At 44.0% G+C, this 133,112-nt stretch overlaps 1 protein-coding gene and 1 long non-coding RNA gene across 10 annotated transcripts; one reads left to right on the forward strand and one right to left on the reverse strand.

Annotated features, from left to right (window-relative positions):
• Positions 1–6,144: 6,144 nt before the first annotated feature.
• Positions 6,145–73,700, forward strand: LOC104664176. 3 transcript variants are annotated; one of them, XR_004058786.1, is made up of 5 exons: positions 6,145–6,274; positions 7,278–7,375; positions 57,795–57,970; positions 59,118–59,269; positions 69,118–73,700. It is a non-coding gene; the product is annotated as an uncharacterized LOC104664176 (long non-coding RNA). The 3 variants fall into 3 exon arrangements; XR_004058784.1 differs by lacking the exon at positions 69,118–73,700 and having other exon boundaries at positions 59,118–61,901; XR_004058785.1 differs by lacking the exons at positions 6,145–6,274; positions 7,278–7,375; positions 69,118–73,700 and adding exons at positions 51,439–52,997; positions 56,083–56,267 and having other exon boundaries at positions 59,118–61,901.
• Positions 73,701–79,572: 5,872 nt separating this feature from the next.
• CD46 (CD46 molecule) lies at positions 79,573–121,694 on the reverse strand. Of its 7 annotated transcripts, XM_010365627.2 has the most exons (14): positions 121,438–121,694; positions 116,555–116,743; positions 115,952–116,054; positions 113,863–113,948; positions 112,196–112,393; positions 106,521–106,703; positions 106,065–106,109; positions 105,910–105,954; positions 103,333–103,374; positions 91,399–91,437; positions 89,610–89,645; positions 89,030–89,093; positions 84,675–84,767; positions 79,573–81,532 (listed from the first exon to the last, which is right to left on the reverse strand). In XM_010365627.2, the coding sequence occupies exons 1-13, from the start codon at positions 121,532–121,534 to the stop codon at positions 84,716–84,718; spliced, it is 1,179 nt and encodes a 392-aa protein (XP_010363929.2). In that variant the 5' UTR covers positions 121,535–121,694; the 3' UTR covers positions 79,573–81,532; positions 84,675–84,715. The 7 variants fall into 7 exon arrangements, with proteins under 7 accessions (XP_010363929.2, XP_010363931.1, XP_010363928.2 ...); XM_010365629.2 differs by lacking the exon at positions 106,065–106,109; XM_010365626.2 differs by lacking the exon at positions 84,675–84,767.
• Positions 121,695–133,112: the final 11,418 nt, after the last annotated feature.

Genomic DNA, 133,112 nt, shown 5'->3' on the forward strand with positions numbered 1-133,112 from the left:
TTGAGCAACAGAGCAAGACTCTGTCTCAAAGTAAAATAAAAAAAAAAAAATATATATATATATATACACACACATACATATATATACACACACATATATATATATATGTCTTGGGAAAACATGGACTCTCCAGGCTTGGGTTGTTAATGAAACATGATTCAAGAAGGCTGGTAAAAATTAAGTTACATAAGGATTAAATGAGAGAATGTACATAAAGCAATTAGCTCAGAGCCCAGTTCTTGATAAGGATTCAACTTAAAATAGCCCTTATTACTATGACTTAGTGTTCAATTTCCTCTTTTCTTCACCCCTTTTACTTCAAGGACTCACCATCTACAAACATTTATCAAAGTCCTTTGATGTGTCAGACAAGTTAAATAATTTCAGGCAGTAGTAATTGTCATAGCTAATGTTTTTGAGGCCTTAGTATATACTAGGTACCGTGCTAAGTGCTTTACATAGCTTTTTATATTTAATCCTCAACAGTCCTAGGGAGGAACAATTATATTCCCACTTTACAAATGAGGTTAGAGAATAAGGCACAGTGAGTTCAAGAGACTTGCCCCAGATCACACAGCTAGCCAGTGGGATAGCCAAGGTTTGAACCCAGGCTGCTAGATTTCAGTGCACGCTTTTTTTTTTTTTTTTTTTTGAGACAGAGTCTTGCTCTGTCACCCAGGCTGGAGTGCAGTGGTGCAATCTCGGCTCACTGTAACCTCTTCCTCCCGTGTTCACGCCATTCTCCTGCCTCAGCCTCCCCAATAGCTGGGACTACAGGCTCCTGCCACCACGCCTGGCTAATTTTTTTGTATCTTTTGGTATAGATGGGGTTTCACCGTGTTAGCCAGGATGGTCTTGATCTCCTGACCTCGTGATCTGCCCACCTCAGCCTCCCAAAGTACTGAGATTATAGGCATAAGCCCCAGCGCCCGGCCTAGTGCCTGCTTTTAAGCTCCACACTACACTATTTTTTATTTAATTTTTTTCTTTTTGTGTCTTCTCATGCTTGTTTCCTAAATATACTGTTTTTTAATGTGACTGACCATGTGTGTGAGTTATGGCGTACAGAGTCAGAGGGATCATGAGGGAATAGCCACTATGGGGACATTATCCTAGAAGAATGAGTGGGATTTTCTTGCCTTCTTTTCCCTCGAACCTCATATTCCCTTTCCAGCTCTAAGCACTCAAGATGGAGTGGCAGTAGGATCCCAACACTAATATCTGTCCAGATATCATCAGCTGGCTTGAGTTCTCCCATTCTGCCTGTGCCTACCCTTAGCAAGGGGAAGAACAAGATAGAAGAGAAGGAAAAGACCTGATTGAACCAGCCAATAGATAATTAGAAGCTGACTATTTTGCAATAATGCAGCACAACAGCAATAAATAAATCAATCACTTGGGGGGTGGAGAATGGCTTTCCTATAATCAGCTATTAAAGGCTTGTACCACTAATTAGTCTATTAATTAGAACTGTTCTCTTCCTTCCACATGTTATCAGCCTGCCAAGGCAGAGAAAACTCAGCCCCGGGGGCAGGAGATAAGAGAAGTAAGACATACAGAAGTGGCAGATTCAAACAGTTGGGCTTGTGTGTGTTTTAAAAGCACAGTTCTTAGTGCCCCGGGCATATCCACCTGCTAGTAGGAAAAGAACGTTTATCAAAAACCAAAGGGCTGTTGTCTGTGTTGAGCAGAAAGGGGAAAAAAAGATTTAATCTTTAAAGAGAAAAACCACTATAACCACACTCAGGGATCTGTGAAGGGCAGTTCCACTGGGTGTTCCCTAGAGCACAGGACACAGTGAGAAACAAGCATGCTTAGTGCCAAGGCAGCATAATCAGAAGACCCAGGGGGAGAGGCACTCTGTTCCTACTATGTGCCTGGCACCACCCCCATTCTTTATGTTTGTAATATCTTGTCTGATGATTTCATCTACATTCTCAGATGCCCTTGAGTTATTTCTGGGAGTGCCCAAAAAGGGACCTCATATGAGCCCTCACAGCTGTGGTCACCAAAAGATGGCTGCTCTGCTCTGCCTCTCCTGTTGTGGCTCTCAGTGGGTCATGTTCCCTGCCCACCAAGAGCTTGGGAAAGCCTCTCATCACCGTGCCTGACCTTGTTTTGCAAGCTCAAAGGGCTCTGCCTGGGCCCAGAAACTCACAAGTCATTCTTAAAGAGTTCCAACGAGCTCTGAGCCCCACAGCCGTCTCCATACCCCTGACAAATGCACACTGAGGAGTACTGCCGCCTTCATACTCTTTTTCTCACTTTCCCAGCTCCTCAGATGTGTTCTTTCCTCCCCTATTTACTCAGCAGACATCCCCTTGCACTCACATGAAAAATAGCAGACATAGGGTGGGGTTTTGGGGCAGGTGTCTCCACTAGCAACAGCTCACCAACAGTTGATAGGTTATCTTGCTTAATCCTCCCAACGGCCATGTGATGGGCTGTCAATCCCATTTTGCAGAATGGGGAAACTGGCTCAGAGAGGTTAAGCAATTTGACCTGGCTTCCATGGGCTGTGACAAAGCACTTGGTAAGAGCTCAGTAAACATTTGCTGATGGACAGAATTGAAAATATGGAGGAAATGGAAGATCTCCAGCTTCTGAGAAGATCAGAGTCTGCGGGGGTCCAACTACATAGTGAAGCAGGCTGTCAACTGAGGTGGCCCCATTAGAGTAAGAGAAGGGGCAGAGGTAGAGAGCATAGGGTCAGACCCAAGGCCAATTCCTCCCCACTCCATCTTTTCTATGTTGATAACTGTTGATATATAGTCCATTTTCTACCAACAACTCACCCCTGCCCCCTGCGTCCCAACAAGCACACCCACACACACATGAAAACCCTTCAGAAGCGGTCAGTGGTGACATTTATGAGCTGCAAGATCCTCAGGATATCAACATGTGTGTGTCCCAACATTGATACCTACTTTGGGAATGGAGAGAGGAGCAGTGGTGATGTGGCGGAGAGAGTCTGAGCTTGGAACCCCATGTCAGGCCTCTGTTCCTTGGTAACCAGCTGGGTGACCTTAGGCAAATTGCTTTACCATGTTTACCTTCAGTTTCCTTATATGCAAAGTAGGAAATGTCAGCTGTCTATTCAAAATGTTATTGTGAGGATCAAGTGAAGTAATACAATACTTCTCACTAACATATATATATATATGTATACATATATATATATATGTGTGTGTGTATATATATAGAGAGAGAGAGACAACTTTAAAATTACAAAATGCTTTGTTACACATGAATCTCTGGCCACCTTCAGAGCAAGCCTAATTATTATTATTTTCATTTTTTAGATAAGGAAATAAAAAACTCAGAAAGATTGAAATTCACTTGAAAACAGTGAATAGTGCCATTATTAAAAAGCAGTAGGCCCGTCCCACCTTATCTGATTTTTAGATTACGAAGCACCACTGCATTTACCCCCAGAGTCTCTCATCTGGGGTATGTGCCATGTTCAAAGCTTTCATTTATTTAATAAATATTTATGTGTTCCCATTTGGCACTAGGTATTGTGCCAGGCATTGAGGATACTATCGCAGAGGTATTAGTGTGGCAGGGAAAGCAGACGTCATATAAGAACAATAACAATATTGTGTTTTTCATATTATAGCAGAGGAAGGGCCAGGTGGTGCAAGAAGAGACGGTCGGGAAACCTGAGGAATAGGTGGAACAAAGTCTCAGAAAGTCGAGGAGGGCCAGGCATGGCAACTCATGCCTGTAATCTCAGCACTATGGGAGTCTGAGGCAGGCAAATCGCTTGAGCTCAGGAATTAGAGACCAGTCTGGGCAACATGGCAAAACCCTGTCTCTACAAGATACAAAAATATTTGCCAGGCATGGTAGCGCATGCCTGTAATCCCAGCTACTCAGGGGGCTGAGTTTGAAGAATCACTTGAGCTGGGAAGGTCAAGGCTGCAGTGAGCTGAGATCACACCACTGCACCCCGGTGATAGTGACAGAGTGAGGCCATCTCAAAAAAAAAAAAAAAAAAAATTGGGGGAGAACTCTTATCAAGGTGGGAGAAACATGGTGTTTAGTACAAGTGAAGCATATAGGTAAGAGTGGAGGCTGTGCCAAGATGGGAGACTGGAGAGTGAGTTGGGACCAGATCTAGGAGGCCTTGTTAGCCAGGTGAAGGAATTTGAACCTCATCCTTAGTCCACAATGAAACTACATAAGAGTTTTACGTAGGGAAGGGATTGGTATGTTTGCAAGATCCTTCTAAATGGGATATTGTATTAGTCCAAGCTGCTATAACAGAATACCACAGACTGAGTGGCTTAAGAAACATTTATTTCTCACCATTCTGGAGGCAAGGTAGTCTCAGATCAAGGCATCAGCAGATCTGTGTCTGGAGAGGTCTGCTTCCTGGTTTGCAGTTGGCCATCTTCTCACTGTATCCTCCCATGTTGGAAAGCAGAGAGAAAGAGAGGGAGAGAGAGAAAGAGCACACAAACAAGCTTTAGGGAGATATAGACATTCAGTCCACAGCAGATATGGAGACTGGATCTGGGCCTGCTGAGGCTGGAGGCAGGTAGGCAAGTTAGGCTAGAGACAAATGCAGAAATCCCAGCAAGAAATAATGGTGGAATGAGCTAGGAATAAAGAGAGGGCCAATCTTAGAGATTTAAGATTTAGGAAGTAGAATCAGAATGTGGTGATTGACTGGCATATGTGCAAGAAAGGAGGGAAATGAAATGGAAAACTCAAGGATGACATCCACATTGCTTGTGCACCAGGCGGGTGGGGACACCCCTCACTGGACTAGGAGACACTGGTGGTAGAATATCTGCCATTTGGTATGTGCGTCCTGCATGAACTTGTCTTGCAACTTCATCCAGGAACCCCTCAATTATGGCTGCCTTGCCTAGAGGAGCAGGAAAGAATGAGATGAGCCTATCAACTTGAGGATTCTGTTTTCCAGACGCCTAGCAGTCCATGTGGTGGAGCATCAGGAAAGGAGGAGAGGTGCAGGTAAGCAAAGGCATTCATCTCCCTGGGCCTCCTATTCTCTCTATCCAACCTCTCTTTGATTATTTAAGAACTGTTTGTCGAAGGCATACCATGTAAGGCCCTTAGTAGTTGCAGAGGGAGAAACTGATCTTAAAAGAGTTTTACTATCTAGAAGGAGATAAGAAAACCAACCACAGAAATAAATACGGGTGCATGTATAACATGTTAACAGCCATAAAATACATACTCACAGAAAACTGAGGTCATAAATGGCATTGCTGATTGGGAAAATCAGAGAGGAAGAGGTTTTCGAGTTGACCTTAAAGGACAGGTGGAATTTGTACAGTCAGAAATGTGAGATTGGGGGTCCAGTGGAGATATTCCTGAAGGAGGAAAAAGCATGAAATAAGATGGCAGCGTATTCAGGTAATCACCAGCTCGCTCTTTCTGCGTAGGGTATCTGCGCAGAAAGTGAGATATTAAGCTGGGATCCATGGAGCTTTGAGGAGTTTCAGAATTCCCTGAAATATTGTGCAAAATTATATTTCCGTATGCATGCGCATTTTTTGAAGAGAGGGTCCATAGCTCTTCTGCAATTCTCAGAAGGGTGTAGGTACAAGAAAAGGTTAAAAACAGTACTTGAAATTTCCGAATTAGAATTTACAGGTAGACTGGAGCATCTGTGCAAGTGTGTTCTAACAAGCTCTGGAAGTGACTCAGTGCACACCTCGGATCTCTGGACGAGCCCATGGAGGCCTTGAGATGCCAGCCTCGAGAGCTTTCCACCCTTTTCCCACCCCTCGATTCTCCACCCCCATTTTACAAGGAGTCACCAGCCTCCCCAGTCTCCACTGCCCTGGAAGAAATATGGCGAGGCAAGGTCAGAGGAACAGGGGGGAAATCAGAACATCTTGCAAAGACTCTGGAGTCTCCTTCAGAGACAGGGTGGGTGGGAGCTGCTCTGCCCCAAGTCTAGCGACGGCCACACGGCCTGACAGGTCTCCCACCCCGCCGCAAGCCTATGGTCAAATTCTGGGAATTTCCGAATCAGTTGGGCGGCCCGGCTGCGGCAGATTTTCCCGGACACGAGCTTGCAGCGCCCGACGCGGCCGCTGGGTGGCGCCGCGCGGGACGCCGAGCGTGGGAAGCGCGGGCGCGCGGGCAGGCTGAGCTCACACGCCCGGGAAGCGGCCGCCGCGGAGCCGGCGTCCGCAGCGGCTGCGCATCTCGGGCCTGCAACGGGGCGCTTGGCGGGCGGGGCCGGGGGGGAGCCGGTTTGCGCAGTACCCCCGGAGGGAGGAAGGCCACCGAGGTAAGCGCCGGGACCTGGCCAGGTGGGAGTGGGCACCTTGGGCCGGGCCTACAGGGCGGTCCCCGAGCGTCCCGGGGTAGGGTGAGCTCCCTGGGGACGATGCTGGAGGCCCCGGCCGCGCTCCGGTCGCGCCCCACCCCGGCTGCAGCGTGGCCTCGGGGCGCTGCTGGCCTCGCCGCGGGGGTGGGAGCGGTTGCGGCCTGGAGCAGCCCCGGGCGGGCCCCGGGCTCTGGGGCCAGGGCCAGCTGCGCTCAGGGTTGAGAGAGCAGCCCCCGGGCCCTCAAGTGAGCCCCTGCCCACTCCCCACCTTGCGTTTCTCCTCTCCGCAGTGGGCGTGGTGCCCCTTTGCTGCAGAGGGGGCGCCCAGAGTTGAGGAAGGCTGCGGGGGAGAGCGCAGAGACAGGTGGTTGAGGGGGCGAGGGCTGGTGCGCCAAGGCTCGAGGTATTAATGCGTATTTCTTTTTGCCCCCTTCTTCAGGGGGCGCGGAGGTCCGTGTGGAGGAGGAGGCAGGAAGGCCAGAGGCATAGCTCAGGAGAGGGCAGGTGCTGCAGGAGATCACTTGGCTCTATCCCTGTTCAACCTCCCCCCCCCCGCCCCACCCCTGCCAAATTAATAAAGTGGGTGTGGTGATGACAGTGGAGGAGTTTGACGAAGACATGGCCCAAACTGCCCAGAACTGCCCCAGGCCGGCCGCATAGTCCCGCGTGTATATCTGGGAGCCGCAGACTCTGAGCATTCTGTAGAGGGAGGGGGAATACCCTATAGCCACTGAGGCAGCTCCAGAGATAGGGGCTGCAGGGCAATCTTCGGGCTCACAGCCCAAGTTCATAGATGGTGAATTGGCCAGGAATGGTGGGAGATGGGGGCTGTAGGGAAATGGGGTAATTTCCGTAGGACCCCTTCCTTCCAGCTTTGCAACCATAGACCAAAATTTGGGATCTGGCGTTTGTCAAATGTGCTTATTTTTTTTTTCTTTCCCTTTCGGTTTGTTTTGTTTTCTAGAGAAACAGCAAGTGACAGAGCAGAGGAACGGCTGACCCAGCCAATCCTGGAGCTGCTGCTGCAGCACTTGTTCCCCAAACAAGTGCTCCTACATTCTGGTAGGACAGAGAGGAGGGGGCTACTGGCCCACACCCCTCCCCTGCCCTGGACCCCCTGGCTGCTGCCCTGCAGAAAGGGCAGTTAGGCTGCCTCAGGCCGGATGGGCAAAGGCTGCCATGGGCCAGGGTGGTGACGGTTTTGCGGCCCCTCCCTGCTGCCCAGTGTGGGAAGAAGAGCGCAGAGCCTGGCACGTTTCTCTCTGTGTCCTCTGGGCTGGAAGGAGCAGGTATAGACAGGGCCCAGGCAGCCAGGGCCTGGTGCTGCTTTGGCATCGGTGGCAGGAGGGCTGAACCTCCAGCCCCTTGGGTTTGGTTCCACCCCTGGCCTGTCCCTGGCACTCGACAACTCCTCCTGTGTGCTTATTGGTGCCACCATGTTATATAACACTTATATAATCTTCCAGGGCGAGCACTGTGTCTCCGCTCTCAGGTCACGCAGACACGGTGTCCGTGTGGGAGGCAGGATCTGTGGAAGCCTGTGGGTGAACCTACTCCCCCCATCCCCAGCCTGGCTCCTTCTCCTGATCTCAGGCATAGGATGGGGGCTGGGAGACCCAGGTCCCTTTCCACACCAGCTGTGTGGGATGAGAATACAGTTGGCTGGGCAGTTTTCCTCACCTTCCTGCCCCACTAGTCCCACTTGCCCTGTCTGGTAGAGCAGATGCCATCCTTGTACTTTGAGACCAGCTCTTTGTTTTGGGGGACCCCTGGCATGGCAGGTGGCATGGTGAGATGAACCCCAAAATGTTGCAGTGGAAGAACACGTAGTACTTAGCATTGGATAAAGAGGGGGAAATTAGCTCTGCCTTTGAGGTTCCAAGCAAGGGTAACCAGAAGGATGGTGGTGGCATTACAAGAGATTTGGAGGAGGCCCAGGGGCTAGGGGATGGTCAGGGAAGGGTGTACAGGGAAGTAGATCAGACAGCAAAGATAAACATGGTGTTCTTTTACTGTACTCTCCACTGGGCTGTCCCTGGTTACCAGGGCAACAGAAGCAGTGATGAAAATCATGCCTTTCGTTCAGTGGAAAAATCTGGCTCCTCCTCCTGGCTCTTCCTTCTCTAAATCGCCTGTGACCCATTGAGAGGGTTGTGCTTCCAAGGATCAGAGAGAGACCCCAGCATGTTTTCATCATGCCCCCCTTTTCCCAGTCTTTTTTATCATCTCCCCTCTTCTTGCATCCCCTCTCTCCCCCCACAGCTTGGCAGTTGGCAGTTGCGTAGGAGTTGGAGTAGATGCAGGGGGAAGGGCATGGACGTCATCACAGGGCAGGGTGAGCAGAGCGTGGGCCGAGATGTGGATGCAGGAATGCCTGGCACATGAGGAGGGTCCAGCGTTGATGAGCTAGATGGAGCCCAAAGCCTGTTTCTGGGCTGGTAGGAGCTGAGGTGGGCAGGGTAAGATGATGGAGGGCCTTCAGAGTTCAGCAGTCTGGGTTCGAGGGAGTAGAAACTAGGAAGGGCATGAGGTTTCTTGTGTAGTCATCTTGTGATGAAAACTACCAAACCGTATCCCCTTTTGAAGTTAAGATTTTTGTTTAAGTTTTAACTTTCATCTTATGATGAAAACTGTGATTCATTCATTCAGCATTTATTGTGTGTCCCCCATATTAGGTGAGGTTCTGGGAACTGGGAAGCCAAAGGTGAGTAGCACTGGACCTTGACCTTGAAGAGACTGTGGTGAATGGAAGGAGGATGAGTATATGGGGGAAGATCTGGCGTTGTTGCAAGCCTGGAATCTGGGGTCCCCAGCAGGAGACTAGCAACATACCAGATTGGAGGTGATAGGTTAGGGTGGAGCCTATGAAAATGAAGAGGAACAGGTAATTTAGAGTGCTACTTTGGCTTGAGAACAGGACATGGGGAAGAGGAAGTGCTGAAATTTTGAACCTTACTGATTTATAGAAATAGAAACATTAGAGTTCAAACTTATTTTGGGGAGTTGTGTTTGATTTTCTTTTAGACATGTTGCCTTCAAGATGATGGCAGGGTATCCAAATAAAAATGTTTATGGTTAGGCAAGTAAAATATGCAATGGAAGTCCATTCTGGGAAAAGATTTGAAGGATATTGGATTATGAAGCTTGAAGGTGGGTAGAGGTAGATCCTAGGGCCCGGGGCATTACCTGGAATTGAGTGAGGCTGTATGCCTTGTACTGGTTTATTATCCCAGGGCTTGCCCAGACCCTGGACATTTCTGCTAACAAACACCCACATCTTCTACCAAACCATATCCCTTTTTGAAGTTAAGATTTTTGCTTACGTTTTCCTCTCCCTAGTAACTATGTCCAGGTATACCTGGAGACACACACACACACACACACACACACACACACACACACACACGCACTTATTTCCCCAAGCTCTTGTACCATTTGCTTATAGCCCGGGACTGTGCTGTAGAAATGTGCCACAAGTCTTTGGCCTCTTCCAGCATGCTGTTTGTCACCCTGGAGGAGTAAGAGCACTGGACAGAGAGGCGACTTTTGCTAGCTACATAATCTTGGACACACCACTTCCTTTTCCAGGCCAAGTGTCTAGTCTAAGGGATCTAGCTTCTTTCAGTTTTGAAGCCCTCTGATTTGATGTCTGGAAAGCTTTTTCTACCTTTGCCCAGGTTTCTGATGCAGACCAGGCTTTTTGAACAAGTAGCCTAGATTTCTTAGTGCCTTGTGGGAGGGACTGGTAGGGATGGAGGCCTAGTCCCCAGAGTGGGTCCCTGTCTTCAGTGTGGATAGGAGCCCTCCAGGTGCATAGGAGCCTCTGTTCCTCTTTGGAGCATGGAAATACTGGAAGAGCAGGTTTTCCCAATGACCAGGGGTTGCAAACTGTGGCCCGTGGGCCGGATTCCTGTTTTTGTAAATAAAGTTTCACTGGAACAGAGACATACCCGTTGTTTGTATGTCTGAGACTGGTTTCATGCTACAATGGCATAGTTGAGTAACTGCAAGGGAGCCTGTATGCCCCATAAGTCTAAAATATTTACTATCTTGCCCTTTAGGATAAAAAATAAAACTTGCCAACCCCTGCTGTAGACTACCAGAAAGGTGCTTGGCCTTTTACTGGGGATGCTTACGATGGCTGTTTCAGATTTCTAGGGTTCTTAAAGATTCTGTGTTAGGCCTGTCTTTGTGATCCCATGAGAGCATGATCTGGTAGTTGAAATAGTAGATTATTAGAGTCAGCTCAAAAATAGTCATTCTGTATCTAGGAAAGCTCTTTCATTTTCAGCCTTTTCCCTGGAGCCTGGAGGCCTGAGCTTCTCAGCAGGACTGGGTTTGACAAGCTACTGTCCCTCTCATTCTGATTTCCCAGGGCAGTGCAAGGACTGACCCAAGCCTAGTGTTGGATGAGGAGAAGGGAGGCTTATTGGTTCCGCCTGTCCTGTAGGATCTTTCCCCTGATATCTCTATTGCTTCTGATCTCACTGGCACCTTTAATGCCAAGGTCCTGGAGATGCCACCGCAGAGAGAGTCAGCAACCCAGCCTGGCATGTCTGTCTGAATCTGGCACTTATCCACTCTGTCGGAATAAGGCCCTGGGCTTGGCGTTTGTGGGATGTGTGTGTGTGTTGGCTTGGGACTGGAATCAGCATTGAGTATTCCTGCAGCCAACCTTTATGGAGTCCTCCTGTGTCCTAGTTTCCACCTTTTTGACCTGGTCCTCAAGCCGGAGTCTTGCTGAAACTCCTAGCTAGGAACAGGGCTAAAGTTCTCACTGCTGCAGAACAGCAGCAGCCCAGCAGTTGGGGCAGTTCTGCTCAGGGCTGAGATAGGAAGTGAGACACGTCGGTAGCAGGAGGAAACCACGTGCTGGAAGTAGCAGGGGGAAGGGAGGTGACTGAGGTTGATTCTCATTGCACTTGGTAGGGAGGAGGCCAGCAGTGGGAGGAGGGAGCAGACAGTCCGCAATAGCAAAGAAGACAGAAGTTGAGCACACCTAGAGCTGCTTTTAGCTGGTAATGGTACCTCTCCCTCTAGGAGCATTCCTTCATACCTCCCCGACACGGTTTCCCCAGAGGCTGTTAGAAAGAAAACATTCTCTCTCAAATATCTTTTCATTTGTAGGGTTTAGGGTGACCCCATACTATATGGTCTTAAACTTATGTTGAGACAAGTATACTGACTTGGATAAATAAATATCATTTATCAGATATTTATTAAAGATCTATTATATGGTAGGCACTGTGTGAAGTTCTCAGGATACAGAAGTAAGTAAAAGATTCGCAGTTTGATCTGGAAGGTTCATGGGCAGCTGAACCAATTTTAATTCCGTCTGCACTGGATCACATGCTTCAAGAGAACATGTCTGTATCTGTCTTGTTCTTTGCTGTCACCCCAGTGCTGAGTACAGAACTTGGCACACGATAGGCCTCAGATATTTATTGGTTGACCCATCCTTGTTTGATCTGTCCTGGAAATGTGCAGGAGGGATCCGAGTGGGTAAGTGGAGGAAGAGAGCTGCTTAACGCAGCAAGTGTGACAAATTTGGGGGAAGATGGACGTACTCGGATATAGGATGATGACTGCCTTTAAGTGACTGCCTTTAAGGAAAAGAGAAGGGTTAAAGCCGTGTAGGCATGACAGAATCCATTGGCGTTAGAGCCATGAGAAGGGAGGAATATGACCTGGCTACAAAGGTGGGTTAGAGGTAGTCAGGATCATTGGATAAAGCAGAGGGCCACCAGAATAGTGAAGAACTAACCAGCAGCAGAGAAGGGAAGTGTGGAAGGAGAATAGGGGCCATTGTGAGAGGAAACATGGAGACCTCTTCAGGCCTAGGATGAAAGCAGAAATGACACAAGCAAGTCTCAGATGAACATGATGGCAGGGATAAAGAAAAGATGGGACTCTCAGCTCTGTTCTGCCAGTCTCCTCAGAAATGACTGTGTCCATGTATGACTAAAAATGCCTCTCAGTTATTTTCCAACAGTGCGGCAAATGCAAGGAAATTAACTGTGGTTTGACATTATGGTTAGTCTTTTTTTTTTTTTTTCAAATTTGTCAATGGAAATTTTCACAGGTACACAAAGAGTTAGGGTAATACACCTCAATGTTCCCATCCCCTGGTTTTTTGACACGTAATCAACACATGGCTTTTCTCATTTCTTTCATACCTTCACCCACTTTTTCCTTACCCCCTTCTTGGATTATTTTACAGCAAGTCCTAGATCCTGTATTATTTTATCCATGAATACTTTTTAATGTATCTCTAAAAGATAATATCTTTTAAAAACATAACCCTAGTGGTATTATTACACCTTGAAAAAGCACAGTCATTCCTAAATATCTCCTGTCATCCAAATATCCAAATAATGTTTAAATTTCCTTTGTAGTCTCAATTTTTTTCTTCCTTTTTTGTTTTTGAAAACAGCGGGTTGGTTTGAGTCAGGCTCCAAACAAGATCCATATGTTTCATTTAGTTGACAACATCTTCAAAGCTCTGTTAGTAAAGATTATGGTCATTCTTAAAAGAATTTATGTTTTGCAATTCTACCTTTTAGATTTACTTAGCTGCCCACCATTCTTCCCAGTCAACTGCCATCAACAGCTTCCTGAGTTTTGTTAGATGATTTTTATGATTTTGAGCATTTTTTCATGATCCCTCTTGCCTTTATGGTGTAATGTAGCTAGTCATTTTTCCCTTCCTTCAATAGATATTTCTTGCGAGCCTGCTCTGTTCCAGGAGCTGTACTGGACACTGGGCCTACACCTGTGAAAAGGACAGACAGGGCCCAACTCCTGGAGCGTACAGTTTGACCACAGGCGAGCTGCTGCTTGGCAGTTTTCCCCGTGTGTTCACCCCAGCTGAGCGGTGTGACCACAACCGTCACTTCTGTGCAGGCAGACCTGCCACGTTTTAGAGCATGGTGTTCATGCTCTCATGTTGTCATTTTATGTAGTTGATAGAATGTTCAAGAAGCCAGACATGGCTTCTGTGGCAGGCCTATGTCTCATAGCCATGTGACCCGGCATTTTAACTGTGGTGCTGCTTGGGCTCTGAGCGTATCCATGTAACACTTTTGGTCTTGAGTGTGTATAGCTTGGAAAGTTAAAATGGAGAGCTTCCTGAATTGGTGGATTGTAGAGAGGCTAAATGAACACGTTTAAAGAGGGGGGCTCTAAATTGTTACAGGGCTTGTCAAACGCCAAGTGTTGCTAATATGTTTGAGCAAATTGGATGTTTCTGTGGCTTTGTGGACTTCAGGTTGGTTTGGGGCTTTTGCCTGTTCCAAATAGGCTACCTGCCAGCCTTTCAGATGACTGGCCCACTTTCCTGATTTGCTGTTTGTTCTGTATTGGGTAGCCAGTCTGCCGCAGTAGCCAAATATGATGGTACAATTCAGGCCTGTCTTGCTGATAAAACTTTTAACTGATTTACATTTCTTTAAGTAAATTATCAGACTCTGATTCCTGTGATGCTCTGATTTTGAGAATGGTCCATGATTCTTCTTACATTTTTGCGTTTTCAGTTCAAGTGCAACTGTACTGTAGTTACTGGATTATAGTGTCTGAGCCTTTAAAAAAAATCTTAGTTAATGAAAGTATATTTTCAGATACAAAACCTAGTATCCTTATGATACATATCTCCTTGTCCCTGAAGGCTACATGTTCAGCCTCTGAGGATATGTTTTGTTTTCTTTCAGTTAAGTGGTCTTTAATTATTTCGATTGTGTGCCCATATCAGTTAAAACTTTTGAGCAATTCCCCTTGTTTGTGTGTGTATTTATAATTTATAAAAAGCAGTGCTGTGCTAAAATACATTATGGTATTATAAAACACAAAACAAAAGACTTCAAATGGCTAGGATATATTGTATTCCCTACCTTCTTCCTAAGTGAAGTCTTCATGGTTCTGTCCAAGGGCAGCCTTCTACTTTGCCCTAAATTTCAGTTCCTTTCCCATATTCAGCATTGTCCCAGCCTATCCCCTCCTCCTTGCATCCCCACCTTTTCCCTCTACTGGATCATTTCCAAAGGCTCTCTTTCTCATCTTGAAAAAGTATTCTTTGGTCACCCCTCCCAGCTACTGCCCCATCATCTGTCCCTCCATATTTTCAGTCCTGGCTGTCTTCACATCCTCTCTTGACTCACGCCGCTCTGATGAAAGTGCTCCTGTGGTAACTCCCATGATCCTGACTCTAGTGGTCGCTTCTTCATCTTCCTCACAGGAGCTCTTCAGCAGTTTGGTACCTCTGGTCATACCCTTTTCCTTGACGTTGTTTCTTCACTTGGCTTCCAGGGTGTGTATTTCTGGCTTTCCATCTGCCTAACTGGCCTTTCTTTCTCGGCTTCTCATCTCCCTGACCTCTAAACATTAAAGGCCCTGGGCACCTCCTCTCTATCTTCTCTCATTCTGTCTGTGATCCTCTCCTGTTGCATGGCTTTTAATACCATCTATATGAGTGATCTCCAGAGTTTGCTTCAGTGTAGTCCTGGGAGATCAATAAGATTGACCATGAGCTGATCATTGTTGAAGCTGGTTGATGGGTACCTGGACTTTTTTTATACTATTCTCTCTCGTTTTACTTATGTTAGAAATTGTCTTTTTTTTTTTTTTTTGAGAAGAAGTCTCACTCTGTCGCCCAGGCTGGAGTGCAGTGGCGCGATCTCGGCTCACTGCAAGCTCCACCTCCTGGGTTCATGCCATTCTCCTGTCTCAGCCTCCCGAGTAGCTGGGACTACAGGTGCCCGCCGCCATGCCCGGCTAACGTTTTTGCATTTTTAGTAGAAATGGAGTTTCACCATGTTAGCCAGGATGGTCTCGATCTCCTGACCTCGTGATCCACCTGCCTCAGCCTCCCAAAGTGCTGGGATTACAGGCGTGAGCCGCTGCGCCCACCCCAGAAATTTTCTATAATGGAAAGTTAAAAAATTGATATGCTGACGACCCTTAATCATTTGTCTGCAGCCCAAACTCTCTTCTGAACTGTAGACCTGTATATCCATCTGTCTGTTTAATATTTCAGCTTCGATGTTAATAGATATTTCAGTAAACATGTCCAAAATGGAACTCCTGGTTTCCCTCCCCAATATGTTCTTCCTGCAGTCTCCCCATCCCATTTATGGGAATGCTGTCCTTCCAGTTGCTTATCGAAAACACCTCTGGTCATGCTTGATTTCCCTCTTTCTCATCTGTCCTTCATCCAGTTCATCAGTAAGTCTTGTTGACTCTACCTGTAAAATATATCCAAAATCTCATCTATCAGAACTACTTCCACTGCCATCACCTTGGTCCAAGCCACCATCCTCTCTCACCTGCTTCTTTATTGCCCCTTAGAGGCTGTTAGTCTTCCCCGCAGCCAAAACAGTCCTGTGAAACGTTAAGTCACATCATGCTCTGCTGTGCCCAAACCCTGCAGTGGCTTCTCTTCTCTCTCAGTAAAAGCCATCACCCTTACTGTGGTCCATAAGACTTCATAGCTTATCTCAACACTGCCCAATAGAAATATAATGTGAGCTACACGTGAGGGTCATGTATATAATTTAAAATTTTTTGATAAAGGAGAAATGAATGGAAAATGAACCAGTTGAAGTTAATTTTGTAATGTATTTTATTTAGCCCAGTATGTTAACAGTATTTTCACCTCTGAGGTATATTACATTGTTTTTGTTTTGTTTGTTTGTTGTACTAAGTAATAGTCAAAGCACATCTCCATGTGAACTAGCTGCCTTTCATGTGCTCCATAGCCTCACATGGCTAGTGGCTGCCATCTTGCACAATACAGGTCCATATGACCTTACCCGGCTTTATCACGTTGCTTCTGTATCTATCTCCTGTTACTCTTTTCAACTTCCACTTTGCTCCAGCATCACTGGCCTCCTGCTGTTGTTTAGGTATACTAGGCATTTCCTGTTTTAGGGCCTTTATACCTCCAGTTGCCTCTGTTTGGAATGCTTTTCCCCAGATAGCCCTATGGTTAAATCTCTTACTTCCTTTGGGTCTGTGCTCAGATGTCACCTTCTCAGTGGGTCCACCAAGCCCCCAGCATTCTCTAGCCTTCCTTGCATCCCGTTCATGTAGTGTTTTTTCACCAGCTGGCTTACTATTTTTTTCTATTAGTGTATTTTCTGTCTCTCCCCACTGGAATATGTGCTCCATGAGAGAAAGGATTTTTGTGAGTTTTGTCCCCTGCTATATTTCAGAGCATGGAACAGTGCCTGACATATGTCAGGCACATAAGAGATGGTCATTTGTTGAAGAATTAAATGAAATTAGCTATTAAGAATGATTCTTTTTCAGTAAGAACATTGCAATTGGAGCATAATTTATTATTTCAGGATAGCTCGGTGTCATTTGCAACTAGAAGTTCTGTTTGGAATCAGGATATTTTAAAAGAGACCTCACAATGCTATGCAGATGCCCATGGCAGAAATGCATCCTGGATTATACTTATGAAATCTTGATACTTGTTTTTTAGTCACATCCACCATTTTCTGCAAAGGTTTTTGTTGAAATCCAGCTAATATATTTCAGTCAGTCTTGATATCAATCAGTTGTTCTTAAAAACTCATTGCAAAATTTAATAATTTTATATGTTGAATTTAATAAATGGGTTCACGACCCCTGAAATACTTCATTTGGGGTGATTTTAAAACAAGTTTTGATGTTCTATTTTGAGTGTGTGTAGATAATGAGATTTTAAAGATGACATCCTTACATTGATATTGGCAACACTATCATATAATGGTAGAAATGATTTCCAATTGCCTGTTTTAAAAGAACAATGACTTTCTTACTCATTAAAAAAATTCTGCCTTCACCATAAAGATACAGGGTAAGTGTTTATTTGTTTGCTTAAAAATACCCATTAAGTAGCATTCTATTTACTGGCACTCATTACAGAAGAGGTCAGCACATTTTAGTACTCTTGTTTTCTGGTTTAAAAAAGTATAATTCCTCTTTTTTTTTTTTTTTTTTTTTTTTTTTTGAGACAGAGTTTCACTCTGTTGCACAGGCTAGAGTGCAGTGGCACAATGATAGCTCACTGCAGCCTCAAACTCCTAGGCTCAAGCAATCCTCAGCCCCCCTAGTAGTGAGAACTACAAATGTGCTCCATGATGCCCGGCTGATTTTTAAATTTTTGTAGAGACAGGGGTCTTGCTGTGTTTCTCAGGCTGGTCTTGAACTCCTGGTGTCAAGAGATCCTTCTGTTTTTGGCCTCCCAAAGCACTGGAACTACAGGTGTGAGTCACCGTACCTGGCCTGATTCTTCTCTAAGTTGAGCAACTCTTTTAGATATTTTTACCACGAGATAATTAGTGACACTGTGGTCAGATGATGTTCAGGTCTCACCGTCTTATTACAAAGGACTGTTGTTTATTGTATTGAAGATGGTATCTTTAATTTTGCTTCACCGGGCAGATGTAAACTGTACTAAATCAACAGGCGACTGAGGGTGTCACTGTCTACCCTTCTGCATTTGGATCTCCTACTCAGACACAAGGATGCCTCTGGTACCTTAAATGACAGCAACCACCCAACACACAAATTGAAGGAGTGTGTCAGTGTCAATTCCTACATTAAATAATACTAAAATTTAATTTTTTGTGTTTCAGTAAAGTATAAATATTCTAATATTTTCTTCTTCATCCTAGTGGATCTTCTTATACGTGCCACATTAGAGGTGATTGCTCTGATTGTTTCTTCTATAGTAACCTTGCCTCCCTAACAAACTTTAATTGACATAAAGGTTGAGTCTTGTCTTTTCTGTTGTTTATAGTACCTGACAGTGCTGGGTTTCACTGATATTTGTTGACTGAAGAGTGCTAAGGAGTATCCCATTCTCTGACCTCAGCACCGTAAGGTCGTATTTCTTGGGCAACAAAGTCCAGTAGCAGATTTCTTTGGTGGCTGCTAGAGCCATTTCGTTAACAATATTGAAAGCTTTTGTGATATTAGAGAAACAGCTCTGTGGTCCTGTTGCCGTTAGCTGTGCATCCTTCTGCATCTGACAGGTTGAAAGGATGGTGGCAGCTCTAGTCACTGCCATGTTGTCATTTAGGAAGTAGATGGTCGTGTTCAGATGCTCCAGAAATGAGCTGGCAGAGATTGCTAGAAGAGATGGCCATGGTATCTAGAGCAGCCAGCTCTCTTCTTCATGAGAGAGTATGTCTTTGATGCATTGTTTCATGTCTTCCATCAGTTTACATGCTGAAAATATTGGTGCAGATGTCTGAGATGTAAGCTTCTCCTCCACCTGGATAGTCCAGGAGGTATGTCAGCTGGACGCATCTACTTGGTGTTGTTTTTCTAACTGCCCTGACTGGATGCACAATTTGAAAGATCAGCAGCTGGGATGAGAACTGCAGGCTGTGGCTGAGGAACAGAGGCCCTGTGCTCTGTTTACTGCAACAGAGACATCTCCCAAGGTCCCCTGGACCCTGCATTGCTGAGTCAGGCTTGCCCTCGTGTGCTAGTCTTGCTGCTTGGGCCAGTGGTGAGCCCATCAGCATTCATGGATTGATGTGCATTTGCTTAGGCTGGCCTCTGTGAAAGATTCTGTGTCTTTTTCTCTTTTTGGATGTAGTAGGGTGGGGACGGAGAAGGAATGAGTGAGGTAGACAGATACCTTCACCTAAAATACAGTGTAAATGTGACACAAATGAAGTGTAAGATAGTGTTGTATTAGCTATAAATGGGGTTGGGAGCTGGAGGATGTCTCTGGGAACACAAGGAAGATCGCATTCAGCTTGTTTATGGCTCTATCCTCAGAGCCTAGCATGATGCTTGGACCCATCAAGTGCTCAGTTAAATAGGTGTTTGTTAATAAGTAAGTGTTCAAGGATGAGAGGACTTCACCTGAAAGTTCATGCCAGACCACAAAACTGAAGAAGGAAATGGCTTGTTGGCAGAAGGAGGTTGGGATGCTCAGAGAGAGTGTAAGTGGCAGAGGAAGGGCTGTGTATTGGAGAGGTAGAGGTGGTCTTGGGAGGCCCTTGATCAGCTTTCTAAGAATTTGGTTTTGGTGGCTCTTAACTTATTTTCCTGCCAGTTCATATTAGAAATTGCATGGAAGCTATAGTCTCTCCAGGAGAAAAAATAGTAAGAGCCCATAATCTGGCATACACCATCAGAGAGGATTCACAGATCCCAAGTTACAAAAACCTGCTGTAGGGGCTGGGTGCCACGGCTCATGCCTGTAATCCTAGCACTTTGGGAGGCCGAAGTGGGTGGATCACCTGAGGTCAGGAGTTCGAGACCAGCCTGGCCAACATGGTGAAGCTCCATCTCTACTAAAAATACAAAATTAGCTGGACGTGGTGGCGTGTGCCTGTAATCCCAGCTACTCGGGAGGCTGAGGCAGGAGAATTGCTTGAACCCAGGAGGCGGAGGTTGCAGTGAGCCAAGATTGCACCATTGCACTCCAGCCTGGACAAAAAAGCGAAACTGCATCTCAAACACAAAACAACAACAACAACAAAAACAAGCAAAAAACCTGCTATAGGCTGGTGAGCCGTCAAATGCTCACTGAGCTCTTATGATGGTGATAAGATACTTTTTCTCCCGGAGTCTTTGGTACTTGCCCAAGTGCACTGAGTGGGCATTCTGGGTTTGGAGGGTGCTGACAAGCAGCAAGCACGACAGTGGTCCCGAGGAATTTGGGAAAGCAGTGGGGAATGGGAGTGTGCACGCTGACACAAATGGAGAGGTCCAGTGTTTGCTCCACTTAACAGGGGACAAAAATACCTGTTCTATTACTTGGAAAAAAATAGAAAAAAAATAACCTTTACAACTTACTGATTCAAACTATTGAATGTTTATGCTAAGTTTTTTTTCTGTGACATGATTTCCAACTCAGATACCCACCCAAGCCGTAATGATGGATTCAGAGAGGCAGCATGTTACATTTGTGGGAATGGTGAGTGTGGAAAGGAGTCATTAGAGTTTTATATTACCATGGCATAGGGTTTGGAGAATTCCTTAGCTGTCCTGACCCTTCAGGGAGGGCTGTCTGGAGGAGGAGGCATTTCACAGGCCTCTTGGAAAAGCAGGAAGACTGGACTGAGGAACGTTTAACATTGGATTTCTTTTTCCTGACATTAAAAAGATTCCCATAAAATGTGTCTCTGTACCATCAGTTTAAAAAAACAAAAACAGGCCAGGCACGGTGGCTCATGCCTGTAATCCTAGCACTTTGGGAGGCCGAGGTGGGCAGATCTTGAAGTCGAGATCAAGACCATCCTGGCCAACATGGTGAAACCCCGTCTCTACTAAAAAAATAAAAAAAATTAGCAGGGCGTGGTGGCACGTGCCTGTAGTCCCAGCTACTCGGGAGGCTGAGGCAGGAGAGTCACATGATCCCGGGAGGCAGAGGTGGCAGTGAGCCGAGATGGCGCCACTGCACTCCAGCCTGGCAACAGAGCAAGACTCTGTCTCAAAAAAAAAAAAAAAAGGTAAAAAACTTCCCATCCTCCAGGCTTTTGTAGTGCATCTGATATATAGATAGGCTGTTTGGAGGAGAAAAAAGCCAATGTGGGCAGCACAGTGTTGGCATTTCTGCCTTTGTGTGTTATAGGTAATTTCCTTCAGTGGAAGGTGAGGTTGAGGAGTGGTAAGGCAATGCTTGATCCCAGTGAATGATGGTGACAATCAGCGCTGCACTGGCTTGTGCTTAGGTGCTTGACCAGACCAGGAGGCATCACTGCGGGTGTAGGGGGAACTCCTGCGCCTTGAGAGAGGTGGGGCCGACTGGGCTCTCTGAGGCAGCCACAGCTTGTGCATATTGCAGAGAAAGGACTGGGCAACTGAGGTTCTAATTTCCTCACCTCACTCATGGGCTTAGCAGGAATTTGTTTTGTAGGGAGGTTAGTCTGTGAGGGAATTTTAAAAGTTCTTTCAAGAAGAGCCTCTTCCATTTCCTGCAGAGTAATGTTCAAACTGCAAGTCCAGAGGCCATAATGGGTGAGATCAATTTAGCGGGTTGAGACCAGCCTTTAAAATATATATATAATGGAAAATATTAGATTGCATAGTACGTAGTAAAGATGAGTATTATTTCATGAAACTTTGTTTCAATTATATATATATAGAGAGAGCCATATAGTTAAGTGCACATACATGCCTGTGCTGGGCTGCTGCGTAGCACTGATTTCCCACTATGAATCAGGGTCCAGAAAGTTTGAGAAACATTGTCCTGGAAGGATTTCTCTGCTCTTAGTGTAAACAGTGGGTTCCAGCCACTTCCCCAGAGGCCATCTCTATGGAGACAGATGTAGTGAGAGGGCTCTTTTTAAAGAGCAGCCAGAGTCAGCTTCTGACAGTGTGATCCTAGGCTTGTCTGCAGCTGCTCACCCATGCCTAGTGTTTCCTGCTGCAGAGGAGCTAGGGAGAAAGACCGGGAAAACCTCAGCCAGGTTTAGGAGCAAAGGTCGCCTTCCCTGTCTTGTCACCAGGGTATGATTCCCTAGAATGCAGCAGCATATCCAGCCCCTTCCGTCTTCTCTTGGTTCCTGCCTTTATTAACTGTTTCTTTACCTTAGAAAGATTTTATCTTTTAGCAGCAAATTTCCTTCTTCCCCACATACCAAAGCCATGGCAGGAAGAGGAAGGCCATCCCGACTGTGGTTTTGTCCTTATATTCTCTGTTTCTCAGGTTCGTTGCCTAGGGAGGGTGGAGTCCCGGCAATCTGGGGGCAAGGGGTAGGATTCATGGTGGATCAGAATGAACTTGCTGTCACCTCAGTGATTCTACTTAGATCTGTGATTCTCTGGCTCCATCTTTCCCCCCGGAGGAGAAGAGCCTTTCTTGGGTCATAGTTGCCTCTCCTTCCACCAGCTGCACTGACCGACCTGCAGAGTGTTGACCCACTTGTCGTACCTCAAATAGAGGTTTAAATTAGGGCCTTTAATCTGTAAGAGGCTTACAGCTTGTTGGGTGGCCAGCTGCTCTGGACTCCCATGTGGGCAGAGCTGGGTTTTTCCTGACTCTTTTGGGGTTTAGGGAATCATGGGGGTCAGTGACTTTCTCGCAGGAGCCACAGGCTCTGGGACTAGGTGGGCAGGATCTCTTGTGATGGAGTTGGGTGGTGGTGTGTCCTTGTAATGATAGAATGGGGAGCTGGGCGAGCAACTTGGGTGCTGGGCCTGCTTCTCTTGGACACTGAGCCTGGATTCTTGCTGATGTGCAGTTAGCTTTGCTGGCTCTACATGTGTTTTCATTTCATAGATATTCATTAATCCAGAGTTGTGTGCCCAGCATGGTGCTAGGTGTCACAGGGAGCACACAGAAGCATGAGAATCAGGCCCTCCTCCCAAGTTGCTTATTGTCCTTTTGAGGCTACAAGGCTAGTCTGTATCAAAGCATTCATTCATCCTATAGACAGATAGGCATGGAGGGGAATTATTATTGGAGAGACCTCAGGGCTTTCTCACCTGAGAAGGGAGAGAGCCCTGGGGTAGTCAGAGTTGGGCCCTGAGTGGTGGGATTTAGGACGATGGGAAGAAGGGAGGGCTTGGAAGATAGAAGAAACAGCAAACAGCAGAAGGGGGAATGGATGAGTGTCCTCCTGAGAGGACTGTGGAGATGGCCATGGAGCCTCTTCTTGCCCACTTCCTGAGATAGTCATGGTTTAGTGCTAGAGACCCTTATTCTTTGGGCAATGTAGACCCAGCTCTATGGGTTCCCTGTTTTTTTCTTCTCCTCCTCCTCATTATTATAACAACAGACAATAATAATGATTCCTGGCTTTCAGGGAGCACATTTTGTATACCACGTTCTGTGTGCTTTACATGGATTGTCTCATTACAGGTACAGGAACCTTAGAGGTAGATGTTCTGTATCATTATGTGCACCTTACAGTTGGTGAAGCTGAGGTGTAGAGAGGTTAAATAACTTGCCCTTCGTGGGTGACATAGCAAGGCAGTGGTTGGGTGAGGAGACTACCAGGGTATCCTGAAAGGCGGAACTCAGTGACAGCAGAAGGGCATGCTTTTAACCCACTGCTTCCCACTCTTGTCTGAATATTAGAATCACCTGGGAATCTTTAAGAATTTCCAAAGCCCAGGCTGATCACATCAGAGTCTCTTGGGGTGCTGGGACACAGGCATCAGTTTTTGAAGCTTCCCAGATGATTCCAATGTGCATCCAGGTTTAAAGACCACTACTTTAACCTTCTGTGTTTTAGAGCCTTTGAATATTTGACTGAATACATTTTTTATCTCCAAGATTCTCCAAAGCACTGCAGAGGGGCCTTCCTCCAGTCCTACCCTGAGGATGTCTGTCTGTCCACTAACCATGCCATATAGTATCTGAGGGAGTAGGACCCCTGCCACCCCACAGCATCTGTGACTCCCGAAGAGTGAAACCTAGGTGGTGTGGGGTGGTCTTCCTAGGATCAGTGGCCCTTCTCACTCTGCATGCCACCTTGAGGGCAGAGCCTCCTTCAGAGCCCTGGAGACCTCCAACTGGTTTCTCACATCTTCTGCTCCCTGGGGCCCCTGACTTCGGCGGGGAAGGGAGAGGGTCACATGAGGGCAGATCTCTTCTGGACAAGTCCTATTCCTCTCTGTCTGTCCCTGACTGAACCTGAAATGGACATGAAGAGCAGAGTCGTTTGGGTGGCTGGGAACAGCACTAAATTTAGCAAAACTGTAGCTGGTGGGGGGCCGGCCCACAGTGAGCCAAACCCAGCCCCGAGTGGACTAGATTTATAGTCAGTAACACAGTCAGCATCATCTCTGCTTGGGAAAGTGTGTGGTTACACAGGATCTTCCGATTTCCAAACCCCGGAAGCTTGTCAGCCTGTCCCGCGGGCCTCCCTGACTCTGCCCCTTGAAGACTTGGCTCCACCCCCACCACTGATGCTGCCCTTGGACTTAGTCTTCCATCCATCTGTCTGTCTCTCCCTTGTGTGTCTGGAATTTCCACTTCAGTACCTTGACCTTCTTTTATGCCTCTTGGCCAATGCTGCCAGCCTTGACTCCCAAGGCCCTGGAAGGCAAGACCCTAGCATTGGTAGATTTTCTTTAGGGTATCTGGCACCAAGGACACCTTTCAGTCACGGTAGACAAGTGGAGGAAAGCGAGGAGCTGGGATGGTTAGTCGAACAAGTGTTGAGGGACTGAGATGTACTTTCCCTCCTCCCAGAAACTTAGCCAGGTAGATGGTATTTGTATACCCAACAACTGAAGTGAATTATCATGGGAACAGAGTGGCTATGAGACTCTTGGACAGTTGGGAGTTTCTGTTTGGTTGGCTAAGTCTCTGTCCTGGTGTCGATGTATCTTGGAAGAGGTGGGTTTTGTGGGATTAAAGAGTGGACGTCGGTGGGTGACAGGACATCTTCCCCTGCTGGCGCCCTCTCCCACTCCTCAGATCTGATGGTGGTGACTTGTCTGGAGGAGCTTCTGTTTCCTTAATGCCCTGGGAGATCATGACCAGGCTAACTTTACTCAACTCTTTCCAAAGTGGGTGATTACACTATGAGGCCAGGACTGGGGTCATGCCTATGAGTGTGAAGCCTTCAGGGCTCTGGCAGCCACTGGAAATTTAGCCTTGGATTTTGCTGATTGGGAACTGTGTCATCTCCTTGGTCTTCTTGGTTTTCACTCCCTTCACCCAGGACTGGGATCAAACATGATTTGTTAGTATAGGGCAGTGGGTCTCAACTAGGGGCAATTCTGTACTCCCTAGCCCTGGCTCCCAGGGGACATTTGGCAATGTCCAGAGACATTTTTTGATTGTCATAACTGGGGAGCAGGAAGGCTGTTACTGGCATCTGGTATGTAGAAAACAGATATCCCGCTGAATATTATACAATGCACAGAACAACTGTCCCTACAACAGAGTTGTTGGTTCAAAATATCAATTGTGCTGAGGTTGAGAAACCTTGGTATAGGGGGACAGTTTTGTAGAAACGGCCATGAGAGGTCGTTTCATCTAGCTCTCTGCTTCTGTTGGAAATAGCTTGAAACCAGAAACTATTGAGTCATTGCCTTCTCCCTTCATCGTCTGCTCCCCTCGCTCCTCAGTGTTTATGGGGAACCTTGGTAGTGAAATACTTCAGCATCTAACAATATTGTCTTCAGGTAGTTGTTTCCAAGCCATCACTAAAGCTGCTGTGGTACAGTTTCCCATAGAATCCCCCTGTAAGCCCACATGTATCCCAGGTCATCTGGGTGGCTTTGTGCAGCTGTGTCTCTGGTGCACCTAAGTAAACCTATGATTTAGGTGTTGGTACCTTTAAGATGAACTGTAAGGGCAACCAGGAAGCCATTCCAAGCAGGCATCATGTGGGAATGATCAGAGTCTAGCCTGGAGCTGTTTTCCTTCTTTCTCTCTGTAGCTAAATGTTTGTTCTGCCTTGCAGAACTGAGTTCTGCTTGCTAAAGTTCTCTTTAATTCAGGAAACACATACTCATTGCCCTGGAGAACATGATGTTATTTCCCAGGTAAAAGACCCAACCTGTGGCCAGATGCCTGAACAGCCTGGTACATCTCTCATCTGCCAACACCATTTTTTTGCAGTTGACAGGGCTGCTTGAAGGCCAGAATGGGGAAATGAGAAGTCTCCCAAAGTGAGGACCTTTGCTTGCTCTAGATAGTGAAGGGAGGGTCACTGTGTGTGGATTCCAGAATGTGCTGACTTTTAAAAATTCACGACAAGTTTCAAGGTTCTCTCCATGTGACCCCACCACCCTGGACTCTCTAATCGTCATGTCAGAGGGTGAAGGTGTGAGTGACACTTTATGATTCAGGGAAAGAAGAGGTAGTGGGAGCGGTGGGAGAGAAGATTGGCAGGGAGAGGGACAGATACTCTTATTGGGTGCATTTGACATTCTTGCCTCAAGTTTGCTTCTCAGTGTTGTTCCCCTGGCCATAAAACTCTCACTCAAACCAAACAGTTTAGGAAGGTCATTCTACTTAAGAAGAGAGTAAATAACATTTTACAAATGACTTTGGGGTTGTCTGGGTTTTTTTCTTTTTAAAAATGTCTCCCTTTGCTAGTGGAAGTCACTGGGGAATGGATGATATGTCAAGTGCTTGCTGTTCTTGGAGTTCAGGTTCACTGCTCCCCTTCTCATGCAAGGGACTGAGATGGTACTTGTGAGCTCAGGAGCCAGGTTCTAGATTGCTGCTGTCTTAGCTGGCAACTAGGGCAGTTGAAACCAAAAGCCTCAGAAGTCCTGTTCAATGAGGGTAAATATTTGAATGGATTGAACAGATGAGTGCGTGTATATTTAGAAACTCACACCCAATAGAGAAAGAACCTCTGGGTAAGCCCGGCTTGCTCATCCCTGCTGCAGGTCAGAGCACACCCAAGGTTACATCCTCTTATTCCATGATCGGCTGAAGTCACTTCCTTATGTACCCAAGGCTGCCCACGCCCAGCTACTGTTTCCTGAGCCCGTTCAGGAAGTGCAGATCACTCCTCTCATAACCTCTTGGTAGCTTATAGTCATCAGCAGCATTCTGGATTCTTTTGCCTGTGTCTGAGTCTCCACAGTTCAGCTGCCATGTTGCTCCCAGATCCTGAGCTGGTCTTTGAGTCCGTGGCTTCTGCTTGGACTTCCTGGCTTCCAGGCCCAGAGTTACTTCAGGGCTCTGGCAGCCACTGGAAATTTAAACCTTGGATTTTGCTGATTGGGAACTGTCTCGTCTCCTCCGTCTTCTTGGTTTTCACTCCCTTCACCCCGGCCCAACCACTTCTGTCTCATTAAAAATATTGTTTCTTATAAAAGTTACTTTATATTTCAGCATGGGTTTATAAAACCTGAAGACATTTTCAGACACAGTCTCACAGAACATAAAGCTTGACAAATTAATTTGGAGTTTTGAAAACATGCTTATTTTTTATGGTATTGAAGCTTTGTAGAGTAATATTTTTGCCATTTATTAAAATGCAATAGGAAAATGCTCAGAAATGTGTGTGTCCTTCAGATTTTGTGAGCAGAGAGTGTAGGCACTAAAATTCATTGGTGTTGAGGCAACAACCCTTTTGGATAAAAGTCCATTTCCTCCTAGCTTTTTTCTCGTTAGCTTTTTTTTTTTTTTTTGGTATTATTATTATTATTTTTTAAGAGATAGGGTCTTGCCCTGCTGCCCAGGCTGGAGTGCCATGATGCCATTATAGCTCACTGCAGCCTTCGACTCCATAGAGATGGTATCTCTCTATGTTGCCCAGGCTGGTCTTGGACTCCTGGCCTCAAGCAGTCCTCCCACGCCGACCTCCCAGAGCACTGGGATTACAGGTGAGAGCCACTGCACCTGGCCCTTTTTCAAAAAATTAATATCGTTATTGACATAACTGCATGCACAAAAGTGAGTGAATCATAAGTGTTCAGCACAAAGTGTACATACCCTGTCACCAGTGCCCAGATCAGGAAAAGAAACAGAACATTACCAAACCAAACCCCACAGAAAATACTTTGCATTTTTTTCTAGTTACAAACCACCCCTTCCAAGGGTAACCACTATTTTGAATGCTACAATCACAGATTAGTTTTGCCTGCTCTTCAACTTCATATAAATGAAATCACACAGTATGTTCTTTTTTGGAGTCTGATTTCTTTCACTCATCATTTTGCTTGTGGCATTCATCCATGTTCTGTGCTATTGTAGTTTTCCAATCTCATGACTGTGTAGTATTCCATATTAATAGACAATAGTTTATTATTTGTATACCATTGATGGATATTTGGGCTGTGTGCAGATTTTGGCTATTACAAACAGTGCCAGTGTAAATATGAATGTCTTGGTGAATGGATATGTACACACATACCTGAATGTATGTATACATACATACACATACTTGTGTATATACATATATATTTCTGTTGGGTGTAAACTTAGAAGTGGAGTTGCTGGATCATAGTTTTAATAGTAGTGCCAAAGCAGTTGTACCAGTTATACTCACACTAGCAAAGTAGGCAAGCTCTGATTGCTCCAAATTTTTGCCAATATTTGATATTATCTTCCTTTTTCATTGTACTTATTCTGGTGGGTATGTAGTAATATTACTGTAGTCTGAATGTGCATTTTGATGATAGTGGCCATTTGTGTATCCTCTTTGCAAAATGCCTTTTCAGATCATTTGCTCATTTTTCTGTTGGGTCGCCTGTCTTAATGGTTTGTAGGAAGTACTTTATATATTGTTGGATATACGTATTATGAAGATTTTCACTCCTCAGTAGCTTTGGGTATCCATTTCTTTAGTGATATTCCTAAGTTTAACCCATGTGAAAATATTAGAATTGTATATAGTGCTTTGCACAGGAATTTTTTATTCTTTATTAGCTATGTTGAAGTTGGGGCTACATGCTATCACTACTCATCTGCAAAGGTACTCTTGGGATACTGGTTATATAGGTTGGAGCAGGCACTCTTGAAGTTCCTGGCATATTAAGTGCTGGCATCTTTGGGGTTACATCAAAATAAAAACTGCTAATATCCAAGTGTTTACTGTGTGCCATAGAGTGTTCCAAGCATTTTACATGGGCTAGCTCATTTATTCCTCATATAAGCTTATCAGTTAAGTGCTATTATTATTCCCATTTTCAAGTGAGGAAACTGAAACTCAGAGAAATCTTGTAATTGCCCAGGGTCACACAACTGAGATTCCAGTTGCAGAGGCCATACTCTTAACCATTGTACCACATAGAAAGTTGCATTTCCCTACACTACTGTTTTATTATAGTGCTGGATTAGTGGCTGGCACATAGTAATTGCACATGGTAAATACCTGTTACATGAAATAATTTGACAGTGGTGAGTTACATAGGTCTTCGTTAAATGGGGGAATTTGCCCTGGCAATGGCATATGTTCATACTGGAAGCAGTTGTGTTTCATCCTCATGTATCTCTTATCTGGAGCAGTGCCTGTCTTGGAGTAAGTATCATAGTGAACATTTTGGAGTGAATGAATCAATTACAGGCAGATTGTGGACCCTGTCTAGCAGATGGAGTGAGCTCAGAGGACACTACAAGACCCGGGGCCAAGGCAGGGCCATGGTCGGGGCCATGGTCATGGCCCAGGGAGAATTCACAGTTTGGCTAGCAGCATCCCAGTTGTACAGCCACAAGGCAGCCCAGTTTGTAGTAGCAGAATAGGGTCCAATGTCAGCAGGCGAGGCTGTCCCAGTTACAGGCAGTCAGGTCAGAAGAGGTCCCAGCAGGAGTGCAGGGCTGGCAGGATTCAAGGTCAGGTAATCCAAAGTCACAAGGTTGCAAGCAGTAAAAGTTCAAGCTGGCTGGCAAGAGAGCCAAGGAGCTCCTGGAGGGAGCTGTCGCCCGGGCTGGGCTCCCCTCCTGAATGAGGCCTTTCTTCTCAGGCTGCTCAGAGTGCCTGAGAGGAATACACCAGACCTCAGGCCGGGCTGGGGAGGGTGAACCGGAGACTTATCCTTGGCCGGAGCCAGAAGGAGCCTTCATGAATGTCTTGTCAAACTCTTCATTTGGTGGGTGAGGAAATCAAAGTTTAAATGAGCGGTTATTCAGCAAGTGGTAGAGCCAACGCTGAAATCAGGCACTGTAGAGTTTTTCCCACTTCCTCGTATTTTCTATCAAAAATGAAGAGGTGATGGGAATTGTGGTACTTGGAAGGAGGAAACACTGAGGTGCAAGCCTTAGAGAGAAATGGTGGAGAGTGCTTGAATATGGGGGAAAAGGAGGAATTCCAGGAGGACTGCACAGGCCTGGAAACTGGTAATACGGGTGATGGGAATTGGAAGGAAACTGCTTAGATGATAACTGAGATACTGACTCTAGAATGTAAATTCCATGATGACAAAATCATTTTCATTTTAAGTGAAGCATAACATACAGAAAAGTGCACAGAAGGCAAGGACTTAACTTTTTTTTATTGTGCTAAAAAGCACGTAGCATAAAATTCATCATCTTACCCATTTGTAATTGTACAATTCAGTTGTATTAAGTTCCTTCATAGTGTTGTGCAACCATCACCACCATCTGTCTCCAGGACTCTCTTCATCTTACATAACTGAACTCTGTACCCATTCAACTGCCTTTTCTTCTCTCCATAGCCCCTGGCAACCACCATTCTATCTTCTGTCTTTATGAATTTGGCTACTCTTAAAACTGCATGTAAGTGGAATTACATAGTATTTGTCTTTTTGGACTGGTTTATTCCACTCAGCATAATGTCCTTAAGGTTCATCTGTGTTGTAGTATGTATCAGAATTTCCTCCCTCTCAAGGATGAATAATATTCCACTATATTTTGTTCATCGCTTCATCCATTGATGAACCCTTGGGATGAGGACTTTTACATGGCTTGCTCACCAGTGACTAGAACAGATCCTGGCTTTAAAAGTAACTCAACAGGTAATAGTGAATGAATTTTAGTTATGTTGAACGCGAGGTGATAGTGGGATACCCAAGTGGGCTGTCCAGCAGGCATTCCTGGATGTCTCAGGACTAAAGGTTGGAATCGCCTTCATGGGCAAGGGGTAAAGACAGTGGTGTGAAGGTGCTCCCAGGGACAGGGGTTGAACAACAGGAGCAGGGGCCTGGGGCTAGCACAGGTGGGACCAGAGTCATGACAGATGCAGGAAAGGTGGTCTCAGGACAGTGGTACAGGCCAGAACATGAGATCAGGGGAAATGTATCCAGTACAGCCAGAGCTATTAAGTGCAAGGCCGTAATCAAGGCACTAGGACTAGCACCATGTGTGAGGCAGAAGTAAAGATTCATCAGCACAAATCATTCTAAGGCCTCGTGGAAGTGGAAGTCTTGAACTTGAGTGTGGACTTGAAATACAATTGGACTCTGCACTATGAAGTGGAGAGAGAAGGACACCACAAGTGAGAAAGCATTGAGAAAAGGAGCTTGGCGGAAAGAATGGGAGGGTACAGGGCACAAAAGGAGACCAGAAAGATGAGGCAGTGGACTTGCAGGGGAAGTGGGAGACAGGGTCGGCACTTCTTTTATTTCCTTCCCTTTAAAGTTGATCAAGAGTTGACAGTTGGGAAGCTTGAGTAATCTACATCTAAACACTACATCTAATGTCACTCCTACTTAAAATTACTGGACACCAAAGAATCCCCAGGCGAGCTGATTACCCTGTATGTATGGTAGAATATTCTAACATGGACAGTGGTAGTTGTAAAGACCTGGTTGCACGTGACAGATGCACTTGACTTAAATATGAGTATGGCAATTTCTTAGTCACATGCTGAAAAATCAAGAGCCTCTAGTCAATTTAACCAGTATTCACTGGGCTGCAGCTGAGAGCCCTGCTTAACACTAGATGCTGGGATAGAGAGACAAAAAGGTGAGATTAAGAAGTAAGAGTTGAGCCTGGGCTGTACCTAGACTTACCTGAGTTTTAGAGACCTTCCTTTCCACAGATATTGGACTGAAAACAGAGAGTGGATGCCTTGTCTGCTCCCATCTTAGTCTCTGCAGCTTCCTACACAACTGCTGGGCTCCCAGTGCTCTGCTCTGGGGCCAGGCAAAAGTCTGTACTCTCATGCATACGCACTTCTGAAAAAGCGGCTTTGTAACTTCTTAGGTACACCCACGAGGTTGGCCCCAGATCTCAAGGAAATCCTCAGAAATGATTTTGAAAGATAATATCCAGCTAACTCCCCCAAATTCAGGATCCCTAGAAGCTGTTTATCTCCAGGAGATTGCCTAGAGTATTCCTACAGGATGTAAATGAAGGATGCAAGCACGTGGAGCATGAGTATTCTATACAGGGAACCAGTCAAATGCCACCCACCAGTGCCAGAACGAAGGCAGAGAGCATGGGGCCAGAGAAGCCAGAGACCCTACCCGCTTCTGAATAATGGGGTGTCCGTGCCAGAGCTAGGAAGCGTGAGGTGTCACCCTTCCAGCCTCCAGCTCTGAGGTGCTAAAGGGGAATCCAGGACCCTAAAGGAAGCTTTGAGTCTCTGGGCTTGTGCCTGTTGTATCTCTGGCACCACTATTTACCTCTGTCCCACAATAGGTTACCTTAGCATCCAGCTTAGTCTGGTCTTAGCATCTAAGAGACCAGGTTTCAGCGAGCCTTATGTTTAAGCAATAATGTAGTGATGATGCTTACTTTATTAAGTGTTTAGTGTTTCCTAGGTGCTGCTCTGTTTTCTATGTATTCACTCATTTAAACCTCACAGTAACTCTGAGATAACTGCTGTATTTGACAAATGAGGAAACTGAGTCACAGAGAGCTATATCTTTCCTGAGATCACTCAGCTAGTAATAAGCAGAGACAGAAATTGGACCGGTCCTGCTCCAGAGCCTGCATTCTTAAGGAAACAGCTCCAGTGGGATGTGTAGGAGCCACCAGAGGCCAGAGCAGAGAGGTCAGCGGCTGACCAATCACACTCCTAAATCTGGTTTCTCCCTGTCAGAGCCAGCTGCCCCCACTGCTTCAGGGAGGGGACTGTGGCTCTGTTGTTTTACCCAGGTTTGCCAGGAGGATTAGCCTCTTCCTTGTGTCAAAACAAGACAAGCAGGAAAAAAAAAAACCAACAAACAACTCATGACTTGCAGCAGAAAAAGCCCTGCAGTCTCTCCAGCAGGAGGGGAGACCTCAGCTGGGGGGGGCCCGAAGGTCCCAGCTTACGACCTGGTCTTAGGCATATATTGCTGAGAAGGGCCTTGAGGTCCCCTCGTTTCACAGTCAGGATGCTGAGGCCTGGCTCACCATAATGCCCAGTCTCCACAGCAGCCTGCCTTCTCTGCTCTCCTGCTATACCCTGTGAAATTTAATAGTGTCCCAGGCTGCTCATGGGAAGCCCGGAGGCCTGCAGTCTTTCCCTCAGTTCTGCTGTGAGCTAGCTCTGGGATCTTGGGCCACTCCAGTTTCCCATATGTAGAACAAGCTTGAATTTGAGCAGTAGTTTCCAAATAAATAAATAAATGTGTGTGTGTGTGTGTGTGTGTGTGTGTGTGTGTGTGTATTTTACTGCAGTGGAACACTTTCTTCAAACAAGATATTAAGGATAGGTACAGAATGTGGAACAGTTAAAAGCAGAAGTATACATTTTCCAAAAAATGGAAAAAGGGTAGTCAGACCTCTCTATGAACTCCTCCCAGAGCCTGCAGGGTTTTGCTGCATGCACTCCTGCCCCTTGGGTTGCCTTTGTGTCGTCGTTCTTCAGAGCCCCCCTCAGCTTCCACCTCCTTCTTGGAGCATCTGCCTGCAGTGACTTCTGCCCCTTTCTGTTCCTGTTATATTTATTTATTAGCTATTTCGATCACTGCCCTCCCCTATACTGCCTAGTGATGGGCTTAAAAAATTTGTAACACAGTATTTACATATATTGTGTATATAATTAGCATATACTTATATATTTACATATATGTGTATGTATGTATATGTATGTATACACCACACATGCATACACACACACCCTTTAAAGAGAGGCCATGTCTGTATGTCCCCCAGTGCCTGGTACATAATAGATCCCTAATAAAGATTTTTTTAAATTTTTTATTTGCTCACATGCTCTTGCTCAGATAATAAAGGTTTTTAATCATGGGGATTATCTTCCATGTCCTCCCACATATTTTGCCAGGTCAGTACTCAGTAAATAGTAGTGTTAGGTGATTGTACAATATGGTTTATTTTGTTCCCATGAAGTCCTGGATTTGAATTTTGGTTCTGCCATATACTAGCTTTATGTCTATAGGAAATATACTTAATTTTTCTTATTTATAAGGTAGAAATGATAATGCCTCTATTCCACAGGTATTTATTGGGCGCCTGCTATATTCCAGGCACCATTCTAGGCGCTGGGAATTCTGCAGTTTATAAAACAGGCAGAAGTTCCTGTCCTCATGGAGTTTATATCCAGCCAGTTTTCAGGAAGAGCAGCACAGTGTCGCTGGAACAAGAGGAGGAGGAATGAGTCCCTTCTGCCTGGTCAGTGGTAGAACTGCAACCTGGCTGGAGGCTGCCTCTGGTGGCCTGTGTGGTGCCCAGGAACTCCCTGGGTAGTGTAGGATTTCTACTGTGAGATGAAGAGAAGAGGAGAAAAGACCCCTTGGGTTGGACTGAAGGACAGTGAGCTCCTCTGAGCCATATTGCTGTGCCTGACCCTGAGGCTGTACAATAATCCAGCACCTGCAGTGGGAAGGAGGAACAGCACCAGGTGGAGATGCCCCTGTCTAGAGACTGGGTCACAATGCCCCGTGCCCTCCTGCGATGTGAATGTGCCAGCATCCTGCTCCTGTTCCCCTGTGGTATAGTGAAGACTTGCCTGGCATGGACATAGAGGCATCCTGGGCTGTCAGGGATGCATGGAATCTTCTAGCCATGCCAACACTTACAGCTATGCAGGGACAGAAAGAAGAAGCCATTCCAGATACCTCCAAGGTCCCTTCCTCAGCTTGTGCTAGAGGCAGGACGGTGGAGCTGCTGAGCCCTCAGTAGTATAGAGTTAAGTCCTCCGACTATGTGGCCTGGGGGAAACACAGATGTTGAGTGGATCTGCTGTAAATTTGAGTTTCCATCCCCTCACACTGTGACATTTGGCTGTTGCTCATGCACATCTCCCCTTCTGCTTGCCTCTTTCTTAGAAGGAAAGAGGGCAGCCTTGGGTGATTTTGTTGTTGTTGTTGTTGTTGTTTGAGACAGAGTCTCGTTCTGTCACCCAGGCTGGAATGCAGTGGTGCGATGTAGGCTCACTGCAACTTCTGCCTCCCGGGTTCAAGTGATTCTCCTGCCTCAGCCTCCCAAGTAGCTGGGATTACAGGCACCCGCCATTGTGCCCAGCTAATTTTTGTATTTTTAGTAGAGACGGGGTTTCACCATGTTGGTCACGCTGGTCTTGAACTCCTGACCTCAGGTCATCCACCCACCTTGGCCTCCCAGAGTGCTGGGATATACCTCCTGCTTTAAGTATGTCTTCCACGTAGGAAGCATTTGCTTCCAAGGTGGCCTCTTGGGGAAATAGAGAGAAGCTGCCTTGGCCATGGCCATCCTGGATTTGGCTTCATCCATGGCTGTGGCCACCTCTGACTGCCCTGCTGGACTGCAGCACCCACTCCCGGAGATGCTCACTGTCCATAGAAGCCTGTCCTTCCTTAGGGTGAGTCTGAGTAAGTTTTACTTGATCTTTGCTATGCTTCAGTTTCCTCATCTATAAAATGGGGCTGATAATAATCGTACTTACCTCATAGGGTTATTGAAAGGATGAAAGTGAGCATGTAAAAGGCTGAAAAGAGTGTCTTGCTGATAGGAAGTACTCTGTATCTATTGTTCCTGTATTACTTTCACATTGGCTTGTTTGAGTTGCCCTATGACCACAAGCTCACTGTGGGCAGGATATATTTTAAGTATTTCTATAGTCTCAGTTCCCAGCCCAGTGCCTGGTACATGGTAGGTATTTAGAAAATGTGTTGAAATAGCTGTGACCTCTGGATTTAGGCTGAGCTGAGAGGGAGGACTCACCATATGCAGAAGCCCATAGAAAGGAGGCATATAGAAGGGGCAGTAAGGCAGGATCAGAAGGTACAGGACATGGGAGGATAGCGAATCCTGAGGTTGAAGGGGCAGACTGGAACCAGATGCTACAGGATGCTGAGGCTATGTGCTGGGGAGCCATGGGCAGCTTTAGAGCAGGGGAGGCATATGATGGTTCAGAATTTCAGGGAAGATACTGATGGCAATATCTAGACAGGATTGGAGAAGAGAGCCTGAAGCTAGCAGAGTGGCCAGTTGGGAGTCTGTTGGGAACACACAGCTGGGAGTCACAAGCTGCGTGGGCAGCAGCGTCCTATCTGCTGTCCTCCCCCTCCCTCCTCAGCTCAGCGCCACAAGGAACCAGGCCAGCACGTTGTGACCTTCCCCCGTCCAACCCTGACTGTTCCCAGCCCTGGTACTTGTCTATTTGCATCCTACTCATTCTGACACACCTTTCGTAGGTTGCCAGGTTACCGCAGCCCTGTGCTGTGTAAGTCCTTGTGCTTCAGCTTCTACGCCGCTTAATTCCCCCCTCACTCTCCGCCCTCTGTGTGTGTGTGTGTGTTTATTATTTTTATCTCGAAGTGGGAAACAGGGAGGCTCCTGGAAGTAGGCCATGCCCTTTTATGTGGTCTTCTCATCAAGGACATGCATGTTCCCAAGCCCCGGGAGCAGAGACCCAGAGCCCTGGGAAGGAGTGGTGGTTGATGCAGAATGTGGAGAAAACACAGACCCCTGCCCTTGGGAGCCACAACTGTGCTCAGGCTGGCACAGGGCACAGGCTGGCGGCCATTTTATTTGTGTCTACAGACTGCAGCTCCGACCCTTCCTTTCTCTTCCTTTTGAGTCCTGGAATGTGTTTCTCAGGGTTGGACACTGCTTCCTTCTAGTTGCTGTGGTTGGGAGCTTGGCTTTGTCCTGTGATTCTTGTCTTTGTCCTATGATTCTTGCCCATAGCTGTTTGTGAGGTATAGTGGCTGGGATATCAGGAAGTTGCTCCTAGTCAACCTGTATTAAGTACTTATTACATACAGTTTTGTATCTCATGCCCACTATAATAGGCACACAGAGAGTTAACGAGATGCTATAATCCCTGCCTGGACAGTGGAGAGTAATAAAAATCACAGCCATTTATTGAGTGTTTACTATGTGTTGGGCATCATGCTAAATACTTTGCATGCATTATCTTATTTAATCCCCACAGTAACCATGTGTCATGCATGTTAGTAGCGCTACTTTAGTGATACAAGATGATATTAATTAACTTGCCTCAGGTCACACAGCCAGTGTGAGTCTTTCTGACTCCCATGCTCCCACTCTCCCACTCTCAATGCCAATGCTGTGTTTTTTCTCAACCGGTAGGTACCCAAAAGACAGGATTTAGCCTTTGGGAGTCCTGGGTTCAATTTGTTACTCTGCTGCTTACTGGCTAAGTGATCCTGGCTGAGTCTCCTAGCTTTCCTCATGTTCTCCTCCGTAAAATGGGAATAATTGCATATACTTCACTAGGCTTTGATGGGGAATGAAGTAAGTTAATTTGTTACAAAAGCACTTTGTAAGCTAGAAGGGGTTAACAACTTACATTCCACCTCATTTAAATGAGTCAGTAGTAAAAACTTGTTTAAAAAATACTTATGTACAAAAAAGTCACATGTATTGGGCCTTTTTCTTTTCCTAAGGAAACCTGGTTAGCCCCGCCTTTTATGCCAGGGATGGTCAAGTGTGACAATGGAGAGTAGTTCATCTGCCAAGGACAGGCATTGGGAGGAGGTCTCGTCAGAGGGTAAAGGATGTCATCCGCACGTACAGCACAGCGGTTAAGAGACAGGGCTCTGAGTCTAGTTACCAGCTGTGCCTCCTCATATAGGCTCCCCAGTTCCTATCCGTGGAGTGGAGGTGACAACAGTGCCAGCTTCATCCCACTGTCGTGGAATGCTGAATGAGCTATGAGGCAGCACAGGGCCAATCACCAGGCCTGACAACATGGCAGGTTTGTGGAATGTGGAAGTTGATGTTTGTGATGAGGAGGATGCTACCTGGGCAGATAAAGGCAAGGGACATGCTAATTGGGGGCCTTGGCCTTATTTGAAGGCTCTCCCAGAGGGGGACAAGGAGAACACACAGGTCTGGTGGGACTGAGGGCTGAGATCCCAGGGCAGCCTTGGGAGGAAGCCAGAGCCCTGTAAACGGGCTCTCAGCCAGATGGAGAGTCTAGTTCTATTCCTCATCTCCCAAAGCTGGGGGTCAGTGGTGGTCAGGGCTGTGGGGTCCAACAAGGACTACAGGGAGGTAGCCTCTGTCCCTGGTCCTTCTGTAGGCCCCAGGGAGATGGCTGAGTCCTGGAGGCCAGCTGGCCAGCTTCCATTCTGTGCCTGAGCAGGTTACAAATCACCGGGAGGAGGGACACATTCCACAGTGAAGCTCAACTTTATCATCTTGGCCAAGGAGCAAAGTTTACTCAGAAAGAGTTCCTGCCATTTTTTAACTTGTTACTTGGTTCTGCATGAGAGACAGAAAAAGGAGACGGGGGAGCCAAGTGTTGGGTTGGGTGTGGGAAGGAGGTTAAATGTTGAGATCGGCTTGCTGGGACACATTTCTTATACAAAGGTGATATATGACGACTCTGGGGATAGCCTACAGGTAGGCAGGAAGTGGCCAGTCAGTTGTATCTCAGCATTGTATGATTCCAAAAACGAGGGGTAAGCTTGGTATTTCGAATGTTTAGAAGTAGGCCTCACAAAAGTTGTGCTGTGTTTCCTTCCTGTGTTCATCAGCCTATTTGCCCAGCGGACGGTTACTGAACGTGGATGTGCGCCATGTGGTAGTGTAAAGGGCTATAAGACGCAGTCCAGGCCCGTGAGACGCTTCCTAGCAGTGAGGCAGTTTTATAACTGTTCCCAAATCATGTTAGCTCTGGAAGCTATTTCAGGAACGCCTTTGGTTATGAACCGTATCTTATATTTAATTTTGATTCTCTTTTCCCTCCTGTCCTGGATTCAGTAGCAGCATCCACACTGTGTGCCTGGCTGTGTCGTAGGTGTTGGAAGTACTTAGAAGAATTAGGAGGTATTTGGTAAAAGCTTGTTAATTAACTAGAGTGGGGACCTAGAACCATCTCCAAAGAACTTTTGACTTTCTCTTGTGCAGTCAAGACTTTTCATGTCTCAAAAGGACCCTGAGCTTCTGTCTGGAGCGCATCAGAATCTGTGAAATGCCTGGAGCTAGGCCATAAGGTAGAGGGTTTGTCCCCCTCTTCTCCTTGGTTGGTGTATGTTCTTAATAACAGATTTTTAGCCCACCGCAGGAGGCACCTGAAGGCATGCAAAGCTCCACCTCTCCACCTACCTCCTAGGGCCCTGGGTGGCACTCCTCTGCTCCTTTCCTTTCTTCTTCTGTTACCGTATCAGGTAAGGCCACTTTCTACTCTTAGTTGAAATTTACAGTTGGTAGCCATGGGGAACCATTAGAGTCTCTTGGTCTTTGATTCCCTGGGAGAGGGTGGGTCTGACAGTGGCCTTCCCACCTGTGTGATGGGACAGCTGATTTCTGTCTCCTTTGTTCTCAGCCTCACATGGGGTCACAGGGAAAAGGAAAACACATAAAAGATCCCCAGGGCTCAGATTTGGGGTTGCACTGTTTTTAGTCCAGAGCCAGCTGTCCTTGGCATCCGTCAGGCAGAGGGGTGAGGTGATTGCTGGTGTTTGTGACACCACAGGTTGAGTGTCCCTTTGATATTTGCTTGGGGACCCTTTCCAGAAGCTGCAGTTACAAGAGCACATTCTTGTTTGATACATTTAGATCAAAGGAAGGAGAGTAGGAGAAACCTCAGAGGACCTGTGTGGGTGGGCAGGGAAGGGATTCATATCAAGTGAGCCCGTTTCCAGTCTGTTTGTTGGGGATTTAGGGGTCGTCATGTTGACAGGCCTAATCTAGTCCAATCAGCCAATCAGCAAGTATTGATTGAGTGCTGCTAGAAGTATCGCTTTAGGAAGAATGAAAAAAGAATTCTGAAGCTTGCCTGGACCCTTTCTTTGAAAAGTTCAGACTCTAATTGGAGGCACCAGATGAGCCACGTGTGACATGAGACATAACAGCATATTATCATGGCTCTAAATTGTAACAAGGAGTTAAAGTGTTGGCATTTGGAGAAGGAAGAACAATTGTGGCAAACGTGGGGCCTGCAGGATTGCTGTCTATCTCATCTGGGAAAGAGTGAAAGATATAGGTAGACATATTGCTTAGTCTAGTAGAGACCATGGGTCTCGGACTCTTGTCCAATAACAAGAGTACCAAAGCATCTTCTCCTTGCTGGAGTTTGGCCACGTGGAAAGAATCCATCCAGCTAGCTCTCAAAAAAAGGAGCAGGTGAGTGTTGGGATTGATTCCCAGCTAAGAGAAATTGAGCAGATTAATGGAGATAATATATGTGAAATGGCTTAGTGTGTGTCATACAGAAATAATTCAACAAAGGCTTATTGGCAGATTCCTAAGCTCAAGAATGAGAGGGCCTGAAGAAGGCACATAGCAAGGTTTTAATTATTGTGTGTATGGGAGGGCTGGGTTGGAAGTGGAGGGGCAGGGGCAGCTGCAGGGGCGGACTAAGCAAGACAGGGAGTGAGGACTCCTGAGGGAGGAAGAAGGTTCTGTGGGAGATCAGAGCTGGCTGTCCTTTGGCCTTCTCGGGCCACTTTTGGAGGGATGCTCCGGTTCCTGATCTCAATTAGGAGGGAAAATGTCAAACTAGTTCAAGTACAGAGCAGAGCTGATGAGACTGTGTGCCCCAGAGAGGTAGAGACTTTGGTGAGAGGGGGGTTGCTAGGTACAGTATTGTGTGTTTAAAGCACTGTCAAGTGATGTGGGTATCAGACTTACCCTGTGCTACCTCAGGGGCAGCCCTGGGGCCAGTGGGCAGCTGTGACAGGGAGGCAGATGTTGGTGCTGGGAGGTGGATTCCTGTCTTGCTTTATGAGCTGTGAAGGATGTGAGGGAGAGAAGATGGGTGACCCTGTCAGGTCACCAGCTCCTTCCGTGGGTCCGGTAGTGTTTATACATGAGCGAATGGCTGCCATGCAGGGATGGATGCTAATAATGAAAACGGTAGCCATAACTTCCCTTACTGAATACTAGTTGGGTACCAGGCACTATTGCTAAGTGCTTTACTCGAACAGACTCTAATCTTCACAGCAACACTGTGAAGAGGTATGATGAGCTTATCAGCCCTACTTTATAGATGAGAGAATTTAGGCAAGACATGGAATAACCCACCCAAAATCCCACACCTTGGACTCTAACCCAAGGCGGACTCTTCTTGTCGCAGTAGAAGGTGAGGCCAGATGACATCGAGGGTATCTTACATCCCCAGGGTTCTAAGGTCCTGTCTTGTGGCTCATCATGGGCTGTTTGGATGGGATTGAGTGGGTCTGTGGGTTTGGGGCAGGAACAGTGCTTACAACTCTCGGGATGACCTGACTGTGGATGCTGGTGCTGCCCTCGAGGTCAGTGATAGGGCTCCGTGAACAGGGTTCTCCCACTGGCTGTTAGGAAAGGGCCTCTCTAGGGAAGTGGGCTGGGGCATCCCAGCTATCTCAGCATCTCAGTTCCCCCTGTCTTCCTTCCTCTACCCTTATGGTGACTTAGGGCTCTCAGAAGCTCCAGTGGTAATTTTTTCATGTCAGCATACCCAGAAACTTACATATATATTTTTTGAGACAGTCTCACTCTGTTACCCAGGCTGGAGTACAATGGCATAGTCTTGGCTCACTGCAGTCTCTACCTCCCAGGTTCAAGCGATTCTCGTGCCTCAGCCTCCCAAGTAGCTGGGATTACAGGCATTTGCCACCATGCTCAGCTAACTTTTGTATTTTTAGTAGAGATGGGGTTTCACCATGTCGGCCAGGCTGGTCTTGAACTCCTGGCCTCAAGTGATTTGCCCACCTTCGCTTCTTTTGGCCTTCCAAAGTGCTGGAATTACAGACATGAGCCTCTGCACCTGGCCCCAGAAACTTCCTGATAGTGTCATGAGTGCACTCAGCCTGTAGGTCTCTCCTCAACCCCCACTTAGCTCTGCCTCCCGAGAAAGGCGTAGAGCAAGTGATGTCCAAGTGCCTGGGCCTCCAGGGCCAGCAGGACTTGAGCTGTCTTGTTTGGGGGGCCAGGGTGGGGTTAAGGAGCCAGCTCTCCTCCTAGCATCTTGCTTTCCTAGTTTACCAAACCTCTGCTGACCAAGGGAGTTCCTGCCAGCCAAGGGCGGAGCTCCTTAAAAAGTGCCTCGCACTGTACCTGACACATGGACCCCACATTTTTTTTTTGGAATAAATCAATGGCCGTTCTTTCTGTTGGACCTGCCTGCTTTCTAAATACTCACCCTGGCCTCTGAAGGTTTTGAAGTTTTCAGAGGGAGAGTGACGGGGTGCTCTTCTCACCTCCAAAGTATGTGGCGTTGGAGAAATCTTCTAAGTATAATCTTCTGTCTTTTAAGGCAGAGCTGTTGTTGCTGTGCTGCTTTTGGACAAAGAACTGAGGCCAATGTCAAATCCTAGCCTGAGAAAAATGGCTGTCCAGTGGTCCCAGGGAGTTTCAGAGAGCTGAACCCTCTAAAAGAGTGTAATTCCAACACCTACCTTCAGTAAATAAACCACAGGACTGCCTCCCACCCGCAAAGATTCTGGTCAGCACCCCCTCCCAGTGCAGAGGAAGTCTTCACATCATCAAAGGTTTTGTGGAACCTTACTTTTGGTATGGTTTCATATTGTGAAAACGTATCCCAAACATTAACTGTTATGTTTTAGACAGTCCCCAGCTCCTCTCCCACCCCTGAATGAGAGCTTTGACCCTGGAAGGTTTGTCCCTGCTCCTGGCAAGGCTGGCACTTTGCTAAAAGCTCGGACCTGCGCCCAGGCCATGCACAGTGGCCCCGGTCTCTTTCCTCCTCTGTCCTAGACTGCAGGTACGGACGTGCCCCTGCTTGGGGGATAAGGCAGTATGGAAATGAAAGTTTAAGTCAGAAGTGTTTGGGGAATCCCCTGCCCCACTTGTGTTTATGATTCCTGCTGTCTAGATCTGACTCAAGTTAAGCAGAGCAGAAGTTTGTTCTGAGGCAGGAAAGAGACTCCATTTTTAAGTCACATGGTGCTAAACCCATGTGGTCACACAGAGGTCAGCACAGCCCCATAAGTCATCAGAGGCCTAAGTTCTTCATACCCTAGAGACATCTCCTCCTGCCCACAAGAGCAGCAGCAGCATCTGAGGGCACCAGCCTGTGCCTGGAGGGAGTTTGGCCAAGACCCCCCAATCCCATCCACATCTGGCCTGTGACACAGGCTACAGGTTCCACTGTTGAGGAATGGAGTAATGTTCTCCTCAAGTCCCTCTCACGTGGCCCAACCATACTGTATCTCTCTGGAGATTATTTCCATACATTGGCAGGGCCAAGAGCAGCCAGCCAAGAGGCACATTGGGTTACTCCCTCAGTCCCAAGAAGACTTTGTCCCCCTGTATTTTAGGCAGCAGGAGCTGTGACCAGTGGTTAGCAGAGTGGCCATGTACACTCAGCCGCAGTCCATGGTCAGGATAGCAGGTGCCAGTGCCATTGCCAGTCTGGGTTTTGCTTATGGCTGAGTTGTGAGCCCACTGGGGTGGGAGTTTAGATTTAATGATTAGCAGCCTAAGACAAGGTAGATGTTTTGGCCTGTTTCACTTTCCCAGGAGGTGATGGGAGCCAGCTTGGGCAGGACGTTTTGGAGCCTGGATTTCTGGCCTGAGAGACAGACTGTGTCTGCCCAGGAAAAAGCATCTACTTACAAACAGAGCATCCTAGTCACAATATCTGCCATTGCAGGCCTGACCTTCCCCCATGCAAACATGCCCCTCTCTATTCAGCCCTTGGGCGTATTTCACACGGGAGTCCCTGTTGGTGCTGGGGTTCACTTCCATTTGTGCTGTGAATTCAGCACTCAACTTGGCCTTTGCTTGTCTTCCTTTACCCTGCGGGCTCGGGGAGCCCCACGTTCTTGGCCAGCGTCTGCCAGGCCACTCACTCTCTGCCGCCTGGCTCTGGCTCCCCGTCTGTGGCGGCATTCTGAGTGTGTGTCTGCATTTCACCTCTGCCAGCACCTACCCTCCAGCACAGGCTGTCCCCAGCCCTTGCCTCTCGGATTTTCACTTGGCACCAGGCACTGCATTGTGTCCTTGGAGTGTTCGTTGTCACTGCTGGGCCTTGTTTTGCTTCAGCTCAGTGACTCGGGTGGAAGTGCCACGGTCTCTTGGGTTGGGGGAAAGCTCCTCAGTGTCTCTGGGGTAGTTCTTCCAGGAGACTGGCACAGCGTGGTCTTCATGGCTGAGGGCTTACCACACCGTGATTGCTATTGTTGGTCTGCAACTATTAATGGCACTGCTCCTTGGGAGCCTTTTCCCCATGAATGCCATCAGACTTCTACTCTACGTGTACCATTTCTGTCCCCATCCGACCATCGAGCACATTCTCATACTTTTTGATTATATATGCTCAGATTTGTGTGTTTTTGTTTCTTCTTGAAGTTGCTTGATGTTGGAATTTCATCTCTTCCTTACCAGGTATTGAACTATCCCAGTAATTTAGCTTTTACTTGGCTTCTCCAACCTTTTTTTCTCCAAGTTCCTTATCTGTCTTGGGCCTACCACTTGGAACACACTTGATCTTGTCTACTTACCTTGTCAATATGGAGCTAGGTATGGTTGTGTCTGGTTAGTACTTGGATGGAAGACCTGAGAATGCTAGGTATTCTAAGTCTTTTGAGGTGTTGGTAGGCTTTTTCTTATACCAAATGCAAAATCTTTATATTGCCATTGTTGTCATTCTCATCATCACAGTGAAGGCTGGGATTAATTGAACACTTATTTTGTGTTGGGCCTTGTGCTGAATTACTTCTGTATCTCATATCCTCTCCAAGAAAATTCCTATGAAGTATAGATGAAGCTGAAACTAGGAACTTAGAAAGGTTAAGTAAGTTGTTCAGGTTTATATAATTAGTCAAGAGGCTGCACTAGAATTTAGATTCAAATCTATCTCATTTTAGAGTTAGAGTTTTTAACCACTATATGTAAAATTTTTGTTTGGTAGTTAAGTACTCTATAAATGTTGGTTGAATGGCAAGATTGCTCTAACAGTCCAGCTGTTCTCCATGGTGTCACTAATGATGATGATGATAGCACACAGCATTTTTTGAATGCTTGCAGTGGTAAGCTGTGTACTAAAAGATATGCATCAGTTAACCCATTTAATCTTATAGCTCAATGAGGAAGATTACCCCCATTTTGCTGATTAGGAAACTGAGGCCAGAAAGGCCAAGGTAACTTGCCCAAGGTGACACAGCTGAATAGTATTAGGGGAATTGGATGCAAGCTATCTCCTAAACTGTGTGAGTCTGTACTCTTTTTTTTTTTTTGAGACGGAGTCTGGCTGTGTCGCCCAGGCTGGAGTGCAGTGGTGCCATCTCGGCTCACTGCAAGCTCCACCTCCTGGTTCACGCCATTCTCCTGCCTCAGCCTCCTGAGTAACTGGGATTACAGGCACCCGCCACCATGCCTGGCTAATTTTTCTATTTTTAGTAGAGATGGGGTTTCACCGTGTCAGCCAGGATAGTCTCGATCTTCTGACCTTCTGATCTGCCCGCCTCGGCCTCCGAAAGTGCTGGGATTACAGGCGTGAGCCACCATGCCCGGCCGAGTCTGTACTCTTAATCACTATGTTGCTCTCCACAAAAAAATAAGGCTGATTTTTATTTTTCTGTGCATTTCTTCTTACTGTCCCCTTCCTTAGCTTGTGATGCTATTTCTTTACCAATTCTTGCTCACCCTATTCATTCTGAGAAGCCCAGGCTAGAGTTCTCTTCTCAGACTATGGATATCCACATCAAGCTAGGTTCTTACAATTGGCCCCTCAGTATATATTTTCCTAAACTTTACTTGTAGACATGTTAAAATCACCAGATTTACAATTAGTGATCTACACTGTAATAACAGACCTATTTGTCTGTCTTATTTCTACCAAAGACATGGAACAGGGAGCTTAGAAACAGACCTATATGTATCTGGACACCTGATTTATGATGAAAAGGGCACTGCTGGGCAGTGGGGAATGGATGGTTATTTTAATAAACGGTGCTGGTTCAACTGGATATCCACAGGAAAGAAATGAATCTTGATCATATACAAAAATAAATTCCAGAGCGATTATCAATCTAAATGTTAAAATTAAAACAAAACAAAACTTCATCTACAAGATAACATAGAATATCTTTATAACTTTGGGGTATCTTTATAACTTTGGGGTAGCCATACATTTCTTAAGACACAGAAAGCACTAACTCTAAGGGAAAAGATTGATAAGTTGGATGTCATTAAAATGAGGAACTTCTGATCATCAAATGACATCAATAAAAGAGAGTGAAGGCAATCAGAGAGGAGAATATATACTCAGTACCTATACCTGGCAAGTGGATTCATATCCAGAATATATAAATAATTCCAACAAATCTATCAGTAAAAGAATCTCTTCCCCCAACTAGACAGAAAAATGTTCCATACTTAACAATTGTGAGTTGTATGCAGTTTTCTTCTCCCAGTGCCAGGTTCTAACCAGTATGTCCTGGATCACTGGCACAGCCTGGTGGCTGGCCTTGGGAACTGACTGATCTGGTGGCTCTTGGCATTCTTTTGTGTATGTACTGTGGGCCCTTCCTTTCCCATGTGCTTCTTCACTTGCTATTGGTTTGGCCACAAGAGGCTCCTGTCTCATGAATGCCTGTGTCTCTTCCTCTTTTCCTTTGGCTTGTTAACTTTTGATCAGCTATTTCAAGAATATTTCTCTCTGGCTTCTTCCTCCTGCCCTTCCTTTTCAATTTCCCTTTTTGTACCTTCTTGTTTAGCCTAAAAACTTCTGGTTATAAAAACCATCCTAAAGTGTCTCCCAAGTCTTTGGGGGAGTAGGCTTGTTCTCTGGGGCTCCAGAGGCAGAGTGGAGACCTGAAGGCTAGTATTTCCCTGCAGAGAGATTTCATCTGAGTTGTGTTGTACTTGTCTGAGCCCTCCAAAGGTGTGGTGGGAGTTACTGAATCAAGTGGGGACTAGACCATGACTTGGTCACGGTGGTGTTTGTGGAGGGTACTGTGCCTTGGATGGGCAGCTGGATTATGATAAGCCCTTCCAGTCTTATCACCAAAGCCCTGGATGGACCTTTTGTGGATGTCCAGAGAAGCGCTCTCAACTGGGAGACAGAGCCAGTATATCAGCATGACTTTTCTGCCTGGCTGGCAGGTCAGGATGCACACATATTATTAGTACTTCAGTTAAATCACATATACTTGGAAGTCATTTTGATACACCTCTCTACCTGCAGCCCTCAGGGTAGGGCTAGTTGACAGCCATTTACCAGAAGGTTTAAATTTTCCTTATTTTCCTCTATGCTTATTATTTTCCTCAAATGGCAGATGTGTGAGGTAAAGTTTTCCTCTTTGGGTATGTTCTTTATTTTATTTAATTCCTCACTCTGGCAATGCTTGCTCTTTTTTTTCATTGCAAATGTATTGTATTTTAGACACATTTACAACCAGGAGAACAAACTGGAAGCTCTGTAGGTATGTTCTGACCGTTAAAATATCTTGACAGTGTTAAAAAAAAAAAAAAATCAGGAGTTTAACATAAAGCTAGTTTTCTACCTTGCCCTGAAAACCTGGATGATCTGGACTCTTTGGGTCTCTGTTCCCAGATGGTCCCCAGTAAGCAGAGCCGGGAGGGTGGCCCATCGGGAGTGGCGGGGTCCTTCCAATGGGCACATCCGCCCCCCCCCCCCCCCCACCCCCAGGCCACTGCACTCCCTCGTTACCTGCCTGGTCCCTGAAGACACTGGAGTTGATGACTTCCTGGAGTGGATAAAATGGGCTTTTGTGAGCTAGCCTGAGAACCAAGCAGTATGTTTGATATTATTTCATTGCAAAAGTGGATCTTAGCTTTTAAAGTAAGCAGATGTTTTAAATATCAGCAATGCAAATTTGGGAACACTTAGTCTCAGCTGGAATGTGTGTGTTCTCCATGATGGCCTGTGTCTGATGCTTTTCCTGTACTGCATATTGGCTTAGCACATAGTAGGTACTTAATAAATGATTTACCTCAGGGGGTAGCCAAGTGCCTGTTGTTCACCAGCTCCCAGGGAGTGAACAGAAATGCCATCTTGCTGTGGACTGGGCCTGTCAGTTCCGCCTGAGACCGGATCGCTGCAGATTTATCTAGAACATCCACTCTAGCTCTAGATAACAGAAATTGGAATGTGTCCTCTGCACAGCTTCCCTGTCTGGAGAGCGGGGTAAAGACCTAGACCCCGTCAAGTCGGACCTAAAGAGGAAACAGGACAGGGAGGCCAGCATGAAGCCGGCATGAAGACTGCTTTTCCGGCTGTTGCCTGCCGAACTGGAGTTTGTGGCCGGTACACAGTGCTTGCATTCCACACCCTGAACAAGGGCGGGTCAAAGTTCAGCTCATTCCGTTTAAAGAAAAAAATGCTTTGTCTTTGACATTTCGAAGTTTTGACCCAGATCAGTCAGAGGCCACGGAATGCTCACGAAGTCTGGAGAGTTTGTTTAGTTCCTGAGCCCGGTAGCTGCCGAGGAGCCAAAGAGAGCCAGCGACCTGTTGGGCTTGAGCTGAAGCCTTGCCTTTTCAAGTTTACGCTGGCCCGGCCTCCCCAGGCCTCCAAGGGTGAGTAGAAGGAGCCAGCACCTTTTCTTCACTCTGAAGTTATCTTTACCCCCTGAAATCAAACACTGCATGCAGCACCCTGTAAAATTGCTTCCTTGTAGGCTCGAGCGTGCTTGCTAAGTAAACATCCTCCCATGTTTTTGGAACTGAATTCATTTCTACTTCCTGGTCATCCCATTTGGGTTTTTCTGTTCTCGGTGCCTCATAAAATCAGGTTAATAGAAGAAAGACCTAGAATTGGGCAGAGGTACCTAAAATGACTGTTTTAATCCTGTCTCCTCATATAACTGGCTGTTTTCCACTGTACTCAAGGTTCCCTCTTTTGGCTTAAAGCCCCCCTCCCTCTGTCTCTGTACAGGAAAAGCCTCTTCCTTCTTTCTTGCCTATTAAATTCTCCACTCCTTAAAACCACTCCACGTATGTCCATGTCATTTTGTTCAAACCGGAGCAAAACCAAAAACCCTAGTGTTCTTCCAGTCATCAAAGCTGTATCAAGGGGGTCATGGGAAGGAAAAGATTTAGAGGGAAAATGAAACGAAACAAAGCCTTGCTGAATGTAGTGTTGTCATAGTTTTTTGCGAGTCATAGTTGGTCCATGCCGCACCCCTGAGATGGGGACTTATCTTTGCAAGGACTCAGCTTAGTTTTGCTGCGGTCATAGACTACAGTCGGCCTCTCTACAAATTCTGTGGCTTTGTAGGTTCCTCCTCTGACCCTGCCTCGCTTTCACTTCATCTCTCATGACTTATTTGCCTCTTCTCTCACTTCCACCCACCCGTAACATCCCCATCGCCATGGCAGTGAGCAGCCACGTCACTCACCAAGTTCATGGGGTGATGGGCCAGCTCTGTACCAAGCCTACTTCCCTCTAGTTCTCCCTCCTGAAGGAGGAGGCTCCCTGGCAGAGCTCAGAGCCCTTTGTTTATTTGATCCTGGGCTCTTGGATAAATCAGGAATGTCCTGACATGAACTTAGGCATGTTTTTCTTCCATGGAGAAGGAAACTACGGCAAATGGGATTTAAGTAACCAGAGGGCCATTCTGGGGGACTTGCTTTAGTGTCATCAAGGCCACCTTCCTTTGGTCGTCAGACCAGTAGGTAACTTCTTTATTGGCATGCTCAACCTTGGATCCCAGAAGGTGTGAATTTGAAGCACTTTTCCCCCTGCTGGGAGCCTGGCACAGATACTCTGGTCTTCTTTTAAAATTGTGTAGTGCCATGCTTGTCTTCCAAGTGGTCCTTCTTTCTGCCAGATGAAACTTTGGCCCAGAGTAGTTGCTTGAAGAAGGCTGCCTGGGAAGCAGATATGAGATAAGGTGGCTGCCTGGCCTCGCATTCTCATTCATCTTCCTGGAAGTGGCAAGGTTCTTGATGTCATAGACTTCATGAGTCACCTGACCCAGGACCTGAATATATCACTCACTTCTGGTCAAGTCTAGGCTCATATGATACAACTGGTTGTCAGGAACCTTTCTGCATTCTTTGGATGTAGCAGTGTGGGAACCTGACACTCCCTTGGTCTGTCTGGATATGTAGAGTCTAATGGCTTAGTATCTCAGTTGTTCTTGGAAGCATTTTTGGGTCTGGGGGGAGGGGCAGGAAAATGTTGGGGGCTCTTTGCTTGCCGCAGTGGAGACCTGTGAGTATCCAAAAACAACCCCACTCGATCTCTAGAGCATTGGTGGACCGCCCTTCCCTGGAAGTTTCCAGGAGTGTGGACATCCATGCATGAACATTGTGGAGGGGTTGGGGGTCAGCCAGTGGATGCTTGACTGACTTGCTTGACTACCCATGCTGGAGAGGAGAACCCAGTCATTGGCCACTTCAGGTCCAGGCTTGGCTGTTGCTCTGTTTTGCTGTTTTTCATGTTGTCAGATCTTCTTGGGAACAAATGACTCAGCAACCTGAATCTCTGAGACTTTATGGCCTAAGTACCTTTTGAAAAGAAATTGGACGTATCTACCTAGGCCCTAAAATTTTGAGCCCAGGAAGGATGGAGATCCAGACTGGTTTTACTCTGGATTCTTCAGGCTGCAGTTCAATTTGGTTTTTCAAATTCCTGCCCTGATAGAAGGATCTCATTTGTGGGGTAGGCAGGCAATGTTTTAATTACGCTTTTTGTCCTTAGGAAATTCCAGGGAGGAAAAAGTCCTGGTTTGTGGCCAAAAAGGCAAAAAACAACAGAAATCAGCTATGACTATAATCCTGGACTTGTCTGTGGCACAAAGAGTTAATGGGACAGTGGTCAGGGTGAGGAACATTTTTTCTCAGGGCTGGAGAAGCCCATATGGCTCAAGAAAAGATTTTGCAACATTTAGTATAGGTCAGCCCTGTCTGGGCGCTGGGGGCTGCCACTCAAAGAGTTAAGCTAGTCTTATGCCTGGGAAGGCCTCAGGGAAGGAGTGAGCCTGCAAGGACAGGGACCTCTATGCCCCAGAGCAGTGAGGTGCAGAAGGGGTGGGGTGGGAGGGGGTGAGCTGAAAAGTGTGGCCAAGGAAGCAAAGTGTAGGCCCAACTTTTTTTGCCTTGTTTGACCAGCCTTGGCACTGCCCTCCGGCTCTCCAGGGGAAAAGCTGCAGTTCTGCTCTTGCAACACAAGGAGCAGACTGGAGAATTTAGATCTGCGTCACAGAGCTCAGAGAGAGAGAGAGAGAGAGAGAGAGAGAGAGAGAGAGAGAGGGAGAGAGTGAGAGAGCGAGTGAGCAAGCAAGCTCCGTCGATAGGTCTGCTAGCAACAGCCGTGCTGCAGCAGAGAGAGAGAGAGAAATCAAGAAACAAGTCATAGCAACACCGGGCACCAGGTTCTGCCAGCTCACTTGCTGAGCGTTCAGAGATCTGTCGGGGCCAGAGGCCTCTGGGTAGCCTAGGCTAGGAGATGACACGCAAGGTGGCACGGGCGGTTCCCGCGGGGAGGAGGTGGGGTGGTGGTGGGGGGCAGGGGTGGGAGCAAGAGGTTGCGGGGCGACAGTGGAAGGTTTGATGGGACCAAATTCTGGAACATTCGGGACTGCGGCACCTTACGGCGGGACCGAGATTTGGGTCTGCGCAGGCGACGATGGGTGGTCCGACGGGCTTCAGGACTTGATGGCGTAACCCCCTTCTTCCCCCACGTATGTATTTGCTGGGATCAGGGGCGCTGTCTCTGTGTATGTGGGTGCTCTGTCTTTCTCACCTTCTTTCTCAATTTTTGCTATTTATTTCTCCTGAGGGAGGGTTTCTTCCCACTTTAATTTCTTTTCCCTAGTGTCAGCTGCTCAAGCCTGACCAGGGTAGAGGAGAGAGGAGTGAACCATCCCCTGCTTCCCACCTGACCTCCCAGCCTTTACCCTATTTCCTTCTAGTGGACAGACAGACTGGTTCTCCAAGTTGTTTGGGTGTCAGCGTCCATCTGTCTGTCCGTGCAGGTCTTGTGTGGAAGGTAGGAGAGTGAGAAGTGCCAAAAGGAAGACAGAGGGACAGTTTTTTCCCAGGGGTTGTCTTATTGGAAGGTCTGGCCCTGGGAATCTGAGGCTGGTGGGGAGCCGAGTGGCCAAGGTGGGGTGTGGGCTGGGAGAAGTGGGGTAAAGCTGGTAGGTTTGTCACTGCGTAGTTGGGAAAAGTGGGGAATGGTGACGCAGTCACTGTTGCATCTGGTTAGGAGCTCTATGGGGACAGGTAGTGAGACTCCTGGGGTCTCTGTGGCCAGCTGAGAGGGGTTAAGGATGAGCTGAGAAGGGAAGCTAGCATTTAGAGATTAAATGTCATCCTTTTGGCGTTGGAAAGTTGTTTACCTTGCGCTCTCTGTGTCTCCATGTTGGCTCCCTTCCAGTTCACATGTGATGGCCTTCCCTGTACTGCTGCATCATTAACTAAGTGACTGAGCTGGCCTTCCATTGGCCAGGGGAGGGCTCTCCCTCCAGACACTTCCTCTGATTGGTGGGTGGGCCAATGGCAGGTGAAAAGCTTTTTTTGATTGGCTCAGGGCAGGGTATCAAATCTGAATTTGCATTTCACTTGCTTAAAGGGGAGCGGGGAGAAGCCCAGCAGCTTTCTAAAATCTCTTTAGGGGTGTGCGTAGGCTCCTGTGTCTATGCCTGCTTTTGACTGCCCAGTTGAAGCCTCTTCCTATGCCTTTTAAAATTTCACGCACTATAAGGAGGAAGAGCTCGGGGCTCCCAAAACTTTTTATTTAGAGGGAAGAATCCTAGGGAGATGGGTATGCAGAGGGTTGACCAAATTGGAAGAAAATATTTATTCTGTAGTTTGGTGTTGGAAAAGGGAATTTTCCAATCAGCCACACCTCGGTGTTGCGGCAAAATAATTCTTGGCTCCCCTGGAAACGCATGGGCAAGGTAGGACAGAGCTGCTGCTGCTGATACTGCCACCACCCTGGGCTTCCTGCTGACTCTGGGCTACTCCCTGGGGACAACAGATTTGCATTGACGTCCGGGGCTGTCCAGAGGCCCTTAGGAGCCAGTTGTGAGCTGAGCCCAGTATGGGAAAGATCTGCCTTCTGGAAGCTACTACTACGTGGTGCTTGGAAAGGTGAGGATGGGGGACTGACCCCAGGAAACTGCTTGGAAACTGCGTATTTGGTGGAATTTCCAGAAAAGTCAGCGGGAGACGGGAGGTTTGGAGGCCCTGGGTTAGAAAGGTTTGTCAGTCTAGGGAATGAGGAGAATCAGAATAAAACTAGGGCAGCAGGCTGTTCGCCTTTGGTTGGGGGAGGGAGGCCTCGAAAAATCAGGGTCCCGACTCTCTAACCTGTCTTTGTCGCAGGTCTCACATTTGTGGGGAGGGGGTTTACCAAGACCTGCGCCATGCACAGTGGCCCCCACCCGTGACTGCGCATCTGGAAGCGCAGTGCGCCCTGGGTCTCTGGCCTAGGACGAGCACCGCCCTTCTTATTACATAACTGAGGGCATGGCACGCGCCTTCTCGGCCCTTCCTTGCAACCCTACCTTCTTGCTCCCCAGGGCCCATAGAGCTGGGGAGGGTCTGACTGGGGAGCAGTGAAGGTCTCCAATCCCTGGGAGGGCTAACTTTTGTCTAGTTACTGGCAGGAGCTAAGCTTGAGGACAAAAGTGGTGGTTTTCTAGCCTCATCTTGGGGAAGAGGCTACAGAACATCCTTCTGAGTGCCCCATACCACCTATGACCCCTAGGGCCTTTCTGGTGGAGGGAGTGGCACCCTTCTTTCACTTATGTCCCGTCTGATTTTTGAGAGGATGTTTCTGAAGGAAAAGACATGATGATTATGGGGGGCTTGGTTGGGAGGTAGTTTTGACAGTTTACTCCCCTTATCACTGGCTTCCCCTCCTTTTCCTGGGTGGGTTTATGATCTTTCTGGACTACTCTGATGAGCTGCCATTTTGGAGCCATTTCTGCTGGTCTCCGACATGGTGGCGTTGGTTTTTCTGTCCTGCTGTGCCAGTTCCGCAGAGTGGGCGGGGGGGGCGGGGGCTATGACGGAGGAGGGGAAGGGGGGGCAAAAGCACAGCAGAGGCGGGCACAGTGGTGGCTGCCGCAGTGAAGGTGGCTCCAGGGGCAGAGCCTGCCCAGTCCCACCCTTGGACACAGTCCTGGGTGGGGATTCAGGTGGAAGACATCTGGGTAGGGGTTCACCACCTGGGCCTGGCTTTGCCAGAGCGTGGGTTTCCCATGTCCTCATCAGCCTGATGCTTGGAGTAGTTCAGAAAAGCCGAGTGTCTGAATGAGAGTGGAGGCAGAGGCTCAGCAGCTCATCTCAGACGTGTCAGACCCGTGGTTTGTGTTCCCCAAATAGGCTCTGTCTCCAGCAGCCTCCCTGTGGGGACAGGGAAGTGAGGTACATGGCAGCATTGAGGATCTGTTCGGATGGTCCTGTCTGCTTACTGTTTGTCGTCTGTTTCTCCTCCATGCCCCCTGCCAGTGCCATGGTTCCAGCTGTAGTCCTCTTGTGAGGCTCCCCGCTGCCCATTCCCCCTCTCCAGGCCCTTCTGCGTGCAGCGGCCATCTTGTCTTTCTTGCTCAGAAACTTAAAATGGTTTCTCATCATTCCCAGAGTAAAATTCCTTCCCTTTAGCGTGATGCTCAATGCTATCCGTAACTGGCCTTAGGTTTCCTGTATAGCCTTGCTTCTCTCAGTTTCTCTTGGTGGACCACAGGTTCCAACAAAACCAGGCAACTTCCTTTTCTTGCTTTTCCTACCTGTTTTCACCAGTGATGTTTTCCATGCCTCCTCTCCTCTGAGCCACCTGTGGGAGTCTCACTTTCTCCGTGGACCTCTCCTGATTTCCTTTGCAAGAAGCAGTTCTCATAACCACCCTTGCCCCTTCGGCCAAACTTCAATATAATCTGTCCCTTTTTATGGTACTTTTGTTGTGTTGTTATTCTTTGTGTATAAGTCTTATGTCACCTATCACATTGGGAGCTCCAGGAGGGAGTCTAGAGAAAGGAGAAGGAAAACAAATACCTATTTGGTGCCTTCTGTTTGACAGATACCATGTTAGACACTTTCCCTGCAGTTACTTCCTTTATTTCTTTCCATAGCCCTGTGGGGAGCATCCCATGGCTACTAAGTGGCCTGGTCATGACTAGAACCCTGGTCTTCCAAAGCCTTTACATTTTTCCTCTCTGAATTATTGGTGTTTACAAGATGCCTGTTATGAAGTAGATCCCCAAAATTTGTCTATTTAAGGAATTTTTTAAGTCCCTAATGCTCTGACGGAGTTTGGATGGTCAGTCTTATGTCCATGGTCTGGATCCCTTAGCTGTTCCTTGACACTGTCATTAACTTTCTCCTCTTCCTTTGCAGTCAGGTTCACTCAAGATGATGACTTTTTTCTTGTAGCTGAAATTGATGGATTAACTGACTCAGTTATCCTAGTTGCCTTCCTCGTACAAGAGGAGGGAGAGGTGGAGTGGGATATAGCATCTTCAAAGCCAGAATAAGCTCCAGAATTAGAGAGCAGGGAGCAGAGACACTGGACTTCGACAGACCTAGGTTTTCATTGTGATCCTGCTTCTTCTTAGCTGAGTGACTTCAGACAAGTCATATGATTTCTCTTAAGTTTTCATGTCCTCGTTCAGTGAGATGGAGCTACTACAACTGTTATACAGAAATGTCTAATATATTGGCAGCAGATAGGTTCCCATCCCTGTCCGGTGGTTTATCAGGGACTTAAAATGGGAGTGTAGCAGAGGGCTAGAGAAGAAATGGGGAAGACAGGAGCTCCTGTGCCCTAAGTGGTGTCACGGCAGGGGCGCGGAGGAGGTAACCTAGGCATTGCCCACCTCAAGCCTGCAAAGGAGGTACTGTCCCCCACCTAGCGTAAATACCCCTTTACTTCCGCATCAGGAACATGCTGTGGCATGGAGTGGTGGGGGCTGGCGACAGCAGAGGGAGGGTCAGTGAGCTTTCCCGGGAGTCTTTTGATGCCAGTTAGTTTCCCTTCTTTCTGAATCTCAGCAGTGGCTGCCTGCTTCCTGATGCTGCTGCGTCCCATGGGAGGGGAGCTGGGCACCCTGAAGCCCCTCGTTACCGATTCGGGGGCCGCGGAGCAGAGAGTGACGACAGCCAGTGAGTCGTCAGTCGACGGCAATGGGGACCCTGATGACGGCTGCTTTGTTGTTTTTTTCCTCTTTGGAAGATGACTCAGTGTATCGGGAGCCGGGAGATGGAGCTCTCAGCAGAGTGGCCAGGATGTTCTGTCAACATGAAAGCTGCAAAAACAGCTCGGGGCTCTGAGCTGATCCTTAGCCGGTGGTCATTTTCAGGGAGGGCTGGACAGAGAAGGCGGCCACTGCCCGGGCATCAGGATGGGGGCAACACCAGGTAACTCAGCAGGGCTCTGGGAACCCTTGTATTTTAGAGTCTGTAAAGAAAATAATAGCTGTGTGTGTTATTAGATGAGCTTGGCAAATAGGGTCACTTTTTGAGTTCTTCCCACTAGTCCCAGATGACGGACATCGTCCTAGGGCCCAGAAAGTCCTCTGGGATTTTTCACTGTAGTTCTGTTTGTGATGGTCTTGGTGGTCATTGCCTTGAATAAAGGGCTGTTCGCTTCTTGGGGTCGGGGTGGGCCAGGCCGACGTCAGTGAATGCGGGCGCACCTGTACCCGGGAGAAGTGGCCCTGGTAGGGCTGTGGCGTCTTCAGAGTCCTCTGCCGGGCGGCGTTTCAAGATGGCGGATCCGCATCACCGTCACTAAGCTAAAGGCCGGCTCTTGGGCAGCCTCCATCAGCCTCCCTTTTCCATATTGACCCAAATCAGAGCTTCCCTTCTCCTCTTCATCTTCTTCATTTTCTTCTTAGGTGAAACAGTGGGCCTTGAGTTCTTGACCCTTTTAATTTTGTTTGCGTCATCATGGCGGCTGTGGGTTCTAGGCTTTTCTCGATACCGCAACCTTGCGCTATAGGCGCGTGATCCCCGTGCCCCGCCCCGCCCCGCCCCGCCTTCTTGCGACGGAGAGCGAAGATGCACCTCTACTGCCACTGAATGCCGGCCCAGCCGTCCTCTCCTTTCTCTCCTCTACCACCGCAGTGGGAACGTGGGGCAGAGGGGCAGACAGTTGTGTATGAGGATGAGGGACAGCCTGGCCCGCGTCCCCTCCTTCCTTTCGCTGGGTACTATTTTTCAGTCTCATGCTTTCCCACGGATGATGCTAGCAGTGACATTTGCCACTGAGCACCTCCTCTTCTCTCCAAGGACCTCCCAGGGTGACTCATTTGGGATCTCTGGTAGGAGTGGCTCCTGGGCCTTGGGAGCCAGAGCGGGGCAGGGAGATGTGACCGAGGTCACATGAGAGAGTTAAGCCGGGCAGGGAATGAGAACTAGCTATCCCCACTCAGAGTGCAAAGGCAGACACAGGCCCTTCATGTCATGTTTTGCACCCACTAGTCCCAGATGACGGACATCGTCCTAGGGCCCAGAAAGTCCTCTGGGATTTTGCAAGTAGAGAGCAGCTTAAGCTAAAAAGATTGTTTATGTATATGGATGTTGGAACCTTTCGTGTCTCATTTTCTTTGTCCCAAGCTGTGTATATGATAAGAGCCTGGATTTTGGGCTTCAGGCAGCTCTGTGGTCCCTCAGGTTCGTTTTCTGAAAGAGGTGATAAACAGGTCCTCCTTCATCTGACCCTGTACCCTCTGTCACTGGCCTTTCTCCAGGACATAGGTCCCATGTCATTTTGCCCAACATTGTCTTGCTTCTTTCATTGGCTGGTGGACAGCAGCTGAGGGTCATGATCCCAGAGCCACGTACTAACCCCAGATGGGACTCTGGTTGGGATCTGCTCAATTCATTGCCTGGTTGGCTCTCTGAGCTGAGCCCACCTGTCTTCCTTTCTCTTCTTCCTCACAGAGGACTCAGGAGAGCGCAGCTTGCTCTGTGAGTGGGTGACAACCTCTTGGCGACTCAGGCTCAGCTGAGGATGGTGCCAGTGTGCCGGAGACAGCCATCATACTGCCGGATAGAGTGGCTCACTTGCATGTATTTGGAACAAAAAAAGGAGATGCCTGGCAGCCCCGCTCTCTGCAGTAAGTATTCATCTGCATTCTTTTACATTCCTTTATTTCTTCGAACATCAGAAATGGATAGATGTTTATTGAGCCCAGCCACCTGCTATGCCTTCTCCATTCTTCTCCCACACACCCCGCCCTTAGTCCTCCAGAAGAGAGGACTAGATTGATTTTCTCATGCTACTGGATAGCTGCAGAGAAGCTAGAATTTGCTGTTCAGCCCCCACACATCCCCCTCACATTTGGGAGCAGTTGATTTTCCCTAAAACAGAGCCAACCGCCTGTGTCCCTCAGTGCGGAGTGTTAATGGGCTGCCTGGAAGGACCCTGTGTGCCCTCACGGCCCCCAGCCGGGAAATGAGGCTCCCCATTGGCTGGCAGCGGGAGGATGGTCCTTGCCAGCACCTAGCATGGTTCTCTGCCAAGTTCTAGCTCCACATCTCCAGGCTGGTAGGAACCTAGACTATATATAGCATTGTGCTAAGCAATTCTTATCAGACATGTCTGCCCTCCCCTGTGGGAGTGGAGCACTTCTATCAGAGAACCAGAACCTAGAGAGCATGAGCCATCTCCAAGGGCCTTTTATTCTGGGAAGGGGTGTGTGTGTGTATCTGTGTCTGTCTGTCTGGTTCAGAGCTGCTTACTTTCCTCCTGTGTTTCAGATGCTGATAGATTGGAAGGTCATGCTAGATGAAGGTGCTGATGTGGGATGAGGGCCAGGAGGGGCTGATAACTCTCCAATGAATATTGAGCTTAGAGGGAGAGAAGCTAGGGACATGTGACATGGCTGAAGGTACAGTTGTGCCCTGCATCAAAGACCAGCCTCCGCTTTCTCTTCCTGGTTTCCTGTTTGCCATGCTTTGCCCAAGGATGTCTTTTGACCTCTCTCTTCCTTCTTTCGGACCTCTTGCATTCCCTGCCTTCCTCTACCACTTCCTCCTCCCTTTGATTTTCTTTAGGATATATGAGGGCAAACACAGTGATTGGCATCCTGGATCTGTGTCTACTCTTCATCCTTACCCCTGTTTGGGGTTTCTGGAGATCTGGCTCCAGTTGGGCAGAGAGGGCTCAGCTGTCCTCTGGAGGAGTTTTGGTGGTGGGTGAGCATGTTGTGCTGGCTGGGTCAGGGCAGGGTGGGTTGGATACTCCCCTCTTTCCTCTCATAGGTGCTGTTGAGCCACCAATTTTTGTGGTTTTGTGACCACAAGTGCTGACTGATGTCACATGACTCCAGTCTTGTCAGTGAATCATCACCAGGCTGCTTACTGGAAACTGGATGCAGCAAGGATATAGGATTTAACCACTCTCTGCCTCCCAGGTAAGTCCAGTGTGGGCTTCTCCCTCCAGCCTTCCCCATTCTCCTTCCTTCCCATGAACACCATTTTCTTATTCCGTTGGGGAATCCTCAGACGTCTCCATTCAGAATCTCCCAAACAATTGTTCTCTTTTTTGCATTCTCCTCCTTCTGGCTTTTCTGTGAATGGGGTTAGTAACCAGCACAGGGTTGGGGGCAGGATGGGCAGCTGAAGTGGTCGGGCTGTGCGGACTTGTGGGAGATAACTGGGTAGTGTTGCTGGGTGTGGCAGCTGGCAGAGCATTTGGGCCTCCCACAGTAGCTGAATAGAAACTCTCCTTGGCTCCAGCATCCAGCAGGAGGTTCTGGGTTTAACCCCTCCGTAATCCTGGGAGCCTTCCTGGTGCCTGGGGATTCTCTGCCCTGTTTAGTCTCAGTGGATAGCCTGTCTTAACTCTAGATACATTTTGCCTTGATGGGGCTTAGTCTAGGTTGGTGGTCTAGAGTTTGGACTGGGCTGAGCAGTGGGCTTTGGGACTCTCCCTAATTTTGGAGTTTCTTTGAATGAGCCACTTTCTTCCTCCAGGCCTTCATTACCTTTGCCTTAAAAACAAAAAAAAAAAAAACAAAAAAAACCCTGGTCCAGTAAGCCATTGCAAAGCATCTCTAGGAAGTTGACAAAAAAATGCTTTTTTTCTGCCTCACTTGTTGCCGGTCACAATAATAGCAGTGGTGATTAAAAATGAAAAATGATGATGGCCTGCAGAATCGGGGAGGTCAGTGGCATCATTGATACAATTCACGAAGCAGACTCTCGGTGCCCGCACATCACTTGGAAGTCTCTCTCCTATCGAGTAGATGACTACAGCATTCTTGGCCAGTAAAGCCAGTTGAAATTAGCCAACAGCAGATTGGTCTGGGCTCTAAAGATGAAAGGAATTATGCTGGGTAATTTTCAGAGGTACCTATGGGATCCTACCTCTGGCCACACAGTGGTGGTGCCTCTCTGCTTATATGTTTCAGTGGGGATGGGGGGTTCCTCTTCCTAAGCTGCTCCCGTTGCTATCCAGGGAAGACTAGCCAATTCTGCTTCCTGTTATTTTTTTCTTCTCCTCTGTCCATTTGAGATGAGTCTCTAGGTTGGCTGTGAGCAGCCTGAGGGATCCAGGGCTGTTTGGAAGAATCTGGTGTCTCTTCCTTCAAGGACCCTGACAGTTCTCAGCCCTCCAGCAGTACTGCAGTGAGGGATGGCAGGAGTTGTTGGAGTGGAGAGATATCGACTTGGGTGTAGCTGGGGAGACTAAAAGGAGAGAGCCAAGTCCCTCAAGAAGTATTGGCTAGAGTCTGGCCAGCCCTGGCTGTAGGGCTGGAGCCAGACGTTGCTGCTGGCTGTGCTTGGGAGTCTCAGCCCTCACATGTGCAGTGCATCCCTGGGCATAGCTCTTCGTGACCCCCACTCCCACAAATAGCCCTGTCCTTGGTTAGATTGGGAAAACCAGGGTGGGAAGTAAAGGGGAGGTTGGTTTTGCTCCTGGTCATGCAGTTATCTCTGTGGCCTCTGATGTTTCCAGAATTGGGACTGGTGCTTCCCTGCTGATTTTCCTATTTTTGTCCCTCATCTGGTTCTTTTCCTCCTTGCTCACCAGCCTGGGTTCTACACACATGACATGGGGCATTGTGTGTTGCCAATGAGGATAGCAGAACAATTGGTATCCCCTGAGAGAGGGGCTGGCATATCTGGCACTTTTTTCTTGACCTTTGAATTTCTGAGGTCTGGGAGCCAGGAGGCAGCATTGGGCCTTTCCATCCAGGATCCAGCAGAGGTTAACAGAGCTGGTGGCTCTGGAGCCGAGGTGGTATGGCTTGGCTGGGAGTTGTGAGGGAGAGGCCCTGCCAGGGGCCCTGATTGGTCAGCACCTTCTCTATTCCATTGAATACTGGTCCGGTCAGCTCTGTGAATTGTTTAATTCATATCTTGGCTCTGTCCCCCGGCTCGAGTGTCCCTAAGGCTGCAGCCACAGCTTTAGAGAGGATCTGTACCTTGTGCTGGTCACTTTTTTGGGCATGTTTCTCCCTCTGAGATATGTAAGAGATACCACCGTTTCCCACCAGCTGGCTGTCTGTGGGAGGCCTTCATTTTGCTTTGCTTTTCTGAGACTTGGAGTGACTGTGAGGAAAGCATGGACTGAGTTTGCTTTCTTGCTGGCTCCTTCCCCAAGAGCTGCTCATGGGCTGATAAAGCCAGAGAACACCTCCAGGGCCCCATGGCCTGTGCGGAGCCCAGTACCATAGTGTCAAGCCTGTGGGGATAGAATGGGGATATGGGGGCAGATAGAGCCACGTGGGAAGGTGGTTATGTGTGGTTAGATCACAGGAGCAAGTCCAGGAAGGTGTGGGAGGACAAGTCCAGTGCTCAGCCAGGGCTGCCTATCGTGGCCCAGGATGGATGTATACATCTCCTGTGAAGGATTTGCATCTGAGTGTCTGATACTGAAGGCAGGATGGTGCCCCGATCAGGGTCTGTAATGAGGCATGAAGTTATGAGATGGGCATCAGAGTTTTTGGTCCAAGGGAAACTGACCTTTTTTAAGGACCCTCCTCTCCTTATCTGATTTCATCCTCAGAACAACCATATGACATAGGGGTCACTTCCCTTTTATAGTTAAAGAAACTGATTAAGTGACTTAACCCAAGGTTATGTATTTGGTAAGTGAGGTTATTGAGATTTAAATGCATGCACTTCTTATTCCAAAGCCTCTACGTTCTCCTTACTCTTTTGGGCTGAAGTCAGACATTTTTGTGAACTAAGATCCTCAGACGACTGATGTGAACTAGAGCGAAAAGGCAGACACCTGGAGGAACTTTCCAGTCACTGGGGACAGTTGTGCCACATTCCTTTTGGGGGAGGCAGGGCAGACGCAAATGCCCTTTGGTAGCCGTGGACAGGCAGAGCTGAGTAAGGCCAGTACATGGCGTCTGCTGCTGTGTATGGAGCCTCTGCTATATGCCAGGGGCCGTGCCAGGTGATGGAGATGCAGAACTCAACAAAGTCAAGTTTCCGCTTTCCTGGGGCATACATTCTAGTGTGGAGAGACACCGCTAATAATGATTTTTAAAAAGAATTCAAAAATGTACAGGATAGACATATATGGAGATTGTGTGGGGATGAAAAGGGGGACCCCCACACACATAAGGAGGAGAATCCAGATGATGGTCAGAGGAATCTAGAGACTTAGGAGCTCAGCCACCTGCAGCCACATCAATTGAGCTTTCCTTCAGGGAGTTAGGACCAGCACAAAATAACCCCCTCTTTTTTCCTAGGGAAATCCATCCAAGGTCCCCATAGCTTACAGGAACTTGTCATGAGTCAGGGATCAAGGTGGGGTAGATGTCAAGCCTTTGGTCTCCAGCAGACCGGTTCTCTCCTGTCTGCCATGGTTGCCGTTGGCTTTCTGCCTCATGCCCTCCCAGGCATCAGCTGACTTCTTTTCTCAGGCTGGCCACTGTGCCCCATACTTGCCATGCAACACAGGGAAACGTGCAGGTTAGATCTTTGCCGAGGCACTGGTCAAATGTTCCTGCAGGGGGCTGGTTCTGAACTCAGCCTGTCCTGCCAGGACAAGCCGTTCCCAGAGTTAATGGTCTCGCGATAGGGAAGGGATGGGCACCGGGCATAGAGAAGTGACCTGTGCCAGATGCTTGGTTGAGCTCTGTGTCTTGAGAGGCAGAGGCAGGTTGGTGGTGCTGGGGACAGGGCAGGCATGTGTCATGTGTTCAGCGCATGTAGCTCCAGGGCTCGGGACTTGTTTACTTGGTGGAAGAGACAGCGGACCTGCGGAGTCAGACCATGTGATTCTTCGCTCCTTGGCTGATCATGGACAGCTGACCCATCAGACTGCACACACTGCCATCTGCTGCCAGAGGTCTGAAGTTGCACAGGGATGAAGTAGTGTAGTTGGGGGTGCTCAGGGAGGAGGAGGGCCAGGAAAGTGGGGTTTGTATTGCTCTGTGTTGAGGAGTCAGCAGACCTTGATTCTGGTCCTAGCTCTTGTTGGTAAAAACTCACTCACTTTCCTCCTTTCGGCTCCAGTTTCATTATCTGTGAAATGAGGGGATGGAACCAGAATCTCTTTGGAGGTTCCAGCTTTATCCTGGGGCCTCCCTGAATGTTCATGGAGATCTTCCTTAGCCAGTAATTCAAGATGAGGAAAACTAGGCCCAGGTTTCCACAAGAGAAGGGGAGGGATCTTGATGACCTGTCTCAAAGCAGCTGAAGAGGTACGGTCAGAATTAGGGTGGGTGGGTGGGAGGAGGTAGATTTTAAAGAACCTCCCAGAAGTGGAAGCAGAGGGCTGGAGGTTTTGCGAAGGTGTTGATGAGGATCTACTGGGTGGCAGGGGACCTGGCTACAGGCTTCTCCCGGGAGGCTTGTTGGAGATGGGGTTATGTGGGAGCTGCTGGGGGGCTTGCTGTCCTGCTCTAGGAAAGATGCTCCATCCTGTCTGGCCCTAAACCCTGGAGAGAGAATGCAGCTGTGGGTTGAGGGAGGGTCTGTGCCTCTTGCTGTCAGGAAGTTTTCCTTTATATTTAGCCTTCTCTTTTCATGTGTTTTTTGAGGCCCTCGACTAAAAAATTTAATTTAATTAAAAAAAAAAAAATGAAAAAAATTTTAAAAAAATCTCAGAGCCACTGGTTCCATTTTGGCTTTTTAGTCTTGAGTCACTCTTAAAAAGATAGCAAAATAAAACACATGCAGGAAAGCTGAAGGTCCCAGGCCCAGCCAGACTGGGGCTAGGGGTGGCTGGGACTCTGGCCTAGCTTCTCCACGGCAGTGTTACTCCCAGACATACACCACTTCTGCAAGGCTGTGTGGGTAGGAGCCCCTGGGGCTGAGGGGGCACATCATGCAATCTGCTAAGCAGAATGTAGAGTTTTAAAATAGCTACATTTCTCCAAGACACTATCTGCTTGCTGCTTTGTGGGATGTTTACCTGGGATTAATAATAGCTGAGTGCCACCCCACTGCCAGTATGGAATAGCAAACAGCGATCTGGGCTAGGACTCAGGCAAGAGAGGAATGGAGTAATAACCATCGTGTCAGCTCATAGTTCTTTTCACACTTGCTGGCTCATTTGGTCCTCACACAACCCTGAGAGGGTAGGTGGTCTTATCCTTGTCGTTGGTAAAACTCAGCCAGAGAGTCCATCCTGCCAAGATCTAACTGCTTGTAGCTGCTTCTCACAGGTCTCCCATCCAGGTCCTCTGACTTCAGCTGTCATTTTCCTGGGGTTCTGACTAGTGGGTCAGTGACAGGAGTAGGGGAGTGGAGTCTTTGGCAGTTTCCTTAATTTCTGAAGGCCTTAGAGGGCCTAGAGATTCCTTTTCTATATGTTGAATGGGAAATGAAACCTCAGCATGTCCAGGTCCTCCAACTCTCTGATTCTTCAGACTTCTTGGAGCTCTTGTGAGAACTGGCTTGCACTTCTTGGCTGGGAAGCCAGCCACTCACCATGTGTTCTTGGAGAGGTTTCCTGCATTTGGAAGCTTCTGGAATATGTGATGCATCAAACCACTGTGACACATCTGTATGGCACTTCATGCCTATGGACACAGGCATGCTCCTACTGAGTGCAGCTCACTTAGAGATGAGGCCCAGTGTGGGGTCTTTGAGATTTTTTCAACACATTTGTAAGAGATGCCCTGAGCCTTGCCCAGCATGCATGTTGTGTGTATGCTACCTGTTTGCTGGCTAATGTACAGCGCCTGCTGGAAGCCTTGGCTAATGTACAATGTAAAGTAAGGGACTACAAACACTGGCTTCAGCACTGAGTGTCTGCTACATGATTGACTTGAAAAAGTAGGGCTTACCCACAGAGAGAAAGGTGGGTAAGAGAACTCATGGGTGTCAGTTTTCCTTAAAGGCAGAGCATAACCCCCCACTCTTTATAAGGGCTGCTAAGGCGGAGTATTGGACAGCAGGACTTCTTGGCCAGTTAGCCCTCTGAGTGACCTTTGTTTAAATAGACCTGAAATATGTATGAAGGGGGAAATAATGGTTTATCTTTATTTACAGCTGATTTAGCCACGATGGTTTAGACTTTTTCTGGGGATATTCCTTTAGGGCGATTGAGGCTGGACAGGGCAGCATGCATATGTGTCTCTGAATGTCTGTCCTTTTGTATTTCCGGAATACATCCTTGGCTCATACAGAAACCCTGTGATGGGGAATCCACAGCGGAATTGTTTTAGTGGATAAAGCCCTCTGTAGCTTCATGTGTGAAAATTTGTCATGTTGGACCCATGTTGGACCCAGTTCATTCTGTTCACTTGAAGGATGGAAAAGAGAATGGGCAGAAATTGCAGCAAGGAGAGTGATTTGGGCTAGACTTCTGGGAGAACTGTACATCACCTCTGCTGATGATTCCTGAGGAAAGATGAAGCTTTTTTATTTGAGGTAGGAGACTGGGTGTCCTCCACAGGATCCTCCCAGTCCAGAGTCTGTGGCACTTTGAGATGGTCCCTGGAACAGCATGAGGTCTGGGTGCCAGGATCTAGAGCAGGCATTTCTCTCCATCTTTCCCATCTGCCTTCAAGACAGGCCCAAGCTGGATGGAATTGAGGGGATGCATGGGCAGGGTACGCCAGTGTAGGCATCCAGCCTGGAACTTTTACCTTGTTTCTCTGCAGAGAGAACTTCTGGCACTGATCTTAAGGAACTGGTGTTATTTGCATATAAAAAAAGAGAAAGGCATGTTGTCCCTCATCTTTTCCAGGAAAGAGCCCTGAGCTGCTCTAATCCTATGATGCGGAGGGAGGAGGGCCATGTAGAGGACGCAGGGGCCAGACGTAGTTTGCTGGGAAGAAGGTAGGAAGTGGGAGAGAAACATCCCAGGGCAGGCCCACAACTCTGGGAGCCACGTTGCATGCTATACTAAAGACACAGGGATGTGTTCAAATGGGCCTACTATTTAGCGGTAACCCAGAGTCTGAAATAAATCAGTTACTGGCTAAATGAGAGTTGTATTAAATGTGGAAAATCATATATTCTTTTGTGTCATCACCACCTACAGATTTAGCATCAAAAGTCCTGAAAGGCTGAGGACGGTGAAATGAGCCCTGTCTGTAAGATCATGCTTATTTTATATTGACTTTTTGTCTCTTTTCGTTCCTATTTCCCACTCTTTCTTATTCCTTAGGTCTACATGAATATTTATTTATGCAGTTGTGTTATTTCCTTGGGATACAGTTCTTCCAGTGTCGTTGGCATCAATGAATGTGTGACTTTGATTTCAAGTGTAAACAAACCACTGGCTTACAGCAAGGACCAGCCATCTCTGAGACAAGGGCTCTGGCAGCTGCCTGCAGATGCCCTTCCCCCGTAGCCCTGTACTGTTTCGGCCCGATGCCTGAGATGAGAGTCAAGGATGTCCTTGCAGGGACCTGCTCGACCCCACGTCATGTGTCCTGCTTGGAGGGTGGTGCTCACACGTGCGTCTTCCAATCTTATTAGCTGGTACTGCTTTTCACCTTGACCTGAGGAGTGGTGTTGGAAGTTTGAGACTGTACGTACCCTGCTAGGGGGCTAGAGACGACAAGCCCAGACAGAGAAGAGGGGAACGCAGGCTCCTGGCCACTAGCCTCTCTCAAGACAGGTGGACTTTGTGTTAAGCGAACTCATGTAATCTTTTGGGCCTAATAGAAGTTATTTGTATTTTCTCTCCTTCTCTCTTTTCCCTCCTCTCTTTCACTCACCCTCCCCCCACTCCCCAGCCTCCAAAGAATTTAATCTGCTGGACAACAAACAATACTGTTATAAAACTTTGAAAACAAGAGGGCGCGGCCTCCCTGACAAGGAGAAGGGCATGCCGGGTAATGGCCCGAGGGAGCATGCCAGGCCTGAGATGGAGCCGGGCGAGAGCCCAGTTGGCTGGGTACCTGGGAGCCTGCCCCTGCATAGCCCACTAGCCGCGCCATCCCCAGGCCAGAGGGGAAGGAACCGAAACAAAAGGAGGGGCAGAGAAACGCTTGAAAAGGGAAGTTGCACATGTTCCCCTCTCTCTGATCTGATGGGAATGCACTAGACTGTGAAACTTCCTCCTCCACCTCTTCTCCCGAGCCCCTCCCTCCCTCTAACCCTCCTTCCTCCTCTTTCCTCCCTCCTTCCTCCTCTCTCCTCCCTCCTTTCTCCTCTTTCCTCCTCCTCCCTTCTCCTGCTGCTCACTGTTCTTGAGCCTGGCAGACAGAGGTCCTGATAGCAGAATGAGGCTGGAATAGCACCATAGGTGCAGCTACCAGCTGGGCCAGCCAAAGGAGAAGGAGAGAAAGTGGGCTCGCAGTTGGCTTTGGACTCAAACCTACCCTCTGTCTGGCCCAGCCTCCTTCCCTTTTATTAGAGAAGTGGAACCACGTCATGTCACAGGGTGTGCCCAGTCCATGTGTGTGGACCAGGTGTGTGCCCAGGTACTGGGGAGAACTGCCACTCAGAGGTTAGTTCAGGAAGCACCCTGGGCTTCCTGGTGCCCCCCTCGGGCTGTGCTCTGCTCTGGGGAGGGTGTTTGACTTGTTGAAATGCTCTCTCCTTTGAGATGCTGTGCTCTCCCTCCAGGGAGGAGCAGAGGCTGTGCTGTAGAGGCTGGTGCATGCCTCTGGAGGAGCTCTTGGGAACAGGAACGTGCTTCTGCCAGCGAGAGCAGCCATGCCATCTTGTGAATGTGGTGCCTGGTAGGATACTGCGTCTGTTAGTTACTTCTTGGTGGCTGAAGGAGGAGGTCACCAGCTCTGCCTTGGGGAGGTGCGGAAGCTGGGCTTTGGGGCATCTCCTTCCCTACCTCCAGAGGTAGATTTCACCTGAGACTGTGGTTTCACTTTTGAGTCCATCTTCACTGAGTCAAGCAGATGATTTAGGAATGACCAGGGAGCAGAGTTGGTGGTTTGCCTTTGGATCTGCATTGGTTTGGACCCGTGAACTCTGTGGTGGGCATTGTGTTTGTGTAATAGACCATTGGTATGCTCATTTTTCCTCTCGTGGAAAGCACTAGCTTCCTTGAAAGCAGTTCCGGGCGATGCCTATCCTTCTCTGCCAGAGCTGAGCCCTTCTACTGGGGGGACATGGAGACACCCGAGCCCCAGTCTTCATTCCACTCCTCCTCCTTCCTTTTGCCCTCCACTGTCTTTTGCTGTCCCCCCAGCTCATCCCAGGGGCAGGGTAACCTTCGTGCATCCTCCCATCCAGCCAGCAATCCCGACCCAGGGGCCCCGTGCCTGGACTGAGTCTAGGGTTTTTGTCAGTAGTGTTAAGGGATGGACGGAAAACTGAACTTTTAGGAGTGCAGCTGCCTAGGAACATAGACCTCCATACCTCTGACCTAGGGGAAACCAGAAAAACTGATACTGGGTCCACATAGGCTTGGAAGGCTGTTACTTCTTGTGTTGTTACCTGAGTAGCAGTTTGAGGGTCACTGTGGGTTTGGAGGATGTGATTCCCACACTGGGGCTCAGGGCCTGGGAAATGCAGTGGTCCCTGGGTTCTCAGTCCTCCTTTGAAGGCCACCCTGCCAGAAAGGAAGAGCCTAATGGAGGTTTCTGGGAACTTTGGGCCAGCCAGTAACTCCATGCTCCCTCCTGCCCACCCTTGGCCCCTCATGTGTATACCCTTCCTTTTATCACCCTTCCCTCTGATTCACAGCCCCCACCCCAGCAGCTAAAGACAGAATGTCCAGGCTGCTGCCTAGAATGACAGGAAGCTGGGCTGCCCTTTCAGTTTATACATGCAATGGCCTGGGACTGTCTCTTGAGGGCAAGGCATTCCCCTTTTACAAAAGAGCCTTCCCCAGGCCCCTCTCTCACCAAGATGAGCTCTTCCTTACTGCCAGGAGCCCCGAAATCAGCATTCCCAGAGGAAAGAAGATGGCCATCTGGGCTTGGCTTCCGGCTCCCCCCATCTGGCTGGAACACACATCAGTCACGTAAGTAGCTGTGACTCAGCACCCAGCGCTGCCTTGGCAGAACCTTCCCACGTTCTGGATTTGCACACAGTGTGGTAGCGCAGTACAAGCAAGCAGGGTTAGGCAACTGGGGGCCAGTGTCTGTTTGTTCAGTGGGTTTGCTTGTAGATTTCAGAAACGAGGATTCCTTCACCTTCTGTTTTCCTCCAGTGTTATTTTTTAGGTACCATGCTAGGCTTTAAAGACAAAGCATCATTTACAGAATGAAGCAGAAGCTATCTTTGCATCTCCAAACTGTTTTTAACCAACAGCCTATAGATTGTATTTAACCCTCAGATGTGTTTGGCCTGCACGGGTTTTGGTTTTGGTTTTGGTTTGAGACAGGGTTTCACTCTGTAGCCCAGGCTGGAGCGCAGTGGCACAATATCAGCTTGCTGCAACCTCTGCCTGCCAGGCTCAAGCAGTTCTCATGCCTCAGCCTCCTGAGTAGCTGGGACTACAGGTGTGTGCCATCACACCTGGCTAGGGTTATTTTAATGTATCTGATTTTGCATGCATTTAGACAAAATATGGCCTCTCCAGGACACTGTATTTCTGCTGCCTGCTGTTACCACTTCTCTGTCTCAGGTTTCCTGCCCAAGCCCTCTGAGCAGCCTACCTCAGCCTCCTCTCTTTACATGTGAAGACACTGAGGCCCATTCAGGGCAAGTGGCAGGTCCCTGTTCTCAGAGTTGGGGCCAAGCAGGTATTAAAACCATTGTGTTCTGATTCTCTGTGTGCCCAGGCAGATGAATGCCCTGGTGTGAGGTGGAGAAGCCTCCAGGTAGAATGTGGGGACAGAAATGGACCAGGCTGGAGTATAGCTCCCACACCTTTTCCCTGCATGGCAGCACTCACAAGACTGACATACCCACCCTTCTGGGTGGGTGGTTTTCCTCCCCAGACAGCCGTGCCAACCCTTTCACCTTCGGCCAGTTTGTTTGGAGTCATTAGGCTGAGGTGGGTAAAACCCGTCACCCTCCTTGGATGGCAGCAGGCTGGAGTTTTCATGGGCTGCCTTCTTACAGGTCTAGGTGGCCTTCAGGCATGGTGCCAAGGAGAGCAAGCCCCTTCCAGCCCTTGTCAAACTAACTGGCTGCTTCCTAGTAGGGAACAGCCACCAGCTTGTTTCAGCGAAGAGTCATTGCTCAGCTAACTCTGAGAGGAGAAAACTGGTTCTGTTGGGAGGGCTGAGACGTGAAGGGCCCCTTTTATCCAGTGGAATTGGAAAGGCAAAGGATTTCAATACGTGATTTTTCCTCCACTTCTTTTACAGTGTTTAATTAAAGTGATGCGTTGTTAATGACTTCTTATCTCTTCTTCCAGAGAGTTAAGAGTTAAATTTTAGAATCCAGGAGCGGGGACCCAGACTCGGGCTTCTGTTAACTCCCTCAGTGGCAGTGGCCCCCTGCTATGCACAGCCCCTCTGCTGGACTTCGAATGGTCCCTTACGGGTAGCAGGAGAGACGTTAAATAATCACACTGATGACCAAGTGAGATAAGTGGCTACTGAAGGAAAGAACTTGAGGCTGGCAAGGACCACTTAACCTTCTAGCAAGCCGGGTTAGACTCAGGGAGGCTTTCCTGAGCTGAGGGGAGGATGACTGAAGTTCCCTGGAGTGGTGATGGGTGGGGGCGGAGCTGAGGGGTGGTAGCTAAGGGAGGGTGAAGGAGAGTATTCCAGAAGAGACAACAGCTTAAGCAGGGCCTTGCAATGGAGGGAAGTGCTTTCTGATCACCGCGGAACACCTGTGTGAGGGCTCATAGGAGGGGGTTTGTGGATACTGGTAACTAGAATTTGATAAGGAAGGGTGGCTAAAATGAAAAGCGGAAAAGTGAGAATCTCATCAAATCCTCTCATTTTACAGGATTTGGACTCTCAGTAATAACTGTCCTTAAACACTCACTCCTGACCTTACAACCCTGGCTGTTAACCTGGTTAACAAGCCCCAGGTGTTGGCTGCAGTTGTCATCACTGAGAGCCCTTGTGTGCATATCTGCCCCGGCTCTCCCACCTGTGACTGAGGCTGGCAAGTCCCACCATGGGCCGTAGAGCCTAGCGCTGGTGTCAGAATCGCTTGTTGTAGGTTCATCTTTAGCGTCTTTCCCACAGCCACAGCCATGCTGGGGAAAGACGGCAGAGGAGCTAGAGGAGCAGGAGAACAAAGCAAGCTGCCTCAGACCACCCAGGCTTTCGCAGAACCCAGATCGTGCTCCTGTCTCTGCCTAAGTATAACGTGTTATGTAGTCAGTATGATCCCAATCAGTGCAGAAGTATCACCTAGGAATTTCCTACCCCACCCACCCTATTTTGTTCTTAATGAAGTTCAAGAACAAAATGAGATGATAGTCAAGTTATGGAGCAGGCTGCAGTGGGTACAAGGGAGGAAACGCAGTCTTTGGAGTTAGACCTGGGATCTGCATTTATTGGTTGTGTGACTGCAGACAAGTTATTTAGCCTCATTAAGGATGAATTTCTTCTGCAAAAATTGGAAAAATACCTGCCCCATATGACTGTTGTGAGAATTAAATACCACAACTTTTGATGTTCAAATTCTATTTCTTACTTCTCCTTCTAGCAACACATACTGTTAGTTCCAGGAACCATAAAAATTATAAGCCTGTATCTGGAGGCCAGAATAATTGGTAGGGAACCTAAAATACACAGTTTCTACTCTGTCTCTTTTCTCTTGGTTATGGTATCAGAGGAAATACACGTATTTTCTTAGCTTCAGACAACCAAAAAAGATGATGCTGTAAGGAGATGGGAAATCTAATTTGGAATACAGTGTGCAAATCTTATTTTCAAGCAGATTTTGAAAATAAAACTCAATTCTTATGTTAGAGGATTATCTGCTTAATACAATTATAGGGTACCAGTTTAAGTCACATCAGAGGTTAAATAAGATTGCAGATTAACGGGGTCGTGTTTGAATGTTCTGATACTTACAGATGAGGTGGGAAGGAGGAACGCATGCTCTTCTCAAATAAGACACATAGAAGAGTCGCCCTGGCCCAGGTTGGAACTCACCTCGGTGTAGCAGCTGGAGCTTCATTCCACAGGCAGATAGGGTGCTTGTGTCCTGATGAAGTAAGAGGATGTATCTGGAAACACGTTGTGTACTGTGAAATACTATACAAATGCAGGGCAGTATGAATGTAAATATTAATGTATTTTAATGATAATTTTGGCTATTTTATTTCATCATGTATAATAACTTACGGTGACTGGTGTGAAGTTAAATAGAATTAACCTAGAATTAATGAGTTTTGTATTGCTCTCACCTATTTGAAGCATCAGCTGTGACTTCCATGTTGCTTTGCGCAGCACTGTGTAACCTCCTTTGTGCCTTTCCCATGGAGCACTGTGTCGTATCACAAGTAGAACTGCAAGAAGACATTTCTCCTCAGGGCAGAGGCTGGGTCTTCCGATTGAATCTCCCTTCTTTCTTCATTGAGAGCCTCTTCTTCTGGAAGCTGGTTTCACATGGTGGCTTAGATTTTTCCATCTTTGTATCTAGCACCATTTGAAATCAGTGTTTTAGGAGTAAGAATTGCAGCACAGCCAAGGGTGGACTGCAGAGGAACTGCTGCTCATGGGACTGGCTCCTCTCCTCCTGCCACTTGAGTCTGTTCGAGAAGTCCAGGGAAGAACTTGAAGAGCAAAATACACTCTTGAGTTTGTTGGGTTTTGGGAGAAGTGACAGTAGGGAAGGGGGTTGTGTTTAAAATAAATACAGTGGCTTGAGCAGGGACAGAGGGCGTGATGCTATTTCTGTTGACTTCTCGCAGCCGTTACCAGCATGAATGTGTTGGTAGGGCCTTTGAGTGTGGCAGTTGTCATACTCTGTTGGATAACAGTGTATTGGGTATTGGTTGTCATGGGGCAGGGGAGAGGGCAGTACACCTGGAGGACCATTTTGTCCACATCAGCACCGTCAGTCTGCTCTTAGAGGATGCCCTGGAGTATTCAGCGTCAGTTGCGGGGCACCCGAAATCAGACTTGCCACCTGGACTGTCGAGGTGCAGACCCTGGGAGCACCACTGGCCCATCTCTTACACAGGCTGACCGATTTCTCCTGGTGTTCAGAGTCTGTTTTTGTCTAGCACCATTTGAAATCGGTTATGATGTAGGGGGAAAAGCAGCAGCCTCGAAGTCTCATGCCAAGTCTGGGCGGCAGCAGCCTGTGGTTTCCTGGAAGATGGATGGGCGGAGAATGGGGAAGGAAGATCATGTTTTTCCCTACTAACTTCTTTAACTGCGTGTATGATACGTTATTGCAGAGGTAAGAGATAGTTTAATGGATTTTAAAAAACAAATTACTATAATTTATCTAACGTTCTCAGTTCCATTTTGCTGAAATGTAGTATTGCTCTAAATTCTATAAATTGATTGCTGTTGAATTATCTTTCTGTTAAGAAGAGTCTATTCATGCATCCTGACCTTAATAAATACTATGTCCAGTTGATCATGTCTGTGTTTTTCATCTATTATTTCCCATTCATAATTCTGTGACGATAAGAAGTGGGTCCTGAAAAATTAATTTGCTATGCAGATTTTGCCTACTTCATAAAGAATTCAAAGTAGGTTACAGCCAGACAGACGTTAAAAATGAAACCCATTAAGGCAAGAATGAAATTCTGTGAGCCAAGAAATGAAATGAGAGAACAGATTAGGGAAGAGAAGAAATGTTGAAGATCAAGGCTGAGGGACGCTCCCTACTGAATGGGAAGATTGTCCTTGGTTCCCCATGGGCTGTAGACACAGCCCTTCTGCCAGCAACTGTTCCTGCAAGGAACTTGTGCTCAACTGAACATACTGTCGCATGGTTCCTTGGAGGGGCACAGCACTGATTTTACTTATTTTATAAAAGATTGAGTGATACTTTTGACTGTTAGTTTATGTCAACACTTGAAAACAAGGTGAGCCAGTTTTTTTTGTTTCTGTTTTTGTTTCTTTGTTTTAGAGGGAGTCTCACCCTGTCACCTAGGCTGGAATGCAATGGCATGATTTCTGCTCACTGCAACCTCCGCCTCCCGGGTTCAGGCAGTTCTCCTGCCTCAGCCTTCCGAGTAGCTGGGATTACAGGTGTGTGCCTCCACGCCCAGCTAATTTTTGTATTTTTAGTAGAGACGGAGTTTCACAATGTTGGCCAGGCTGGTCTCGAACTCCTGACCCCGTGATCTACCCGCCCCAGCCTCCCAAAGTGCTGGGATTACAGGCGTGAGCCACCACACTGGGCCCAGTGAGCCAGTTTTGTAAAGCTATTCAAAGATTAGCCAGATTTGACTTGATAGGGGATCAAGCTTGTAGGATTTTCAGGAAGGCAGGCTGTGGCCCCTGATCAGGATTTTGCACAGGAGGTGCATGTCTATGAACTACCTGCAGTACAACTCTTTTAAAGCCAGTGGCTTGCAGTAAATCGTGGCAAATCAGCTACCTAGGAAGCCATTTCTAAGCCCAACCCCCTGCCACAGTCTTCCCCCAGATGGCTGCCCTGCCCAGTGGGCTGAGAGTGGGGGGCGGAAGTAGCATTTGCTGGCAACACTTGCCAGTACATGTGTTGCACCCCCTCACTGCAGCTGCAGTGCTATTTCAGGCTGTTGGTGGAAGAACCCATGTTCTAATCCCCAGGATGTGGTGGTGGGAAGACCCTAAGTGGTGATGTTAAGACCCTAAGTTACATTGTTTTATTCACTTCCCGCTGAGATAGGCTCCAATAGTATTAAACACCTTTAGGTTAGACATCTTTGGGGTCTGTTGCGCTACCTACCAATTAAACAGCTTTTGATCTACCCACCAGACTCAAAGCTCCAGCCTAGGTGTTGCAAATACAAACAAGTAAAACAGATTTTTGCTCTCAGGAGGCCCTGATTCCAGTCCTCAAATGAGTAAGTGTGAAATCGAGTTCAGCATCAAAGGACAAAAACAATGTTTTGAGACGTCTTTTCTATAAAAGCAGTTTATGGCGCACTCATTGAATGCTTAAATAGTGCCACATTGCTAAGTCATGAGAAGCAAAATGTAACTGGGGTGCCTCTCAAACAGGATTATTTTGTTTTATTCATTTGGATGCGGACAGCCCTTTACCTAAAATTGCCATTCTGAGGTGGTTTTGTACAATCAATTGGTAATTATGTAGAATGTTTCTTCCAGAGACAACATCTTGAATCAGGTTTATGAAGCGATGCTATCAACCTAGGTAGAAAACGCTTTGTAGCACATGAGTCCTGCTTACCTAAATTTTACCAGATTTTTTAACCGTAAATTTATAAGCGGGTCTTGATGAATAGATAATGAAAAAAATTATTGAGTGGGGAGGCTTATTAGACTGACAGCACCTTCAAGCCTCATGCAAGTTGGACTGGCAAATCCCACCTGTGGAAGTAAACACTAATGAGTGTTTACTTCCTTAATAAACATGGATGAGACACGTCAAATATTTGGCCAGTTTAGGTGAAACAGAAATAAGTCTAGATACTGGATAATTCTTTGTGTAAGATACTGACCCAGACCTTCACTTTGAGAAGCTGGTGTGTAGGTTCAGGAGAGTACCTGGCAGACTAGTGTATCCGTACATCGATGGAACTTGAGAGTTTTCCTTGAACACAAAAGTTGTACTTTTGAGTTTATTCTAGTATGATGGTGCCCTACCCTATCTTCCTGTTCAGTTCACCCAAAGAGTCTTTAAATCAGTGTTCCCTGGGTCCCATCCCTACAATCTCGGGTTTTGCTGGCCTGGGAATGGGCCTGGACATCACTGTTGTTTTAAAGTTGAGAGCCTCTCTTCTGTGGTCTTGTTCCTAAAATGCTTTACTACTTAGTATGGTCTGAGGGCCCCCAGCACTGGTGTGTTTCCTGTGGCTGCCCTAAAAAATTGCCACAAACCTGGTGTCTTAACACACATTTATTCGTACAGTTACAGATGTCAGAAGCCTGCAATCAGCTCACTGGACTGCAAGGGCCGCCCGCCCTCTCAGAAGCGCCAGGAGAGAACAGGTTTTCTTGCCTTCTTCAGCTGCTAGAGCTGTGTTCTGTGGCTTGCATTCCCTTCCTCCGTCTTCCAAGCCAGCAGGGCAGCCTTTTGCTTCAGTGGCCACATTGTCTTCTGGCACAGTCAAATCTCCCCCTGCCTCCCTCTTAGAAGGACCCTTGTGATTACATTTAGGGCCCCACCTGGATAATCCAGGATAATCTCCCTATTTCAGTTTTCTTAATCTCATCTGTACAGCCCCTTTTGCCATATGAAGTAACATTCACAGGTTCCAGGTCTTAGGACCTGGATATCTTTAGAGGCCATTATATAGCCCACCACAAACAGCAGTTCTTAGGAACTGATTAGAAATGCAGAACCTCAGGCCCCAACCGATAGATACCTTTTGAATCTTCTGATTCTAATTTCTTGTAAGAAGATCACCATGTAACTAGCTAGCACACTAAGACTTGAGAAGCATGATGCTATGGGAACCTAACCAAAGAATTCTCTAATCATTGAGTCCCAACTTAAATACAAATTTACAGACTATTTTTCCTAGGAACTCTTTCAGGTGAAGTATGTTAATCAGAAGATAGATAATTTTCCTGAACACCGTTCTGAAGTGCTTCTCCAAGCATTTGTTCCTGAATTCTCTCTCAATGAAGCCACAAGCCCCAAACACCAGGATACTGAGGCTCCTGTTTACAGTAGTTTAGCACAGGGTTTGCCACTGCACCATAGTATAATAGTGTGGTTTTTTAAAAAGCTACATGAGAGAGGTAAATCTTATAAAGGAAGGTGGAGTCTCCTAACATCAGTTTTATTACCTCTGTACAGGTTTCCCTGGGTTATGTACTATCAAGTCAGGAATCAGGACGGGTGGCTTTTTCAAATGTTATCTATACTTGTGGCAATTGGTTCACATTCTGCTGGTATGTGAGAGGGAAGGAAAATTGTTTGTTGACCACAGATCCACAATATTATACTTGTCCTATACTTAAGCAATAAGGGACAGCATTTAAAACTCTTTTCAAAATGTTAATTTTGGCTGGGCGTGGTGGCTGATGCCTGTAACCCCAGTAATTTGGAACACTGAGGCAGGCAGATTGCTTGAGGCCAGGAGTTCAAGACTAGCTTGGACAATGTGTGAAAGCCGTTGGGGAAGCTAAGTCGGGAGGATCCCTTGAACCCAGGAGGTTGAGGCTGCAGTGAGCTGTGATTGAGCCACTGAACTCCAGCCTGGGTGACACAGCGAGATCCTGTGTCAAAAAATAATTTTGATCTCACAGAAGAAGGAGAAGAGGGCTAGTCTTATACCGTATCCCAAATGAAATTTAAAATGTCTTCTGGGGAATCACAGCAATGACTGAAACTTCTGAAAAGTGACTAAGTTTGAGCTGGTAAGGAAGGGATTGTCAAATGCCCTAACAGTCCACAGGAGGGCAGCAGTGCTCCGATTTACAAAGGATCAGTCATATTAATGTAACCTTTTCTGAGTGAGCCTGGATATTCTGATGAGAACAGTGTAGTCCAGGAAAAAAAAAAAAAAAAAAAAAAAAAATCCGTATGTACAATCACTCAATTTTGAATCATTTCTGGAAGTTATTAGACTCCATGTTAAATCCTACTCAAGTACAAGTATGCAAAATTTAAAAATATGCAGAAAAGCTCATTCTTGGTTAAAATGTTAGCTGAAAGACATTACTAAGTTTTAGAATAACATAGAGTTGCCTGTTTCCCACAAACCCTAAAATCTACTTTAACACCACAAATTCATATTCCTTCTAATCTCAAGTCCCTTCAGCATTCTTCCGGATTTACTGTTAGTTACCTTACAAAGTAACTAACTCTCCCCATGTATTTTATGCCAATTTTAAAAATACATTACAGTCTCAAGGTCACATAAGATTTTCCAAAATGATCTATTCACAGTCAATATAATTTTCAGGCCAGGTGCAGTGGCTCACGCCTGTAATCCCAGCACTTTGGGAGGCCAAGGTGGCCGGATCACCTGAGGTCGGGAGTTCAAGACCAGTCAGATCAACATGGAGAAATCCCATCTCTACTAAAAATACAAAATTAGCCAGATGTGGTGGCGCATGCCTGCCATCCCAGCTACTCAGGAGGCTGAGTCAGGAGAATCGCTTGAACCTGGGAGGCAGAGGTTGCAGTGAGCCAAGATCGTGCCATTGCACTCCAGCCTCAAATACATATATACACACACACATACACACACATACATACATACATAATTTTCACCTAGTGTTTTATTAAAGAGTCAGTATTTTTATATTTATTTGAGACAGTGCTTCTGTATTTCTAAACCACAGATAGCCTTGTTCAGTTAGCCAAACGACAAAACCTGAATTCAAGTCTTCAATGAAATTTTGATTTAATAGGCTGAATTAAGAAAGCCATAATTTTCTTCTATAAGCCTTTAACTTCTATCTTTACAAGTTTATATAGAAAAATTGACTGTGGGGCTTGAGATTTACTAATGCATGGGTTTTCAACCTTAGCTGCACATTGGAATCATTTAGGATGCTTGGAAATCCCTACAGCCAAACCACATCCCAGATCGATTACACTGGAAATATCTAGGGATGGGACCCAGGTGTCCGTAAATCTCCCCCAGTGATTGCAACGTGCAGCCACGGTTGAGAAACACCGAAGCCTGCTCTGAGAAATTTAGCAATCCGACTGAAATCTGCAGAGCGCAACAATGATTTTTGCAGAAACAACCAAATCCTACGAGTTACATAAATTTTATATTTTGTTGGGACTTGGGTTTTTATTTAGCTCTACATATGCGTTCATGGGATGTAGAAGATATATTTTCTACTGGACACATATATATATATAGAGAGATGCTTAAATGTGGCTATCCCAAGGTTAGGTAATAATAAAGACTATAAGAGCTGGGCAGAAATCAAGCACAGTTTCATGAAGGGTAATATCTGAGCTGGGCCTTGGAAGATGCATAGGATCTCAACAGGACAGTGTGTTTCAAGCAACAGTGAACTAGGAATACAGCAGAAAGCACAGGGGAAATGGTCAGGCTTGACTGAGAGTAGGTTATTTGAAGAAGTGTGATAGAAAAGGCTTGGGGAAGAAAGTTGGGATTTAATTGTAAAAGGTCTTCAAATATCAGGCTAAGAAATGTGGACTTCATCCAGTAGGTAATGTGATGTCACTGGATACCTCTGTGCAGTATCTATGTGATGGGTTGGGAGTGGAGAAGCCTGGGGATACTTAAGGGTCTGAGCTAGGAGGGACAGGATGACTGTGGGAGTGGAATGGTTAGAAGACGGGCCCAATTAGAAACATACTTCAATTTGAGACGAAACCCAAATAACACATCATCATGAAATGTCTCCAAATGTACAATTTTATTTTAACAGATTTCAAGAGTCAATTTTTTAAAAAGTGAGCAATAAAGAACTTCTATAAATGACACTTCTCATTTTATAGCAAATACATTTTTACAGCTTAAAAAAATTTCTTAAATTCATATACACTTCTTCCTGTCATTTAAACAAACTTCCAAAGAAAACTGGTCTCCATATATTTAAGTAACAAATTTGACAAAATACATATTTATACATAAATCTCTAATATAAATATTAAATTTGAAAAATCAAATGTGAAGCAGAAACTGCTATACAAGTATATTGTATAATATTTATTTTATACATTAAAGTATTTGAATATAACTTCAATTAGGTTTTAAAAAAACACCATTCCTTGCTTCTAAGTAATTGTGACATTCTTGAAAAGCATGTGACATGGGTATAAACTTCAACTCTGTGCTTACTTCAGAATTCCTGTTTGTTCTCCTCAAACTTTTATCTTCCTAAAGCATCTCGCCAGAGATTACAAAGGAAAGGAACATGTACAGAGCACTATAAACATGTCTTTGGACAGTAAAACAGTATTTATTCTTCTACACTCTTGATTCCCCAATCATATCTTCCTCAAGGCAACATTTCTTTGGCCCAGTTTGTGCAACTAAACATAAAATTTCAAAACACAACTTTTAACAGTGTGATCTGAATTGGGAGTGGCAGTCCCTGCTTTTCGCTCACTGGCTTCTTTGAAAGAAACTGCTTGGCTAAGGGACTCAGTAGAGGGCTGAGATCTGCCTGAGTATAAAGTGCTACCTGAGCTATATTTACTTTTTTCATCCCTTGGTACAATCAACAGCAAACAGACAAAGTGAAGTTACCGTCTTGAGATACATGGCTTACTTTGTACCCTGCCTTTTAGGAGATGAGGTAAGACACATATATAGGTAAGAGGCTTCTACTAGCCAAGGCAATGTAAATGGACTAAGATTCTCACGTGACTTGAGGTTATCTGATGAATTTATTCTCTTCAAAACCACCTACTTTTAGATGGCATGTTTAACACCTCTCTTTATTTAAGGAGGGAAAGAAAAACACATGTAACCAGAATTCAGAGTGGGTTACTCAACCTAAGAGAACATATGGAGTTCTCTTTGGGAAAACCACAAGGCTACAGTGTTCACTTCACACCATGAAGTGGCACTCCTGTTACGGCTGTCAGAGTCCTCTCACTTCTTATGAAAGGATGCATCTGATGCTGAAATTACTGATATATGCGATCAGTTAGGGATGTTTTAAAAAGTGAAAACAAATGCCACACATACACTTTCTAGCTTTCTGAAATCACCAAACACATTACAAAAAATAGATAATTTACCCTATTAACTTTTAGAGAAGTTCCCAATAATATTCTTGGTTAAGGAAGTCAAGCTTGTGCATATTCCCAATTTTCAGTGTTCTTGTTTTTAATCCACAAGAGCCAAAGTAGTATACACATATTCGTAAGGGCTTTTTACAACGAACGATATGTAAAATACATTCTACAGTTGGTGAAAGAATGAATCTTAAGAATTGGCATTAATCTTTGAACAAAAAAGATTTCAAAGCCACTTTCTTTGCCAATTTTATAAAATACAGCACATCCCTGCTTTAATACAATCAGGCATGCTGTGCTGACTGGTCCAATAAATCTAAGTGTTATTTAAGGGAAAACAGGCAATCTGTTCATACCCAAATTCATACAAGTTTCCAAGAAGCATCAAAGCATGCTACCTACATTCAAGCCACACTGGAATGTTAGTTAAGCCGCAGTTGCATTCATGAGAGTGAAACTAGAGAATAACAACTGGGTATCTGAAGATTTTAATAGAGTCAAAAGATGAACGAGCAAACGAGGTTGTGGAATCCATTCAGCCTCTCTGCTCTGCTGGAGGGGTTAATTTAGTCTGGTAAGTGGCATATTCAGCTCCACCATCTGCTTTCCTGCAAACCAAGGTATAAAGATCGTGTCAAAGATAAATATAATTAAGTACAGAAATTAAATTCCAGAAGCCTATTCAGAAAATGAACAATTAAAAAAATACTTTATACTACTGAGTCGCTAACCTGGGAAATAAATTATTCTTTTAAAATAATTTCAAATGTTCAACTGGTCTCACTGTAAAAAAACCTTCCTTTGTCCCAGTCTTATATTTTTGATCCCCTCCAAAACAAGAAATAGAGCAATAGCATACAAAGTACTTAGTAACTATGTCCTCGTTTTGACGTAGGGTCAGTGGGAAAGACTGAAGACAAATGCATGCTTTCCTGATCCCTCCATTTTAAAGCTGTAGCTCTGGCACAGAACTTTAAAAAGATAGTGGTTCTAACTGTTCAAGTATGTGATGCCTCATCTACGCCTCACTGTCAAGAAAATCATGTATTCCGCTAAGAGTCTCCTAAATAACAAAAGTTTATGTCACACTTTTAGTATAACAATAGACATCTTTGTGAAACCTATTATTCTAGTCTAGTGCTGGCCAAAGATAGATGATGCCAGTCATGCGCGTAATTAAACATTTTCCAGAAGCCACGTTTAAAAACACAAATAGGCAAAAATAATTTTATTTTCTTTAACTCAGTATAACCAAAATATTGGGATGTATTTTACATTTTTTTTGTGCTTAGTCTTTGAAATCCAGTGTGTGTTTGCAGCATACCCGACATTGGGCTAGCCACTTTGGAAGTCCTTAGCAGTCACACATGGCTATTGAATACTGAATTGGACAGCACAGCTCTGGTCCCTCCCTGCCTTAGTAAATTGACTTTAATAGAAAAACGAAAACCAAATTTGGACCAGTCATTATTTACTGGTATGTGTGCCACAGCAACACATTGCCTTTCCAATGTCACAGCTAAGCATGTTAATTTTGGATACTTTAATAACCCATGTATGCCTGGTGTTCCATTATTGGAACACTAAGCATGTGGAATTTATCTCCTACTGCTCAAGGTCATCGCCAGGGTCTGACGGCAAAAATTCAAAAACTTGCAACCTCAGGCATAAATGGGTTTGTTCCTCTTTGTCGGGGAGGCCATCATTATGGTTCTCCACTGTGTCATTACTATACTTACAATATTGCAGTTCCCTAAGGACTGTTGTGATGACAGACTTAATGGTTTGGCCTGTCACTGAATTCCCCAAGACCACTATATTTTTCTTTTCTTTTATTTTATTATTTTTGAGACAGACTCTTGCTCTGTCGCCCAGGCTGGAGTGCAGTGTGCTGTGATCTTGGCTCAATGCAACCTCCTCCTCCCAGGTTCAAGCAATTCTTGTGCCTCAGCCTCCTGAGTAGCTGGGATTACAGGCATACACTACCATGCCCAGCTAACTTTTGTATTTTCAGTAGAGACAGGGTTTCACCATATTGGCCAAGCTGGGCTCACACCTTAAGTGATCCGCCTGCCTTGGCCTCCCAAAGTGCTGGGATTATAGGTGTGAGCCACCGCACCCAGCCACCACTATATTTTTCTAAGTAAATATTTTTTTCCCATAGTAGTAGAATCTCTTTCTTTAAATACAATTTTAAATAGAAACCCAATTGCCAAAGATAAAAGGCATTAACATAAATTTAAAGAAACATTTATTGGATATAACAATGAAACTATTTTGAAGATAGCAAAATATTAACTACTGCATTCATTAAATTATCTTCAAATGTTTACAGATATCCTGAAGCTCAGAGAGAGTCTAAAAACTATTTTCGTAGTTGGCTTTAGCCTCAAAAGCGTCCTAAGAGACTAAGAAGAGATAGTAGGCTTCCCTTGTCCATGGTTTCACTTTGCATGGTTTCAGTTACCCATAATCAAATACAGTCAAAAAATATTAAATGGAAAATTACAGAACTACATTTTAGATTGTGTGCCATTCTCAGTATCATGATGAAATCTCACACTGTCCCAGTCCGTCCCTCCCAGATATAAATCATCCCTTCGTCCACCATACCCACGCTATGGACACTATGTGCCTGTTAGTCAATAGCTGTCTTCGTTATCAGATTGACTGTCACAGTATCACAGTATCTGTGGTTAGGTAACCCTTATTTTACTTACTGGCCCCAGAACACAACAGTAGTGATGCTGGCATATTTTTATAATTGTTTGATATTAGTTATTGCTGTTAATCTCCTACTGTGCCTAACTTATAAATTAAATGATCATAGGTATATATGTGTAAGAGAAAACAGTATATATAAGGTTTAGTACTATCCCAGGTTTCAGGCAACCACTAGAGATATCCCCCATGGATAAGGAGGAACTACTGCATATAGGACTGCGTAGGCCCAGACTGCCAATCCTGGTTAGTATGTTTCGTCTTTCGCTTTCCCCGTGATCAAAGACACCACTTTGCTTTTACTAAGAAATTGTTCTTCCAACTGGCCTTGTAGATCCTGCTCCCAAACTTTTGATTATAACCTAGGGTAGGGCCTCACATGATAAGAAGTGGGATATGTATCTCCCTCTCTTCCCAGCTCTGCAGACACACATTCTAGCACAAACAGAGGAATAGTTCCAATTCAGTTCGAAGACAGAAGGTGGACAGGGTCCAAGGGTTTAAGGCAATACAATCCATTTGAGGACTTTTTTGTTTCCTTTTATATGCTAAAAATATCCAGCCCAGGGAAACTGATAAAATATCTTTACAGAGTTATTTATACGTTGGAACTGAATAAATTTACAAAACTAAGTAAAATATATTTTGGTTTCTATAAAAGGGCATTTTTCTTCCTTGTACTTAAAATGAGTTGACTCTGTGGTTATTTCCCAGTGGGCTCACACATTCTTACTTTTGGATTCACAGCTGTTTTACAAGGTAGAAGAAGTGAAATAGTCTGATAAAAGGACTAGGGGAACATAACTCTATTTAAACTGCGGCAAAGCAAAAGCCTGTCAGTACACATTATGTTTTCAAAGGGAATGGTATAAGAAAACATCAATAATGTAGCAAAGGGAACAGGAATGTAAATTTCCTCTTTGATATTTACTGCCAATATCTCTTTGCTCGGGTTATTGATATCTATATATCCACTGAATATTTTTCAAAAGCAAGGACATCTGAAAATAAACAACAGAAAACAGATACCTTTTAATGATAAAAGCAAACCTTTCTCTCATCTCTTCTTCTCAGAGAGAAGTAAATTTTACTTCTCTGTGGGTCTCATCAGTTAGGTATGTGCTGAACAGAGGAAGGGAAAAGGGCTGAATAAAATAGTGACTTCAAAAAGAAACAAAAGTAGCATAACAAGTGGAATAAAATCCAGTGTAAGAGAATAACAGGAAAGCTGAGAATTAGGTTCATAACTTAAGACATTCTCATTCTCACTGAAGGACTGGAAACATGAATTTTGTGCTAGAAGCTACTTGAACTTTGAAGTCATATAGATCATCCAGCAGATAAACAGACTGGAAATTCCTGTTTAATATGTTTATCTTTGAAGCTATTTTGCATGAAGTGAATCATGTCAAAATGTTTTCAAGGAATAACAGATTGTTGGGGAGAAATGGTACTGGTCTCTAGCACCCTTGAATTTTTTTTTTTTTTTCAAGAGACAGCATCTCACTATGTTGCCCAGGCTGGTCTCAAACTCCTGAGCTCAAGCCATCGGCCTGCCTCAGCCTCACAAAGTTGCTGGGATTACAGGTGCGAGCCACCAAACCTGGCCTAATACCCTCAATTTTGAGGGAATACATTGAGTATGTATCAAATCCATGTAATACTATCTTAGAAATCAACTTTATGATGTCATGTATTTGCAGATGTCTGGACTTTTGCATTAAGCAGTTTCTTCTTGTGGCACATCTGTTTTCAACAGATGAGGGGATATCCTTGCAAAACTTCGTATTACATGGCGTCTCATATTTCTGAGATGGATCTAATTTTGTATGGATGCTTTCTAAACTAATTACAAAACATTTTTGTAGTTGCTCAAAAATTTTTGAAGGGTTAAATGCTCAAGAATTTGAGGGCCAACTAGAAAAACATTTAAGTTAATTTGATCCTTTTTTTTTGCCCCATGTCACTATATGCCCCAATTACCTGAAGTGACTGCTATTTTTAATAAAGTAATTGCGTCAGTCAATATTAATGTAACATTAAAAGTCAGTTTAGATTATACAAAATAATACCATTAATGGTAAAAAGGAAAAACTATTTGTCACAGGTAATACATATAAAAATTATGCAAATAACTTTCACTAACTTAGCCAAACTGTCACTTATCCAGGGATGCTTAGAGTTAAAAAAAAAAAAAATGCATTAAAAAAAATCATTACAAGTAATGAAAATATTTATGTAAACAAAAGGCATCTCTTGTTCAGAAGCACAGTCATGCCATGTAATACAGGACTCAAGCAGTAGCAAAGACAGAGCTGTGGCTTCCAAGACTAAAAAGTATGGTAGAAGAATTAGTAAAGAAAGGAAATGTGAATGGAAAGGGAAGGAGCATGTGGATGAGACTGTTTCAGACCCATCGGTGTCCTATACTGTTCTTAGCTGAGAGCTACGAAACAGAAAAGTGGCAGAATAATCTTTTGGCCATTTTTCATCAAGTAATGTAAATGATGTTGGATCATCCAACATCGTAAAACGACTATTGACACTGTTTTTGTATTTTGAGGTGAAGGCTGCAGAAGAGTAATTATGTTCCCAAATCATCATAAATACCAGTTTACAACAAATACATTTTGGGCCAGGCCTTAACAGCAATTTGAGATTATTTGTGTCTGCTAGCCTGCCTCCAGTTACCCCCGGAAGTGGAGAAGTAACTCCAGACATTTTATAGTCTTTATAAGAAGTTTCTAAGGCCACAACAGCCAATCTGGGGGGACAAGATTATGGACATAAAATGGTGCAAAGAAAATAATGGAAATCTTTATGTTTTTTAAGAGTTAAAAAAGGTAAGAAAAGCCAAGAACTATATATTACCCCATAGCCTTTTTTTAAGGATACATATGGATGAGGAATCTTAAAAACTTCAATCATCTTAAATATTAGAAAAATTTGCCAATAAGCTTCATAGTGTTTCTTCAGACTTCAACAATATGGGCACATCAGTAGTGGCCAACACCCTGGTCAGTGTAGTCCAGGCACAGCAGCAGCATCAGTGCTGGGAGCTCACTAGACAGGCAGGGTCTCAGGCTCCACTCCAAACCCAATTCATCAGAATCTGTACTTTAACAGATTTCCAGGTGATTAAAGTCAGAGAAGCAATGCTCATTGCTCAGAGAAGCATTGCACATTAAAGTCAGATAAGCATTGCTCTAGACTCTGAAGAAAGATAAACCACCCTCACATCCAATTCAGCTATCAAAATAACATGGAACTACAAAATAATAGATCCATAAAGAGAGCCTAGCTTTGGATTCGGCCATTACATATTATGCTGAATTTCCAGTCGAATATGTTCCTGTCATAAAAAGGGCAACATCTATTCTAAAAGATTCCCATGCAGTTTATATTTTAAAGTTCAAAGGCAATTATGAGTTTCCTCTCTCACACCATGTTTTGGACTATTTTTCATCAAGTTGTGCTACTATTTACAGGATTAATTATGTTGCATTGGCTAAAGATACCATACCTTCCCAAAATATTTTAAAATTTTAATGATGGCAATTGTTGGTTGGACCCTATGCTGTAAAATAATGGGCTTTTAAAAAATCACTGGACAAATTAATTTTGGAATATCAGTTCACTATTGCTACTGACCTTTAATTTGGGAGTATAATAGATAATTATTCAGCTTTAAAAGACCCATTAAGGCCGGGTGCGGTGGCTCATGCCTGTAATCCCAGCACCTTGGGAGGCTGAGGTGGGCAGATTACCTGAGGTCAGGAGTTCAAGACCAGCCTGACCAACATGGTTAAACCCCAGCCTCTAGTTCAGGTACAACAAATTAGCCGGTGGTGGTGAGACACAACAGTAATCCCAGCTACTCGGGAGGCTGAGGCACAGAATCTCTTGAATCCAGGAGGCCAAGGTTGCAGTGAGCTGAGATTACGCCATTGCACTCCAGCCTGGGTGACAGAGTGAGACTCCGTCAAAAAAGCAAAACTAAACTAAACAAAACAAACCCATTAACTGCGAGCTAGAGAGAGTTTGATTAATACTTGTTAAGGAACCTTTAAAAATTCTGATGCATTTTTAAACAAAGAAGGAAAATGAGTAGACTGTGACTTTGTTTTGTTTTCTTTAGAACTTGTTTCTACACAAACCTTATGGATTTGTAAAAATATTGCATTGATAATATTTTGTACTCACATTGTTGTAGATATGTAACTTTTAAAATATACAACTGATAGATAAATCAAATATGCATATTGTGTTCCATAAATACAAGATTTAAGATTCAAGTGAAGGGATTATGGGTATTTAAAAAGATAACCAAGTAATATGAAAAAAGTTTGAGTTCCTTATGAGTAAAGAATGTACTTTTATGACTTAGCCCAAACCTGATGATCAGTATAAAAGGAATATATAATGTAAAACCATGAGTACCAAAAATCTTAAAATTATTAGGTTTGATTTCAAAGCTATTTCTAAAACTATGGGGGAAAACATTTTTTTAAAATCAATAAAAATGAATATTATCTTTCAGAAATGTCAAAGCACCTAATCTTAGTCTATGTTCCAGGATTCATTCTAAGTCTTTTGTTAAATTGTAAGCTCTTTAACTAAAATTTGAGTTTGATGTTTAAAAACCCTATTTTCTTTAGAAGATATGTACGTGTACATTTTTCTTCTATTCTAAGCCCACTCACTTTTTACATTTTTATATATTAAAAGACACACAGTTAATTGAGGTACCTTATAAATTTAACCCCTCTCAGCAACTTTAACTTTAACCCCATCAGTTTTGCTGCAATCTGGTAACTTCAACGAACATAAGAGGGAAATCGGACAGTGTTGTTTTGAATCTCCCAGTTTAACATGTATAAATAACAACTTTCAAATGAAAAGACACCAAATTGGGTATTTAAATGAGATGCCTACATAGCTTCTTGCAACTAGCTAAGCTATATAGACAAGTGGAAACTTTCATTATAAAAATTCCAGTGAATACAACTGTCAAAGTCTCCACAGTGAAATACTTTAAATTTAATTTTGGCCACTAGTGCAATTTTGGAAATAGGGAATAGGGTAGAGAAGGCCTCATAGTGAGTGGTCCATGATTTGCTAAATAACTTAAACCTCAAATCTGAGAGAAATTTTTCTTAAAGTCCTAATAGCTGTAGGAACTCTGCACAGAGGTTTTTATGTTGTAGTGATGTTAGAAGTAGCTGAAAATATTTTTAGCAAAGAAATGCAATTGGTAGGACACACTAATGCAGGAATTAAAAAAAAAAAGATAGCATGCAATATAGATTACAAACTTAAGCTGCACAAAAGTATGTTAAGTATAAAAAGGACCAAGAAGTTAGAAGAAACATGCTTTAATTTACCCTTTCTTCTTCCTCCCTTGAAGAAATCTGTACAGGGCAACACAAATTACTGCAACTGCAACAACTAGAAGAAATCAGGAAACAAATGACATATAATTCTGAAAACTAATCATCAAGATTCAAAATCTAGCAGAAGAAATAAATGTTGGTTACATTTCAGTGGTCAAATGTTATTTTATTTAAGCACCTACACATTTATATTCCATCCAGACTCTTTGCTATCTAAATCCAACTCCCCATAATCACTTACACAGTCCATAGTAAGTCAGAGAAAAGTCCTTGCTTAATTTAGAAAACTATCAAAAGCACATTTGGGAAGCCAACTAGTGTTACTGATCATCTTGAGAAAATATGTATTACTTAGGCTTTGTTACTAAGTGGATATACAGAATATAACAGAATATAAAATCACTAATACAAGGGAGGTAGTAAATATATCAAATAAAAGGTCAGGTTTTCCTAAATTGGTTTAACCAATTTACAAGCTGAAAAAACTATAGAAACTGGAAAACTATTTTTAAAATGCATGTCTTCACAATAATTTTTTGACTTAAGTGGTGTCAAAATTTGTGATACTTACCTATGACAATAACAATCAGAGCAATGACCCAATCATCTGAGAAAGAAAACAGTTCAAAGATGTTGAACACATGGATCTCCAGATAGCATTTATTTCAATCAGATCATCTAAACACTTGATATGGTTTGGCTGTGTCCCCACCCAAATCTCATCTTGAATCGCAATTCCCGTAATCCCCATGTGTTGTGGGAGAGTCCCCATGAGAGGTAATTGAATCAAGGAGGCAGTTTCCCCCATGCTATTCTCGTGATAGTAAGTTCTCACTAGATCTGATGGTTTTATAAGCGGCTTCCTCCTTCACTTGGTTCTCATACTTCTCCTTCCTGCCATCATGTGAAGAAGAATGTGTTTGCTTCCCCTTCCTCCATGATTATAAGCTTCCTGGGGCCTCCTCAGCCCTGCAGAACTGTGAGTCGGTTAAATCTCTTTCCTTTATAAATTACCCAATCTTAGACAGTTCCTTATAACAGCATTGAGAATGAACTAATACAAGACTACAGAGGGAAAAAAAAAATTTTTATATAGTTTTAGCATGACTGCTAGGGCATCCAGGTCATTTTGACCATAGAACCCTTCTAACCAGTTTCCAGGTTAAGGGTTCCACTTGTGAAACTCTTAATGGGAACCTCATTTATCATTGTTTTTCTCTATAGCTACCACATCAGGTTATTTAGTGGTAAAGTTATTAGAATTCACTACATTAGAGGAAAATGAGTTTTGAAAAGTATTATCCCATGAGAGTTGGTTTAGTTCAATAGTCATTCTGTCATTTCTTATTATTCTGGTAGACATTTAATTTGTATTTTTTCCTCCAAAAGTGTATTTGTAGAGTGAGGCATAAATAAATTTCTATTACTCTATCACCCAGATGGTATTTACAGAGTCTTCACAAATAATACTTTATCTTATCAATCCCCTTCCCACCCTCTCTACTTCTGTACTCTGCCCTGCCCCAAAATTAAGACATAGTCCTAAATACCAATAGGATTCCCATAATAAATGAAACACCAGGGCACATGGATAAAAAATATACAGAGAAACCTGAGCATACATTTTTGACCAGAGAACACAAAATCCTATAAAATCTTAATTTTTAGAAATGTTTCTGTCTATAGTACCTTTGCTTCTAAACTGCCCTTACTTTTATTAAATTGCTATAAGTCAAAGCATCAAGTGCTGTGTTCAACTCTGCTCTTCTCATCTCATAAACAGTTATCAAGCATTTAATGGTTTAAGATGGCAATAGATTTACTGGCACAATGACACCTGGACGACAGATTTTGAAGGTAAGGCAAATACTAAAAAACAAGCCTAAGGTCCATTACATAAAATGATTAACCATTATTATTAAACTAGGCTAAGAAATGAAAGGTAATAGATTTTTGTTTTTACTAATTAAGAAATCTTTATGTTTCATCGTCCTATATATATCACAGCTGTACTTCAGCATTTTTTTTAACATGCATTGTGTAAACTGCATGAGCCTACATCAAGTGTGTTAAATTAGCTTGTTACAGAAAAAATAAACCCAACTTAGATTACTTTAAGGTTCATGTAATATAAGATATGAATAGAAAGAAAATTTATCTACAGATTACCATCACAAAATAACAATATAATGTGGAAAGAAAATTGTGTTTTATATATTTTAACCTACATACAAACACAGCATTTAAGAAAGTTATCTTACCCTACCAAGGATCCTGTTTGGGCACCTCATAAAAACTGTAATTACTTACACATTTCTACACATACTACCACTTATATTTGTCATGATAGCTATACCAACCCAAACTGTCAAGTATTCCTTCATCAGGTTTGGGATATCCTAGGAAAAAGAAGAAATATAGATTAAATTTAAAAAAAGAAAGAAATAATTAAATAAATCTTAAAATCCTTTAAATTCATAGGGTGATCTTTTTTCACCTTTGTAGAAAATCCCTTAAACATAATTTTCCTTATAAACTATATTAATGTTTCTCAAAGTAGTATCAAAAATTTATAAACTTATATTTAATGTCATAATCTTCCTTCTTCCTGCCCACTCACATTTCCTCTGACAATATTCTGTGGTTCAACATGCAAATTTATCTTTACTATATTCTCAAAATTAGTCTATAAATCCAGTGTGATTCTAATTAAAATTAAAAGATATAGGGATTAGCCAGGCGTGGTGGCTCACGCCTGTAATGCCAGCGCTTTGGGAGGCTGAGGTGGGCAGATCACGAGGTCAGGAGTTCGAGACCATCCTGGCCAACATGGTGACACCCCGTCTCTATTAAAAAAAAAAATACAAAAATTAGCTGGGTGTGGTAGTGCGCACCTGTAATCCCAGCTACTCAGGAGGCTGAGGCAGGAGAATCTCTTGAACCCAGGAGGCGGAGGTTGCAGTGAGCCGAGATAGTGCCACTGCACTCCAGCCTGGCAACAGAGCGAGATTCTGTCTCAAAAAAAAAGAAAAACAAAAAAAGAGGGATTAATAAAAATAAATGCTTTAGAGTTGACCGGAAATGGAAGGAAACTTCCTCAACATAATAAAGGCCATATATTAAAAACCCACAGTTAACATCATACTCAATGTTAAATGAATGAAGGCTTTTTCCCTAAGATCAGGAACAAGACAGGGTGTCCATGTTTGCCACTTCTATCTGACATAGGACTGAAAGTTCTAACCAGAGCAATTAGGTAAGAAAAAGGAATTCAAATTAGAAAGGAAGAAATAAAATTCGCTCTGTTTGCAGATGACATAATCTTTTATTTAGAAAACCCTAAGGATCCTACATATACATACACATGCAAAAATCTCTTAGAACTAATAAATGAATTCAGTCAAGTTGCAGGTTACAAAATCAACATACAAAACTCAGTTGTACTTCTATACACTAACAATGAATAATCTGAAAAGGAATTAAAAAAATATCATTTGTAATAGTATCAAAAAGAATAAAATACTTAGGAACAAACTAAGGAGGTGAAAGACTTGTACACTGAAAACTACAAAACTGCTAAAAAAATTAAAGATATAAATAAATGGAAAGACACTTGTGTTTATGGATTAGAAAAATTTAGTATTTTTAAACTGTTAATACTATACAAAGCAATCTTCAGATTCAGTGCAACCCCTATGAAAATCCTGATGATGGCATTTTTTGTTTGTTTGTTTCTGAATAGAAAAATCCATTCTAAAATACATATGAAATCTCAAGGGACCACAAATAGCCAAAACAATCCTGGAAACAAAGAGCAAGGTTGAGAAGGCTCACGCTTTCTGATTCCAAAACTATAATAATCAAAACAATGGTAATGCCAAAAAGGCAAACATACAGACCAATGGAATAGAACAGAGACCTCGGAAATAAACCCCTGCATATATGGTCAAATGGTTTTCAACAAGACTGACAAAGAACAGTCAAATGGGGAAAGGGCAGTCTCTTCTACAAATGGTGCTGGTAAAACTGGATATCCACATGCAAAAAAAGTGAAGCTGGACCCTTATCATATACAAACATAAACTCAAAATAGATCAGAGACCTAAACATAAGAGGTAAAACTATAAAACTCTTAGAAGAAAACAGAGGAAATGCTTCTTGACATTGGATCTGGCTATGATTTCTTGGATGTAACTCCAAAAGCCCAGGCAAGACAAAAAAAAAAACATTGTTTTTCATCAATTAAAAGCAAATTTTGTGCATCAAATGACACTATCAACAGAGTGAAAAGGCAACCCACAGAATGGGAGGAAATATCTGCAAATCATATATTTGGTAAGGGAGTAATATCCAAAACATATAAATAACTCCTAAAACTCCGTAACAAATATCAACGCAACTTGAAAATGGGCAAAAGACTTAAAAAGATATTTCTCTAAAGAAGATATACAAATGACCAATAAGCACATGAAAAGATTCTCAACATATTTCTAATTATTAAGGAAATGCATATCTAGTATGCATATCTACTTCATATCTATTAGGAGGGTCTATGGTTTGAATGTCCCCTTCAAAACTCATGATGAAATTTAATTGTCAATGTAATGTTATTGGGGTGGCACCTTTAAGAGGTGTTTAGGTTATTATGGCTCTGTCCTCATGAATGGACTAATGTCATTATTGCAGGGGTGTGTTTGTTATTTTAGGGCATGGCTTTGTCCCTCTTACCCTCTCCTTCACCATCTCTTTTCCCTTCCACCATGTGATGCCTTCCATCATATTATGACAAAGCAAGAGGGCCCTCACAGATGCCCATGCCTTGATATTAGACTTCTCAGCCTCCAGAACTGTAAGAAATAAATTTCTGTTCATTATAAGTTACTCAGTCTGTGGTATTCTGTTATCACAGTACAAAACAGACTAAGACAATTGGCTATTACTAAAAAAAAATTTAATAAGTGTTGGTGGAGATATGGAAAAACTGGAACCTTTGTTAAAGGTTCCCACTGTTGGTGAGAATGTAAAATGGTGCAGCCACTGTGGAAGACAGTATGCCAGTTCCTCAAAATATTAAAAATAGAATTCCCTTATGATCTAGCAATTCTACTCCCAGGTATATACCTAAAAGAAGTGAATACAGGAACTCAAACAGATATGTGTACACCTATGCTTATAATAGCATTACTCAAAATAGCCGAAAGGTAAAAACAAACCAACCCAAGTGTCTAGCAACAGATGAATGAATAAATGAAATACAGTATATACATATAATGGACTATTATTCAGCCATAAAAAGGAATGAAGTTCTGATTCATGTCACAAGATAGATCTAGGTGAACCTTAAAAACATTATGCAGCCAGGCGCGGTGGCTCAAGCCTGTAATCCCAGCACTTTGGGAGGCCGAGACGGGCGGATCACAAGGTCAGGAGATCGAGACCATCCTGGCTAACCCGGTGAAACCCCGTCTCTACTAAAAAAATACAAAAAACTAGCCGGGCGAGGTGGTGGGTGCCTGTAGTCCCAGCTACTCGGGAGGCTGAGGCAGGAGAATGGCGTAAACCCGGGAGGCGGAGCTTGCAGTGAGCTGAGATCCGGCCACTGCACTCCAGCCTGGGTGACAGAGCAAGACTCCGTCTCAAAAAAAAAAAAAAAAAAAAAAACAAAACATTATGCTTAGTAAAAATCCTATTCAATAAATGGTGCTGGGATAACTGGCTAGCCATATGCAGAAGATTGAAACTGGACCCCTTCCTTACACCATACACAAAAATCAACTCAAGATCGATTAAAGATTTACATGTAAAACCTAAAACTATAAAAACCCTGGAAGACAACCTAGGCAATATCACTCTGGACATAAGAACTGACAAAGATTTCATGACAAAGACGCCAAAAACAATCGCAACACAAGCAAAAATTGACAAGTAGGATTGAAGTAAATTGAAGAGCTTCTGCACAGCAAAAGAAGCTATCAACAGAGTAAACAGACAACCTACAGAATGGGAGAAAATTTTTGCAAACTATGCATCTGACAAAGGTCTAATATTTAGCATTCATAGGAACTTAAATTTACAAGAGACAACTCCATTAAAAAGTGGGCAAAGCACATGAACAGACACTTCTCAAAAGAAGACATATATGTGGCCAAAAAACATATAGAAAAACAGCTCAATATCAAGATCATTAGAGAAATGCAAATCAAAACCACAGTGAGATACCATTTTACACCAGTCAGAATGGCTATTATTAAAAAGTCAAAAAATAACAGATGCTGGTGAGGTTGTAGAGAAAAGGGAACACTTATATGCTGTTGGTGGGAGTGTAATTCAGTTCAACCATTGTGGGAAGCAGTATGGTGATTCCTCAAAGAGCTAAAATCAGAACTACCATTCAACCCAGCAATCTCATTACTGGGTATATACCCAGAGAAATATAAATCATTCTGCCATAAAGATACATGCATGTGAATGTTCACTGCAGCACTGCTCACAATAACAAGACAAGGAATCAACCTAAATGCCCATCAGTGACAGATTGGACAAAGAAAATGTGGTACATATATACCATGGCATACTACACAGCCATAAAAAAGAATGCACACATCTTCAGCAGGAACGTGGGTGGAGATGGAGGCTATCATCCTTATCAAACAAATGCAGAAACAGAAAACCAAATACTGCATGTTCTCACTTTTAAGTGGGAGCTAAATGGTAAGAACATATGAACACAAAGAAGGAAACAACAGACACTGGGGTATACTTGAGCAGGGAGGGTGGGAGTAGGAAGAAGAGCAGAAAAGATACCTATTGGGTACTAGGCTTAATACCTGGGTGATGAAATAATATGTACAACAAATCCCTGTGACACATTTACCTATGTAACAAACCTTCACATGTACCCCCAAATCTAAAATAAAACTTTTTAAAAAAAGATGTTGATGTACAAAGATAGATTTAAAAAGAAACCCTAAACTATTAACAGTGATTAACCTGGGTAATGAGTTAAAAATAAAACTAATCTTTTACTCTATATACTTTTGTAATGTTTGAAATTCTACAAAAGTATATTCATACACTACTCATGTAATTAAAAGTTATAAAAAGTAATCTATATCCAATAGTATAACAAGCTTAAAACTGACAAAACAAAAGAACGTCGAAAAAATTGTTCACTTCATATGAACAAAAGCCCTTTTAGGGCTTTAATTCATAATGAGCTCTCAAAAATCACTAAGAAAAATATTTTAGAAACCTAACAGAAAAACAGACAAAGCACATGAATAAATAAATGTAGATCAAAAAAAGTTCAGCTTCACTGACAATTAAAGAAATGCAAATTGGTCAGGCATGGTGGGTCACACCTGTAATCCTAGCACTTTGGGAGGCTGAGGCAGGAGGATCGCTTAAGCCTAGGAGGTGGAGAAGAGACTTGGCAACACAGCAAAACCCTGTCTCTACAAAAAATACAAAAAAATTAGCTGGATGTGGTGGCACGTGCCTGTAGTTCCAGCTACCTGGGAGACTGAGGTGGAAGAATCACCTGAGCCCAGGAGGTTGAGGCTGCAGTGAGCTGTGGTTGCACCACTGCGCTCCAGCCTGGGCAACAAAGTGAGGACCCTGTCTCAAAAAAACAAAAACAACTAAAAACCAACAACCAAGAAATGCAAATTAAAACAAGATGTTATTTTTCACCCCTCATTTAAAAATTCTTAACATTTTTTTAGACACGTCTTAAGTTTTTAATTAAAAAAAGTTTTAAGAAAAAAAATTCTTGTCCAAGATGGCTGAATAGGAACAGCTCCAGTGTGCAGCTCCAGCGAGATTGATGCAGAAGACGGGTGATTTCTGCATTTCCAATTGAGGTACCTGGTTCGTCGCATTGGGACTGGTGGGACAGTGAGTGCAGCCCAAGGAGGGCAAGCTGAAGCAGGGCGGGGCATCCCCTCACCCAGCAAGTGCAAGGGGTCAGGGGATTTCCCTTTCCTAGCCAAGGGAAGCCATGACAGACTGCACCTGGAGAAATGGTACACTCCAGACCAAATACTGCACTTTTCCCACAGTCTTAGCAACCAGCAGACCAGGAGATACCTTCCCGTGCATGGCTCAGTGGGTCCCACCCTCACGGAGCCTTGCTCACTGCTAGCGCAGCAGTCTGAGATCGACCTGCAATGCTGCAGCTTGATGGGGGAGGGATGTCGCCATTGCTGAGGCTTGAGTAGCTCACAGTGTAAACAAAGAGGCCTGGAAGCACGAACTGGGCAGAGCGCACTGCAGCTCAGTAAGGCTTACTGCCTCTATAGATTCCACCTCTGGGGGCAGGGCATGGTAGAACAAACAGCAGCAGACAGCATCTGCAGACTTAAACGTCCGTGTCTGACAGCTCTGAAGAGAGCAGTGGTTCTCTGAACACAGTGTTCAAGCTTTGAGAATGGACAGACTGCCTCCTCAAGTGGGTCCCTGAACCCTGTGTAGCCTGACTGGGAAAGACCTCCCAGTAGGGGCTGACAGACACCTCAAACAGGTGGGTGCCCCTCTGGGATGAAGCTTCCAGAGGAAGGACCAGGCAGCAACATTTGTGGTTCTGCAGCCTCCACTGGTGATACCCACACAAACAGGGTCTGGAGTGGACCTCCAGCAAACTCCAACACACTTGCAGCTGAGGGGTCTGACAGTTGGAAGGAAAACGAACAAGCAGAAAGGAATAGCATCAACATCAACAAAAAGGACATCCACACCAAAACCCCATCTGCAGGTCACCAACATCTAAGACCAAAGGTAGATAAAACCATAAAGATGACAGAAACCAGAGCAGAAAAGCTGAAAACTCCAAAAAAACAGAGCACCTCTTCTCCTCCAAAGGATCACAGCTCCTCACCAGCAAGGGAACAACACTGGATTAGAGAATGAGTTTGACGAGCTGACAGAAGTAGGTTTCAGAAGGTTGGTAACAACAAACTTCTCCAAGCTAAAGGAGCGTGTTCTAACCCATTGCAAGGAAGCTAAAAACCTTGAAAAAGGTTAGACAAATGGCTAAACTAGAATAAACAGTGTAGAGAAGACCTTAAATGACCTTATGGAAAACCGCGGCACAAGAACTTTGTGACACATGCACAAGCTTCAATAGCTGATTCGATCAAGTGGAAGAAAGGGTATCAGTAATTGAAGATCAAATTAATGAAAAAAAAGCAAGACAAGATTAGAGAAAAAAGAGTGAAAAGAAAGAAACAAAGCCTCCAAGAAACATAGGACTATGTGAAAAGACCAAATCTATGTTTGATTGGTGTACCTGAAAGTGACGGGGAGAATGGAATCAAGTTAGAAAATACTCTTCAGGATATTATCCAGGAGAACTTCCCTAAACTAGCAAGGCAGGCCAACATTCAAATTCAGGAAATACAGAGAACACCACAAAGACACTCCCCGAGAAGTGCAACCCCAATACACATAATCATCAGATTCACCAAGGCTGAAATGAAGGAAAAAATGCTAAGGACAGCCAGAAAGGTCGGGTTACCCACAGAGGGAAGCCCATCAGACTAACAGCAGATCTCTCGGCAGAAATCCTACAAGCCTTAAGAGAATGGGGGTCAATATTCAACATTCTTAAAGAAAAGAATTTTCAATCCAGAATCTCATATCCAGCCAAACTAAGCTTCATAAGTGAAGGAGAAATAAAATAGTTTACAGACACGCAAATGCTGAGAGATTTTGTCACCACCAGGCCTATGGCCCTACAAGAGCTCCTGAAGGAAGCACTAAACATGGAAAGGAACAGCCAGTACCAGCCACTGCAAAAACATGCCAAATGGTAAAGACCATCGATGCTACAAAGAAACTGCATCAGTTAACGGGCAAAATAACCAGCTATCATCATAATGACAGGATCAAATTCAAATATAACACTATTAACCTTAAATGCAAATGGGCTAAATACCCCAATTAAAAGACACAGACTGGCAAATTCGATAGAGTCAAGACTCATCGGTGTGCTGTATTCAGGAGACCGATCTCACGTGCAAAGATGCACATAGGCTCAAAATAAAGGGATGGAGGAAGATCTACCAAGCAAATGGAAAGTACAAAAGCAGGGGTTGCAATCCTAGTCTCTGATAAAACAGACTTTAAACCAACCAAGATCAAAAGAGACAAAGAAGGCCATTACCTAATGGTAAAGGATCAATTCACCAAGAAGAGCTAACTCTCCTAAATATATATGCTACCCAATACAGGAGCACCCAGATTCATAAAGCAAGTCCTTAGAAACCTACAAAGAGACTTAGACTCCCACACAATAATAATGGGCAGACTTTAACACCCCACTGTCAATATTAGATCAATGAGACCGAAGGTTAACAAGGATATCCAGGACTTGAACTCAGCTATGGACCAAGCAGACCTAATAGCCATCTACAGAACTCTACACCCCAAATCAACAGAACATACATTCTTCTCAGCACCACATCACACTTATTCTAAAATTGACCACATAATTGGTAGTAAAACACTCCTCAGCAAACGTAAAAGAACAGAAATCACAATAAATTGTCTCTGACCACAGTGCAATCAAATTAGAACTCAGGATTAATAAACTCACTACATGGAAACTGAACAACCTGCTCCTGAATGACTACGGGGTAAATAAAGAAATGAAGTCTGAAATAAAGTTGTTCTTTGAAACCAACAAGAACAAAGACACAATGTACCAGAATTTCTGGGACACATTTAAAGCAGTGTGTAGAGGGAAATTTATAGCACTAAATGCCCGTAAGAGAAAGCAGGAAAGATCTAAAATCAACTACCTAACATCACAATTAAAAGAACTAGAGAAGCAAGAGCAAATTCAAAAGCTAACAGAAGGCAAGAAATAACTAAGATCAGAGCAGAACTGGAAGTAGAGACATAAAAAACCCTTCAAAAACTCAATGAATCCAGGAGCTGGTTTTTTGAAAAGATCAACAAAAATGACCGCTAGCAAGACTAATAAAGAAGAAAAGAAAGAACAATCAAATAGATGCAATAAAAAATGATAAAGGGGATATCACCACCGATCCCACATAAATACAAACTACCATCAGAGAATACTATAAACACCTCTATGCAAATAAACTAGAAAATCTAGAAGAAACGGGTAAATTCCTGGACACATACACCCTCCTAAGACTAAACTAGGAAGAAGTTGAATCTCTGAATAGACCAATAACAGGTTCTGAAATTGAGGAAATAATAGCCTACCAACCAAAAAAAGTCCAGGACCAAACGGATTCACAGCCGAATTCCATCAGACGTAAAAAGAGAAGCTGGTACCATTCCTTCTGAAACTATTCGAATCAATAGAAAAAGAGGGAATCCTCCCTAACTCATTTTAGGAGGCTAGCATCATCCTGATACCAAAGCCTGGTAGAGACACAACAAAAAAAAGAGAATTTTAGGCCAATATCCCTGATGAACATCAATGCGAAAATCTTCAACAAAATACTGGCAAACCGAATCCAGCAGCACATCAAAAAGTTTATCCACCACGATCAAGTTGGCTTCATCCCTGGGATGCAAGGCTGGTTCAACATACTCTAATCAATAAACGTAATCCATCACATAAACAGAACCAACAGAACCAACAACAAAAACGACACGACTATCTCAAAAGATGCAGAAAAGGCCTTCGACAAAATTCAACAGCCCTTCATGCTTAAAAACTCTCAATAAACTAGGTATTGATGGAACATAGCTTAAAATAGTAAGAGCTATTTATGACAAATCCACAGCCAATATCATAACAAATGGGCAAAAACCGGAAGCATTCCCTTTGAAAACTGGCGCAAGACAAGGATTCCCTCTCTCACCACTCCTATTCAATATAGTGTTGGAAGTTCTGGCTAGGGCGATCAGGCAAGAGAAAGAAATAAAGGGTATTCAATTAGGAAAAGAGGAAGTCAAATTATCTATGTTTGCAGATGACATGATTATAAAATAGGAAAAGAGGAAGTCAAATTGTCTATGTTTGCAGATGACATGATTGTATATTTAGAAAACCCCATCATCTCAGCCCAAAATCTCCACAAGCTGATAAGCAACTTCAGCAAAGTCTCAGGATACAAAATCAATGTGCAAACATCACAAGCATTCCTATACACCAATAATAGACAAAGAGAGAGCCAAATAATGAGTGAACTCCCATTCACAGTTACTACAAAGAGAATAAAATACCTAGGAATCCAACTTACAAGGGATGTGAAGGACCTCTTCAAAGAGAACTACAAAACACTGCTCAACGAAATAGAAGAGGACACAAATGGAAGAATATTCCATGCTCATTGATAGGAAGAATCAATATTGGAAAAATGGCCATACTGCCCAAGGTAATTTGTAGATTCTATGCCATCCACATCAAGCTACCACTGACTTTCTTCACAGAATTGGAAAAAAACTACTTTAAATTTCGTAAGGAACCAAAAAAGAGTCCATATGGCCAAGACAATCCTAAGCAAAAAGAACAAAGCTGGAGGCATCACGCTACCTGACTTCAAACTATACTACAAGGCTACAGTAACCAAAACAGCATGCTACTGGTACCAAAACAGAGATGTAGACCAATGGAACAGAACAGAGCCCTCAGAAATAGTACCACACGTCTACAACCATCTGATCTTTGACAAACCTGACAAAAACAAGCAATGGGGAAAGGATTCCCTATTTAATAAATTGTGCTGGGAAAACTGGCTAGCCATATGTAGAAAGCTGAAACTGGATCCCTTCCTTATACCTTATACAAAAATTAACTTAAGATGGATTAAAGACTTAAATGTAAGACCTAACACCATAAAAACCCTAGAAGAAAACCTAGGCAATACCATTCAGGACACAGGAATGGGCAAAGACTTCATGACTAAAACACCAAAAGCAATGGCAACAAAAGCCAAATTGGCAAATGCGATCTAATTAAACTAAAGAGCTTCTGCACAGCAAAAGAAACTATCATCAGAATGAACAGGCAACCTACAGAATGGGAAAAAATCTTTGCGATCTGCCCATCTGACAAAGGGCTAACATCCAGAATCTACAAAGAACTTACATTTACAAGAAAAAAACAACCCCATCAAAAAGTAGGCAAAGGATATGAACAGACACTTCTCAAAAGAAGACATTTATACAGCCAACAGACACATGAAGAAATGCTCATCATCACTGGTCATCAGAGAAATGCAAATCAAAACCACAATGAGATACCACTCATGCCCATTAGAATGCAGATTATTAAAAAGTCAGGAAACATGGCCGGGCGCGGTGGCTCAAGCCTGTAATCCCAGCGCTTTGGGAGGCCGAGATGGGCGGATCACGAGGTCAGGAGTTCGAGACCATCCTGGCTAACACGGTGAAACCCCGTCTCTACTAAAAAAAAAAAAATACAAAAAGCTAGCCGGGCGAGGTGGCTGGTGCCTGTAGTCCCAGCTACTCGGGAGGCTGAGGCAGGAGAATGGCGTAAACCCGGGAGGCGGAGCTTGCAGTGAGCTGAGATCAGGCCACTGCACTCCAGCCTGGGCGACAGAGCGAGACTCCGTCTCAAAAAAAAAAAAAAAAAAAAGTCAGGAAACAACAGATGCTGGAGAGGATGTGGAGAAATAGGAACACTTTTACACTCTTGGTGGGAGTGTACATTAGTTCAACCATTGTGAAAGACAGTATGGTGATTCCTCAAGGATCTACAACTAGAAATACCATTTGACCCAGCAATCCTATTACTGGGTATATACCCAAAGGATTATAAATCATGCTACTATAAAGACACATGCACATGTATGTTTACTGCAGCACTATTCACAATAGCAAAGACTTGGAACTAACCCAAATGCCCATCAATGATAGACTAGATAAAGAAAATGTGGCACATATACACCATGGAATACTATGCAGCCATGAAAAAGGATGCGTTCATGTCCTTTGCAGGGACATGGATGAAGATGGAAACCATCATTCTAATCAAACTATCGCAAGGACAGAAAACCAAACACTTCATGTTCTCATTCATAGGTGGGAATTGAACAACAAGAACACATGGACACAGGGTGGGGAACATCACACACTGGGGCCTGTTGGTGGTGGGGGGCTGGGGGAGGGATAGCATTAGGAGAAATACCTAATATAAATGATGTGTTGATGGGCACAGCAAACCAACATGGCACATGTATACCTATGTATCAAACCTGCATGTTGTACACATGTACCCTAGAACTTAAAGTATAATAAAAATAAATAAATAAATAAATTCTTAATATCAGTAGGATAAAGGGTTAACCAACCTGGATAATTTGAGACTGGAGGCTTGTAAGTAGGCCTGGGACCTAGAAAAATAAGTTTGATTTTATAAATTCACCAGGGCCTTATCAATATAAAATTATGACTTTAATTTTGATATTGATTTTTTAAGTTTATCAAAATGAAAACTACACATACTTTACAACCTTTGCAATTCCACATCTTAGAATTTAACCTACATATATATTTGCACAAGTATGTAAGGATCTATGTACAAGAATGCTCACTACATTTTGTATTTTATAATGGAAATACTAGAAGATAACCAATAATAAATCATTAAAGTAATGTGAGACTGGGCATGGTGGCTCACGCCTGTAATCCCAGCACTGTGGGAGGCCAAGGCAGGTGAAACACTTGAGGTCAGGAGTTCGAGACTAGCCAGGCCATCACGGAGAAACCCCGTCTCTACTAAAAATACAAAAAATTAGCCGGTGTAGTGGTGGGCGCCTATAATCCCAGCTGCTTGGGAGTCTGAGGCGGCAGGAGAACCGCTTGAACCCAGGAGGCGGAGGTTGCAGTGAGCTGAGACCATGCCACTGCACACCATCCTGGGTGACAGAGCGAGACTCTGTCTCAAAAAAAAAAAAAGGAATGTGCTTGGGGTAAACATATGTGTCTTTTCAAAAAACTGTAAGTAGTATGATACTACATAATTTACATCTTTCTCTTTTCCACTTAGGACTTCCTTGACATTTCTTCATGTTAACACATTTAGATCTACCTTAACATCATTATGTTGTTATTTAGTCTTCCTCTAACTGATGATAAAAAATGACTGACAATCCCATAAGGAATTTTGATTTGTGATTTTTCAAAAAATATCCTTGCAGTTTCTCTTTTTAATAAACATTTTATCACCAGCAGTTCTCTCTTCTGCTCTCCAACACTAAGCTAGATCAGTGTTTTATAAATACTTTATGAAATGCTTATTGTCAACTCTTTCAAAAGACTGTATCAACAAACTTAGTGCATATGCCCATTAGGAGCACATTAGTAAGCATGGATGCCTCACTGAGTATAAATTTCACATGCAATCTTGTTTTGCTTACATATCAGTCCACTAAAAAACTCATCTCTTCCTGACCCTCAAACCCTACAGCACTCAACTCAGAAGGCTACCAGTTACCAAACTCTTATAGGAATTATAAGGTTTTTGTTTGTTTGTTTGTGTGTGTGTGTGTTTTGTTTTGTTTTTTTTTTTGAGATGGAGTCCTACTCTGTCACCCAGGCTGGAGTGCAGTGGCATGATCTTGGCTCACTGCAACCTCTGACCCTCGGGTTCAAGCGATTCTCCTGCCTCAGCCTCCCAAGTAGCTGGGATTACAAGTGCCTGCCACCATGCCCAGCTAATTTTTGTACTTTTAGTAGAGGTGGGGTTTCACCAACTTAGCCAGGCTGGTCTTGAACTTCTAACCTCGTGATCCACCCACCTCGGCCTCCCAAAGTGCTGGTATTACAGGCATGAGCTACCCTGCCCAGCCTATAAGAAGGTATTTTAATTACTATGTTAACATGCATAATTCCTTTCGATCCTTTAAAATATTAGAAAGATAGGAAATATATAATCAAATTAGAAGCCAGTGATTAAGATTTCAGTTCAACACTCATATTATACTAAAGGGAAACTGAAGACCACAGAAATGATGTTAACTAAGCACAGTCTGCCCAGGCTAAAGCTCTACCCACAATTACTATTGTCTCTTGCTTCTGCTGCAAGCAAAGCGAAACCAGATATTAAATTAGGATAATTCCTTCCGTCATATCAAAATAATCTCTCCAGTCATAAGCACAGTGGTTGACCAGGAGTCCCTGCAAAAGTCTTCTATTTCATTTCAATAAATAAGGACTTTTCCTGCCTTTCAGTTGCTATAAAATTTAGTGCTATTGCCAGACAAAACTGCCCACTAGAGAGAGAGAGAGAGAAAAAAAAAGCAACATTATGAGGTGTGGAAGAGGGGCAGGTAGGGAAGAGGCAGAAATACAGATCTTGTTCTCAGGACAGCAGAAATTTCCCTGTTTAAATGTGTTACATCAGAAGACTCAAACTTGCTACATTCCAGAAAATGAAAGAGTCCTGCAAAAGGAACAAACTCAGTACAGGTGTCAACAGATCACTTCTGAAAAGAATAAAATAGCAAAGTTGATGACATAAAACATACACACTAACAAACATACATGAACCTTCCCCTTTCCTAACATTATTAAGTGGAGGATAAGTCATATTAGTTAGCTCTAAGAGCTTTCTATACACCAGGCACTGTGCTAAGTGCTTTAAATGCATCCCACGTATACCTTACTAATACCCAGTAAGGAAGGTACTAAATCAATTTATATATATATATATGTGTGTGTGTGTACACACACACACACACACACACAGATTATGGCAAATACTTTTAGAATCACTATGCATAACAACTAAAATGGCTACAGAAATGTCCTCCCTCCTTTCATTACTAAAAATAAGTGGACACCACCAGAAATTTGAAGGATTTTTTTAAAAAATCACCAGGAATTTAAAGGATTTTTGAAAAAATATAAGCAGGATATTACTAAACCTGAGGCACTGGACGTTGGAGATTTTGTAGTGGGAGAAGTCGACACTGGAAAACAAAATAATAATGTAGATTGGACCAAACACTTGGGAGTTATTGCTGGCATTTTCTCCAGGAATTTACAAGATTTTTGAGACATAAGGAAGAAGCTACTAAACCTGAATGACTCATAGTTGGAGGTTTTGTACTAGAAGGAGGCAGCACTAGAAAATAAAACAATGTTAGAAGATCAACCATTTAAGAGTTATTGCTCTCATTTCATTTATATGAATTATGCCACTGTTGACTTACTTAGATAAAAATGCCCATGTTTCAATTCACTCCAAAAAGTTGTTGTAATTCACTTTTTATACATAAAAATATTAAAAGCATATACCCATGCAATGTACATAACATGCTAAGAACCCTGGAAAAGCACACAAAATCACAACAGCAGGATTTGATGTGATTTTCATGTCATATATATGGCATAGAAATGAATACGAGACAAAGTTAAATACTAAAATTGTTTCTTTTCAGTTATTCTGTATGACTGACAGTTAATATCAAAGAAATAAAGTCTAAAATGAACAGCAAAACAACAAACCAAGACGGAAAAAAGATCACCTTTGTACCTTTAAGACACTTTGGAACTGGGGGATCCCAAGTACTGTTACTCTCACAGACAATTTTGTCGCTGCCATTGAGGTAATAATCCTTATCGCATTCAAACATAACTGTCGCTTTGTAGTAAAATTTTTTTCCAAATCCTGATATCTGTTTTCCATTTTCAACTACTGGAAATCGACATTTGACCACTGGAAAATTAGAGAAACCTCAGAATTAATGGATATCTGCTTTAACAGAAAAAGTAGTACAAAGTAGTAATTTCCAGTGGGAACAGAGACAAGGAATGGAATGCAAGATGTTAAAAACATTTTTTAAAAGACTTTAAATATTAACTGATATATTCTCCTTGATATAGAATTCTAGGGTGTTTTATTTTTCTTTCAGCACTAACAGATATAACCATATTGTAACCATGTTTTCTTAAGAAAACCTGGCTGGCTGTCATTCTTTCTTGTCCCTGCCCTCCTGAATGTAGTATGGTTTTTTGTTGTTTTCCCCACTCACTGGTTGCTTTTTACACTTTTGTTTGGTAGTTTTTACCAAACTACTGCAGGAGGGGCGGTGGTGGTGGCAAATTTTAGTAATTTATTCATCCTGCTGAAGGTTCACTGAATCTCCTGGATCTGAGGTTGTTTTGGATCTAATTTGGATAATTTTTGGCCAATATTTTTTCAAATAATATTTTACACCATTCTCTCTCCAGTCTTTCTGAAACTCCAATTACATGTATGTTTCACTGCCTGATACTCTCCCACAGGTCTGTAAGCCTCTTTCTTTTTTCAACATTTCTTCTTAAATAAGGTTCAATTTCTATTGACCTGTCTTCAGGTTCACTGATCTTTTGTTGTGTCCAACTGTACCTAATGATATTTTTAAAGGTTAGTTTATTGGATATAATTTACATACAGTAAAATTCATCCTTTCAAGTGTACAGCTGTATGAGTTTTGACAAATGCAAATAATCATGTAACTACCACCATAGTAAAGACACAGGAAAGTTCCATTACTCTCCAGAATTTCCTCATGCTCTTTTGTGAGTTACCCCTCTTCCCCCTCACTCCCACTTCCACAACCAGCCAACCATTGATCTACTTTTATCCCTATAGTGGGACTTTTTCAGAATGTCACATAAATGGAATCACAGCCTTCTTAGTATGGCTTCACTTAGCATGATGCTTTCAAGATTCATTTGTGTTGTGGTTGCATGAATCAGTTTATTCCTTTTAATTGCTGAGTATGAGTCCATCTTTTAGAGGTAGCACAGGTGGTTCATTCATTCACCAACTCAAGAACGTGTGGCAATTTGCAGTTTGGGGTGATTATGAATAAGGCTGCTGTGAACATCCTTATATAAGTTTCTGTGTGAAAATGTTTTCAGTTTATTTGGGTTGCGGTGTTGTATGGTAAGAGTATGTTTAACTTTATAAGAAATTGCCAAAAAGGTCCTAAAGTGGTCATTTCACTTTGATTCTCACCATCAGCATATTAGAGTTCCATCTGCTCCATATCCTTGTCAGTACCTGGTATTGTCAGTTTGGGGTGTGTGTGTTTAAATTTCAGCCATTCCAATAGGTATTTAGTGGCATGTCATTGTGAGTAGAGACAGTTTTTATTCCTTCTTTTCCAATATGTGTGCCTAACTGCTTTCTCTTCCCTTATTGTACTGGGTGGGATCTCCAGTACAATGCTGAATGGAGTGGTAAGAGTGGACATCCTCACTGCTTTCCTTCCAGAATTAGGTCTTTATTAATTAGACAGAAATGTAATTAAGGTTTTTTTAACCACTAAGTACAATGTTATTTTTACCACTAAGTATAATTTTTTTCAACCATTAAGTGTAGTGTTAGCTGTGAGATTTTTGTAGATGTCTGTTATCAGGGTAAGATAGACAGTATCCTTCTGTTCCCAGTTTGCTGAGAAGTTTTATCATGAAAAAATAAGATGATGAATTCTGTCAAACACTTCGTTTTTTTGCATCTAATCAGATAATCACATGATTTTCTTTGTCCTTAATAGTCTCCTTATGTGGTAAATTACATTGATTAATTTTTGCATTTGAACTAATCTTGCATTCATAGGGTAAATCCTGCTTGGTCATGATTTACTTTTCTTTTTATGTATCACAGGACTTGGTTTGCTAATATTCTGTTGAAGACTTTTGGTCCTGTGTTCATCAAGGATATTATTTGTAATTTTCTTATAATGTTTTTGTTTTCTGGCTTTGGTATCACGACAATGCTATCATCATAAAATGGGCTGAAAAGTGTTCCCTTCTCTTGCACTTTCTTGATCTGCTTGTGTAGAATTGCTATTAATTCATTCCTTAGATGGTTGGCAGAATTCCCCAGCGAAGCCATCTGGGCCTGCACTAGGTTATTAACTACAAATTTATTTCTTTATAGGAGTATTCAGGTTATCTATATCTTCAAGTGAGTTTTGATATTTTGTATCTTTCAAGGAATCTGTTCATTTCAGTTGTCAAATTTGTAGGCATAAAGTTGTTTATAGTATTCCCTTATCATCCTTTAAATGTCTGCAGGATATTTAGTGATACTCTCTTTTTCATTCTTTTGTCTGTTGGATAATTTTGTTATTCAAGTGAAGTTTACATCACCGATATTAAAGAATGGTCATATGCACAAAAGAATATAAAGCTTTTTGGCTAAGGGCTGGGGAAGTTAGAAAAAGCATGAGAAACACATGTGGAGTGGACGTGAGGAAGGAAAGTGAAAGGTGTAGGAACCCCCCCTCACTTCCTGAGGCAGGACTCTCAAGACTTTCAAGATCAAGCGGCAATTAATTACATGGATTCAGATTTCTTTCATTCTAGACTTAAATTTAACCTTAGGTTTTTGCTCCAGCACCAATTTAACAGAGCAACAGAGGCATTTCCAATCTAGCAGCACATGCTGTTTCCAAGCGCGTGTGACTGGCGCACCGCAGCTCCATGCACACCCCAGGAGCGCAGTCCATGCCCAGAGCAGGTGCCTGTGCTGCTGAACCTGAAAAGAAGCCTCCCAGAACACCACCTGTCACAAGGCGCCACCTGAAGGGATCTGAGAACTGGTGCCTGTGATTTCCAAAGACTTAACCTTAGCCTTCAATGACATTTACATATAAATTGACAAATAAAACCCTCCATAATTTACACTTCAGTCTAGGAAGACATGGCACAGATCTTCCAATGACAAAAAAAAAAATGTAGCAGCTGTGTGCGTGTTCCCTATTTTGACCAAGCTCTCACCGTAACACAGAACATAAAGGAAAAGGGTTGCACACAAATTTAAAGTATTAAAAAAAAATCATACGTTAACGCTGTTGACTCATTAACAATGCAAGGAAACTCACTGCAAAATAAAATCCCTTATTTAAACCAAAAGGAATGAAACGTACCAACTACAACTGTGTAGGCTCTAATGTAGCAGCACAGAATGTTTCCAGAAAAAAAATACATTGAAAAAAATAAAAAATATTCAGAGATAAAACGTAAAAAGATTAGAAAATATGTATCTTGAGAATTTATTGCTCAAAACATATAAAACTTAATTCTAAGAAATTCACCTACCTAAATTTAAACAAGATTGCTGCAGTTGCAGCTTGCCATCCTCCAGGAAACATGAAAAGGGACGAGGGGCGCAGGGCTGTGGGGATGTCAAGACTGCCCCAAGGTCAAAAAGCCTTTGAGGAGAGCCCTAGCTCCCACTGAGACCAGCATCCAGCCTACCCTCTGCAGAGGGGAAGACAGGGGACGGGTCCGGGGCTACAGACCCTGCTGGAATTAGCAGAGGAGCCAGCAAGGCTGGGGGGATACAGGCTGGCCAGACTCCCTTAGCTGGATCCCATACTCCACGTCTGACCAGCACTCTGGGGTGCCTGGCTCTGATCTCCATCAGGATCTCCACCACGTGTTCCTACTTGCCCAGGTCAGAACGCAATTGCAGCTGGAGGTGGGAGGTGGGCGGCTGCAGGGCCAAGCCTTTGAATGCTTTGCAGGGCCACCTCCCATGGTGTGGATCAGCACCGTGTGTCCAGGTCATCATAGGAATTGACCACGTCTGAGGCCAGCTCTTCCATGCAAACTGGGGTTTTTGGTCTTCAGTATTTCAAGTATCTAGATACTTCTGAAAGTCTCCTCTATTTCCCCAGGGCTGTCCGTCTCCCAGATGCTGCTTGTCAGGACTCCTGGTGCCAGTGCTGAGGTGACAGAGCAAAGGTCTGAAAACTGGCCCCCTTCATACAGCAGTGTCCAAAGCAGGGGGCATGGCACGCCCCCTCTGGCTCCCGTGTGGTGGGCACAGGCCACCGGCAGGATCTCTGCAGAAACCAGGCAGTGGAGCAGCACCCACCCCACACTCTCGGATGCCTCTGTTCACCACATCCCATCCTGGGCCATTTCCTCTTGGATCTGCCAGGTGTGTTGGCATTGAGGACCCTGTGGCAGTGGTTGGGCTCCACCAGCAAGTGGTAAAGCTGGAGATTCTAAAAGGACAAGTCTGGGAGTGACTGCCCCTGCCAGCTGCAGGAGGGCAGGGTCTTCAAGCTGGCTGGGGTGCCATGCCTGGCTGCCACTTCTTTCATTCTCGGTATTGGTTAATTTGCGTCTTTTTTGTCAGTCTGGCTATATAGGTTTACACACTTTATTGATCTCCAAGTAGCAACTGTTGGTTTCATTGAGTTCCTCTTTTTTTTTTCTCTTCTCAATTTCATTGATTTTGGCTCTATGTTTATCATTTCCTTACATCTGCTAGTTTGGGATTTAACTTGCTCTTTTTTAGTTTCTTAAGGTGGAAAATTAGATCATTGATTTGAGACTTTTCTTTTTTTCTAACACAAGTATGATTTCCCTGTAAGCAATGCTTTAGCTGCATCCTACATATTTGGATATTTTGAGATGTTGTGTTTTTATTAAATTCAAAACACTTTGTAATTTCCCTGCTACTTCTTTTATGCATGGGTTCTTCAGAAGTGTCCTGTATACTTTCCAGTTCTTTGGGGATTGGCTTTGTTATTGATTTGTACTTTCATTCTATTGTGATCAGATAATATATTTTGAATGATTTCACTTTTTTGAAGTTTGTTAAAAATTTGTCTTATTGTCTAGAATATAGGTCTACTTTGGAGAATGTTTCAGGTGTACTTTGGGAGTATATACTTTTAAACCACTGTTATTACTCAGCGATTTCTTTCTTTAAATGGGCAAGTCCCCTACAGGGTCTTCATACTTTTGGTCACTCCAGAGTGCCTTAAACATTTGGTCTTTTAAATTTTTGTTTTTTAACCAGAGTTTATCATTTTTATTTGTGAGATGATTAGTCTGTTACAGTTTACCACTACCATAGCCAAAACTCTTAGATTTCTTATAATACAAGATGAAACTTTAAGCTACTGTGTGTGATTTATTTTTTTGGTTATTTCAAATAAAAACTTCTAACTCATGCAGATACACAGTAGTTCACACTGCATAAAATGAAATGCCAAGAACATGTAGGGGTGAGAAATAGGGAACTCTAGCTAGAACTCTTTTTTTGACTTGAATTGACCTGTATTAAAATAAATTAGAAACCAATTATACAGGAGGAGGAAGCACATAACACTTGCTTTGTTTATTTGTAGATAAAACTATTTACAAAATGTTTCCAGAGTACTTACAAATGAAGAAGGAAATAAATTGAAAGGTTACCTTTACACTCTGGAGCAGCATGACTCCATGTTGAATTGTTACCACAATAAATCGTGCTCTCTCCAATAAGTGAAAATGGATCTGGTCCAGGTGCAGGATCACAACTGTAAGTTACTGCATCAAGGTACTCAAACACTTCTACTTCACTAAAGGTGTGTTTTCCATTTTTTATTTTTGGAGGTGGTGTACACAAAACCTCTTAAAAATGAAGAAAATGAGGAAAGGAAATGTAAAAGATGAAGATAGCATTAGTAAAATTTCTATGTCTTCAATAAATTCATCAATATAGGGTTTCTACCAGCTGGTTGTGAATTCAATATAGATTTAAAAGAAGGTTTCTATGAGCAAATAAATTATCCCAAATTCAAACCATTAATGTAGTAACTAACTTTCAGAACAAATCTCATTTTCTTAAAGTATAAATGCCTATTGACATGGTTTGGATCGGTGACCCCACCAAATCTCATGTGGAATTGGAGTCCACAGTGTTGGAGATGGGGCCTGGTGGGAGTGTTTGAATCTTGGGGGTAGATTTCTCATGAGTTGTTTAGCACCATCCCCTTGGTGCTGTTCTCATGATACTGAGTTCTCGGGAGATCTGGTTATTTAAAAGTGTGCAATGCCTCCCGTCCTCCCCACCTTGCTCCTGCTCCTGCCACGTGAGACACCTTGCTCCCCCTTTATCTTTCCCAATGATCATTAAGTTTCCCAACGTCTACCCAAACCCCCAGCAGATGCCAGCATCATGCTTCCTGTAGAGCTTGTAGAAACATGAGCGAATTAAACTTCTGTTCTTTATACATTACAAAGTCTCAGGTATTTCTTTACAGCAATACAAAAACGGCCTAATATGCCTATATTTATTTGCAAGGCCATGCTAATTTCTGTTCTAGTCATCACAAGAAATGCTGACAATTAATGAGAAAATATGCTTAACTCAGTGCTGGTGGAGAAATCCTTTGCAATTTATAAATATATTCATTATCTAAATTGGTGGTTCACAATGCCACCAAAATATTATCGTCTTTTTTCACTCTGATCCTAATAAGAATACACTGATTTTTTTCCAGATGCTTAGCATGGCTTTGCATGATGTTGAAGAGATGTGCAAAAAATGTGAACAATGCCACTATTCTCACTGATTTTATTTTTATTTGGAAAATTTTTATTTTTCATAAAAAATATTACATATGTTAATTTGCATTGCATCTATCCTTACAAATTAATCAGGCCAGGTGGGGTGGCTCACATTTGTAATCCCAGCACTTTGGGAGGCCCACGGAGGCAGACTGCTTGAGCACAGGAGTTCAAGACCAGCCTGGGCAACATGGCAAAACCCCGTCTCTTCAAAAATTACAAAAAGCCAGGCATAGTGGCACACGTCTGAAGTCCCAGCTACTGGAGAGGCTGAGGCTGCAGTGAGCTGAGATTGTGCCACTGCACCCCAGCCTGGGAAATAGCCCGAGAGTCTGTCTTAGGAGAAACAAAAACAAAACCAAAACGAATCAATAATTATTTAAAAACCTCTCCATTTGAATTCCAATATGATAAATACCAATAGATATAACCCATGGGATCTTTGTTAATCTTAAAGTGTAAAGGGTTTCCTGAGGCAAAAATCTTTGAGGACTACTGGTCTAAATTTAAAAAAAAAAGAATTTACTTACTTTCACATATTGGGGGCTTACCGCTCCAAACTGCTACCGTGTCTTTAAGTTCACAATATAGAATATCTTTACCAATTAAGTAATAACTAAATGAGAAAAGAAAGGGTTACTGTTTTACATAGCAATTAATAAGACACACGTAATAATGAAGGAACTTTTTATATGGTTTCTTTTCTATACTGCAGTAGTTTGAGGAGGTAGTTTCTTAAACAACATACTATATAATGAAAGTGCTAAATAAATCTGCAATTTAATCAAATAGAGTTTCTCCATTTGAATACATATTGGCCAAGAGCAAAGATGTCTAAATAAATCTGCTGTGCCTTTCTTCCCAGTCTCTTTGCTGCCTCCTGCAATCACATTACACATTCATTTCTGTGCCTTTTCTCACACCACTTTGCACAGTAAGGACAAGGACTGTGTAGAGAGAACAGGCCCTAGAGCTGGAATGCCTAGATTCAAGTCCCTGCTTCTCAACTTACCTAGTTTCTTGAGCTTGGGTAAATCACTTAAAGTTCCTTCACTCAGTTTCCTAATTGATTAAAAGGGGATAACAGTACATGGGGTTGTTTAGGGGATTAGATAAGTTAGCATTTGGCACATAGTTAGTGCTACATAAGTTTTAGCTCCTATTGATATTATTTAGAACAGAGTGTATTTCTAGGAATAGTTCATTGAGTATAGGAATACTTTCATTAAGTATACCCCTGTACTCAATGAAATCTTCCCTGATTTAAATTCATAGAAATCTCTCCTCCTTCTGGACTCTTAATCATCATGAATAATTCTACTTATCTGGTATTCCTCATTTAGGACTTTGCTTTTATAGCTCTCAGTATATATTGTCTCTCAATAAGGTTAGAACTTCTTTTAGGAAGGTCGGTGCCTTAAAGTTTTGGTATCACTCGGTGTGCCGAGCAAGCAGTATGTGTCAACTGAATATTCCAATATTTCTACTTGACCAAATTTTAAAAACTGTCAGTTGCCGTACGTAGTCACAGCTGATTTTTCCTCCAAGACTCACTCACTTTTTCTATATTATGGTGTATTTCTGCTATCGTTTGAATCTGGTTTGTCTCTACCAACTCATATTGAAATTTAATTGCCAGTGTAACAGCACTGACAGGTGGTGGGGCCTTTAAGAAATGATTAGGTCATTAAGCAGGATAATGCCTTTCTAGAGGGTGTTCATTAATTCTTGAGGGAATGTGCTCTCATTCTTGTAGGCTTGGATTCGTCACCACAAGAGCACATTGTTATAAAGCGAGAGCCCCTCCCTTGTGCTTTGTCTTTTTTGCAGGTGCTACATTTCCCTTTCACTTTCCAGCATATTATGATGCAGCATGAAAGCCCTTGCCAGACACTACTGCCATCCCCTTGAACTTCCCAGCCTCTGGAAATATGAGCCAAATAAATTTATTTTCTTTATAAATGCCTAGCCTCAAGTGTTCTGTTTTAGCAAGATAAAATGGACAGAAAATTACATTTACTCTCTAAATGCACATTTATCTCAAATGTCTAGTATCTCCAATATATACGACTTCAAAATCTCTACAGAACAAAGGCTATTACTGAGCGCTCAGTACTGGTTTTTGAGATGCTTCACATTGTAGCAGTCTCAAAAATAAGGTTTTTCAACCGAGAGATTTTGATCAACATGATGGTAAAGGCTAACCAGGTCAGTTTTGGTTTGGTAACACTTAACAGAGTCATCTGGATACAAGCGTATCTGTAGTTGGCAATTCTATTTCTCTTTTTTGTGAGCCCTACTTAAATTCTAAGAGTTGGCGGATTTAAATAGGGGACACTCAGTTGTGAAGCATAAATTCTCATGATTACTACATTCTTAATGCTTACAACAGACTTATTGTCAGAAATAACAAGCAGTTTTGCTTTCCTTCAGTATCAATTACTTTCTATTTACTTTAATATCTTGCCTATCTCCATAAAACATCCAGGAGTTGTTTGGCTAGAAGTATAACTTGCCACATAGAAAGCAAAATTAAGTTTACAGGAAAGCTTAAGAAGAGAAGCAAAACAAAAATAAAATTACTAACATTTCCCTTATTTCCTCTAAGGAGCAACTTACCCCTCGTTACAAATAAAGTGTATCTCAGAACCAAATGCGTAAGACTCATTTGCAAGGACTGCTTCACCATTTAAAGGATCCTGTATATGTGGACACATTTCTCCTAAAAGAAAATAATTTTGACAGTTTTCAATCCAGTTATAAAACAGATCTGAATCAGAATCAAAATTCTGCAGTGCTCTTTTGAATGCATGGGAATATTATTTTCTTTATTTACCTATTATAAGGGCAAATTTCAGTTTCATGTTCACCTAGGCAATCTACTGCCAGGAAAAAGATTTCTTGGAGATTTTGATTTCTCAAAGCCCGCAATAATGCATTGCTATCTTAAACCTCATTTCACAAGAAGAAAATCATTATCACCATAGTGGAATATGTACCCCAAAATGTGTGCAAATCTCTAGAGCAAGCAGAAAAAAAGGAAGGAAGGAAGGAAGGAAGGAAGGAAGGAAGGAAGGAGGGAGGGAGGGAGGGAGGGAGGGAGGGAGGGAGGGAGGAAGGAAGGAAGGAAGGAAGGAAGGAAGGAAGGAAGGAAGGAAGGAAGGAAGGAAGGAATCTCTAGAGCAAGCAGAAAAAAAAAAAAAAAGAGGCTTGTTTACTTACTATAACAGCCCTCATCTGAGACAGGTAGCCATGTATGATTCCGATCACAAATACTATGGGTGGCAAGAGGAGGTATATAGAAGTATCCTTTTTTACACTTATAATCTACTCGTTCCCCAATCTTATAGTAGGGTTTTGGTTTACCAATGAGCTCCATAGCTTCAAATGTTGGTGGCGCCTCACAGGCATCTAGGGTAAGAGAATAGGAACATGAAGATGAAGTACTGATAGCACTTTAATCAGCCATGGACTGTGGTCTGGCAGCAGGTAGTACAGAAAAAACAGAAAGGCCCTTGGCAAGATTTTAAATGATTGTTCCATGCTTTTACCTGAGTGCTGGTAGTAGTGGAGGAAATGAGACTTGCATGTTTTAAGTAACAATCCTATTAGCTTTTGGTTTCTTTGGGAATAAGCATTCACCAATAAACTGAAGAGACAGCATTAATGTCTTTGGTCTTAAAATATATATGGATGCATCTTTCCCCACATTTTTCTAAATGCATTTCAAAAGTAACTTCTCCTCTAAGAAGTCTTCTACAGTATAGAGCACTCTGCTCAGATTGTTCTTCCATAGTTTAAAACACTAACTTATAATAGCTTGTCGCTTCAGGCTGTCTTCTCTTAAAAGGCAAGTTCCTGGGGTTCAAGGAACATGTTCTTCTTTTTCTACTATACTCCACCCACCTTGTGGGTGCTCAAGAAATGCTGCCACTGGCAAACTCTTATCTGCCAATAAGTATTCAACAAATTGTCTGCTACTGTGCCTGGGGAGATCAAACAACCCTAGTTTGGATTCATGTTGTGCTAAGTCAAACAAAAGGCTCAAGCTGCCCTAAAAGGACAGATAATAACGTGAAAGTCTGAGTTCATGATGATGAGTGTTTATTCCTGATAAGCCTGTTGCTTTTCAGAATTACTTGCCCTGTGATTTAATCCTCCTCCTTATTTCTTGCCTCTTTTGCCCTACTCTGTCACACTGAGTAGCTTGGCAGTCCAGTAGTGTCACATCCTGGTGCTGTTGCTCACCTTGCTCCCTCTGCTCTGAATACCCTTCCTCCCGGGCCAGTAGCTACAACTCCTGCTCAACTAGTCTTCCTTAATCCACCCATCATCTCCTCCAGGAAGCATTTTCTGCCTCCCCCTGGGAAGCAGTGATCAGTCAACTTCCCCTGGAATCTCCCCTGCATGGATCTCAGGTAATTATCACATGCTTTTGTGTTTAATAGTTAACATGGCCAACTCCATTCATCCATGCAGCCACAACACCTAGCACAATATGTCACTCATAGTAGCTATTCACAAAAAAATTGGTACTCAAAGTCCACTGCTGTCAAACACAAAACAATGTGAATAATATATTGTAACCAATTTCATATTGAAAATAATCATTCTACAGCACAGTGGAGAAAGAAGATTAGGCCATTTCTCGTGCTGCCTATCTCCCAGTCTTCTGGTATCCTGGCCGGTGACCGGATATGGACTGCTCTCTTTGCATGGTAGTATGCCGAATAAGTAACTGAGAAGCTACTGTGTAAGCACTTACTGATCTTGGCTTCTTTCATTGGAAATAAGGAAAACACCTAAAATGGTAGAAGAGACCACATACAACAGGAGATTGGGGATTTTGTCCAAAAAAGCAGCTCCTCTACTGGAGGAATGAATGAGACTGGCCTGAAATTTGATACTTTGTTTCCTTCAGCTATCTGGAACCATTTGGCAACCACCTTTGAGAGGGCAGGTCTCCCATGCACAGCACTGTCTGCTTACAAAACCTTCTCCTTGTGAGACTGAGTTGCTCCAAAAATTGAATGTTTATTTTAATTCATGTATTCTCTCTGCCTAACAACGTGAGTTCTCATTTTCACTTTCTCTAGGTTTCATACCTGTCTTGATTTACGCTTATGAACCTCAAACTTAACCTTGTTTTTCCTTCTCTTCATTCTTAGTTTTATCTTCCATGTTGCACCCTATTCATTTTATTTTTGTATGTTTCTCTATTTCAAATCGCATTCATCATCTTCAACTTCCTGTTTTGTGTGTGTGTGTGTGTGTGTTTTGTGTTTTGTTTTGTTTGGTTTGAGACACGGTCTCTCATTCTGTCACCAAAGCTGGAGTACAATCAGGGCTCACTACAGCCTTGACCGCGGGCGCTCCAGTGATCCTCCCCCCTCAGCGTCGCAAGCAGCTGGGACCACAGGCATGCAACATCACACGTGGTGAATTTTTTTTTTTTTTTTTTACATTTTTTGTATTGTTGCTCAGGCTGCACTTCTAGCACTAAGCCTATTCTAAGCATTAATTGTAAAAGACAAAAAGAAAAAGTCCTTTCGTTTTCTTATCACCACTGCTCCCTACTCCCATCACCCTCCTTCAAAATGAACATTTTAATGATCAGTGAGATGCAAGACTGAAGTACTGGAAGCCCTGCAAAGTTAACACAAACAGCGGAGACAGATCCTTTCTGGCCCTCAGCTGCCCCTGCCCTAGCTTTTATAAGGTACTGCAGAAAGACCATCCTGAGCACAGCTCTTTAAACAACCTTCCTCTTGGAGGCAGGAGGAGCTTTTTCCTAGGCTCTCAGCCCCAGCCGAATAGTATATTTAATTTTCTGGTATTTAACAGATATGGAGGCAAACAAATGGGGCTTTTGGAACCACAAGTGTGACAACACAGGCAGGATCCCTGCATTCTGACAGGGAGAGGCAAAGAACAGAAAAGGTCATTTTAAAAGGGTGATTACAAGTGAAGAGGGACTTGAACTGGGTTGTACGTTCAACCTGAGATGGGGGAGGATGTGGGGGGGTGGGAGGGGCGCGTTCAGAGAAGGTCTCCTAGGGCATAACCTTCCAGCTGATTTTGCAGAAGAGCAGGCCTGTTTCTGCAGCAGGTCAGGAGGAGAATGTTCCCAGGCTGAGGGAACAGCAAGCACAGATGCCCCAAAGTCTGTCTGATGGGCAGAAAAGCCTTCCCTCCCTCGAGACATTTGTTAAATGCTGTCAGATTTATATCTGAAAATTATACTCCTTTCCTCCAGAGAACTTCCCTTGGTTCATAATGTATTTGTTACTATTATGTTTTGGTTAATGTCTGCCACTCCCAATACATTTTAGCAAATAATTTATTGGTTACCTACTGTGTTCCCGGCACTGAGCACTTAGCATTGAGCAAAACAAAGTCTCTGCTTCTCTTCCTGCATGAACGTGTGTGTAAACAAATAGTGAAAAAAGGATCAAGAAAATAGGAATGGTTTGTTATTGCCTACCAGTTAATAGCAATAGACATACAAAACCCATATTCGTTGAGCAAATGCTCCTAAGGAAAAAAATGCAACACAGAAACTATACATGTTATTGGATCCTAAATATAATTTGGACATAGATACACATGAAGCGCACATAAAGTCTGAAAGAAATATACCAAAACATTAAAAATAGTTGTCTTTTGATTCTGTTCGTGTCGTACAATAAGCATGTATTTCTTAGCGGTTTTTTGTTGTTGTTGTTGTTTTGACGGTCTCACTCTGTCATCCAGGTTAGAGTGCAGTGGCATGATCACAGCTCACTGCAGCCTTCACCTTCTGGGCTCAAGCGAATCTCCTACCTCAGCCCCCAAAGTAGCTGGGACCACGGGCACACATCACCATGCCCCGCTAATTTTTGTATTTTTTGTACAGATGGGGTTTTGCCATGTTACCCAGGTTGATCTCGAACTCCTGGGCACAAGCAATCACCCCGCCCGGGCTTCCCAAACGGCTGGGATCACAGGCGTGAGTCACTGCGCCTGGCCTAGCATGCATTTTTAAAATTACTGATTCCATTCAATGAAATACAATACAAATTTAGTGGGATAGGCCTTAAGCTTTAATTTACGAGCTGTAGGAGAAAACCAGATTAACATTATTTGCCTTCCTTTGTTAGGATACTAATTTCTCACTAGGCTTGGTTACCAGTGCTTTTTAGGTTGCTTCACATCTCTCAAATATGACTCTAATGAAAAGAAGGAAAACAATGTCAAAAATTCATTAGGTAATGGAATCAGATGCTGTCTCTATTGGTTGCGAACAAGAAGATGACTCGATGGTCCACCCACCCCCAAAAAAGCAGCCATTTAAAAACTAATAGGAGCTCAGGCAACACGGAGTCTGTTCACAGAAGGCACAAAAAGCATGGCACGCCCTTACCACCTCTCTAACCCCAGGCACTGAGAGCCTGCTCTCACCTAATATGCCCTCCCCAGCCCCAGAGTCCGCGCTCACTCCATTCAAAGCAAACAGTGAGCTAGCTGTCTTGCCCACAGTGAACTCCGCACACAGGCCACTTGCGCACAGCACGCTCCCAGCAACACCTGGCCAGGCCCCTCTCGCCCAGCCCAGTCCAGCACATGGGGCACAGAAGACGCACTGCAACCCTTACCGCGGGTACTGTCCAAGCCCTAATGAACACCCCACTCACCAAGGCACCAAGGGAACACAGGGCAAACTCTCACCACGGGCACAGCACGGGCCCTAGCAACACTCCCACGCACCTGTGCACTCCAGAGCAAGCCCCCACCTGGGGCGCTCAGTCCGCGTTCCCTTTGTCGACAGGGCTCAATTCCGAAAACACTGTTCACGCTTTTGAAGGGGACACAGCCAGATTCTGCGTAAATGCCGGCCGCGCACATCACACCACCAAACAAGCTTCACCTCGGGCTCTGCGTGGTCCCCGCATTCCCCGCCACATACACCCAGGATCTGAGCACTGCACCCCTCGGAGAACCCTGGCCTCGCTCTCTATCCCAGGCAGGCACGACGTGCAGTGAGCCCCGCCCCAGGCCTCTTGCCCGACTGACCGCGCAGAGCTCTAGCCTCGCCGCGGACGCGCAAACTCGCCCCGGGGTCCTACCGGAGAAGGAGGACAGCTGCAACACGAGGGTAGCCAAAAGCAACCCAGGAAACCGCCCGGAAGAAAAGGGACGCTCGCGGCGGCCGCGAGGCGCCATGGCGCGACGCGGAAGACGCCGCTATTTTTCCGGAGGGAGAGCCAGCCGACCGGGGAGGTCCCCTCTGAGTCCGGCTATGGTACGCAACAATCACCAACTCACAAAGTATCTAGGGCCGCAGGACAGGTGGGCGTGGCCTGAACAGCCGGGGGCAGAAGTGAGTCGACTCACCAGGGCGGCTGGGACCAATCGGCGGGCTGCGGGGCGGGGCCTCGGCGCTCAGAGGCAGCCGTTGGCCTTCGAGGAGACAGGGCGTGGCGCTGGCGGGGCCTACCTGCCCAGGCTTCCTGGAGCCACCTTTTTTCTTGCTAAACGCTTGGCCCACCCCCGGAAACCTGAGGCGTCGTGCGGGAAAGGGCTGTCTCACCATCCTATTTGTGACCAAGTAAGGGTGGAAAACTAAGCTGCTTTGGTCATCGTTTCCGGGAACTCGAGAATCAAGAATAAAGCACTTCGACCTAAAAATAGAGATCCAGAGTCCAGGCAGGGGGTCACCGTGGGCCAGCACCCCTCAGGGTTAGTTTTATCCTGGGGCCCTGCAGGCTGTCTGGACTGCCTGGGCCCTTATTTGGTATTTTGCATTAGTCAGGCATTATTAGGAACAGTATGTGAGTTTTTCCTGCTTGAATGCCTACTACTGAATCTTCTCGGGGCCATCTTGTTTTCACAGTCTCAAAGGTTTGACTTCTGCACTCCCAGCCCCTAAGATAATTTGCTCTTTGCTTCCCCTCCCTGGAGAGGACCCCTCAGAATCTAAATTATTAAGCAACACCAGGCCGTTAGCATATTGAGACTCTATGGGGCCCTTGCCCTTGAGCAACTGAATGTTTTATTGAAGACGAAATACACATGCATGAACAATGTAAGACCAAGCGTGGCCTACGTGCCAATTGGAAGCAATGAATGCAGGAGGATTGGGATGGGTAGAAATTGTTAGGTGAAGAGTGGATAAGGGGGAGAAGTTTCCTAGTGAAACAATCTCAGGAAGAATATCGGAAAATTAAGAGTGAGCAGGATTGATTTGTAGGGTTCTGAGTAAACCGATATGACTGGTAAAAGGAAAAAAAAGGACATGACTGGCATTACAAGAGCAAACAAAGAGTTGACATTTCTTCTTCTCAGACTGGCAAAGAATTAAAACGTCAGCCAGTGTGAGTGAACGTGTTGCAGGGAGACCAGCAATCTGTTTGTAATACAATTTTTCAGAATGTTAAAAGTCTTAAAGTGGACATGAGTTCTGTTAGGCTATCAGTTCCCAGAGAAATCATCAGAGCTGTGATCAAAGATTTATAAATTTTTAAAAATGTAAACCCTAAGTGTCTAGCAAAAGTAATAAGGAATTTCTGATAGTTAGCTTTGTGTGATGGAATTCTATGCAGCAAATATTGCAAAAGAATACCAAATATGAGAAACTGATATAATTGTAAGTGGAAAAAGCAGAGTTCAAATTGGCATGTGCCTTTTGGCATTACTTTTATTAAAACAAAAGTACCATATTAATATATATAAAAAACTGGGAATACAAAAATAATGGTTGATAAGATTATAGATATTTCACTTTCCTTATGCTTTTCAGTTTTCTGTTTTCTATGTTGACCTTATATTACATTTAGAATAAAGTAAAGAAAATATATTTAAAAAATCAAACCTATGTATCAAGGGCTGTTTTGTTCATAGAATTATGGGAGTAGAACTTGTATTACACAGGGTTAACCTATGAAGAGGACGATGAGGAACTGGATGCTCAATGTGTAAACCTCAAATGGGTCTTATAGAATTATAGAGCTTAAGTATATTTAACAGTTTTATAACTGAGATGTACTGAAGACTTTCTGGGTTCCCCAAACCATGGAATTCCTCTTCCTGTCAGACCAACAAAAATTTTTAAATTCTTGGCAGAGATTATAAGACATTAAGTGTGGAGGTGGTATATCAAATAAACATCTTAGTATCTTGGATTATAAAATTCAGACTCTCCATGACAGCAATTAAAGCAGGTACAATTAAAGAGATAGTAAATAGGAAACTCAATGAGGGGAAATTATTATTTCTGTTAATGTATGGTGTGAAAGAGTGATATGACAGACATGTTCTGTGGCTCAATGCCAGCACTCATTTGTGAAAGTGGATAGTCTATTTATTGTCCTCTGCAACAATAAATATTAAAAATTCTCCATCTATTTTCAGGCTTGGAAGAAAAATGTCTTTTTTCTCATGAGGAATTTTATTATAAACTATAGAAGAAAAAATATGGCTAGTGTTTGATTTCCTAGTTTCAAGTGTCAGATAAGATTCAAAGATTGATATTTTATTGAAACTTTCTTTCAATCAGTAAAATTTCTATCCCTGGGGTTAATCAAGCCATTCTTAACATACTCGAAGACTTTCACATTAAATATTTAAAACTTATTTTTATTTGATTCAACTGAGGCTTCATTTGAATGGCTCTGAGCCTTGTTCTCTACTTTTTGGGTAAGTTTCATGAGTCAGGGATAGTGTTTTCTCGTTATATCTACAGTGCCAAAATCTATAATAGGTATACAATGAATAACTGGTAAATGTTGGATGAAATGAGTGGTTCTTGTGGTCAAGGGCATTTAACATGTCTCTGCCAGTTCTCCCCCAGCATGAGTTTACCAAATGCCCAGAAAGTTCTGAGAGATTTTGATTTAAATAATTTTAGACCCTAGAAAACAAATGGAGATCTGTCTGTAAAAGGGATGAGCTACAAATTTCTGCACAGCAAACTTTCCTAAATCAGGTGTTGCAAGCTTACTTGTAAAGTGGATCTGTGGTCTATCCCTTAGCCTTGAGATCATTTTAGTGACTGAGTTCAAAGGGAGGCTGTCGACAATGAATTTCCTGAGGCCTTAATAGGGGTAGAGCTTGAAGCCAAAGCTTTGAATGAAGTGGATTTACGAGATTAAACACTAATGTTTCCTCCAACTCCTCCTATAGATTTTGTCAAACTGCCAAGGAGAAGAAAAGGAGAGAATCGAGGATATGTGTGTTTGTGGACCAGGTTTGGAACTATGGGATCTCCTTTAAGGGGCTTATGAAGGGCAGTGTGGGTGGTGGCTGGTGTGCAGGGATGTCATTAAACTGTGGCCAACTCTTTTAAAATTTGATGTTAGATGTTTCTTTGCCTCATAAATTAGTATACTGTATTTACATTATGCTTTTCAGGAGCAGGTGTAGTAGTATGAATGGGCCTCTATTTGCATCTACTAAGCACCTGCCAGCCAACTGACCTTTATGGTTAGCTGTGTCTGATCCTCTTTCCTGTTACTATCAAGAGCATTTTTGTGGCATTACATATGAACACAGGGATTATGAAAACAATCTGGTATAGAAAGAGGTGCATTTCTCAGAAGGAATGGATAGTATTTTGTTTCCTCTTGGCTTTTGAAGGCTTTAAAAACATAAGTATATTAGAAATTATATTCTGTAAGTCGATTTGCAAAATAAAAATAAAGTATTTTACTCCTTTCTCATTGTAATGGTAGAGAGAAAATTTCATTTAAGCCTCATAAACTTTACACACTTGGTGTACCAAAAAAGCAAACAAAACAAAGAATGTTAGGGCTAGGAATAGCTTCAGAGAGCAATTGGTGTCCAGCCCCTGCTGATAGGGCTCCGATGTGTGGAGGAACACCAGGTTCTTTGTCTTGCATTGAATTGGAAAAAACAAGATGGACACATGTGGAGTGGTTTTAAGGAGTGGAGAGTTTAATAGGCAAAAAAGAAAGGAGAAGAAAGAAGGAAGAAGCTCCTCTGTACGGAGACAGAGCGGGGCTCCAAAGCTGAGAGTGGAGACCTCAAGTGGGCAGAAGCAAGCCAGATATATGTAGAGGCTGGAGGAGGTGGTGCCTGCCTTGCACAGGGCTCAACGTATTGGTTTCACTAGGCATGTCATTCACATAGCCCGCGAAAAAGCTGGCCTTCCCAGCCTAGTCTTTTAATTTGCAAATGCAGGGCACCATGATGTTCTACACGCATGGGGATATGTGGGACCATGTTGCCAGGCACATGTTGGGGCAAGGGCAAGAGGACAACCGTGGGAATCATCATGTTGGGTGGACCCAGTTTCTAATGGCCGGTGCTTGCATATCTAAGGTTGCCTTCCTGGCTCTAAGGACCTCGGCTTTTCTTTTTGACAAGAAACATTTCTGGAGCTGCTTTAAAACAAATGAAACTTTCCAAGGACCCCTTTTCCTCTCTGTATGTCTAAAATTATTTCTTAATAACTCCTATCACATTCTCCCCCAACCCCCCGAGGAGACAACCTAATTGCTGTTAGGGGGTTATTGGGTGATGACTTTTTCTGGCTACTTCCTGCTGAAAATGGACGTCAAATGGGGAACACCAGCTAGGGCTCTTCCTGGGATCTATCTAAGGGTTCTTGGAAATAGGGTGTGTCCATGCGTGATCCAGTTTGTAGCACCTATTTGGAGTTTGGTTGCTTCTAGAGAAGAAACAATTTGAGTTACAGTATTGAGTATACGGGGTTTAAGTATTAATACAAGACATATAAGCAAGAGAGGGCTTAATAAAGGGTTTAACCAATTCCATAAAGAAGACTGGAATTCATTAAAGAGGGATTGTAACCACCCGGGACTAAAGCCTGCATTTTTCCTGAGCGTGTTGATGGTTTAGATTTTATCTTTTTTTTTTTTTTTTTTTTTTTTTTTTTTGAGACAGAGTCTCGCTCTGTCGCCCAGGCTGGAGTGCAGTGGCGCGATCTTGGCTCACTGCAAGCTCCGCCTCCCAGGTTCACTCCATTCTCCTGCCTCAGCCTCCCGATTAGCTGGGACTACAGGCGCCCGCCACCACGCCCGGCTAATTTTTGTGTATTTTTTAGTAGAGACGGGGTTTCACTGTGTTAGCCAGGATGGTCTGGATCTCCTAACCTCGTGATCCGCCCGCCTCGGCCTCCCAGAGTGCTGGGTTTACAGGCGTGAGCCACCGCCCCCGACTAGATTTGATCTTTAAGTACCTGTAGATTTTCCTGTACTTTAGTAGAGGTGTTAATCCAGAAGCAGCATGTTTTATTTGAAAGTGCATCACTAATTCCAATAAAAAGTCCTAGCAGACTCAGTAAAACTTTGATGCTTCCTTTTTGTAACTATTATCCCTCCTGTAAGGATAATAATTAAGCAAAATATACAGTAATGGAAACTTTCTGTCCAATATTTCAGTTAGAAGATGCTACCATGTATAACTCCATCACATACAGTAGAGTGAGTATAGCAATTCCCACAAGTGTGGTGTAGTAGATAATTTCCATCTAAAATTTTACTTTCTGAGATATACAATTTCCCTTTGGGGTTTGTGAAGTTCCTTGGTTTTATTTTCCCAAACAAAGAAACCTCCAGTTTATGGGCACCCTACTCACTTTCATTACCTGGCAGAATTTGCAGGATAATTGCCTGGAACTAGCATATTGATCCAGATTTTTACATTACCTATCCTTTTTTGTTTCTTCCAAGCTGCAGGAGATCACTTGATTTTCAGGAATAAGCAGGGTTAGTTTAAAATGTAGGCAAAAAGCTTAAAAACAATTAATGAAACTAGGATTTAATGACAAATGTGTGATAAGCTTTGGAGCATAATTTCTCTCTCCAGTCCTCATTTTTGGTAAAAACAAATTATGATAGGACCGTGTGTGTTGTTTGTAGAATAAACTTTAATCTTATACTTGGCCTGATTACTTGCATAAAATGCAGCAAGAATGGTTATTTCTACATAGGCCTTTTGGATTGGTTTTGATGAAACTCTGTTCCATAAGGAATTCCAGATAAGACCTTCAGAGCCAAGCTCACCATGGGTTTATATCCGCAAATGCCTGTGAGTTGGGTGATCCTCGCCTCTTGAGATCCCAAGATAAACTCGGAACTCCCAGACCTGTTAGAAAGTGATATTCTTTACTGATCACAGGTTAGGAACCATGTGCAGGGACTGTGTAGACAAGGCATGAGGCCAGTTCTCCCCAAGGGCTTTTTATTGGCTCTGCGTGTCAAGCTTGATTCCTTAAAGGGAAACACATCCTCTCAGTCAAAGCCTTGGTAAAATAACCAGTTTTTCCAATTGTGTCCTGTTGACAAAAAAAAAAAAAAGGATTCTTATTGCACTGATGCAAACAACTATATTGCTATAAGTTAAGAATACTCACAGATAGTCTCCAAATTCTAGAGGAAGCAAGCAGAGAAAAATAAACATGCTCCAAATTTTGTTCACAGTAGTAAACCTTACTCAATTATTAAAGGCCATAAATAGCTTAAAATAAGTTTCCTTGACTCTGAAGAACAAAACAAGGACCAGCAATATTCCAAGCAAAAGTTAAAAAGTTTGCTTTAACTTTCTGAGTGCAGTCCCTTTAGTTAACTCTTGTTTTGTTTGATATCTGTGAACATGTCAGTTCTTTATGAGTCCTGTACGTCCTTTCTCTATTCCAGTGTTACAGTGTTCAATGCTGTTAAAAACCTGCATTTGAGAACACCTGTTAAAGTCCTTAATATAGCTGGGTTATAAACCGTTTTTTCAGAAGGAACAAAGCAAGACAACAATTATCTGTGAATGGCAACATTTCCCGGACAGTTACAGTTAAAAACATGACTGAAAAAGAAGTTTATTTATCTCTGTGGCTTCCAATAATTTTACCCTTAATTATGACTGATAGCATATACTTAGACATTAGAATTTTGGAAATCCCATCTAATTTTGGAACATATATTATTCATCAAAATATGACTTAAAAGAAGATTGGACATCATTTTGGCAATCTCATGTGACTAAACATGTCAAATAATCCTGTTTACCTCTTTTCTGAATGTTTCAGGGGTCCTCTGAACCATCCAAAAAGCCAGCCCTCAGGAAGGAAAATTTTGAAACTTGAAGTTTGATTTTGAGATGACTGTTAAAATGTTAGAGATTTAGAACACTTGGTGTTATAAAAATAGAATTCCAGATTGCCATAAATTATTTTGCCAAAATGATGACTCAAAAGGCAAAAACGTTTCATTAGCCTTTACTATGACATGAAAATCCTGTTCAAAGACAAATTTTAGCCTTGCATTAGTTTGTTAATGTAAACCCCAATTTGTTTAAATGAAACCTTACAGATTATTCCATCTAATCCAATTTGACCATGAGGTGAAAACTTAACAAACTTTTTATAACCCTTTTACTAAAGGGCAGTTTAGTGTTTTAAGACCTCCTTGCTATACTTTTATTTCAATGCTCAATTTATGAAAAGACCATATAGATACTATGGGAGAAGACAGTGTAGTGCTTCTATCACGTATTTCATTGCAAGGCAACCCAAAACCAATCAGCTTATTTTGTAATTAGCCCATCCCCCATGGGAGTCTCATCTCTTAGTTGGGGGTGGGATGGAGTGGGGATGTTTCCATATCTTTCAGGAGGCCAGGAGCATGCTTCTCTGATTTATAACTGCTGTTAGCCATCCCTTAAAGTATATTTCCTACCTGGTTACTACACACCAAAGCTCTCTCAAAATGCGAAGTAATTTTTGATACCCCAAAACTCAAAACCGTCAGATAACACAATGCAAAACAGAACACAGCCTGTGATTTTGAGAGGGATCTATCTCCTTTTAATTCCTGGGGTTTCATGAGGAAAACAGTTTTGTTTTTTGTTTTTTTTCCCCAAAGTGGCGCCTTCGGTTTTTCGCAAGGAATCCCATGCTACCAGAAGTTATCTTAGGGCCTCTCATGCATGCATTAAGAGTGGTAAGAAAAAAAAATTGAGAAAAATGATTCAGCTGACAGAAGAGTCTTCTTCCAGAAAAACTTTTAAATTTACCTATAACTTGAATATCCACTTTTAATTAAGCTGAGCACTCTTTAAGAAAATTCTTTTAAACTCCTTGTTACTTGACTTTAGCCACACCAAGCAGTTAAGATGTTTTACTTTTAAACCTTACAAAAAGTAACCTCACAGGTGAAACCAACAAGCCTTAAGTAGGTTATGATTTAACCATAAGTGTACAAGGTATTTTTTAAGGGGAGATAGGTAGCTCTCGAAACTGTCATTGCCAAATTGTGACTGAGACAGTGAAAGAGATCCAACCCAAACAACTCCATTTTTTTTCCAGCCCCCAAGCTGTCCTTGCCCATCCCTGGGCATAGACTGAACCAACTTTGTGAGGAGCCTAGTTTACAGTGTATAGTTTAAAACAAAGATGATAACAGCCCCTTCTTTAGATATACTCCCCTCTTGCCAGGGGACCAGACCAAGAAACTTAAGATTAGAAACCATGACTTAGGGGTCATGCAGCTGGAGGCTACAAGATTTTGACCCTCTCAAGATGAGTGCTTAAGATATTTAGTAAACCCTGCTCATGATGGATTAGCTGGCACCACCTGCATTGACAAACTGGCTTATCTGACTTTGTGGCCGTCACCCAGGAACTGACTTAGCAGAAGAAGACAGTCACCATTGTAAAATGGCAGAAACTAAAACAAAGTATTGCCGTGCGGTTACAGGTTATGTTCCCAAGGACACGAAACAAGATGGAGTCCTGTAGCCACGTTTGTTACTGACCATTTTGTTGGGCTGCCTTGAACAGCAGGCTTACGGGGTTCTGGGCCTGCATCCTAACCTAAGATACCCTTTCTTTGACAGAACCATATAGAAAGACATGCAGAGCACATCAGATTGTCTGCAGCTTAAGACCAACTTCACAAATCCTTTTTCATTAATTATAATTTTACAGATAATATAAACTATGATCCTTATTATCCCGTTTACTGGTTTGCACAGGGAGAGAGAAGTCAAAAGCCTGACTAGTAAGAAATTTTTACCCTTTTGCCAGCATATCAGCCTTCTGGGTTCCCTTCCCCCTTGGCTCAACTCTAAGCCAAGCATTTTAAGGTTTGGAAAATTAACATTTCCCAGGTTGGAAGAACATTATAAAAGAGATAGAATCCATTTTAAACTGCAAAAACAGGAAAAACACCTTAGAAAGGAGTTCCAGTTAGGGTTGTCAGGAGGTATTGGCTCTTCCTATTGGAAATGGTGTTTCCCCTATTTCTTTGCCTTCCCTATTTTCTCTTTTCCCTTTCGGCCTACTGTAGGAGACATATTGCTCATCTCCAAAATTCTCTTCTGCTTGCAGAGCTGCCTGTTTTAGCTGTGGTTAGGGTTTGGCTTAGAAACAGCATAACATTCCTCCATGAGAAGTCAAATACCTGAGTTAAATTTTGGAAAGCTTCTATATACCTATCAGGGTTGTCCAAAAATCGACCTAAGACTCCTTTTGCTTGTCTGAGGCCCTGCAATGAGAAGGGAACTTGAAGGGCCCCCAAATAAGGGGGATCCTCCGATGGTTCCCCTGGAATTTACTTCTTTAATTTTGGGGAAGTAAAAAGGCCATGCCCTTGTGCAAAAGAAAATAGGCCACTTTTTCTTCAAAGTTTCAGGGTCGAAGGAGTCCCAGTGCTTTAAAATACACTCCAGGGGAGTGCATGTTAAAAAATGATTTGTTGTTGGCCGGGTGCGGTGGCTCAAGCCTGTAATCCCAGCACTTTGGGAGGCCGAGACGGTCGGATCACGAGGTCAGGAGATCGAGACCATCCTGGCTAACACGGTGAAACCCCGTCTCTACTAAAAAAATACAAAAAAATTAGCCGGGCGAGATGGCGGGCGCCTGTAGTCCCAGCTACTTGGGAGGCTGAGGCGAGAGAATGGCGTAAACCCGGGAGGCGGAGCTTGCAGTGAGCTGAGATCCGGCCACTGCACTCCAGCCCGGGCGACGGAGCGAGACTCCGTCTCAAAAAAAAAAAAAAAAAAAATGATTTGTTATCCATCTAGAAAGAGAAGTGAGAATAAAAGCGTCCTTTTAGTCTCCTTCCTTTCGGTATGTGATCCAGGATGGAGACAAAAACAGTAGAGGGCGTCCCCCCAACTATATTCCCTCCAGGGTTCCTGGATTCCCAGCACTTGTTTAAAAGTGCCACCCATGACTGCAGGCGTTACCCTCCAAGCTATGGCACCAGAGGAACTAAACTTTTGGGCCTTAGTCACGCCGTCCCCAAGCAGTCTTAGTCCTCTGCCTTTTATTTCCCTTTGACCTCCTAGACTTGTGTGGCCTGTGTTCCTTCCTAAATGGATTTCAAGAAAAACCACGTAATTGGGCAAGGTCCCTGTAAGGCTGGGGGCATGCTGAATTGAACTCTATATCCTGCTATTATAGCCCGTGCTAAAGCATTTACCCATAGAAAAATGGTTCCGGTTAACTTCTGGACTTAAAATTCCCTCACTAATTAAGTACTGTCTTAATAGGAGACAGAATACACGCCTTAAAGGAACATAGGAACTGAATGTTCGTTTTTCTGCCAGTGGGACAATATGGAGACTAAAATGTGACTGCAGAAGACATCTTATTCCTAACTGTTAAAAGCAGAGCTTTCCCGTCCACAGAAATAGCAGTAGAAAAGTGCAAAATGGAAAAGTAGCAAAGCTGCAATGTACTGCAGAGAACCAGCAATGTGTCTCATGAAAAGGATTTTTATTTCCTCTAGGTGGCTTAGAAATACCATGTGCTCGCCAGAGAAACCGTAGAGAGTAAGAGACGTTTATTGAGTTACTGCCTGTCATGATTCGTGATCTTTTCTAACAGACCATGAACTGTTTTTGCCATGAACTGTAAAGATTCCTGCACATTAGACACACAGAGAGAGGGTAAGAGACCGCTGAAAAGAGAAAGTTTGGTGACAGGGTAGCTGGAAGAGAGCCTTGAGATTAAAGGACAGATTTAAAGTTGAGATCCACTCCATACTCACCAGTCTGATGAATGAATTTCCTTTCCTGGCCCATGCACCAAAATGATACGGCTCTGAGGAGTGGAGGAACACCAACCAGGTTCTTCATCTCATATTGAATTGGGAAAAATGACACGGACACACATGGAGTGGTTTTAAGGAGCAGAGAGTTTAATAGGCAAGAAAGAAGGCAGAAGCTCCCCTTTACAGAGAGAGAGGGTGGGGGGCTCCAAACCCAAGACAGGAGACCCCCATGTGGGGTGGAAAACAGCCAAATATATGCAGAGGCTGGAGGAGGCAGTGTCTGATTTGCACAGGGCTCAGGGGATTGATTTGGCCAGGGATGTCATTCACATAGACTGTGAAAAACTGGCCTTCCCACCCTAGCCTTTTAATATGCAAATGCAGGGCACCAAGATGTTCTACACATGGGGAGATATGTGGGGGCGGCCACGTGGCCAGGCACACGTCCCAACTAGGGCAAGAGGAAAACTGGTGGGAATTACCATGTTGGGTGGACCCAGTTTCTAATGGCTTGCATTTGCATATTAAAGGTTGCTGGCCCAGCTCTAAGAGCCAGGGCCTTCCTGCTAGACAAGAAACATTTCTGGAGCTACTTTAAAAGAAACAGAAACGTTCCAAGTACCCCTCTATCTGCCTAAAATAATTTCTTAATAACTCCTATCACACTGCTTTTCAGATGTAAATGTAAGGTCAAAGGTCAGCAGAATTGTTTAATAATACAAGTTGGCAATAAAGTATTTTACTCATAGTATATACAGTATTTCCCATTA

The sequence above is a fragment of the Rhinopithecus roxellana genome, chromosome 8, assembly GCF_007565055.1.
Source record: "Rhinopithecus roxellana isolate Shanxi Qingling chromosome 8, ASM756505v1, whole genome shotgun sequence".
Classification (NCBI taxonomy): domain Eukaryota; kingdom Metazoa; phylum Chordata; class Mammalia; order Primates; family Cercopithecidae; genus Rhinopithecus; species Rhinopithecus roxellana.

Coding starts and splice junctions, on each gene's coding strand:
- CD46 (XM_010365626.2), bottom strand. CDS start 121,534: ATGGCGCCTCGCGGCCGCCGCGAGCGTCCCTTTTCTTCCGGGCGGTTT. Junction 89,646..91,398: donor AGGAATACTTGACAGTTTGG/GTTGGTATAGCT, acceptor TTTCTTTCTCAG/ATGATTGGGTCATTGCTCTG. Junction 89,094..89,609: donor TCTGATTGTTATTGTCATAG/GTAAGTATCACA, acceptor GATTTCTTCTAG/TTGTTGCAGTTGCAGTAATT.